Below are 144179 nucleotides of genomic sequence, written 5' to 3' on the forward strand. Positions count from 1 at the left end.
CTCACAGGGTTTCTCCTCTGGACCTTTCCTTACCTCAAAATCTCCACTTATATTATTATTTTTTTAATCAAAATTGTGTCCTAGCCTACCCAGCCTGCAACCATGCTCAGGCACTCAAGCATTTTAACTTTCTAGTCTTTATAACTGAAGAAACAAATTTAATAAATATGTTACCCATTCCATTGAAAGCTAAATCAGAAATTTTTTTTCAAAGTTTAAGGAACTTTATTCATAAATGTAGACACCCCTATCTATATCTGTATCTAAATCTATATATCTGTCACATTTTATTATGATTTTGACTACAGTCCTTAAGGCATTATGAAACTCTCAAAAGATAAACATTGTGCAGATAGCTAATTTCTTAAAGATCCTACTATAGAGCCAGAAATGTGCAGAGTGAATAGAAAAAAAAAAATGAAAAATAGAACAAGAGAAAAATAAGCACATTAAGAAATGGAAGACAGGAGGGAAACTGAACCAAATATGATGACAATACGTTAACAGGCATTCTAAGTGCTTATTTCTCAACATCAAAGTCAACGTGCACTCAATCTTATCTTCCCAGGGTGTTGATGAGGATGCTGCAGGGAGAGGGAAAAAATCCAGATGTTTCCCTGCCTCCACAAAAACACATATGTAATAATTTTGAAAGAGAGAAAATATTATTGATTTTTTTATACTACGTGAGAGTATTAGGCCACAGGCTAAAAAATAAAATAACCAATATTTTCTCTTTTTTCTTCTTTACCTGAGGAATTTAAAGCAATTAATTTACTTTAAAATGTACTCTGAAGGAATTTTTAACAATATACTATGTATAGAAATTAGAATGAATCAAAGATGACCTGCTCATTCTTTTTTCTCTCCAATACTTCATTTTTAGCATCTTTTCCTTTCTTTTTTCTTTCCTATAAAGACACAAGCAAAAATTAAACCCAAATATTTTATATTTCTGCCATATTTCAATAGAACACAAACATATTTTAATAACAAATATGCTTTTGTAAATAAAAGTAGGATATTAAAATATTAAAGAAAGAAATATTTCAATTATTTGTTTTGCTTCTTTCTTTGTTTTCAGTGAGACAATACGGTATGGCAATAATATACTCTAAGGTCTAGTTCTCTCCTTTGTCCTAGTTTATTTCTTTATGCATCTTTGAAATTATTATGAATAACTTCATTTCTACTTAAGGTTTATGCCTGCAACATCTGAATTCTGTCTTAATACCTTTTAATTTCAATAACTTTCAAATCCAATTTAAATATCTGTACATAAACCATGATTCCACAATTATAGATGTTTTTAAACTTAAAGTGTTGATTTTATTATAATTAATTCATTTAATATAAATTTTATTAATAATATCTAGTATTTTATCATAGTGGGATAAATAGTCACATTTTAAATTTGTTAACTACTCTGACTTTTTTTTTTTTTTGAGCACCTGCTATACAGGGGGTGTATAGCACATAGAGCCCACCTAGAGAGCCTAAGGAGAGGGTCTGACTTATTCTCCACACAACTGCTAGAGTCTAGCTTAGTGTCTGGCACATAGTTAGTGTTGAATGAACAGTTTTTTGAATGCATGAATTGGCTTTCATCTTAAAAACCCATTTCTGTTTTCTGGTCCACTTCTTGGTTGTTGTGAGTCTGAATTATTCCCATCAAAAGAGTAATCCTTTTCCTTTTGGCAGAAACTCAGGGTTGAAAAAAATGCTTCCATTTATTTCCCAGCCATCTACACAGGTGCCAAACTGCTTGAGACAGGGCTTGAGCAAATTTTTAAGGCACCTCTCTTATTCTTCACTCTTCCCATTTGCATTACCCAAATCTAAATAACCAGCCAGTAACTTCTCGGCTTTCTTCTCAGAGACATTCTGCTGTGAAAACCAAGATCTTTTAAATATGAGCCTAACTGGATTACTACTTACCCCATACCATCCTCCCCACAAAGGGCAAAGCTTATGTAAATGTCCTTTTCAGGCGTTTTCTTTCAAAAGGGTAAATTCCACAGATGGGAGTGGGGGGAAGTATAACATCATTACAATACTTTTAAGATAAATTGGTTTATCAGATTGTTTTTCTTTCTGAGAGAAAACACCTAGGGCATATGACAATTCCACTTAGTTCTAAATGAATGTACAACAATCTGACTTGTAATTTTTAAGAGTAAGCCGCAATATTTTGTGTGAACTGTAAGATCTAGGTCATATAAAATAAGTCTACTGAATATTTTATAAGAAAAAAATTGTATATGAAAATACATTTACTGGTTTATGAAAGTTATAATGGTGACTGATCACGAACTAGTTTCTGGTGCACATTACACTTTGTTAAAGACTTCATGATGGGGCTGGGGATATGGCTCAAGCAGTAGCGCGCTTGCTTGGCATGCGTGCGGCCCTGGGTTTGATCCTCAGCACCACGTACAAATAAAGATGTGTCCGCAGAAAATTTAAAATATATATATATATATATATATATATATATATATATATATATAAAAGACTTCATGAATCATTTCAGAAAAGTATTATTGCTAGGTGTGGTGGTGCATGCTGGTAATCCCAGTGGCTCAGAAGCTGAGGCAGGAGAATCTTGAGTTCAAAGCCAGCCTCAGCAATTTAGTGAGTCCCTAAGCAATTTGGTGAGACTCTGTCTTTCATTAAGAAAATAAAAAGGACTGAGGATGTGGCTCTGTGATAAAGTACCCCTGGGTTGAATCCCCAGTAACAAAAAAAAAAAAAAAAGGAAATTATTATTGAGTAGAAAGTTAAACATATATTCTGATTGTCTAACTTTCTATTTTGAACCAACTCTCAGCCCATCATGATCTAGGTTTCTAATTTCATGATGAATTATAAAGTTGAAAGAAGTTGAATTTATCTCATCAAAAACATTCCAGATCAATTAACTTCCTAAAAGGTCCCTAGAGCTACCTTCTCCTTCATGCACTCCACAGGAACCCATATTTTTAAATGCCTATAAATGTTCTCAGAAGCTGCGAACTCTAATTGTGTTATATCACTAACTCACATTGTCATCCTGGTTGCTTTTCTTCTCCAACTTTTCTCTCCACTATAAGAATGGATATTAACATAAGACTTTTCTCACAAGGACACTGAGATTTAAGTAATGTATGTATGTAGAACAATCTGGGAAACTCGGAAGAGAGATATCGTGTAAGAATAGAGCATTATACGAAAGTTTCAAAACTGACTTTAATGCAATGCACATTTCCAACATGGCTATTTTGGCTCTGTGTTCTCTGTGTATCTTTTCAAAAAGACATCTTTTTCTTTAAACTACCCAATGCCACTAGATTTTTTAGCTATTGTTAAAATGATAGTCTTAGTAATTTTCTATTGGGAACCTAAAGACATACATCACAAATTCAGTGACAGTGAAGAAAATGACGGCCACGGTTGGCTTGGGCGGCGGCTGTTTGTAATGACATGCCCACTCTATTAGAAATGCTTTACTGTTCTTGAGGGGGTCAATCGTGATCTGCATTAAAAAAAAAAAAAACAAATTTAAGTTTAAAGCAAAACTTAATAAAATAGTGTCTGTGGAGAAAAAAGGCAACAATTTTAAAGGGTGGGGAAATCTCTGAATGTCACAATGACAACCCTAAATTTTCTTTTGTTTGTTCCACTAAATGAAAGCAATAACAAGCCATCATCCACCTATTATGTATTAAGTCCCATAACTTGTCAGCTGCTAAAATAATTGTCCAACCTCTTGAATATTTCCAATATGTACCAGCAAGTGATGATAGTGTCAAATTTCCCCAAAGTATAGAATTCATGATCTTAGAATCCACTTCCTTTTCCTTCCGAATCCCTCATGCATATATACATTTAAAAATCTTACTTCTAATAGAATTATTTGAACTCAGACTGCCTGTCATCTGTTATTCTCAAAGTACTTTACTAATAATAGATAATCTGTGAAATTTGTCTCTGCTCTGAGTATTACTACTTCTGTTGCTGCAGCTTGTCCCTGACGTTGGTCCTGTCTATTACTGCCAAGATATCTGATTAGAGGAATTAGATGTGGAGCCAGATTGCAAGGTGGGTGGCTGGTGGTTCTGCTGCTTCTTAGTCCTGTGCTTGTCAAAAACACATCCCAGTGATGGCTCCACACAGGGATCAATTTCAGAGTGTTTCTTCATAGTGAGACAGCAGCGACAAGGAAGCCCAACACAGCAGCAGCTGGCTCAGGGAAAAACACTGCCCTAATCCATGCCTGTTGGTAGCTCCCTCCCTGAACTCAGTTGACTTCTCCTTGCTCTGGTTCCCCACATGTAAGAGCTGAAAGAAGTCCAGATGACCCTTTACTTTATCCAGGATGGTCAAAGTGGAAATCATAATGCTTTTAGAGCATTGGCATTACGGGTAGTAGTATGTTCGTTAGTTTATGTTGCTATACCAAATATCTTGGATAAGCAACTTATAAAGAGAAAAGGTTTATTTTTGCTCATAATTTTGAGGGTTCCAGGCCATGATTGATTGGCTTCACTGATTTGTGGCAAGTTGGTAGATTATGGTGGGAGACTTTTTTTTCTTTAATTCCTCTTTCCTTAGCATCTTAAACAGCAGCTAGTAGAGTGAATACATTGCCAAGGATGTCACAACACATAATATGCACAGGAAAGAGCTTAAACCAGGTGAAAGTTAATTCCTCCTAGAAGTGTACATGAAAAGTATGTGCAATAGAAAAAAACTTTAAGGGGAAGTTAAATTATTTATAAAACAATCATCTATAGAATACTTGATAGTGGATCCCTTCATTTTAGTGCTCCGTACAAAATGATTTTCCACCATTTTTGTTTCCATAACTAAAATCAGACAGTTACTGTGCAAAGTGAGTACTTCTCTTGGAAATCTCTAGAATTCTTAATGTATCTGTATCTGAAAGAGAGGGAAAGTAGAGACTAGGATAAATATGGAGCTTTATGACAATTTTGGATAAAAGATGGTGATTCCACTCAAGGAAAATGCCATACCTGAATCCTGCCTGTTCCTTCCAACATGAACATCTCCACCTTGCTGCTCCTCCACCCTCATTTCCCTAAATTAAATTAAAGTTTTGTTTATCTGTCATCCATGATTATTTACACAAAGCAAGAAATCAGTTATTAAGTGCAAGGAAGAAAACTGGATATAGATCTGCCAATAGTAATCTAGAGTTAACACATGCATAGTACTTGCCAGGTTCCAGACACTAAGTGCTTTAAATCCTTAAATTCATTTAATTCTTCCAACTACTCCATGAGGAGAAGTTAGAGTCATCCTACCGTCCAAAAGCACAAAATGCTTGAGTATAGTTACATAATGATCCAACTCCTTGTCATGTGAAAGAAATAACAAAAAATGACAGAAATTGAAAGACAACATGAAGACAAGGAGGGATAAATAATGAAGCTGATTTTTCATAGGGTATGAAAGTTACCAGAAGATTCTAAAGTTAGTGAATAAAAATTATAGCTAATGAATGAATTAAAAGAATATTAATATTTAAAATTATAACAATAACCACTAGAGTGATTAATATAGTAAATGGAGCGGGGAGGAAATGTGACGAAGAATATGGTGGTAGTCTAACTGTGGTCACTTGAAATTTGCAACACGGATTTGATCAAATTGTCTAAATTAAAAAAGTAATGGTGTACCATGTTATTTACAGACATCATGAAACCCACAGAACAATCAATTTTTACAAAAACTAAATAAATAGACATGAAAATTATGAAATTCTTGGTACCAGGGTAACACCATGGCTCTAATATTGATCGGAGAAGTTAATTATTCCTCACGTCATCAGGCTGAAAAATATTAAATTGTTATTACAAATTAAAATCATACAGTCTTAAAAGAATGAAGTGTGTGAGCTGTGTAAATTAATTTCTAATGTTGCCAAAGGCCAATGTCTCGGCTTGGCACCAGAATCACGAGGCACTCACAGCTTTGTAGGTTCAAACAGCAATTCTTTATTCCCGCTCTCACACCGCCTCCACACAGGTCCAGGGGCAAATGCGTTCTGCTGTCTCCCGCACAATTCACCTACTCTACGAGGCTATCTCCAAATCCCATTTTAATCTCACGAGAACTCAACGGGAACAAGCAGCAGGAACACCCTAATCCCAGCAATAATCTTCAACCGCCAACTTCCCTAAAACCCATTATCTTAAACTGGCAACGCCTTAAACTCAAGGAGCTGGTTACTTCCTCAAACCTGATCAGCTCTAAACCCGGATCCGCCTTGGTCCTTGAGCAGGTCACCTTATTAAAGCATGCATGCAATGTCCCATCGAATGTCCTCTAAGCAGCATGGGGTACGCTTGGCAAGGAAATTTCGATGCGTCATTCCTACTTGGTAATGGCCCTCAGCATAATGTGATTGATGACTATTCCTTACTTAAACTAAAGGACAATGAATTTCCGATAAACAAAGATGAAAAATATATTTAAACAAATGCTTATTAATTTTTGCAGCAGAATAAAAATATTTTAGTGGTATTCGATAATAAGTCTCATCATCATTATCATGATTATTATTTTGGGTACAGGTCTGCAGGTCAGCTGAGACAACTTCTTCAAGTTGTGGACCTGGTCTAGTGAATGGCTCAGCTTTCTAGTGCAAGTTAGGAGCTCAAGCCATTGGAGGCAGCAGCCATCTAGAAAAAAAAGAAAAAAATGTTTCTCATGGTGAAATTTGGAAGTTTCGGCAGTGATGGGTGAAAACACATGCTGCCTCTTAATATCTTGGTCTGATCTCAACATTAATAAAACCAAGAACATCCTTTTACCACAGAGGAAGGGAAAGAGAATAAATATTTGCTAAAATATAATCAAATATAACCACAGCTACCACAGACACGTAGATGAAAATCATTTCTATTGACTATGGCTGATTTCATCCAGAAAAATATTTTAGGAAATGATTATCTCAAACACGGACTTTACCTGTATTTATTTATCAAATATAAAAAAGAGACCCTAAAAGGCTTACATGTTAAGCTACCAGTAACACTAAGCTAATAAAGCAATTATAACCTACCCATAATCTGTTACTCACTATAAGCAGACACTAAAAAAAAATGCATGAAAAATTATCCACAAAAATGAAGATTATCATGTGTCCATCATCTCAACGTACACATTCATAAGTACATTCTATTTACTCTAGGAAATGGTTTATTCACCATTTGTGTGCATTCGAATATGTATAGCACTAACGGGAAATACTCAGTTTGTTCTACTGAGTAGCAATATCATCTAGAATATTAAAAACAAATTGGCACGTTTAATAAAGTATAATCTAGTGAAAGTTTCAAAGTCACCCTAGTTTTCCCAAAATTAATTTCTTAGTACATATTTGCAAATTCTCTTAATATGGGAAATAAAACTTATAGAAATTCTAAACCCCCACAATTATCAGATGGTAACTAATCTTATTTTCTTTTACTTTTACTAAAAGGGAAAATATTAGAATTTGTATTTATTTTTTAGGATTTTGTGTTTTAGAACAGTTTTAAGTTCACAATAAAACTAAGGTAGACATAAAAATTTCCCAAATACCTCCTCCTGCAATTCATGCATCGCTTCCCCTATTATCAACATCCCACCCGAATGGTGGATTGGCCTCAACAGGTGAACTTAAAACTGATACATCATAATCACCCAAAGTCCGTAGTTTGTTTTAGGGTTCCCTTGGTGTTGTACACACTGGGTTAGGACAAATATATGGAAAAAATAGATAGATAGATAGATAGATAGATAGATAGATAGATAGATAGATAGATATAAAATACAGAATATTTTCACTGCCCTAAAATTACTCTGTGCTCTACCCATTGATATCTCCTCCCACCCACAAACCCTAACAACCACTGTTTTTTTTATTTTTTACTATCACCATGGTTTTGCCTTTTCCATAGTGCCATATAGTTGGCATCACATAATATCTAGGCTTTTCAGATTTTTTTTTTAATTTTGTAATATGCATTTAAGTTTCCTCCATATCATTTCATGACTTGGTAACTCATTTCCACTTACTGCTGAATAAATACTCTTTTGTCTGGATGTACTACAGTTTATTTTTCCATTCACCTACTGAAGAACATCATGATTTGCAAGATTTGTCAATTATAAATGAAGCTACCATAAACATCTATGTGTAGATTTTTGTGTGGATATAAGTTTTCAGTTCCTTTGGATAAATATCAAGGAGCATACTGGCTGAATAATATGCTAAGAGCATATTTAGTTTTGTTAGAAACAACTGTCATTTTGCATTCCCACTAGTAAAGAATGAAGACTTCTGTTGTTCCATATCCTCCCCAACATTTGGTACTGTCAACTTTTCAGATTTGGGCAATTCTAAGAGAAGTTTAGTGGTATCTTTTTTTATATAATTTGCATTTCCCTCATGATATATAATGTGCAGTATCTTTTCAGACATGTATTTGTTTTTCAAGTTGTTTGTTTTGTGATTGTTGGGTTTTAAGAGCTCTTGGTATACATTGGATAGTAGTCTTTTATGAGATACTTTTAAAAATTAATTAATTTATTTAAATTAGATATATATGACAGCAGAATGCATTTTGATTCATTGTACACAATTGCAGCACAACTTTACAATTCTATGGTTGTACATGATATAGCAACACACTATATGTGCAGTCATACATGTACCTAGGGTAATAATGTCCATCTCATCCACCATCTTTCCTGCCCCCATGAACCCTCCCTACCCTCTCTCCCCTTTACCCAAAGTTCCTCCATTTTTCCTAAGCCTCCCCACTCCCTGTTATGGATCAGCATCCACTTATCAGAGAAAACATTCGGCCTTTGTTTAGGGGGATTGGCTTACGTCACTCAGCATGATATTCTACAAAATTCATCCATTCACCTACAGATGCCATAATTTTATTCTCTTTTAATGCTGAGTAATATTCGTTTGTGTATATATATCACTGTTTCTTTATCCATTCATCTATGGAAAGGCATCTAGGTTGGTTCCACAGTTTAGCTATTGTGAATTGTGCTGCTGTGAACCAATGATGTATTACTATAGTATGCTGATTTTAAGTCCTTTAGTCATAGACCAAGGAGTGAGATAGCTGGGTCAAATGGTGGTTCCATGCCAAGTTTTCTAAGGAATCTCCATACTGCTTTACTTTTTGTGTTAGCTTTTCTTCCAGTCTGTGACTCATCTTCTTTCACAAAGCATAAGATTTTAATTTTAATGAATTCCTGCTTGTTGATTATTTCATAGGTTTTTGGTTTGGGTCATACTTAAAAAGTCATTGATATACCCAAGGTCATCAAAGTATAATATATAACGTCATCTGGAAGTTTTATTCTTTTGCATTTAGGTCAATGATCCATTTACAGGTTAATTTGTGAAGGTAATAAGGTCTATGTTCAGATTTATTTTTTGCCTGTGGATATGCAGTTGTTCCAATACTATTTATCGAAAAGACAATCTTAGTTCCATTGTATTGTCTTTGATCCTTTGTCAAAGATCTGTTGACCATATAAATGGGTGTCTGTTTCTGCTATCTCTATTACATTTCATTGTTCTCATCTATTGTTGTTTTTTGTTTGTTTAACCAACACTATATTGCCTTGATTACAATTAGCTTTCTGGTATGTCTTGATGACAACATCAATTTTCCAATTTTTTCCTCTCCTTCAATATTTTGTTAGCTATTCTAAACCTTTTGTCACTACAAAAACAAAAAACAAGCTAGGTGTGACAGTGCATGCCTGTAATTCCAGCAGCTTGGGAGGCTGAGACAGGAGAATTGCGAGTTCAAAGCCAGCCTCAGCAAATGTGAGGCACTATGCAATTCAGTGAGACCTTGTCTCTAAATAAACTACAAAATAGGGCTGGGCATGTCACTTAGTGGTTGAGTGCCCCTAAGTTCAATCTCCATTAGCAAAAACAAAACAAAACAACAAAAACAAAACAAAAAACAACAAAAAAAAACCACTTTAGAATCAATTTGCCAGTATACACAAAATAACTATTGGACTTTGACATTGCATTGAATATATAGATTAAATTATAAAGAACTGATACATTGACACAGATGCTCTTCAACTTACAAAGGGATAGGTATCAATAAACACATGTAAGTTGAAAATGCATTTTACATTACTAACCTACCTATATCATAGCTTAGCAACACAGTATACTGTACACTATTAATTCTTTACCCTTGTGATCACAGGGTTGACTGGGAGCTGCAGTTCACTGCCACTGCCCAGCATAATGAGAAAGTATCATACAGTATTTCATTAGCCTAGGAAAAGAACAAAATTTAGAATGTAAAGTAGGAGTTCTAGTTAATGTTCATCAGTTTGCACCATTCTAAAGTTAAAAAATTGAAAGTTGATCTATCATAAATTGGGACCTTCCATATTGGATCTTCCTATTCATGAACATGGAATATCTCTTTATTCATCTAGTTCTTCTTTGATTTTGTTAATCAGAGTTTTATAGTTTTCTCATGTCGATCTTGTACATATTTTGTAAGATTATTCTTAACCATTTCACTGGGTAGATAACTAATGTAAATACTACTGTTTTTAATTTCAAATCCCATTTCTTCACTGTGAGTATATAGAAAAGCATTTGAATTTTGTAGATAAGCCTGTTATTCTGTTATCTTGCTATAATTTCTAATTAGTCCTAGGAGTTTTTATATTTTACTACATAAACAATCATGTAAACTTAACATTAAACAACACAGTTACATATCTTCCTTTCTAGTAAGTATACCTTTCATTTATTTTCTTGCTTAATTTTACTAGCTAGAACTTTTAATGCAATAACAGAGTTAGAGGGTACTTACCTGCCTAAAATATGATTTTAGTGGGAGAGCATCAAGTATTTCACAGTTACATACAAGATCTTCTTTAGGGTATTTTTAGGCATTCCTCATCAAGTGGAGTAATTTCCCCTATATTCCTAGTTTACTGATATTTTCATCATGAATTTGTGTTCTAATTTGTCCAATATGTTTCCTATATCTATTGATATGATCAAGTCATTTTCCTTTTTAGCTGTTGATTTGATGAATATATTAATTTATTTTGATTGTCAAACCAGCCTTGCATGTCTGGGATAAATCCTACTTGGATGTGATGTATAATTGCTTTGATACATTGTTGAATTCAATTTACTAATTTTTTGTTGAGGATTTGTGCATCTGTGTTCTTAAAAGATATTGGCTTTCACTGTTCTTAGAGTTCTTTTTCTTGTTTTGATATTAGAATAATGCTGACCTCATAGAATGAGTTAAGAAACATTCCCTCTGTTTCAATACTCTGAAAAAGATTATAAAGAATTGTACATTTTCTTCCTTAAATGTTTAGTAAAATTTAGCAGTGACCACATTCGGATCTGATACTCTCTGTTTTGGAAAGATATTTATTGTTTATTCAGTTTCGTTAATAGACAGAGGCCTATTTAGATATTCTATTACTTTCTTTCAAAGTTTTGGTAGATTGTGTTTTTCACAGAATTAGTCGTTTCCTCTAAGTTCTCAAAATTGGAGGCATAGAGATGTTGATAGCATTTCATTTTTAAAAAAATTCTTTTAATGTCCATTGAAATTTCTAATGATGTCTCCCTGGTTATTTCTAATATCAGTAATTTTTGTTCAATCGCCTTTTATATTACCTACTATTTAAAGGATTGTTGATTTGAGTTTTTTTTTTCAAAGATCTAGCTTTTGATTTCATTGGTTTTTTTTCCTTCCAATTTCCCATTTTCAATTTAATTTATTTTTCACTCTAAGCTTTATTTCTTTTCTTTTGTCTCCTTAAATTAAATTGAATTTGCTCTTCTTTTTCTGGTTTCTTAAGGTGGAAATATGGGTTATCAATTTTAAATCTTCTTTCCTCTTATATGCATTTAATGTTATAAATTTCAGTTCAACCACTATTTTCACTGCATTGCAGAAATCTTCATATGTTGCATTTTTTTGTTTGTTTGTTTATTTTATTTTGTTAACACTCCTGAGTATGGAACCCAGGGCCTCATGCATTCTACACAAGCACTCTGCCTCCAGATTAATAAATTGCATTTTTGTTTTTAATTAATTCAAAGTATTTTTTAGTTTCTCTTGAGATTTCTTCTGTCACTCATAATATTTAGTATTGTGTTTAACCTCAAACTACTTTGAGATTTTCCAGGAATGATTCTATTATTCATTTCTAGTTTAATGATCTTATATGAATGCCAACATTGTATAATTTCTATATTTTTAAATATGTTAAGGTGTCTTTTATGGCACAGACTATGGTCTATCTTGGTGAATGTTCAATGTGAGCATGAGAAGAATGTGTATTCTACTATATGTTATATATCAGTTCTACCTAGTTTAAATGGTATTGTTCAGTTCAACTTTGTCCTTAATGATTTTCTGCCTGCTGTCTTTGAGTATCTCTAACTGTGATAGTGGATCCCCTACTGCTCCTTGAAGTTCTATCAGTTTTTTTGCCTCACACAGTTTGATACTTGTTTGTTAGGCGCATACACATTAAAGATTATGTCTTTTTGAAAAATTGTCCTTTTTATCATTTTGTAAGGCCCTTATTTGTCTCAGACGACTTTCCTTACTTTGAGATCTGCTCTATCTGAAGCTAAAATAGCTAACCCTGCCATGCTGTCCCAGCTAGCACCCACCGTGTGGCCTAGAGTGTACCTCACAGAATGGGAGTGAAATAGGCCCAGAAATTTTATCCAAGGTAATTCTAGTTGGAAAAGTAAAGGAGAGCTCAGCTTACATCTCCTTTGAGTCTGTAAACTCACGTGACCAGCTGAAGCTGGTCAGGAATCTGAACAGGCAAATATGAATACACTCAGGGAATATACACGGGTAGAGTGTGCTGAAGGGCATCCATAGGGCGATTGGCTCCCCTGATCTAAAACTAGAATTCTTTTTTTGGGAAACTGTGCTCGAAGACAGTTTTCCTTTGTTTTGTTTTGGGTTTTGTTATTTATTTATTTTGCATTACAACTCTTAATACACCATTATACAATAATTTATCATATTTCTGATTATAGATAAGGTATGTTGACACCAAATTCACATCTTCATACATGTATTTTGTATAATGATGAGGGTCTCCTTTCACCATCCATGCTACAAGTAGAATTCTTTTTTTTTTTTTATTAGTTGTTCAAAACATTACAAAGCTCTTGACATACAAGTAGAATTCTTGAGAGGCTTCTGAGATCCAGACTCCTGATAAAAATCTGCAAATGCCATGCTCTAGGGTTGTGTTGATCTTATCTCTCTAGAGCAGACACCACCCAACAAAGTCCCTGAGGCCTGACTAGACCTTAACCCCTTGGCCTGAGCTCTGCTCCTAGAACTCTGCAGCAGCCCCACCCTAGGAGTGCTTGATCTGGTCTGTGCAGACAAAATTCCCACTGTCAGTACTTCCCATCCCATCCTACCTCATACTGGTGAGAAGGGAAGCTGGGATCTGTTTGAACCATCTTCAATCTTAGGTCACTCCCATGGGCAGCTCAGAGAGCAACACAAAAAGAAGAAAAGGTAAACACCCCCCCCCCCCACTACCTTGCTCTCACTGTCAGTATATAACTGGAGAAGAAATGGAAAGAAAGACAGTATCAGGCATGGACAGTGACCATACATTCTTTGACTAACCCAGGAAACTCTTCCTTCATTTTTCATTGAGAATCATTTTTATTTTTCTTTGTGGTACATGTATAGAATGGAGTTTTATTCAGGCTTGAAGAAAAAAGAAAATTGTCATTTGTATGAAAATGGATGTAACTAGAGATCAGTATGTTAAGCAAAATAAGTCAAACTCAGAAGGTTAAAAGTTGCATGTTTTCTCTCATATTTGGAAGCTGGAGAGGAAAAGGCAGGGAGGAGGAGTGGGGATGGATCTCATGAAAATCAAAGAGAGATCAGTTGAAGAAAGGGTCCCAAATGTGACAGATGGAGATGGAGAGGGGAAGTGCTGGGGATTGATACTAACCAAATTATGTTGTTATATTGTATATTGTGTGAATGTTTGAATATGTAACAACAAATCCCATCATTATGTACAACTTTAATGCACCAATAAAAAATGTGGGGAAAAAAACATAATTTGGACTCAGCTAATTCAGGTTGGTCCATGTCTTCCACAACCAGGGACAATTGGTAAAATTAATGCATGAATAAGTAAAGTAGAACAAATGGCACATAGTAAGTAGTCAATAAATCTTTCTTTAATGATTCAATGAATAGATTCTATACAGTCAATTTATATAAAAGATAAATATGGCTCATTTTCTTTATTTCACAAAAATTTCAACTCAAAAACAGGAAAGACCACACGGTAAAATAGAAAGCACAGAAATGCCCAAAAAGTTAAATACAAATTTTCAAGATGAATTTGTCCTGGAGGTATTTTTTGAATCCTCTTTCCCCACTATCACTCCGGTTTAAATTATTGATTTAACATTAGTGTATACATCAGGAATACACTTAAAGTCGTGTTAGTGAGAGGCATTTACACGGGAACACTATAAAGTAGAATTTTCTAGAATTTTATACATTTTCATAGACATATAAATAAATACATAATACTTTCATTTTTAAAATAGTCTGTGGAATAGTTTTTGCTGGTGTGATCATGGAAATGTGCTGCACAGATCTTTTGCTATAAAGAGCAAAAGTCACCAACAGCCCAGGCTAACAGTGTCATTCTGGATTTACCCTGCTTGATCATGCCCAGGCCATGCTCCAATAACTGGCTATGTGGAGACTGACTTGAATCCTACTCTCTAAATGATTTACTATGGGAGGGACAAGCTGAGTACACTGCCTAAATGAGTGGCTTTGACCCAAGATCTCTGTTGGCCTGATGAAAACTTTCTGAAAACTGGGCATCATCCTGATGGTTCCTATCGACCCTTCCCTCCACCTCTCCCTCACAGATACCAGATCCACATCTCACACTGAGTACTCTTTTCATTTTCTTTGGCTCCTTTCCCTTTTCCTTTCACAGACCTTTTCCTCCATAAATTTCTTGCACTTCCAATCCCACTTTAATGTGTTTTTCAAACCAGTCTAAAGAACATAATTGAATAATTCAATTGAGTTGAAATTTTGCTTATTTCTTTCTAAAATCTTCTCTAGAGTTGAAGGATCACTGTAGATCTTTGTAGAATTTTTATTCTATTCAGTATAGTTATAAATGTTAGTATTAATGATTTACATAAATATAATTAATACTAACATTTGTAACATACACACACATATATATCACGTATATGTGTGTGTATGTGTGTTTTATTTATATTTGTCTTAGTCAACTTTTACACCACTGTGACCAAAAGATCTGAGAAGAACAACTTTAGAGGAGGAAAAGTTTATCTGGCACTCAAAGTTTCAGAAGTCTCAGTCCATAGATGGCCAACTCCATTGTTCTAAGCCAGAGGTGAAGCAGAATATCATGATGGAAGGACATTGCTGCAGAAAACAGAGAGAGAGAGAGGGAGAGAGAGAGAGAGAGAGAGAGAGAGAGAGAGAGAGAGAGAGCGAGAGCGAGCGCACTTTCCTCACAAGGACAGAATAAAAACCCAAGGGCATGCCCCCAATGATCCACCTCCTCCCACCATACCCTACCTGCCTTTGGCTACCACCCAATTATATAAATACACTGGTTAATTAAAGCTTTCATAATCCAGTCATTTCACCTCTGAACTTTCTTGCATTGTCTCACACAGAGCTTTTTGGAGACACCTCATATCTATACCATAACAATATCATATATACATATAAATATACATGTAGATCCTATACATATAAGTTCAACATTTAACAGTTTGGAACCTTATTAGGACTGGAAGGACAGCAGAACAAGGTGAGCCCAAAATAGCTATTCAACTAGGTTTGCATGAGATTCTAGGTTCCTGGTTGGGAAAGAGTGAAAGTTGCCGAAAAAGAGAAAGAGGGAAACATCAAGAGAAAGATGGCCTACTTCTTATTTAGCCTGTTGTTGTTCCTGCATTTTAAGACTTCTAAAAGTGAATTCAGGTTATTAAACATGAAGGTCAGTCAACCAGATCCAGGAGATATTCCATTATGTCTTAGAACCTAAGAATAATCTTTTAGCAGATTTAAAGAATGGTTCAGGATGTCTTAATGGTGTGTCATTGTTGATTTGTGAAATTTAAAACAAAATTTATGTTAAAAGATTATTTAGCATTACCCTGTTTTAGTAAGCATGAAAGAAAATTAAACTCTTCAATGTATGATCTTTTTTGCCAAAGAAAGTAATATTTTATAAGTCTAAATATATGCTTATCTGTCAGTTAATTTCAAAAACTGCAGTCTACTCCAACTTAACCTTCACTTATCTAGTAGCAACTATTTAGATGCATTTTGTTTATCTAATATAGCATTTCTTTTTTAAGTATATAGTTTTATATCAAGCAGTTTTCATAAGTGATCTTATTATTATTTTCTTTTTATAAACATGAAAATAATTTTGAAAGGATGCCTGCAAGAGAAGAGTAATAAGTTGTATGAATTGTAAAACATTAAAACATAACATAAAAATCATAATAAATAAATATTATGAATTGGTTGACAAAACAGAGAAAACATTATTTGAAGTCATTACATATACACAAAAAAGCGAGAACATCAAAGAATAAAAATCTCTCAGTATGAGCTATCAAGGGACACTACTATAAGACATACCAGAAAAAGAATAAAATGTTGCAGAGAATTTTGAAAGATGTGAATAAATGGAGAGGCCAGTTGGTATTGGAGGAAGCTACCGCAAAGACCCTCTGAGGTCACAAGTTCCCAGGCTTCAGTCACATCACAGTTTCCCTTAATATGGAAACTGAGTTTCTACGTACCAACAGGATTGTCTTTGGAGATATTATAATCAGAACACTGTCACATTGTGTCTACCCATTTCAACACCTTTGCCTAACTATGTAGCAGGAGAAGTTAGAATAATGGAACTACAGCTTTTGAAGAGCAGTTATGATATAGACCAGTTAACACTCCCTTCCAAAGGCTACTGGCAAAGATAAACCCTCAGTTTAAATAAAAAAGACCCATACTTTACTAACTTATTTCCCTTAATGTGAAAGATTGTCTCCCTAAAACCATTCCTGATAGACTTTAAACTCCTCAAGAACACATGGTTTTGCAGATTTTGTTCACTGTCATATCCCAAGTACCAAGAATTGTGCCTTGCACAGAATAAGTACTCACAAAATAACTGTGTATCTGACAAATAGACTCCATTCCCAAGGAGAATGTGAGCATTTCAGGAGCTACAACTTGTGTTGAAGTGATCTTCATAAATCCAGTATCTAGTTTACTGACTGAGATGTCCTTGGCTTTAGTGAATACTTGTTGAATTAGTTAATTTTTTAGAATTAGACCTAATAGAGAAAACCAGTTTCCTTCCAATCCAAAGAGTACATTGATATCTAGCTATCTTTGGGTCACACATATTGGCTTTTGTTTATCAAGTTTCCTGCAAACTCTTCTAGCCACCTATGAGGTTCCAGGACAAGAATGAGAATGTAATTCATTTTTTCCATGGGATCCACACAGAAGCTAATGGAATTCTCAAGACAGTGCATGACATAGGACAACACTTTCCAGACCTCAGGATTGAAGTGTCACTTTGATTTGCTGCTTGAACTATACCTGTGGCACTATTGTGCAATATATTTTTTCTACCATTAGGGAATAATTTTAGATTCACAGAAGACTTTTAAAGACAGTACAGAGAGTTTCCGAGTACTCTTCACCAGCTTCCCCAAGTGTTGACATCTTGTATAACCACGATAGATTTATCAAAACTATGAAATTAACACTAGAACAATACTATAAGTTATAAACTACATCTATATTTCATCAATTTTTCCATTAATATCCTTTTAAAATTTTTTTTTGTTCCAGAATCCAACCCAGGATAACATGTTACATTTAATTATAAGGTCTTGTTAGTCCACTCTAACTTGTGAGTTTCTTAGTCTTGTTTTTCTTGATCTTGACTGAGAAACACTTTTGAAGATTTATGGTATTTGGCTACTTTTTAAAATACCCATTAATTTGGGTATGTCTTCTGTGCTATAATTAAAGTAAGGTTATAAAATCGTTGGGAAGTACACACAAAGGTGATCTGTACTTGTTCATTTGCTTAATATTTCAAACGATAGTATTATTTTATAAAGCAGTGTATGCATTTTATATCACATGCCATGCATATCAAAACTTATGCCAGGGTTTGGTTGCATTAATTTTAGAAATTCTTGTAGATAGTCTTTTGTTTACCAAAACAATCAAATATGTGTTCTAGATATACGAAGGTAGGTTGTGAACCTAGATTGAAGTAAGGGGATCAAGTTCTAAATTAAAAGGTTGGGTGAAAACATCTCCTGTTTTGTTCCTTTAGTTACTGATCCCTGCAGCTGCTAGAAAAAAGAGAAGCAGACTATTTGGTGGGCATATATCCAAGTTTGTTATAATGATGTCATGGGGAATGGCACATGGTATGGTACTTGGCACATAATAATGGTAATAAATATTTGTTAAGTGATCATTTAAATAAATGACTGAATAACCCAGCCACAAGGCATATTTCCTAGTACCAGTAACAGAATATTGGGCTCTGAGGAAAATGAATCTGACCTCGTATGTCTAGCAGTTTTTCTCTTTAGATGTCAAAGTAACCTGTCAAAATTAGTATTAAGACAGACTGTTGAAGAAAAACTGCCCGTGAGATCTCATCAGAGGTTAAGTATAAAACCCAGAAATTAAGTTGAGCCATATATAAGTTCATTCTTTCTTTTTTGTACCAAAAAGAGAATCCTAGAAAAAAATTGTTTTCTTTATTTTAATTAAATATATATATATATATATATATATATATATATATATATTTAACAACCTTAAGTGAAGGCATTAATATTTTTTTCAACATTAGCATGAAATGTGTTGTGGGCAGCACTAACAAATATTTTCTTTCTGTTACCAAACTTCAGTGTAATATGCATTAGTGGATATTTTTTTTCATTATTTTTAAGGATTTTACTTGGAGAAATAAAAAAAAATGCACATATTACCAAAAAGGCAGCTTTTTATTTCTGAGATAATTCCTCCTTAAAAATGTCCCTGGCTTAAAGAAAATTTGGAAAAAAAGATTTTCTCTTTGAAAAAACTTGTATGATTGAAGAGATTTCACCTTCAAAGAGTTTTACTCCAGAAGGAGCCCCCTTTGAGAATTTTAAGCATTGCATGGGAAATGTATTCTTTGAAGATTTTCATGTTAAAAAACAGCTGTATGACTTGGGTATCCTCTTTGAAGTTCTTTATAAAAAACAATATTTAAAGGATTTCCCCCTTTGAATGGTTTCACGATACTGAATGCCTCTTTTCTGAAAAAAAAAAAGTTACTATCTCTTCAAGGGATTTGCTTTGCTTTTTATTTTCTCCCTATATTACTATACCATTAATTATTTTGTTCTAGTAAGAGAGATTAAGGCTGCTACTATGTCAGGTCTTCTTCTATATTCTATAAAACTAGAATTAGATTTCCCAGCCCCTGCCTGCATCAGATCAGATTCAGAAATACTTAGAAGATTACTAACTCATATAAGTAACCAATGTACAAATGTAACAGAACAGAGGGATTATTCTAAGAATTGGCATTATATATAAGAGCATCATAAGTTGTTAACAGGTAATAGAGAATACCTCCATGAACATTTGCATAACCATATCTCTAAATCAGACACAACCAAAGAAAAGAGGAAGAAATTTTTTTCAGGATAGTTTGGTTGAAGAATATATGGACTAATATCAGGTTTCTTTCATTTGATTAACTTCTGGTGAGACTCTGTTGGGTCCTAGATACTAAATAGGACTCAGTTCAATCCCCAGCACCACAATAAATAAATAAATAGGATTCAAAATAAAATGCTAGCACTACTTGAAGAGTTTGTAATCTTACGAAGAACCTAAGATGCACACATATAACTATAACATAAGGTTATAACATAACACATTGCTAGTGAAAATCCCTTATAAGAGTTACAAGGTCCATAATTGGGACAAGAAATAATTTGATGGGATGAGACCAGCACTGTTTTTTTTTTTAATGAAATAGAATTGTAGAGAATACAATACAATACAAAGAAAAAGAACATAGGAATATCACACAAGTAAAAACAAGTAAGAGGAAGTATGTTTTCTTTAAAATTTTATTTTATCTTTAATTTATGTGTATGCATGTGTCAGGCTGCAATGCAAAATATATTTCTCACTGTGGGTTTCAGTAAAACAAAACCAAACAAAAATCATTTTGAAGCCACCATGTTGAATGATGAAAAAGAGTTCAAAGAGAAAAAGGGCTAAGAGAATAGACACATTTTTGACAAAGGGGTCAAAAGATGAAAACGTGTTGAAGGACAAAAGACCTCACTATATGAAAGACAGGGTTCACTAAAGAAGTGAGATAAGAGTAGGAAAACCAAATAAAGTGAGGAAAGGGGTGAACTATAGAGGACTCGACATCCAAGCCAAAGATTTCAAGTATAATTCTGAAGTACAGGGGAGTCACTGAAGATTTTTGGACAAGGAAGTAACAATATCTGAGTTATGCACCAGGAAAATTAACTCAGTTATGAGAGATTGCAGGAACAAATTACAATTGCTGGAGAGATTAGTGATATGCTATAATACCAACTGTAAAGCATGATGTTTATTACTTGAAAATTAAAAATATAGATAGATATAAATATATAGATATATGTGAAAATTACTTTGTAAGTTTTAAAATAGTAGCATAGGGCAAAGCATCATAGCTACAATCCCGAATAGGGATGTTTTCTCATTAAAAAAATAAGGTCCAGAAACTTCTTTCCTCTTGTTATTTCAAATTAAAAGAATCAATAAAATATCCTATTGCACCTCTATACCAACACTTAAAATTTGGAATCAAAATTCATAGTCCTTTTTCTGTTTCTGAATATTAACATTTTTCTTAGTCATTTAAAAATTATAACTCAGAGACTGCTTTTGAAACTATAACACTCTCATGTTTAAGAATTTATATATAGAGAGAAAATCTGTATTACTAATACAACTGTCATGGTTCGGACATGAGGTATCCCCCAAGTGCTCCTGTTAATGCATGAATATTCAGATATAAAATGATTAGAGTAAGGACACTGTAACCCAATCAGTGCATCCTAGTTTGAATGGATTAATAGGGTAGTATCTGTAGGCAGGTGGGTCATGGCTGGAGGAGGTAGGCTACTGGGGGTTCATCTTTCCTCAGCCCCTTCTTATTTTTTCTCCCTCTCTCTGCTTCCTGGCTGTGATGAGGTGAGCAGCTTTCTTCCACTCCATCATGCTACCATGATGTTCTGCTTTACCTCAGGCCCAAAGTGATGGATTCAGTTGACCATGGACTGAACCTCTGATATTATAAGCCCCAAATGAACTTTTCCTCCTGTAAGTTGGCTTGTTGAGTATTTTGGTCACAGCAATGTAAAGCTGACTAACACAACATGACCATAATCCAAGAAAAAACCTCAAGGACCAGGATATATCTGCATCTCATTATATTTCTGTCCTTAGAGCAGCACCTAGGTAAAGATGTCATACATGACAACTAATACTACAATATTCTCCTTGAAATTTGAATTTCAAAGAAACAATTCATAACTTTTCTGATATAAATGCATTCCATCTCATAAAAACTACAATTGTTTATAGGTATGCACCCCAATACTGCATGGGACATAATTACCCTAAAATATTTATTGTTAATCTGAAATTCAAATCTCACTGAGTGTACTATATTTTATGTCATCCTATTCAAGGTATTCATTAATGTTGAATGAGTAAATGGTTATATGTGCTTATATGCTTTTTTAATATTGTGGCAAAATATGTATAACAAAATTTTCCACGTTAATTAGTTTTAAGTGTTCAATTCATTGGCATTTAGTGCATCCACAATGCTTTGCTGCCATCACTGCAGTTCATTTCCAGACTTCTTCACCATAGCAGACTCAAACTCGGCACCCATTCAAAAGTAACCCCATTCATTGTCCCCTCCCACTAAGACTCAGTTACCACACTCTACTTGCTGTTTCTGTCACTTGTCCTATTCATCTCACACAAGTAGAATCACATAATATTTGCCCTTTTTGTATAAAAATTATTTCACTTAGCTTAATATTTTCAATATACATTATATTTGTCAGCATTTCATTCCTTTTTAAGGCTATACCAACGTGTTTTTATTACAGCATCTTAAGAATACTAGCATAAGGACTCCTTGAGAGCCTCATATACCTTCTGTTTTCTTTTTCTTTTTTCTTTCCTTTTGTGTGTGAGGTAGGGTGAGTAGTGGGGAACAAAGCCAGGAGCACTTTACCTCTCAGCTCTATCGCCAGTTCATTTTTTATTTTTTAAATTTCAAGTCAAGTTATCCCTAAGTTGCCCAGACTGGACTTGAATCTGGGAGCCTCCTACCTCAGCCTCCCTAGTACCTGGGATTATAGGTGAATGCCACCGTGCTTGGCCCTTTGAAGCTTTATCTCAATTCCAGCACTTTGCAGGCTAGAATTGTGATTCTTCCTCCTGCCTGTGTACAGTCTGACAGTTTTCCATCCCCTCTAAGAAACAGGTAGGGCTGGAAGGCAACATTATCTGCAATAGAATCATTCAACAAACTTGTTCCCTTTTTCTGTCTCTGAGTGTTGTGGCCTGTGGACATCCCAGCTTTTTCAATTTCTGGACTGAGTTGCTTATCATGAACACAAACCTTCAATAAACTCCTGAGTCTTCTGGCTTTGACAAATTTCCTGAACTTTAACATTCCATCTGACCATAGGTCCCTTCCAAAGCATTTTTCCTAACTATTGTTATGTGCTGGGGTGAAAACCCATTGCAATACATTTAGTAAACAATTACAGTAAATATTGCTGAGTTGAATGTTTATCATTTGGAAAAATTTATGCTCATTGAAACATCATTGGTTATTTTAAAGTGATATTTGATGATTGTACATTTAATTCCACAGTAAGACTTTTAAAGATATTTTGAAATATGTTTATGTAATAATATATTTATATAGCTGAGGTTTGTTTAATTTTCAGGTTCTGTTAAAAACAATTTTGCACCATTCTTCCCTATAACTGAGATGGTTGCTAAGGAACTAATCAATGTAAATATCAAGTAATTCAGGTTTGGGCTTCAAAGGGCAAAATGCTAAATTTGAGAGATCAGAGGAAGATAATAGTTGTCCGTTTTCTTTCTTTTTTCACTTGTGAATGTGCAGGCAAATTCTAAAGTCTCCTCTGTTCCTGTGCAAGATGAATAGGATGAATAGACTATGACACACTGTACCTTGTTTGTCACAACAGACAGCACTTCTTATGGTGATTGCTTAGCGCATCTCCTCCATGCTATGCTATGTACTGCGTAAGGACTGCCTGTGTTCCCTCACGTTCCTCCTCAATTCCCTAATATAAATTCAGGCCAAATACAAATCCAGATCTATTTTAGGCTCTTAATAAATGTTTGTTGTTGAAATAAATAAGGAATAAATTGGCTAGACATAAATAGCAACCTCTTTTATTTTTCCAACCTTTACCTATTTTCTCTTCCAAAACAACTAGGTGTATAGCTTACCTAGTGCTGGCCAGTCACGTAATCCACCCTTCCAACTCACCTTAATAGTGATTAGCTTAGTAGTGAAAGTGTGATCCAAACTTGGCCAAATCAAAATCAGTTTGGCATTCTTCCTAGAGCTTATTTTTTTTTTTTTAAAAAAAAGGAATCATTGGTGTAGGTTTGCTAAATTAAAGGGCTGTAAGCCCAGGGGTTTGAGGAATCTTATGGTTGGATTTGAAATGTTCCCCACAGGCCAAGTGCTAATGTTTGGTTGCCAGTGTGTAGCCCTCTCTGGAAGTGGTGGAAACTTTGGAAGGTGAGGCCTAGTTGGAGGAAGTAGGTTAGCAAGATCCTGCTTGCTCTTTAAAGCTCTTTCTTTCTCTCTCCCTCCCCCTCTCTTCTTGCTTCCCAGCTGCCATAAAGTAAGCAGCTCTGCTTTACCACATACTCCCCACCATGATGTTCGGCCTCACCAAGGGTAGTGAGCAATTGGGCCAAATGACCCTAAATTGAAACCAGGACCCCAAATAAATTTTTCTTCCTTTGTTTTTCTCAGATATTTTGTCATAGCAACAGAAAGCTGACTCATACAAATGGCCTCCCAGTGAATAGAGACAATTCATAAGAGAGAAAAGTTGACAAAAAGGAAGACTGAGTACTCCTGGAAAATTTTTGAATTCCTGAATACAACTCTACCTGACCTTTCTCTACCTACCTGTTTCAGGAGCCAGTGTTTTCCTTTTCACTATTCAAGAGTTGAATTTTCTGTTATTTGTAAATAAGAGTCTTGCTTGAAATAGCAAGTTTTAAAGTAGACAACCCACTGGAAAAAACCACAGTTAATTATGAGTAAAATTTTTCATTGCTGACTAAAATTTAACTCTTTAGTGTTTTCCTTTTTCTTATTTATTTATTTATTATTTATTTATTTATTTTTGTTGTCATCATTGTTATTAACTGTATATTAGGCATTGCTGTTCTCTCCAGAAAATATTGCATGGCTTCATAATGTTGATTAATTTTCAGTAACAACAATCTCACTCCCATTTCTGTATAGTCACATAAGCATATGGAAATCTTTTGGTTACAGGGAATAGTTTGTGAATGGGCATATGCCCTTAGTTGGTTGAATCAGAGCAAAAAACAGAACTTTCATTCAATGATTGGGGGAAGAAATTCTCTTTTTCTTTCTGAATGATGTGGTATGCAAATATAAAGCCTGATATTTAGTATCACTTTAATTCTAGGAAAATAGAGAAAAATAATCTCTTATTTGTATGAATGATAATTTTTTACAAAATGAGAATGTCATTTAACTATGACTTATTAATTATAGCTTTTTATTATTTCATTACAACTTTAAAAAGCAATTTTACTTGGGATATAAAATTGATCTTAAAAGATAAAATCTTATTTTAATGGCACTACAATCAATGTTAACTACTTCCTTTACTTTTCATTCTGAGTTTATCTGTGTGTTTCTATAAAGAGTATTTCTGGTGGCCAGCATGGAGTTGGTTCTGCTTTTTATTCAAGCTGATCATATTTGTCTTTTATTTGGATTGTTTAGACATTAATATTTAATATAATTATTGACAAAATTGGGTTTAAATCTGCTAATCTGCCTTATTTTTTTCTTAATTATCATGTCTACTTCTTCACACACTTGTTTTTTTTAATTTTCTTGCCTTCTTTTAAATTAGTTGGGTTTTTGGTTATTATTATTATTTGGTATTGGGATTGAATTCAGCTGCACTTTACCAATGAGATAGCTTCCCAGGCCTTTTATTTTTTTATTTTGAGACAGAGTCTCACTAAGTAGCTTACGGTGGCTTCAGACTTCAATCCTATTTTCTCAGCCTCATGAGTCACTAGGATTATAGGTGTGCACTATGCAACCAGCTGATTAATTGGTCTTTTTATGACACCATTGTATATTTCTTTAGCTTTTTGGCTATAATTCCATCATTATGGTGGTGGCTAATTATAACTTCCCTTTAAATAATATAACTTTCCCCCTATAAGAACCTTGACATTTCTGTTTCCTTGTGCCCTTATACTCCCTTACTTATGCTACTGTTGTCATACATTTATTTCTACACATGATATATAGTTTTATTTCACTATGACAATAGAAAACAGTTTTTCTTAGAAATTAAAGGGACATGAAAAAAATGTTGTTAGGTTTTTTTTTCTTTTTTTGATTCCTTGAGAAATTTATTTAGAATAACACAGATCCTCTCCAAAGGAAGTGACACAAAACACTCTAAAATTACAAAGTCAAAATAAATCAATTGTGATTCCCTTTTAAAGTTTCTGTGTTATCCTATACCCCGTGCTCATGATGAAGTCAAAGGGAATTCCAGCTCCAAGGCCTGCAAGTGACTTTCTCAACTTCATTTCTACCCTCACAGCTTCTCTGTTCCTTCCTTAAACCATTTCTCCTTCACAGAGAATATTCCCTCATTCCTTTTTTTTTTGTTTTTTTTTAATGTAAACTTTTAAAATTTATATATGACAGCGGAATGCATTACAATTCTTATTACATACATAGAGCACAATTTTTCATATCTCTGGTTGTATCCATAGTACATTCACACCAATTTGTGTCTTCATACGTGTACTTTGGATAGTAATGATCATCACATTCCACCATCATTTATAACCTCATGCCCCATCCCTTCCCCTTCAATACCTCTGCCCAATTTGCTTTGGAAAATGAAAAAAAAAAATGTTTTTAAATATGCCCGTATATTTGTTTTTCCAGTGCTCTTCATTTCTTTTGAAGATTCGATTTCTCATCCAGTATTATTTTCTGGAAGAATATTTATTTTCGTGCAGATGTGCTGATAAATTTTTACAGCAAAAAAAAAAAATAATTTATTTTTTTTAATTTCTGAAAGATATTTTCTTCGAATATACAATTCTGGTTAATATATCATCTGGATTGCTTTTTTTCCCCTCCCTTATGAGAAGTCTGTGATCATTCTTATCTTTAGTTCCTTTGGCTGCTTTTTAAGATTTTTCTCTTTATCACTTGTTTTCAGCAATTTTATTATAATGTGGCTTCACATGGTTTTTTTGTGTGTTTATCATGCTTGATATTAGTTGAGTTTTTGGATCTGCAGATTTATAGTTTCATTAAATTTAGTGAAGTTTAGATGATTCTTTTTCTGCAGTGTCTAAACTTCACTAAGACCACCCAGGAAATTTTTCATTTCAAATATTGCCTTTCTCAGCTCAAGAAATTTCATGCTATTTTTAAAAAAATATTAGTTGTGTATATTACATAATAGTATGTAGTATAACAGTATAATAATCTTTTATATCTTGTATTTCTACTTTTATTATGTTTTTTATTTAAATTCTTTAGCATATTAATATCTGCTTTAAGTATCCATTAAAATTCACCATCTCTATAATTTCTGAGCACGTTTCTATTGATTAATTACTTGTTGGAATGTTTTATGTCTTGCAACTTTATATTGAGTTCAGGACAGGAAAAGGTTTGTGTGTATGTTTGTGTGGGGGGTTGTTTTTGTTGCTGGGGATTGAACTTAGGTCCTAAAACATTCTAAGTTTGGGCTCTACTACTGAGCTATATTCCCTGCCTTATTATCTTTCAAAAAATGAAATTTGTTGGGTAAGTATTTAATTTATTTTGAATCTTTTAAGATTGCTTCTGCAGTTCGGTCAGGGTTTGATCAACAGCAATCTTAACACTAGGACTAAGTTAACCCTACTATTAAGGTGTGATCTTTCTCTATTAAATATTCAGGTAGTACAAAGAGGACTCTATGCTAGGGCTTGTTGAAAATAAAATATCTTTCAGTCCTGTGTGAGTGATGGGAATTTTTCTGTTCTGAGCTCCTAAATCATTGCATGTGCAGCTTGCTATTCCACAACAGACTCAGAGGTAACTCTTGCAGGTGTTTGGAGTACTTCTCTGCTCTCTCTCCCTGCCAGTTCTCAGCACTTCAAATGTCAGGTGATTAGGCTTCCCCTAATTCGGTATCTGTCACCCCTTCTCTGCTTTGTTTAACTCTTTCCTCACCATGGTCCTGAAAATGCCCCCAGGTGCAAAGCTGGAAAGACCCCAGGCATCACCTCAATTTTTCTCTGTTCTCAGTCCTACAGTGCTGTTGTCCAATGTATGAAAACAGTCGTTTCCTTAAATTTTGTCAAGTTTTCTAATGTCTTTATGTTTTAATATGCAGAGGGTAATCAGGTTTGATTGACTCTTTAATGACTAAGGACAGAGTGCACATTAGAGAAAATAGATTTCTCACAGTGCCCAGTGTTGAACCCTGATGCAAAGAAAAGACCACCCACTCCAATTTTAAATCAAATTAAAGCAAGCTTGTATTTGTGTACACAAGGAGAGCTGATCAGCGGCTATCTCTTCTAACATGGGTTAGATAGAGACCAGCACCCCAGCTTTCCAGGAATGAGGTTTTAGAGCACAAAAAGTTGTGAATGGGAGTGTCTTGAGAGTTTACAGATAACAGGGTTTTGACAAGCATAATACAAAGTTAGATAGTAGGTTAATGACCTACATGGCATGATATTTCAAGGTAGAGAGTAAATTCAGATCCCAACATCAGAATTTATGAAGCACCACTAAGGTTTTAGAGAGGGTTGTTATCTGGTTAGGAAAAGCCAGGCATGGGTGAATAGAAGGCAGGGACAGAAATTCCAAACAAGTTTAGAAATCACATTAATTTATAATAAAACAGAAATTAACTTTTCATGACTTTGTGATGAGATGGCTTCCAATCTTAAGCTGGAATTAGGCTGGGTTCATCACCCAGGCCAAATTCGTGACCGTGGTCAAGTTGTCTTGAATATTTACTATTGAAGTTTCTGTTTCCCCTCCATCCACTGTAGCTGTACTAGCTGAGAACCCAAATTTCACCGTGTAGAAGTGCTTTCAGTTTCAGAGTCAGAGATAAAAATTAGGAAAACAAAGAAAGAGAGCTATTTGGTCCCTCAGGCCATTATTTTTGTTGTTGCTGAAGTACCTCATCCTCACTCCAACTGGGCCAAATGCCCAGATTGTGGTGAACTTCACAGCTGACAGGGATTCACTTGTGGCCATTATTTCTTAACCTCGGTAATATAAATTTACTTAATATTCTTTAAACTATTTATGTACACTTATGTACTATATGTTTGAGATATTTCACAATAAAAATTAAGAGTTCTGCTTACAGTAAGGTTGAAACTTTATTAACTATGAAATTCACATTTCGTATTTCAACATTCGTGACGTGAGCATATTCCCATGGATTCATTGTTACCAGAAAACAATAAGCAAAGCAGACAAATAAACCAAGAAACAAAAAACCGACTTGCCAATGAACTATCAACTCCAAAGACAAGGCATCTAGAGAAAATTATTAATGTTTAAGAGGAACCTGATTAAGCATATTTCACTATTTCAGTACAATTTTAAAATGGTTTTATCAATATGATAAAATGTAGTTTCTACTTTCAGGGAACTACAAGGTGTATGTGTGACAGTGAGGTGAGGAAAGCATAGGTTTAAAGGAATAATTAGAAAATAATAGATGAGTATAGGTGAAAGAGAGCAGATGGATATTTTTGCAGCACAAAGGGAAAGATTTTTACATAAAAGTGGCACAGTAACTGACTCCAGTAAAGTAAGCAGAAATTAATTAGGCAAAAGGCATATATATATGATGTGATGTGGCATAGCATAGTGTGGCAAAGTTAGGAAGATTTTAATCAGACATAAAGAAGGGCCCTAAATCAAAAAATGGTATGGTGGGTACAGAAGCCGGGGGCATTATGTTGGCTGAAACATAAAGTGGAAGTCTTGGAGGACTTGGTAATGAGGCACCGTGTTAGGAAGAGTTTGTACACCATGTTACAAGATTGGGCTTCACCCTGCCATGAAAGTCAGTAAAGGATTTTAAGGTTTTGTCCCAGTTTTGTGTTTTACATAGAGCAGAATGTGGAGTTAATAGAGAAAAGAACAGCAATTACAAGAGGCAAAAGGTTACTGCAATAATTAAGAAATGCAGCCTGTCCCTAAATGAAGGATAATGATAGGCAAGGGGGAATAATTGATGGAATAAGGACATTGGTGATATAACACAAGGAACTGAAAGATGTACTTGTCATCCTCAAGACCAGAAGAAAGGAGTATAAATGGCTCATCTAAATTATGTAAAAGGTAAGAGATTGGCAAGCTAAGAAAGTTTGTGTTTCATGGCTTTATTTTTCTCAATGAAAAGTCATGGGTAAAGAGTTGACAAGATGTGTGAAGATTTAGAATAGTAGTTGAGAGAAAGGAGTCTAAGTGTAAATCAAAGGATTAAGAGGAGAAGCCAAGGATCCCACTCAGGTTTGGAAATATAGCATCCCTAAGACTGGGAGATTTTTCACTAGCCACATACAACTTCTCAAGAATAGGAAAGGGAAGATGATAGATTGGAGCTCTGATTGGAGGTTTTATTGGGCTGTGTAGGGAGGATGGGATATCAGAATTTCTCTGAGTAACAGCCAAAAATCTTCCTTGAGGTGACCTGAGCCTATATTTTCCCCAGCACTTGTAAAATCAAAACCAAAAGAAAAGATCCCCTTTATTTTAAAACTTCTCTCCAATATACCCATAATGGGGGTTGTATTTATCAGTTTATTTGGAGAACAATGTACAGTCTTATTTAGAGTCATTTGGCATTGAGGTTAAAGACTCACAAAGGGGTGTCTCACTAAAATGTTCAACCAAGAAGAAAGAGATTACAAAAATAAGAAAGACAGGAGCAGAAAGAGATCTCAGAAATCTGACCCCTGCACGGGAAAACTCTTCATTGTCACCCCTAAGAATGTGAGAATAACTTCATGAATACTTGGTGGGAATTAATTTATCATGTAAACTAGACAAGGATGAAATTTCACATATGGATTAGTGCAAGGTATTCATATGTAGTATACACAGATACAGGAACTGAAGGCAGAATGGATCCAGAGGATTTGAGCCCCCAAGTGTGGACATCCATATTGCACACCCAGTTTACCAAGTATCAGGATGATGCCTACTACAGATTTTCAAGGACAAAGATTCAAACCAGGCCCTCTGTGTCTCCTGACTGCCTGGCTATGCCTTATACATGGGAGGCATTCAGTTGATAAACTCTATTCTGAGGCATTCCTCTCAAGGACATCTTTTATAAGAGGAACTGAAAAGAAAGAGTGACTGGATCTCTGACCTTTCACTGCATCCAAATAAACAACTCAAAGCCCAGCTCAGTACTGTCATTTTCATATAACAAGGGCATGACATTTTCAAACATCAGCGAACTATGATAGCTCATGAAAATTTTCTGAGAAAAACAGAATAACAAGAAACATATGTTTAGTAACTATTGTACAATTGTGTGGCTGGGCTACAAATGAAGTCACCTTAATAACAACCCCATGCCAAAACTGGCAGTCATCTGTTCCTAACGGTAAATGCTGGCTTTCAGATCTCTTCTGGCTGGTCCAGGATATTGTTTGGAAAGTTTGTCAGATTGGTCACTATTGTGGCTAATATTGGATTAACCAACAGTCATATCAAATCTGTGCTGAGGATGTCAGCGTAGTAGGGCTATTACAACAATCATATAGGAAAATGTATTGGGCAAGGTTTAGATTTCCTTTGATTTGGGAGGAGACTGAAAGAAAGCAAGAGATTGAAAACATGCTTTTGTAGGCAATTATATCTTCAAAAAGTATTCTGTTGCCTCTGTGGATGGATATTGTCAGCAGATACAGTTCCATTGAAAAACCTGCCTCTACCTCAGAGCAAAGCCTGTCCAAGGAAGGGACATGACCTTTGTCCTTGGAAAAACCCACAGAGCACTCCTAGGCACATTCCCACCCACTAAGTTGTTTATCTACAAATAACAGGAGAGATCTGCTGTGCCAGGTGTCCCTGACTCAGTCAGGCTAGGTGAGGATTCATAGCAGCGCCCTAGCAGCCACCAATCAGCATGAGACAGGGAAATATTTGGGATGCCAGATGACCCTCCCAGTAGTTTATGGTGGTTGATAACATGTTGGGAAAGCATGTAGTTCAGCACGTACACCCCTCTTGGCTTAAACCAATCAATTCAAATGAATACCCCTTTTGTACTGACCAATCACCCCTACCCAACTTGTTCCCGCCAGTGAATGTGCTAATCATGTTTTAGAGTTCTTATTTGATTTTCCCGAGGTGTGTGATGATTTGCTAAAAGAGGCTATGATGTATATGTGAAGTCCCTGCCCTCTCCAAAGAATCTATAAAAATGCTGCAAACCCTGGGCTCAGGGCCTCTCAGCGTCACCAGTTGCTGTGTGTGTACGCACGCAGAAGACCGAGCTAGCTCGCAATAAACACCTCTTTGCTGCTTACATAGATCTTGGGTCTCTGGTGGTCTTTTGGGGGTCCTTTTCGGGACTCGAGCATAACACCATCGAGTCCTAAATGAAGAGGCACCAAACACATGAGATACTCACTGTGTTAATCATCCATTTGTTGCTGTGACAAAATACAAGAAATAAACAGCTTAAAAGGAGGAATTTTTTTTTTTTTTTAAGCTCAGAATTTCAGAGGTTTCAGTTCACAGTTGTTTGACTCTATTGATTTGGGCCCATGGGAAGGCAGAATATCACTGTAGAGAGTGGAGAGTGAAGCAAAATTCCTTGACTGGAATGATTAGGAAGGAGATGTTGGGGGAAGAACAAGGGTCATGCATGACCTAACTTCTTTTTACTTGACCACAACTCTTTAAAGTCCTACCACTTCGCAGTAGCATGACCCTGGTGACCAATCTTTCAACACATGGGCCTTTGGGGCTCCAGATCCAAAGTGCAGCAGTCACCGAGGAGGAAAGGGAGCATGTCCAAGTTTATCTGACAAAGATAAAAGGCAGAATATGTTTCACAATATCACTTTATTCATGCAGCTACCGAGTATCAAGGAACTCAAACTCTAACTAAAAGCTAACAGCATTTTGACTAATAGAAGTCCTGAGGGGACTGATTTAATGGATAGATAATAATTATTCATAAATTAATTATAATTAGCATATCAATTGTATGTAAATCCATTACTTCTGAAGCACTTGAAGGTGTTGAAGGTGCATAGAAAAAGTAATTTATAATCTATTTTAAACATACGGCTTACAAGTAAACTGTACTGTCTTGTGAGCAAAGAATTACTTTGGCAAAGATTAACTTATTTTGGGTTTAACTTCTAAATTATCTGAATATTGTGAAGTTAATAAAATATGAATGAATTTTCTATTTCTCCTTCTGATTCTCCTCCTCCTCCTTCTCCTCCTCCTCCTCCTCTATTTCTCTTTTTCTTCATCGTATTCTTTCCTCCTCTTCCTTTTTTTAGGGAAGGAAAGCCAGAAGATGTGCCTATATTTGACATGAATAAATTAAGATCTAAGGACAATTTAAAAAATTATAAATCGTTAAAAATTTATCTTAAAATATACCATAATTGGTCATTTTGCATTCCAAACCACATATAACATCAGAGAGGCCAGCCCCATATCTTCTATTTTACTGTAGCCATGTGACCAATGGGACAAGGTTTTTCTGTTGCTGCCCAAATCCAGCAAATCTCTCTGTATTCATAGAAAATGTGAGAAAGGGATATCGTTGATGAGATATAAATAAGCTCTGTTTCTTTTTAATATCAAAATGGTATAACACATTATATTTATATTATATAAAATTATTATATTTTCATGTGAATCTCAGTGGGAAAATATACTATTGGCCTACAGAAGCTTCCAAATAAAGATAGTTCCCAAGTCATTATAAGCATTGTTAGAGAGCAACTAACCTAAATATCTCAGAACTTACTTATCATTTATTCTTGTTAATATTAAATAGAAACTATATATTCATTGTACCACCTTTGTTCTCTTCTTCTAAGATATCGAGTCTCAGTGGCCAAATGTTTTATAAAATAGTCTTGTAACTTTATAAAGGTTAAAATCTCAAATGCTTACTTTGAATTTCTACTTAAATATCTCACATACCTCACGTCCTTTTGCTCCTTAAAGTCTTGCAATAACTCCCTATTACATTATTTAAGATAAGGTTTAAATTCATTACATGTCAAATTCAGATATTTCAAGATAAGATTCTTCATCATTTTCCATTCCTTACACTAAAATCCTCAATATTATTATTTTACCACTTTTACCAGTTCTAAGCACTGTATTCACTTTTGTGGCTTCCTGTCTTTGCACATGTGGTTTTCTCTGTTTTTTTTTACCCCCATGCACCTATTGACAATTTGATAGCTGAAGCTTCAGCCACTCAAAAAAATTGATCACATATCCATAATTGCTATGAAGATAGATAGATATAGATATAGATATAGATATAGATATAGATATAGATATAGATATAGATATAGATATAGATATAGATATAGATATAGATATAGATATATGAGTGGAATGATTAGAAAGGAGATATTGGGGGAAGAACAAGGGTCATGCATGACCTAACTTCTTTTTACTTGGCCACAACTCTTTAAAGAACTACCACTTCCCAGTAGTGGTATATATACACAGATGGGCAACAAAATTCACAGGTTGGCAACAATCCCCAAATTCATGTGTTCATTGTATTTGGAGTTGGGGCCTTTCAGGTCATGAAGGTGGGGCTCCCATTACTGAGACTGATGGTTTCATAAGAAGAGAGTGATAGAGCTTGTATCTGGCAAGGAAGGCCCTCACTAGATGTTGGCTAGATATTGGACTTCCCAGACTCCAGAACTAAAGAAACAAATTTCTTTATAAATTACTCAGAATGTGGTACTCTGTTATAATAACAGAAAAAAAAATGGACCAAAATACTAACTTTCAATTCACATCATGAAAAAAATACATAGAAACTCTGGGGTTTCTCCTGGATATCCTGATTCACAACTGAATTATAATCATTGATTTACTTGTCTCTCCTCTGCATCAGAAGTCAAGTTACTTGAGGTGGAAGACAGTTAAATTTGTTGTTTCATCTTTATGATCCCAGAAAAACCTACCTAAATTTTTTAAATTTGCAATCTTTACATACTGCTTTTTTTTTTTTAAAGAGAGAGGGAGAGGGGGGGAGAGAGAGAGAGAATTTTAATATTTATTTTTTAGTTATTGGCAGACACAACATCTTTGTTTTGTATGTGGTGCTGAGGATCGAACCCAGGCCACACGCATGCCAGGCAAGCGCGCAACCACTTGAGCCACATCCCTATCCCTACATACTGCTTTTTTAATTATCTTTTTCCTTGGCTTAGATGCCGCCTTAACAGAATAGCCTTCCCTAATTTCCTTACTGAAAAACAGCATGCAATTCTCACTGTGTTACACTTTTCCTATCTGGACTTGTTATTTTTCCACATAGTAGTTTCTTTGTGTATTCTTAATTCTCCCCACACCGCAGCACTTGAGGTAACATTTGTAGTTATTACTTGGTGGGGGGCGCACTGGGGATTGAACTCAAGGGCATTCAACCACTGAGCCACATCCCCTGCTCTATTTATATTTTATTTAGAGACAGGGTCTCACTAAGTTGCTTAGTGCCTCTCTTTTGCTGAGGCTGACTTTGAACTCAAGATCCTCCTGCCTCAGCCTCCCGAGCTGCTGGGATTACAGGTGTGTGCCACTGCACTTGGCACTATTTCTTATAATTAGCAAATGGTTCAATCAAAAATCTCTTCTTCCCCATTGTTATGTTTTGGCTATGAGATGTCTTCCAAATGTTCCTCTGTTAATGCAGAAATATTCAGATGTGAAATTATTAGATTATGAGAGCTGTGATCTAATCAGTCCATCCTACTTTGAATGAACTGACTGGTGGTAACTGTGGGCAGGTGGGGCATAGAGGAGGTGGGTCACTGGGGGACATGCCAAGAAAGGATTCATGTTCCCTGTGGCCCCGTTCCCCTTCTTTCTCTGCTTCATGGCAGCCATGAAGTGAGCAGTGCTCCTCCACCTTGCCCTTCCATCATGATGTCTTTGGCCCAGAGCAAAGGAGTTGGGCCACCATAGACTAACCCTCTGAAACCATCAGCCAAATTAAACTTTTCATCTTTTAACTTGTTCTTGTTGGGTACTTTGGTCACAGCAATGAAAAGCTGACTTACACACGTACCCTAGAACTTATTGCAATTCCTGCTTTATAAAAATGATTAGAATTTCACTTTGATCCATAACACCTGTTTTATCAAACTCACAATAATACCAGCACCTAAACTTGAAAGAACAAAGAATTAGAGAAAGGCCAGGAATAAAAAATACTAATAACCTTCCAAAGCGAGTGGGACATACTAATGGCTTTAAGGTACCCAAATAGAAATGCATAGTACATTTGTGAAGTCCCAAAATACTCAGCATCATAGAGCTATAGCATAATATTTTTAGAAGTTTGTATTAGAAACTAATATAATTGTGGACTGGGGTTGTGGCTCACAGTAGAGCGCTCACATAGCATGTGTGAGGCCCTGGGTTTGTTTCCCAGCACCAGATAAAAATAAATAAATAAAACAAAGGTATTGTGTCCAACTACAACTAAAAAATGAATATTAAAAAAAGAAACTAATATAATTGTAATGATGGAAAAGCAGAAATGTCATTGTAAGAAATGTCATATGACTTATTTTTTTTCAATTAATTTAGTGTATGCCATTGGTGCATACAGAAAATTTTATTTTTACCCTCTTTACATTATTGATAGAAAACTTTATTTATCCACTCAGATTTTAAACATATATAAACCAAGGTTATAATTAAAATAAGATGATTATTGGTCATGACTCTTAGGTTGCAGTAACAGAAATGACCAGCTTAAGAGAAAGAGGAGGGAAAGAGGAGGGAGAGGGACAGAGACAAAAGAAAAAACAGAGAAATTCAAGGATAAGAATGCCATTGGGCCTTAGGAAAGACTGGGATTATGATCTGGAAACCTACTGTAGGTAGCTAGACAGTACAGTCTCTGTCTCTTCAGTCCCTGCCACTTAGTTTTGTTCTCTTTTTGTATCAGCTTTATCTTTTTATTCCTTCTTTCAACCAAGTGTTCTCCCATAGGCTTCACATGGTGGAAAATGGCTGTCCATTTACTTCTGTGTTAATATGTTACTTTTATAATCCCCTAAGAAGACCACTGGAGTCTTTTCTCCCCTCTAAATTTGTTAGTAGAAGAAACTGAGTGGCACTCTTTGATAAGCTGCCTATTCCTGATCTAATCAGCTATGGCCAAAGGGATTTCTCCCACACAACACAAATAGGGTGGCCAAAAGCCCATACATGTGAAGAGGGTCAAGGAATTAGGAAAGTGATAATTCATAGAGAAAGAGGATTTCGTTCATGGGATAAACAGATATCCCATAAGTGCCCACATCAAAATACTTCATAACAAATTCTAGAGCAAAAAGGGACCCTCTCAAAAAAAAAAAAAAAATCACCAAGTTCAATCCATTCCCAGTGCAGGAATCCCTTCTCTAACAGATGCATTCAGCCTATGCTTCCACACTCATAATAGAGATCTGACTAAAGCAGGAGGCAGCTCATTCCAGTGTGAGGCAGCGTTATTGTTGGAAGCTTCATTCTTATGCTGAGCTGAAATTGGCCTCTCTGTAACTTTAATTCATTCTGCTTTGTAGAACAAAAAATAATATGCCTAATTCCTCTTTTTATGACAGCCCTTTATTTATTTGAAGATAACTAACATGTTCACTGGTTTTCCCCAAGGTAAATATCTCCAACTCCTTCAAATATTCTTTCTTTGATATGGATGACTTATCCTTCATTATTTTAGTAGTTAGTTTTCAATTGTTTAGAAAAGGTATTCCTACTAAAAATGTATAAAGCAATGAGGAATGACCTTAGCTCGCATCAGATTCAGTCTTCAGAAGGTATATGATCTAGCAGCGTGGCTACTCATTCATCCTTCCACACATATTTAGGGAACATGTACTGTATGTCAGGCATTTGTACGAGGCATTTGAAAAATTTCAGGGACTAAATGAACTCATTCTAGAGTTTACATTTCATTGGAGGGAGACAGATAAATGCAAAATAAAATTAAATAGTATATTAGAATATGATATGTGTTTTGAACAAAGAGTAAGAACATGAAAAGAGGGACTGAGCTTGTTGGGGAGGTATCAAAGGGGTGGTATTAATAGTGTGATCTGAGTACATTTTACTGAAAATGGGAGATTTAATCAAAGACTTAAAAATGAAGGAATGATCTGGGTGGAGGCAGGGAATATTTAAGGGAAGACCAAAGAAACATCTTAAGCAAAGGCCCTAAGAGGAGACAGTATATGACATGCTTTAGGAACACTAAAGTAGGTCAGTACTTTGGTGAGGAATGAGTGAAGAGGAGAGTTGTTAAGGACAAGGTCAGAGAGAGGACCGAAGACCAGATGATGTTGAGCTTATAAACTTTACAAGAATCTCAGCTTTTACTCAGAATGAAATCATGTTTCATTTCAGGATTCTGAGCAGAGAAGTGACGTGATCTTATATTTTATGGGGATCTCCCTGGTTTCTGTTAATAGACTGTTTAGATGCAAGATTTCTGTCAGTCTTTCTGTAGGTTTTAGATTTAGATAAGCTTCTTTTGTGTTTAGTGTAGATACCAGTATTGCTCAGAGCTACATGCGTCCATTAAATACCTTTGTGCCCATCCACAAACATAAATTACAAACATAAATTCCATACTTATTGACTCACCTTTGAACCAGTCCCTGGATTCAATGGAGTGCCAAGCTTTGATTAACTTAGGTCTATATTACCAGACATTATTGTGATAGAAGGCAAAAGATTACATTCATTAGTCCCCTCAGAGAGCAGGGGAAGAGGGTCATACCTACCCAAATCCCATGGCTACTCAACAAGGGAAGAATAGAATGAACATTAAGCTGCCAATCACAATACCCCCCACGATTGTCCCTATTATTTTCCTAACTGTTATTCTAACTCAACATAATCAGTGGGCAAAATTTGAATAGAGCTCAGTGGGCCTATGGCATCTTTAAATAAATATTTTAATATCATTGACAAAGTCTAATATTTTAATTGTTTTGGGTCAGTTGCTCATGACTTCTTCACAGGGACTGCAACCAACACAAGCATTTCCTTTCATGTAGGATATTTTTGCTGCTGAAGTTTTTAAACTAAATGAGTCTATATATTTATATTCCTTTTTAATAGCATTTTGTCTGCTGGTTCTATCTTCTCAGTATGCTATCCATCATTTGCAAAATTTGTTAAGCATATTTTATTGTAAATATTAAATAAGAACAAAATCACATTCCCTTCTGTCTTAAAAGGATATTTTATTTCTGTAGTTGAAAATGGATATAGAGGATGAGGAGATCATATATTGAAGTGAATCTATTGATGTCCTGAACAGAGACATCTATTACAAAACAAGAGACAACCAAATCAGAAATATTTCATATCTCATTTCTCAGTTCATCATTGCCATTGCTAAGGATTTGAACTTCTTTGAAGACTCCAATATATTCAAAGACTTTCAAAAGGCTAATGGCTTCCATTTGTTATGTGGTTCCTTTATTTTTAAAGTTGTCAAAGAACTTAGCTTGGAAGAGTTACTCATGCCAGGTATGTGTTTAAACTTATATGGTGACTGAAATTGCAGTATTTTTGTTTACAAATCACATGTCCTTAGTTTTCACTTATATGGCTATTTGCATAAAGCCACAGACATTATGATGTGGATTTTTGTAATATTTTTATTTCACAATGTTTAATATTATGAAGCAAAATGATGTTGTTTCCTTTGTATTAACCTTCCCCCCCCATCTTTTACTTTTCTGTCTCTTTACTTTTCTCATTCTCTCCCCACTATAAGTCTTTATATATGATCATTCTAAAAAACTGCTGATCTACTCAAAACTATTGTGTTCTCCTCCAAGAATAATCTTCATTATGTGCGCGCAGTATAGAAAGGACAGCCAGCTATGCTGAGCTTTTTTCAGTAAACATGTAGATAAGCAGTCACTATTGCTGAATACAAAAGAGGCGATGTTTGTGCTAAAAATGTCCTTTGCTCCCTGCCATCTAATCCCATCTCTTTTTTAATGTAAAATTTATTTTTATCAAAGGAAAACATGCACAGTTTAAAAAGTAAAGAATTCTGCAAGATTTATCACGAAATAAAATCCCAGACTACACTCTTCTATCTCATTCTTTCTCATCCACAAGTCTCATGTCCCAGAAGCAACCACTTTTAATTCTCCTTTGATTCTCAGGCCACTGAATAATAAGTTCATCTGCTATCTTCTCATCTATCAATTATAGACCCTATCTGCTGACTTCCTACTCTGGAAGATAAAAATGTATAACCTCATTTCACATACATATACACACATTCATACTTCCCTTCTATCCTACTAAATGATTCACAATGTTAATTTTATTAATATTTAGTGGTTATATTATTATAAAGATATAGCTTTTAAACAACTGAATCACAGGTATGACTACGTTTATGACTATATTTCCAACTACTTTTTATTTGTTCTAGAGCTATTATTTTTTTTTAAAAATCTAAATTTTTTAAATTAATGCTTTTCCTAAGCTTACCAATAGCCCTATAAACCTCTGCTCAATATATTTAGTGTTTTTTTTTTTTTAATCTATATGTTCCATGTTTTTCCTGAAGATATCTTTCATGGAGCCCTCTAGCCCCACATTCCACAGGAACACAGGGCCTGCTATATGGCTCTTGGCTTAGGGCTTCTTTTACCAACATCCAATTTCCTTTTCCTCTCCTACATGTTGGATCTCAGATTTTCTTGGATCTTGTGATTGATAAACTTTTTTAAAAATTTAAATGTATTCTACCTAGTAATTTTGTTTATAGCATTTCTTCAGCAGATCTTTATGTGGAAAATTACTTAGAAATGAGATTATTCATTACAAAATCATTTGTAAAAAACAAGATTAGAGGCAACCTAAATTTCCATAAATATCATCTAGTTAAACAAATTCTGACTGACTAACTCAGTGTAATATTATGCAGCCATATATTAAAAAATAGGGTAGTTCTAAATATACAGATAAGGAAAAATCTCCAAGATACTTATTTCAAGATTACAAAATATATTGCAGAACAGTGTGCATAGTAGTGAACACTTTTTAATGAAAAGAATAAATATGTTTATGAACTATATAAGTGGTAGAATATCTCCAAAAGGATATGCAGTAAGCTGATACAATGGATTACTTCTGGAATAAGAAACTCAGTAGTTGGAGGGCAGGAGTACAAAGCTTATGCCTTTCCTTTTTGTAACAACTTTATTAATATATAATTTATATACTTTAAAATTCACAAATATTATGTGCTTAATTCAATGAATTTGAATATATTTAAGTTACATAACTTCAGTAGAATCTAGGTTTGGGTCATTTACATCATCCTATAAAAATAATCTTTGTGTAAATTTACTTTTATTTCCACTCCCACTCCAAGTCCTAGGCAATCACTTAATTTACTTTCTGTCTCTACATTTTTACTTTTTCAGGATATTTTGTACACATTTATATTTTTTAAATTTGTTTTTCTCAATTTTTAAATTATACCACCTATTTGAAAATAAAACATTATTTAATTGACCCTGTTATTATTCCCTCTACTCATAAGAAGAAACTGACTCATGAAAAAAGTGATATATTCACCTGATGTATTAACATTAAAACTGGGGTTTTAAGAAATATACAAAAAAAAAGTGATATATTTAGTACTATAAGCAGACAAGAGGCGGGGCTAGGAATTAAATTAGAGCATTATGAACATGATCCCATTTCCTATTTTTACTGCCTCAATATTAGACTTCATTTTGGCTTAGCATAAACTGAAATTTAGATTTAATCATTGTTCACATAAGTGTAAATCTCTGTAAAAGGTCAAAACATTTACCATTCAAATGGGAAAGAACAAATCATTGTGCTGAAAAAAGATATGGGTATGAAAATAATATTGCTTAAGCACTTCACTTTTTATTGCCTTATTTTGTTAGGAATCCATAAACACTAATATAATCTTGTCATCTATTAAAAAAGGTTGGCCGTCTGCTAATGTTGAGATTAATAATCTATCCCATGGTTAACTCATAAAATCATACAAATTTAGATTCAAATGGGACTTCAGAAATTTATCTATGACATTTCCCCAGATTTATTCCTCTAGATACCAGCCAATCTAATTACTTTAGTGACATGTTTAACCTTTGTGAAAATCTTTATATAGATTTATTTATATGAATATTACTGGCTGTTAAAATCTAAGAAGCAAATTTGTGGCTCATTCCTTCTCCAGTGAATAGTAATAGCAATAACAAAATAATAAGGATGATGATAGCATCCTATATTAAGTAATTACTGTGGCCAGTCATTGAGCTTTGGGAGGTGCTTTACATACATTAAGTCATGTAGACCTTGAAACCATCTAGGATAAAGAACTTATTTTTAACCCCATTTTCAGTAAGGATACTTTTTCCTATGGAGGTTAAAGAAGATGCCTAATGTGACATAGCCACTAAATGAAAGATCTCAAATGTGAATCCAGGATTAAATTAACAAGTTTTTGTAGTGCCCCATATCCACAGGGAATGTGTTCCAAGACCCTCAGCAAATGCCTGAAACTGTAGGTGGTACCAACCTCTCTATGTGTTGTTTCTCCTGGTACACCCACACCTATATTAAAATTTAGCCTACATATTAGGCACAATAAGAGATTAACAGCAATATTTTTAAAAGAACAATGGTAACAACATACTATAATGACAGTTATATAAATGTTGTACCTCTCTCAAAATACTTCAACTATACTTTCATCTTTTTTATTCAAAGAAGCACTTTTGGGCTTCTCTTCGGCATCTTAATTGCCAGCATTACTACTCTTGGATTTGGGGGCCATTATTGAATAAAACAAGTATTATTCAAATACAAAAGAACTGAGATTACATGATGATCAAATTGATTAGAGAGACAATTGCTAAGTGATTGGTGGAGGGTAGAATGTATAACTTATATACATTGGACAAAGAGATGATTCACATCCTAGGTGAGATAGAGGCATGGTAAAGATTTCATTATCCCTTACTCGGAATGGGCACAATTTAAAACTTATAAATTGTTTATTTCTAAATTTTCCATTTAAAATTTCAAGATGTTTGTTAACCATCAAAACTGAAACCTTGGATAAGAGAGGGAAGGGATAATACTGCTGTATATTGCTGCATTCGCCTCATTCCTGACTCATGTTTGTTTTGTCTTAATTCTTAGTTCATTTTTTTAACCTAGTACTTTATGTTAGCTCAACTTGTAAACTACCTTAAATCTTTTCTAGAAAATGTTTGCTTAAATAATTAAGCCTATTGACTATTGTTTATTTGCCATCTTGTACTTTATTAGGAAGAAAAAGAAATTCTGTACCCCCTCATGGAAGAGTTTGTCTTGCCAATATAAAGCAAGAACAAATTAATCAATATTGATTGAGCCAATGTGGGGAACTTAGAGAACTAATGTGATAGATCTTGTCCCTTGGGAGCATATGTATTTAATTGTTAAGTGAAAATGCATGTATAAAACCACAAATGTATGAAAAGTGATTATGAATCGCACTGATAATAGGTCCTTAATCATAAGTCAATGATTAAGGAGAAGAGGAGAAGATTGAAGAAATTAAATTCTAAGAAATTAAGAAATTAATTAAATAATAAATTCTAATAAATTAAAAATAATTCTAATAAATAAGATTAATTTCTAAGGAATTAAATTTTATTTTGTTTAGAAATGAAAATTCCTTAATGAAATCAAGACTATTTAAACATTCCAGTATTCTGAAGAGTTCTATGACAATAATTTTGTTTCTGTTTTGAAGCAGAGTCTAAGTTGCCCAGGCTGGTTTGGAACTCCTGGGCTTGAGTGATCTTCCTGCTCAAACTCTCTGGTAGGTGAGACTACAGGCATGAACTGCGCCATGACCAGTTCATGGTATTTGGATAAGATGCTCTATAAGGTTCTGTCCTATTTAAATAGTAATATTATTATTATTACTAAGTAGTAATAAAAATAATACAGAAATTACCATTTACTTAATATAGTGAATGAAATTCCAGTTAGTAAATGAAATGAGGATTTCTTGAAGGAGATATGGGAAAACCTAGAGTGAGTATTTACAGTAATTGGTGAAACGTAGGGAATATTTGTTATTCCCCAAGATGGTTGGTGTGTGTTGGGAGTTGGGGTGAATGGTGAGAGAAGACGACTGGCAAAGGAGTCCCCATTGACCAAATTTTCCAAATATGGGTGCCTTTTCAAATCCTGTTGGTTGTCTGATAAGAGTATGTTAAATGAAATTGCCCACTGTGCCTTTTACAATTAAAATTTGAGACCATCCTGCAAATCTGGAGGCTGAAGCAGGAAGATTGCAAATCCAAGCCAACCAAGGCAACTTAGCAAGGGCTAAGTCGTTAAAAAAAGCTAGGGAAGTAGCACAGTGGTAAAGTTGCCCTGGATTCAGTCACCAGTAGTTGTGTGTAATACGTATGTTGTATATACCATACATAATAAGTATGTATAATTATTATGTATGGTATATACATAATATACCAGGTGTGAGACACCTGTAAAACAATGTTTCTATCCTCTCTAACCAAAAGTCAATGAAGACTCATTTGTCCCTACTTACATTTCTACTTTCCCGTTTACACCCCCAAACGTTAGACCCTAACGATTGGTGGCATTTTTATACAAACACTAAGATTTGGCTCAACCTGTGTTTTCTACTCAGGACACTGTGATCATTTTCCACAGGTGCACGCTAATTAACCGAAATGAGAATCACTTGATGTGATTGATGCCAGTTTTGCAAGTAACAGCTTCTAATGAGTTACTTGCTTTCGAAGTATTGCTTTTACTAAACAATGGTCTTGGTTCAGTGGGGTGAATTTTTGTTTCAGAGGATGAAGAGTCTGTAAATAAAAGATGGCATAGAAGGCAAGCAATAACATATTTTCCCGTTGGCCCGCAAAGGTAGAGGGTAGCCCAGCTGGAACTGGGATCAGAGGAAACATTGGAGGTAGTCCTGCAGCCCAGGGCCATCCTAGGGCAGATGGTACCGAGGGCCGGGAGGTGGCCGGTTCATACCGCCCGGGGAAGAAGCCAAGACGCTAAGCCCCGCAGCAGCAGCAGCAGCAGGAGGCCAGGTCCCGGTGGGCGGAGGGAGCCCGGCGCGCGGCGTCGCGAAGGAGGCGACGGCTGCGGCGCCCACTCCCCCTTGTCCCCGCGCCGGGCCGCTCGTCTCCAGCGGCGGGGCGCCGGCGCGCTCGGCTCTTTCCGCCGCTGCCGCTGCCGCGCGCTGCCCGGTGCGCTCCGGCACCTTCGGCAATTTCCGTCGGGCTCTGGCCGCCATTTTCTCGCCGCTTGTGTGGCTCGCTGGCTGCGTGGCTCGGTTCTTGTGAGCGAAGCTTTGTCCGGTTCGGCAATGGACGGGTATGTAATGGGGTCGGTGAAAAGATGTGTGCGAGAGAGGAGTTGGACCGTCCTTCGGCCGGTGTCCGGGGTCGGGGAGAAGCCCTCGGGCGGCCCCTCCCAGGGCTGGGCTGCCGTTACCCAACCCCCGCCCCATCGCACACACCCCTCCCCTTGCTTCCCCCGGCGGGTTCTGGTCGAGAAAATGGGAAGAAAGCGGGCTCCGAGGCCGGGGAAGCATTGGGGCGACGGCGGGGGGGCGGCCCCGGGGAGGGGGGCGGGCACCGGCGTGGCGGCGGGGGATGGGGAGGGAACCCCGGGACGTCGCACCCGCCCCTGCCCCCTCTAGGAGCCATTTCGATCGGTACCCCGGGACCCGAGCCCTGGGCTAGGGGTTCCCGTAGGAGCCAACGGCGTGGGCAGAGACGGGTCCGTGGTGCGGGATTCATGGGCATTCGAGAGGCACTCGCCGTGGACCTGGCCATCCCCGGCCTCCCCGGCCTCGCCCGCCCTGGCCGGGAGAGATGCCGGTGGCGGGAGCTCCGGGGAAAGCCGAGTGGGAGCCGCTGGGGAAGGGGGGAGGGCGTGCGGCGGAGGGGGAGGGCAGATGTCACACTCCTTTGTTTTCATCCGAGTCTGGGAGCGGGGGCTGGAGGTATTAAAAAAATGCCTTTTTGTGGGGCCTAAGAACATTCAAGGCTTGGCAAAAGGGCCTAGAAATTAAATCATGCAAAAAAAAAAAAACAAAAAAAAACCCGAAGTGTTTGAGGTCGACATCAGTCACATGGGCAAAGGCCAACAGCCATGGCAGAAACAAGAGCAGGTAGTCAACATTGGGCCACCTTTTTAGCTACTTTGGCTAGTTTCCGGAAAAAACAGAAACTACCAAAAGCTAGAACCGCGCTGCATCTTTGAGAGCCTAAGAGTGAAGATAGAATGGTGAGAGGTGAGAAACGGGCGGGCTTTGGGAAATGATATGGACCACTGTCTCTCTGGTACTAATAAGGCTCCACATCTGAAATGACTCAGTTTAATTCATTGTTAAAAGGGGGCACAGTTTAGGGCAAAAATATAGCAGTCCACAGCCCCTTTGGCTGTGAAAAACCAGTTTCAATTAGCAGGTACATTTATTAAAATCAGTGACAGTGTCTGAAGAGTCAAAAGTAAAAACCTTAATTTATTTTGGTTAAGTGTAAGTTTCTAGAGTTTCATGTTTTTAAAGATACTAAATGAAAATCATGAGAGCTAACAGGCCCTAGAGCTTAAATCATCCAAGAAGTTATTTTAAAGATGATTTTCCAGATCAAACAGATGCAAAGAAGTACAGTATTCACCCCCCTCTCCCCCAATCACCATGGGAAATTGATGGCAAAACTTGTGCTGGAATTCATGTTTTACAATTCTCAGATTCTACCTAGTATACTAAAAAGTTTTAAGAGTTAAATTATTAATATAGGACTGGCATTATAGTGTTTTTTGTTTTGGATTTTTTTCTTTGCTATTGAAAGTGTTGTTAAAAAATACCTTATATTTACTAAAGTGTCTTATGTTTGAAAGTTATTTGTAGATAACAGATTAATAATATTATAAAGAAGTTTCATTGACCATCAGTCTATTTGTTTTCCATCTATATTATAAGTGTCTTGAGGAATTATGAATGATGAATTACTCTGAAAAGTTTGAGAGTCAAATGATGATCATTAGAAGAATAACAAGAAGTTGAAATTATTTATTTTTTTCTTACAGAATTGTCACTGAGGTTGCTGTTGGTGTGAAGGTAGGAGAAGATTGTTTGAAACTAACTTGAAAAATAGAGGATTTTTGGATCTACTATTATTGCAATTAATGGAGAATTTCATTTAGCTCTGAAAACTAAGACACAGCTAAAAAAAAAAAACCCAAGCGTAAAATTAATTTGTAAAGTCAGATTGTATGAATAATCAAACACCATAAAGTTGGTTAATCTTAATAAATAACCATATGCTTTTCTTGAACTGGAAGTTTGTAAGAATACAAACTTTCTTTTGTCTTATGAAAATATTTTTTATCAATAGTAAGACACACGAGAAATGAGTTGTCCTGACCCTTAAAAAGAAAGTTTTTAGGCAATTAGCTTTAAATTTGAGTCACATTTAAATTTGTCTATTAAAGGAAATTGACCTTCCTCACTTTTTGGCTAAAAATAATACTCATCTTTTATGCTTTGGTACTAATGGTTAGGTCTTTTTATTCTTTCAGTAATTAGACTTTCAAATATCTTGGTGTTTTTGTTTTTGTTTCTAAACCTGTTAGGGCATGATTCTTGTCTTTTATTTATTTATTTATTTATTTATTTTTCCTTTGGTCTTGGGTATTGAACCCAGGGCCTTGTACACACCAGTGCTCTTACTACTGAGATGTTCCCTAGCCTAATCCTTGTTTTTTAACTTTATTTTCCCAAGCCTGGCACAATAATGAGATTCCCCCTACCCCTTCAACCACTGCCCTTGCCAGTGTGAGTAGTCTTGGGAATGCTGTTTAGTCCTTTGAAACTGACTGTTTATTATGTTTTTTGGAATTCTTAGAATTGCATCCACAACAGTGTGATTTTTTTTTTTTTTTTGGTAGTTGTAAATGGACAGCATGTCTTTAATTTATTTATTTTTATGTGGTGCTGAAGATTGAACCCAGTGCCTCACATGTGCTAGGCAACTTTTAACTCTGCCACTGAGCTACAGCCCCAGTCCAGTGTGATAATTCTTTAGAATATTTTTGCAGATGTTGCTCTTGTTTTTTAGTGAACTAGATATTTGTCCATGCCTTAATATTTAGGCTTATTTCTTGAGTTCATATTATATAGATTGGGGGAGAAATAATGAACTTGCATATTTAATTTGGATAATGATTTTTTCAAAATTGAAAGTTATGGGATTTAAAATAGGGAATAACTCAAAGAGTTCAAAATGTAGTTGTTGGAGTTAATATTCAACTAAATTTCTAATGTGAATTTTGTGAAATAATAAATGACATAAGTTTCTTTTGTAAAAAAATAAATTAATACAAGTATGAGTTTTTCATCATTAGTGAAAGAGAAAAGAAAATTATAGACAAGACCTAGAATGAAAAGGAAGAAAAATGATATTTGGAATAGGAGGTCCATATATGATGTATTGGTTATGTCAGTTTTTTATATTAGTGATTTGAGGAGAAAACATTACAAAATGATATAAAATAGTTACTAACAATTAAAACAGTTTTATATAAAAGTTGGAATAACTAAAGTTAGTTTTCTAGGATTATGGTTAAAAGACTTTTTGCTTTGATGTCAGACTGTACAATTAGGTTTCTTTAAAAAAAAGTTATTTAAAAAAATTTTTTTGGTAGTTGTAGATGCTACTGAGCTATAGTTCCAGCCCTAAAGAAGTTATTTTTAAAGAAAGTAACACGTGCTTATTTTTTAAAAATGTAAAGTGAAACATTTCTTCCTGATTGAGTTCTTTTCTTTCGTTAGGTAATTATTTTAATTTTTTCCTGAAATTATTGATTTATATATTACTATGGCTATCTTTGTATACACAGATGGATTAAAAGTAGTACATGTTTGGTCCACATCTTGCCTTTAAAAAAAATAACTTTATTGAGATGTAATTTAACATAAACCAACTCGTATCTACAGTGTATAATGCTTTCACGTGTATATGTGAAATCAGCAAGATAGTATCTATTGCTTTGAGAAATATCTTGCCCAGAAATACCATCTTGCCCCTTCATAATCTTCCCTTCTTCTTTTCTTCTCCCAAGTAGCCACTATTTTGCTGTCACTATAGTTTGCAGTTTTTAGACTTAAATAAATGGAATCATGCAATATGTATCTTTTTTTATGTGTGTGACTATTCCACACATCATAAATAATTTGAGATTTACTTGTGTATCAGTAGTCCATTTTTTTTGTTGTTGTTGCTTAGTGGCATCCTGTTTGGCTATATGGCAGTTTATTTATTTAACTTTTTTTTTTTGGCGGTACTTGGGCTTGAACCCAGGGATGCTCTACTACTAAGCGACATCACCTACATCCCTACCCCTTTTTATTTTGGGATAGGTTCTTGCTTAGTTGTCCAGTCTGGCCTCAAACTGGGGACCCTTCTACCTCAGCCTGCTGTGTGGCTGGGATTGCAGGCATGCATCTCTGCTATTGATTAATTTCTGATTGGACATTTGTGTTTCAAGTTTGGGGCTACTATAAATAAAGTTGTAAGCTTTCCTGTATGTCTTTGTGTGACTATATGCTCCCCCCCCCATTGGCGCCCATAATCAAAATGGATAGATCATATGATAGGCATATCTTTAAGAAAATGCATACTGTTTTCCATGGTGGTTGTACCATTTTATAGTGCCATCTGTAGGTTATGAGATTTCCAGTTTCTCTATATCATTTCCAATGCTTGTTATTATCTGTGTTTTTGATCATAGATATTCTAATGTCTACGAAGTGATAGTTACAGTTTAGTTTGTATTCCATATATGATGTTGAACATCTTTTCGTTGGCTATTATGATCTTCTGTGAAGTGTCTGTTTAAATCTTTTGCCCAACTTTTAAAATTTTGATTATTTATTTTATGAGTTTTGAGAAGCCTTTATTCTAGATGAATCAATTAATATGATTCACAAACATTTTCTGCTACTTTTCATTCTCTAAACGTATTTTGAAGAGCAGCAGTTACTAACTGACGAACTCCATTCAGTTTATTAGTTTATTCTTTTATGGACAGTGCTTTTTTGCTGTCATGAATCAGTCATCTTTTTTCTTTTTTTGTACTGTAGATTGAATCCAGAGGACACTTAACCACTGAGCCATTTCACAGCTCTTTATTTTTTATTTTGAGACAGGGTCTTGCTAAGTTGCTTAGGACCTCACTAAGTTGTTGAGGCTTACTTTGTACTTGGAGGATCCTCCTTCCTCAGCCTCCCAAGCCACTGGGATTACGAGTGTGCACTACTTTGTCCATCTATCAGTCAAATCTTTACCTAACTTTAAAAAATACTTTATTTACTAACGGATATTTGATATTTTGGTTTAAAACTGATAATTTGAGTTAATTTTTTGAATATAGTACAAAGTATGGGTCAAGTTTTTGGATTTGGATGTGCACATCCAGTTTTTCTGTTGCAAGTTGTTGAAAAGACTTTTTTTCTCCATTGAATTGGCTTTGTAGCTTTGTCAAAAATCAATTATCTATGTATGTGTGATTCTATTTCTGTACTCTGCTCTTTTCCATTGACCCATTTTTGTCTATCCAGATGCCAAAAACATTGTCTTAATCGCTAGCTATGTATTGAGACTTGAAATTGGGTAGTCTTGGTCCTCCAACTTTGTTCTTTTTGAAAGTTGTTTTGGCTCTTCTGGATCACAGAAAATATGCTGAGATTTTACTGAATTTGAGTTGAATTTGTAGAGCAGTTCAGAGAAAATTGACATCTAAAGGTTTCATCCTTTGTACCCTCTTTGTTTACATAATATTTATAATTCAGTATTGTTTTTAGTTTTGAGTTTGCAGAATTTCTACATCTTTTGTTAGAGTCATCCTTAAATATTTCATATCTTTTGATGTTATTATAAATGATGTTTTTAAAAATGCAACTTCCAGGTGTTTGGTGCTAGTGTTTAGATACACAAATGATTTTTGCATGATGGTGTTGTATCCAACACCTTGCTAAACTAATATCATTGATCTGATAGATTAAAAAAATTTTTTTTTAGTTGAGGATGGACACAATACCTTTGTTTTACTCATTTATCTTTATGTGGTGCTGAGGATTGAACCCAGTGCCTCAGGTGCTAGGCAAGCACTCTACCACTGAGCCACAACCCTAGCCTTTTATGTACATTTTGTTGGATGTTCTGTATAGACTATTTACCTATTTACTTCCAATTGTTGGTAGACAGTTTTCTCCCTTTCCTATCTGGGTGTTTTTCTGCCTCTTTTTTCTCTTATGACGCCTAGTACAATGTTCAAAAAAAGCAATGAGAGTGGGCATTTACTCACTTTACCTTGTTCATCATATTAGGGTGAATGCTCCACTTTGTATTCTTTCTTTCTTATCTTCCTTAACCGTGACTGTGAAATGTGCAAACAGTTAAGGAAGGAATAATACCATTTTTAGTAATGTGAAAGTGAAGCTACATGGGCTTATTTGTGGGGAAATTTTAAAATTATGTATTCAAGGCTCTTCAGGTTACCTAGTTTTTCTTGGGTGAGCTTTAGTAAATTGTGTATATAATGAGTCCATTTCCTCTAAGTTGCTGAATGATTATTTGCATAGAGTTGTTTATTATTTTATTTTGTATGGAATTGTATATATGATTGAATGCCTTTTGAATCTGTAGTGATATCAACATTCTCATTCCTATTAGTGATTATTTATAGGCTTTTTTCCTCCCTTATCAGTCTTTATAGAAGTTTATTGGTTTTTATTAATCTTCTCCAAAAGATCAGCTGTTGGTTTCATTGGGGGTTTTTTGTTGTTGTTGTTTCCTATTTTACTGATTTCTGTTTCTAGTTTTTGTTTTATGTTTTTGCTGTTTTTTCTACTTAATTTTAACTTTGAAGCTAATGTCATTGACATGATATCTTTCTAATGTTGGGGTTCAGTGCTGTATACTTTTAGATAGTGCTTTCATAGCATTCCTCAAATTTTGATATGTATATATTTTTCATTCATTTCAATTTTCTAAGAATTTAAAAAATTTCTTTACTTTATGGCTACTCAGTATAATCAAATGTTGACTTTTTAGAGAAAGATTATAAGTTTGGTGAAATTTGTAGCAGTTCTTTTAATAAGTTGGCTAAATCAAGATGTTGTAATTGGATAACTAATGAAGTATACCTATTTCTTAAAATAAGTTGGGTTTTTACTAGTATTTTGAAAGCACTGATTTTAAATTGCTCAACTTGCAATTTACGTTGTAGTATTGGTTTGCTTAGATACTTGCAGCTAAGTAATACTGAATAATAATAATATTAAATAATATTTAACATGACTTTTTAATAATAGTTGAATATGACTGCTTTTTTATAATAGATATGGTTTTCAAAACTTTGTTGTTTGGTTTTTTTTTTAGATTTAGATTTTTCTTAATATGTTTTTCTTAAATGCTCCATAATTCGTGCTAATTATTTTTATTAAAATTTCAGTATATGAATATTAGTAATGTGTCTACTAAATGACAGCACTGTGTTAGTAACTAGTTTATTAAAAAAAATTGGAGCTAGAATATATGTTCCTTGAGGGCAGAGACCTTAAGTTTATTGTTCCTCCATTATTTATTGTGCTATTTGAATAGTTTATTCTATTTAATGACTCTAGAAGTGTCTGGACTTCAATATGAATATAATCTGTGAGCCATTTATCAATAGGAAGGTAAACACTAATTGTGTTGCACTATATTCCTTTCATTGGAGATCCAAAAGAGACTCACTCTTAGGAGAACCTCCTCTAGTTGGAGAGATAAATACCCAGGGTTTTAAGTAAGTGCCCTATAGCCACAGTAAGAGAGATTACTTTTGGTTGAGAGTATTAGAGGAGGTTTCATTTATTAGGCTAAGAACTGTACCTTGTAGATAGGTTGAAATAGGAGAGGGAGTAGAGATCAAAACATGTTGTGCCTATAGGCTGTCATAAATTTACAGCCATTGAATAGTGAGTTGAATAATTTGCCTTTGTTTTCTTTTGGGGGGATGAATATTAACACTTTAAAAACATGGAAAAAAGAATACTGATCAACTTTTTTTTTTTTTTTTTTTGCACAAAATCATGCTTAGCATAAAAAAGGTGAAGCAGAAATACAAAAAATGTTCTTGGGAATAAACATTGCACATTTAACATCAGATACCAAGTTTTATAGTGTCAAAACACACTACCACTTATAAAGTAGTATTATCAAAAAAACAAAACAAAAACGAAGAGTGTGATCAAGTCTTTAGATCCAACTGAATTTACTGGGAGACTATGTTAAACTACATCATCAGAATACTCTCTGTGAGCAAATCTGTAAAGCCGAAAACCAGTTCTTTGCAACAAATAAAAAATAATGGAAAAATGGGGGAAGAGTGGAGAAAGAACTTGTAAGTTGAAAGGTATTGAAGAGACAAAATTGACCAGTCCAGCGTTTTGCATTAGATTCTAATCCTCTCCCCAACTAAAACACCCTGTAAAAATACTATGACTTTTTAAGAAGTAAGAAATTTTTACACAAATTTGATAATTTGATAATAGTAAATAATTATTAAGATTTTTGGTTGCCTAATTGTATTATAGAAAGAGTTCTTATCTTTTAAGGATGTCCACTGAAATATGAAACAATTATGGATATCTGGAATTTGTCACAGTAACAGGAAGAGAAAATTTATGGGTGACCATTGGAACTGATTGATAGATGCATAATGGTTTGATATTATTGTATCTAAATTTTGCTACAATAGTTATACAAAAAAGAATAGCTGCTCAAAAATATCTTGTGATAACTAGTGATACTTAACTGCTTAAAGTAAAAATATTACTTAACCACCTTATTTCCTAATGTAGTATGTCTAAAACTAAATTAAGAATGCTATTACAGTTTAGCTAAACAAATAGACCCACAGTTTTGTTCACTTTAAATTGATCTTGAACTCTTTTTATGTTCTTGTTAAAAATGCATTAAAAGAATAATCTAATGGAAAAACAAAAGATCCAGAATAGCAAAAGCAATTCTAAGCAGGAAGTGTGAATCTGGAGGTATAACGATACCAGATTTCAAACTGTACTACAGAGCAATAGTAACAAAAACAGCATGGTACTGGTACCAAAACAGGCAGGTGGACCAGTGGTACAGAATAGAGGACACAAGAGACTAATCCACAAAATTACAACTTTCTTATTTGATAAAGGGGCTAAAAGCATGCGATGGAGAAAGGATAGCATCTTCAACAAATGGTGCTGGGAAAACTGGAAATCCATGTGCAACAAAATGAAGCTGAACCCCTTTCTCTCGCCATGCACAAAAATTAATTCAAAATGGATCAAAGAGCTTGATATCAAATCAGAGACTCTGCGTCTGATAGAAGAAAAAGTTGGTTCCTATCTACATATTGTGGGGTAGGGCTCCAAATTCCTTAATAGGACGCCCATAGCCCAAGGGTTAAATACAAGAATCAACAAATGGGACTTACTTAAACTAAAAAGTTTTTTCTCAGCAAGAGAAACAATAAGAGAGGTAAATAGGGAGCCTACATCCTGGGAACAAATTTTTACTCCTCAAACTTCAGTTAGAGCCCTAATATCCAGAATATACAAAGAACTCAAAAAATTAAACAATAAGATAACAAATAACCCTATCAACAAATGGGCCAAGGACTTGAACAGACACTTCTCAGAGGAGGACATACAATCAATCAATAAGTACATGAAAAAATGCTCACCATCTCTAGCAGTCAGAGAAATGCAAATCAAAACCACCCTAAGATACCATCTCACTCCAGTAAGATTGGCAGCCATTATGAAGTCAAACAACAATAAGTGCTGGCGAGGATGTGGAGAAAAGGTACACTTGTACATTGCTGGTGGGACTGCAAACTGGTGTGGCCAATATGGAAAGCAGTATGGAGATTCCTAAAGCTGGGAATGGAACCACCATTCCATTTGACCCAGCTATTGCCCTTCTTGGTCTATTCCCTGAGGACCTTAAGAGAGCATACTATAGGGATACTGCCACATCAATGATCATAGCAGCACAGTTCACAATAGCTAGACTGTGGAACCAACCCAGATGCCCTTCAATAGATGAATGGATAAAAAAAATGTGGCATTTATACACAATGGAGTATTACGCAGCACTAAAAAACGACAAAATCATGGATTTTGCAGGGAAATGGATGGCATTAGAGCAGATTATGCTAAGTGAAGCTAGCCAATCCTTAAAAAACAAATGTCAAATATCTTCTTTGATATAAAGAGAGCAACTAAGAACAGAACAGGGAAGAAGAGCATGAGGAAAAGATTAACATTAAACAGAGACGAGTGGGGGGAGAGAGAGAAGGGAAACTGTATGGAAATGGAAGGAGACCCTCATTGTTACACAAAATTACATATAAGAGTTTGTGAGGGGAAAGGGGGAAAAAAAGGGAGAGAATTGAATAACAGCAGATGGGGTAGAGAGGGAAGATGAGAGGGAAGAGGAGGGGAGATAGTAGGGGACAGGAAAGGTAGCAGAATACAGCAGTCTCTAATATGGTATTATGTAAAAATGTGGATGTGTAACCGATGTGATTCTGCAACTTGTATTTGGGCTAAAAATGGGAGTTCATAACCCACTTGAATCAAATGTATGAAAGATGATATGTCATGAGCTTTGTAATGTTTTGAACAACCAATTTAAAAAAAAAAGAATCTACTGATAGTTTTAAAAGAATAATCTATTGATAGTTTTGGCAATAAATTTTGACATTGAGAGTCTTTTATTTTTTTAAATTTCATTATAAAAGCTGTAATATGTTTCAAAAATAGAGGGAATGTTGTATTACACTTCTTTTTCTTTTTTGTTGGAGAGAATGTTAAAGCATATCTCAGATCATTTCTTATCCTCCCCAGATACTGAGTACATATCTTCCAGATATGCTCTCTTAATGGTGACATTGATGCCAATACAATACCTGGTAAAATGTAGAATAATTTCTTTAATATCATCTAATCGCCAACAGTATTCAAAAATACTTTTTCCCCCTTTCATATCAGAAACCAAGGAAAGTTAATATGTTCATTTGGTTAATGTCTAAAATCTCTTAATCAGTAAATGACTTTACCTTACCCCTCCTCTTTTCTTTGCTTATTTATTTATTTGTTATTATTGTTAGAGAAATTGGGTCATCTGGACAATTTCAATTTTCTGAATTTTTCTGATTATACCTTGTTTCATGTCACATGTTCTTCATATCCTTTCCATTTTCTGTAAATTTATAGTTAGATGAACCTTGGTCAGTTACAGGTTTAATTTTTAGCAGGAATATTTTGTAGATGTGCTTTATGTAATTCCTGTTATATTACTGCAAGAGGAATAGAACAGAATGTCTGGTTATCTTTGTGACGTTGACATTCATCAGTAGGTTGAGTTTCTGTAAGCTTGAGGCATCCAATGTAGAGTGTTCTCATTATCCTTTTATATATATATATATTTTTTAAGACAGAGCCTCAGGAAGTTGCTTAGGACCTAAGTTGCTGAGACTGGCCCCAAACTTTGAATCCTGCCTTAGCCTGCAAGCCACTCAACTGTCAAAAATGATGAAATTCTTTTCTCTCCAAATACTAGATAGAATTTCGCCATTAAAAACTTTGTCCATGAAATAGTTGGTCACATTGAAGTACCCTTTTTATAAGAAAAGCAGGATAGATTTTGACTTAAAAAATATTTTTTCTGATGAGTTTGTACTCTTTTAACATGTAAAATTTTCCACTCTTTTGCAGTCATCATTCTTTAAAATACTTAAATTATTTCATTTTGAGCCAGGTAGAGCTTTTAATACCAATTATTTTGATACTTGCTTGAAGTAGCATTTCTTGCTTCTGATCTTTAATCAGTCACTGATTTCTTTAAAAAATCCTGGTTCCTATGAATGGAAGATGATCCTTAGAAACCACAATAATGTGCCTGCCAGGGTGTGAATTGCTTTTAGATGTTAATGCTTAGGGCCCTTTCAGTGGACAAAGACAGCATTTTTTTTTCCTTTCTGAGCAACATCAGTATTGCATTAACATTATTGAATGTAATTTTTTGTAATCATTTTTGTCTTTTTGAGTATATTCCACAGAGAATGTATAGTACAATCATAGAATGGTAAAGTTTATTGAAATAATTCTCTTTGTGGTTTTACCACCGGTTGGTTTTAATTTTTAGGAATTTTTCCCCACTTTTAACTGAATTTCCAAAATCAAAACTAATATTACTTACATTGAGAGAAGTCTAGCCAAACACTCTTTATCTAGTCTGCTTTGTTTTTTCTCTCCACTTTTAGGTATTTGTTATAATCAGTTTTTTTGTTTATCACTTTTTTGATACTGTAAACAAATGTGAACTTTTTCCTACCTTCTTAATGCAGTAGATAAAAGGTAGCATAGTATACAATGTTTTATATTTTGACTTTTAAACTTAATGGTAAATACATCCTGGAGATCACTCCATGTTATATGTGGAAAAAAATTTTTTTCTTTAGATTGTTTCATAGTTTTGTAGACTAATAGATATTTGAGTGTTTTCCTCCAGTCTTTTAGTATTACAGATTATGTTATAGTGAATAGCTTCATGTATATATACTCTTCTAGTATATTAAAAAAAAAAAAAGCCAGAATGTTTTTTCAGAATAGCTCCTAGATGTGAATTGCTGGGTCAGTGTGTAAATACAAATGTAATATTGCTAGATATTGCTGAATTACTTTTAGTGTAGAGTTGTATTTTGTTATACGAAAAGTGTAAGTGGCTGTTTCCCATAAGTTGCCCAACAGAGTATATAGTCAAAAGTTGCGAGTTTTTCCATTCTAATAGGTGAAATGGCACCTAAATGTAGTATTAATTTGGATTTGTCCAAATTAATACTACATTTAGTATTACATACAGCAAGATTTTCAATCTAAGCATAATTTCTACTTCCTGTACTGAGAACTTGTCTTATTTCTGTTAACCCCTTTTCTGTAACTGGTTTTGCCATTTCTGTTTCAGGTTTTATAATTCTGAATTTAAAGTTTAGATTCCCTTTTTGATCCAGTTATTAAAAAAAACTTATTTCAAAATTTAATTTGATTAAACTTGCTGTATTTGACCCAATATGATGGATTTTACTGAGGTATTCGTTATATATGATCTGCTTTTGTGATTTTTATAGACATTTAAATAAAATGAGTTACCAAAATATACTGCAATATGTGATTTTAAAGACTGGCATAGCAAAATTAGTAGAGTATTAGCTGGGCATGGTGGCACTCGCCTGTAATCCCAGCAGCTCAGGAGTCTGAAGCAGGAGGATCCCAAATTCAAAGCTAGCTTCAGCAATTTAGCAAGACCCTCAAGCAATTTAGTGTGATTCTGTCTCAAAATAAATAAAGGGGTCTAGGGGTTTGGCTCCATGGTTAAGTGCCCCTGGGTTCATCCACCTCCCCCCCAAAATAATGTATATATGTGTATGTATTAGTAAAATGTTGTTCAGCTGTTGAGAGAATAAAGCAGATTTTCATGTGCTGATTTTTTTGTTTGTTTTAATAGAGAACAATGCTAGTCAGCTTGTGTGATGTGATCTGTTTTTGATTTCTTTTTGTCTGAATTTTTTAGAGAAAGAATTATAGAAAAATTACGGATAGTAGATTTTGAAGTAGGGGGAAACTTTCACTTGATATTTTCTATTTTTTAAAAATTTGAATTTCCTAAGTTAAAAAGTTTGAAAATTTAAAAAAGAATTTTTGTTTTTAACGTCAACAGAGTTATCTGACCATAAAGATCATGGTCCATGTTTTCTTCCTGTGTATGTCTATATTTTAAAAATGCAGTGTATGTATTTTTAAAAGCTTTACTTGGTATTGGAGAGATGGCCAAAATATGAGACAAAATTTTTTAATGAGTTTTTTAGGTCTCATATTTTGGTCAGTGAAGATTAGAAAGATAAAGCACATTTAGGGGTGGCTTTACTTGTGGGAGATGTCATGTAGTCTTCCCTGGTTCAGTAAATATTAAGTCATTTTTATATACTTAGTGTCTTAAGTTTATTACCCTTATTCTCACTGTTTTTTGTTTACATTGCTTATAAAATAATTTGTATGTTATATTAATCTTCCATTCTGATTGTAGTTTAATTAAATTCTTCCACTGTTTATATCTGATAGTGAGGCCTTCATAATTATTAAATTTTGATAAATGTGAGTAATATAACACACATGTGATGTTTTACTTGAGGGTCTTATTTAAACGTTTTGATTGTTTGTTACTCTTTCTTGCTTAGATTTCTTATTGTTTATATTTTCTTTCATCAAAGTGTCCCATTTCGGGTGATAAAATATATCGTCACTCTGTCCTAATTTGTTATTTTCCCCTAGAATCTTTTATTATTCAAGATTTATTTATGAGAATATTATTAACAACATGAATATGCCACTTAAAAAAAAACAGCTTGAATGTTACCAGTATTGTTATACACATCCATGTGCTCCTTTTTTTTATCCCCCTCCTTACCCTGACACAGATATGTACTACTGCAAATTTTTTTCTTCCTCTTTCCATTATGGCCTGTGTGTGTGTGTGTGTGTGTGTGTGTGTGTGTGTGTGTGTGTGAGAGAGAGAGAGAGAGAGAGAGAGAGAGAGAGAGAGAGAGAGAGAGAGAAAGAAAGAAAGAAAGAAAGAAGCTTCAGCTCTCCCAATCCATGGGTTCTGCATCCAGTCAACCTCAGAATGAAACTATTTGTGAAAACAGTTGCTTCTGTACTATGGGCAGACTTCCTTTTCTTACTATTCCCTAAACAATGCAATATAACAACTATTTACATACCATTTACATTGTGTGAGGTATTGTAAGTAATTTAGAGATGATTTAAAATATGGTGAAGGATGTTCCTAGTTTGTATGCAAATATCCCATTTTATACAGGAGACTTAGTGATCATGCAGTTTTTGTTATCCCTAGGAATTCTAAAACCAGCCCCCCTCATACTGAAGGAATATTTTTTTTAATTTTATGAAAATAATATACCCATGTAATGTTTTATGATGTGTTTTAATTAAATAAGGATTTTAATAGTTATATTTTTTTGTGTATTTGTATAATACCCATTGCTAGGAACAACTCTTGGTAAAAATTTCTCTCTTTTTCTGGATATTTCAGTTGGTAGATGTTTGGATTAAGGTTTTTGACTTTAAGAACAATGTTGCTCTGAACCTTTTTGTGTTTGTTTTCTAGTTCATTTATATTAAAGCTTTCGAGAGTATATATCTAAGGATATATATTGCTAGGGGGGTAGAGTACAGTAAATTTGATAAGATATTACTAGATTATTTTCCCATACATTGTTCTAACTTATGCCTCACCAGTAGAGCATGTGTTATTCTTTTAAAAATATTTTATTAGTTGTTGATGGGCCTTAATTTATTTATATGTGGTCCTGAGACTCAAATCCAGTGCTTCACACACTCTAGGCAAGTGCTCTACCACTGATCCACAACCCCAGCCCTGCATGTGTTCTTACTGTTTCAAATTGTTTCCAGCCGTTAAGTATTTAATTTCTTGATTTTTGACACTGTGGTATGTTAAATCTTTGGTCTTTGTATTTCCCTAATTATTAAAGAGGTATACATGTTTTTCATTTTATGGTCATTAGTGTTTATTTTATGAAATTGTATGAGATGCCTATGTATCTTTTGCTCAATAAAATTTTGTATTTAATTTTGTATATTTTAAAGAATACATTGTGGCTACTGATTGTTGATTGTGTGTGTTGCTAATATTTTTTTCCCAGTTTGTAGCTAGCCTTGTCATTTGCTTATACTGTCTTGGTGACTGGAAGTTACTAATTTTATTAGTATGTCACAGATTCCCTTAGAATTCTAAAAAAAAAACCTATATGATCCTAATTCTTAGATGTTTTAAGTTTTTTCCTGTTTGTCTGGATGTCATCTGTTGATAAGATAGAAACTTAAAACAATTTTGTTGGGAAAAACAAACTGCTTTTCCTCTTTCTTACACATACCCCACAACTTTCAACAAGAAGACTTTCTGTGACCCTCCCCCAAAAAACAATTAAGGAGATTTCTTCCCACCAACAAGCAAGCAGTTAATTTGAGAGCAGCAGACACCAGCTAGGTGTCCTCTAATTCATTTCTGACACATTTACCTGGAGAGAGCTTCCTATCCCATAATTTGAAGGCTTAGTCCTCAAGACTTCCCCCAATTTCAGATCCCAGTCACAAGCCCTAGGTTGTTTAACTTGTGTTGCTGATAAATGGCTATAAATTGGAGTTACCACAATCCCCTCCTCAGGTTCAGTAAATTTTATTGCAAGGACTCAGAAACACATTTACTTGCTTATAAAGGATTTTACAAAGAATAGAATGAAGTAATGTGTAAGGCCAGTTAGGAGAGAAGGGGTATTGAGATTGTGTGCCCTCTATGGGTGTGCCACCTTCCAGGAACCTCCACATGTTCAGCTGTTTGGAAGGTTTGTGAACCCTACCCTTCGGAGTTTTATGTAGACTTCATTATATAGGCACAATTGGTTATATCTTTGACCATTAGTAATGAATTTAACTAACATCACCTCTCCCTTCCCTGAACATTGTAGGATGAGACAGAAAGTCCAGCCTTCTAATCCTGCCTTAGTTTTCTTCAGTTGTTAACCACCACCCCCAATTTACCAGAGGCTGCCAGCAATCAGTGAAATCATTTTGGAGATTCCAAGGATTTTAGGAGTTTGTATGCAAGACCAAATATATATTTTACAATACCATACAATCCTTAATTACAGTTTTTAGGTTTTTTTAATTATTATTTTTACCATATATTATTTTTAATTATTATTTTTACCATCTTTTGTGTATCAGGAATTGAACCCCAGGGGTTATTAACTTATGAGCTATATCCCCAGTCCTTTTTTATTTCTTATATTGAGACAGGATCTTGTTGACCTGCTTAGGGTCTTGCTGAGTTGCTTAGGGTCTTGCTGAGTTGCTTAAGGCCTTGCTGAATTGCTGAGGCTGGCTTTGAACTTGGGATGATCCTGTCTCATCCCCACTAGCTGCTGGGATTACAGGTATGTGCCACCACACTGGGCTCATACAGTTTCTTAATAGAGATTTTTGTGGCTACTTTATGGAAGAATTTATTAGTATTTCCTTTTATGTTTGCTTTCTTTCTGTTTGAATGTCTTTACAAAGAGCTTCTAAAGATATATTCTAAATTTTTTGAAGCTTCTCTTTTTACTTTTGGTACTCAAATTATCTTTTGTTTGCATATTGGGTAGGGATCCGTTGCTCACCACTGCCCCGCCCCATAGTTGGGCAATTAACTTAAAATCCAGAATCCAGAGTGCAACCTCTGTCCACCCCACACACATTATGTGTATGTGTATGTGTATATATATCTTAGGATAAAGGATAAGCTACAAGATAGCAGAATGTAGCAAGATATTTCTTTCATGAGAAAAGATCTAATGTAGGAAGAGAGAGCAATCTACTCCATAATGTTATACACCAAAGCAAGTTTCTTTTATCTCCAAGCTTTTGTTTTTGGCTGCTTGTTCTGATGATGTATTAATTGTGCTTTTTTTTTTTTCCCCTTTTGGTTATTCTCTGTGGCAGTCCCTCTCTTTGTTGTTGTTTTTAATCAGCTTTTGGTTTCATTGATCCTCTTTAGTATATGATTTATGTATTTTTACTGGTTTTATGAGTTACTTCTTCACTAGTCTCTGATAGTGTAGCATACTCCTACCTATTCATTTCTTTGCCCTGTTTGAGAACACATATATTTGCTTGAACATGGACCTTCCTTCTCTGAAAATCTAGTTTGCCTCAGGAACTTGATATTTCTGTCCTCTATCCGTGTCTTTCTGCCATTATTCCCTAGGTAGTCATCTCCAGAAGAGAAAGCTTTTGGCCAGATCTCAGTTCTGAATTCTGGCACAGCCCAGGGACTCTTACAAGCTTCAACCTACAGTTTTTGATTGCTTTCTTGCAGCCTGATAGCTCTAATACTTGGGAGTGGTAGATGGTAGTTGAATTGAGCTATTAGTATGAACAAAAATGTCCAATAACCATGAGAAGAAAAATCAAATTTTTGTCATTGAAATTAATACCAAATAGTCTCTATTCTGTGTCTAGTTATGAAATTACCTTTTTAAAAACCTTCTGATTGACCAATGGATTTTTTTCTTCTGTGAACATTCTCCTTATTGTTTCTGTGGGATGCTAATTTTTTTTTATTTTTACTTTTTTTTAAATGGTCATTGATATTACACAGGAAGATTGTTTCTTTGTCAAAACATTTATTGCCAATCTTAACATTTGTTTTTTTTAGTTGAATCTAAAATCAATTGACTTCTTTCTTAGATGAATTAAAAATTTTCAAGAGTAGAAATTTTTTATTCCAAGTTTAGTACTAATTTCATTTGTTCTACTAATGTGGAACAGCAACCACTCATTACCATTTTATAAATTTTATGTATATTCCAAGGTAAACAAGTAGGCTGAGAAATTTTATGTAAAAATTTCCATCAGTGTGATAATGTTAATGTTTGCCAGTATTGCACATCACTTCTTTTGAGCATAATGGTAGTAAACCCTTGACTCAGTGGAAAGGCAAACTAATTGCTTTTTTAATAAAAATGTAATTTTTAAAAATACTCAAATTTATAAGTTCTCAAAATTACAAATAATTTGATATTTACTCTTCTGATTCAGTTATGATGCCTATTAAATGTATTGTCTTAACAGCAGGTATGAAATCCTTTAATGAAGAGAAATGACCACACACAATTTTTAAAAAGACTTTGTCAGGCATAAAGATTCATTGCAGAAAGGAAGAAAAGAGCATTCTGCATACCATAAGTTAGAATTATAAGCTTTCTTTACTCCCATAGACTTTAAGATTTCCTGAACCCATCATCTTCCAGAATTACTTGTGATGCACTAGGTTGGAATGTTTTCATTCACAACAATTAAAAGAATGATACAGTGAGGAAAGTATTTTGGGTCTCTGCAGAATTTTTTTCTTTCTTTTTTTTTAAGAATATCTGGTGACACTGGGCTCTCTGTCAGCAACCTATAAACCAGTGAGGCCCTAAGCAACAAAGCAAGACCCTGTCTCAAAATTAAAAATAATTTTAAAAAAGGTCTGAGGATGTGGCTCAGTAGTTAAGAGCCCTAGGTTTAATCCTTGGTACCAGAAACAAAACAAAACAAAACAATACAAAAACTGATCTTCAGTTTCGTTGATTAATGGAGGGGCTGATTTTATTTGCTCTGTGTAAGGTACCTCCTATGGTTGGAGGCCACCCTTTCTTTGTTTATGGTTAACATGTTTTCATTTATTTAACCCAAGAAAAATACATTCTCTAAAATACATTTATTCTCCTTTATCCATGGTTTCACTTTTGGTGTAGTTTCATTTACCTTCAGTTAGCCTCAATTTGAAAATATTAAATGAATATTCCAGAAATAATCCATCAGTTTTAAATTGTGTGCTATTCTGAGCAGTGTGATAAAATCTCATGCTGCTTCATCTTGCCTGGGAACATGAATCATCCCTTTGTCTAGCCTATCCTCATTGTATATATTGCTCACCCGTTAGCCCCTTAGTAACCAGCTTAGATGACAGATATCAGATGGACTGTTGTGGCATCACAGTGCTTGGGTTCAAGTAACTCTTATTTTACTTAATAATGGCTTCACAGTCAAGAGTAGTGATGCAAAGGAAGCACTAGAGCATAAAGCTTGTAAGGACAGACTAACTGGTACCATGTGGCAGTGCTGTAGCACAAATAGGAAAAATCATAATATATGCAGGGTTCAGTACTGCCTGAGATTTCAGACATCCACTGGAGGTATTGGAACACTCCCCTTCCCTCAAATAAGGGGTACTGAAATATGTACCAGGTTTTAATGATAATATTCCTTCACTATTTGTATTTTTCAGCTTTCTGATAACTGTGTAACAAATGTCTGAGGTAAATCAACTTAAAAATAAAAGATTTATTTTGGCTTACAGTTTTAGACATTTCAGAACATGACCAATTGATCCTCTTGGTTTGGGTCTGCAGTGATACAGTATATCATAGCAGGAGTACACAGTGGTAGTGGTCCATTCGTCTCATGACTGGAAATTAAATGAGAGGAAGAAAAAGAATATAGAGTCCTGGTATCCCCTTCAAGGGCATGTTCATAATGACCAGAATACCTCTCGTTAGTCCCCACCTTCTAAAGGTTCAGCCACCTTCTAATAGTGCCATAGGCTGGGACCAGGTCTTTACCATAAGGGCCTTAGCGGGACATTTATCCAAACCATAGCATTATCTGTGTGGACCTTGTCTATGGTTGATTCTTGGGAATGTTGCAGTGAACACTACTGATGGGGGTCAGGCACTTTGCCTGGTAATCACTGTGTGTGTATTATCACATTTAATTCTAAGGGCTCTGATGTAGATGTTGTAAATGAAGAATTTAAGGCTTAGCATGATTAACAGAGTTACATAGTTAATAAGTGGAACCTAAGGTCCAGAGTTGATTTTTTAACACTATGGTTGAATACTTGTCATGAAAACATAAAGAAATATAGGCAGCATTTTTAAATTTTTGGTAATGAACCAGGCTGCATAAAGAAATAAAACAAAGAAATATATGTAACATTTAAAAATTTTAGGTAATATAATCATATTTTATTATAATATGAATATATGTTCAATATGAATATATACTTATAAAATATTTTTATCTTTGTAGCAGAAACATCTAGAGATTTTGTTATATTTGGGTTGCTGGGTCCTACCCTCAAGAGTTTATTTAGTAGGTCTGGATTAGACTTGGGAAATACACATTGCCAGGAAGCTTCTGAGTCTACTGCTGGTCTTATGGACCATACTTTGAAAATTTCTGTCCTATCCATTTCTGCTCATCATGTTCTTGTAGATACTAACTATGCCATGACAGATCTTCCATACCTTTATTAGGAATTAGATTTGGTATAAATATGGCATTAATGTGGTCTGTCTGAAAGCATATTTTTATTTTTCTCCTACTTGTGTTTTTATGAGCAATTTGAGGCTATGTAGAAGGTTTTGAAAACATTTAAGAAATATGACCTAAGTATTTTTTTAAACATTTTTATATCCTGATACAGCTTATGAGTTTAAATACAAATTTGCAGAAATTTCTGGGTTAGTTTGATTTTCTTTTTGAACTTTTTAAAATGCTTTAATAAATTATCTTTTAAACATTTTTTTCATTATCACAGTACCATTCAGCTTCTTTATGCTGGTTATTTAAATCAGCCAGTATTTAGTTATTATTAATACCCTTGTGTGTAATATACACATACTTAAAATAGGCACAACAGTTGATTTAACTCTTTTAAATATTCTGTTCATGCATGTTTCTGTAAATGCAAGGATTTTCAAAATAGTTAAAATATTGCTGGCAGTTTCTGAACATAAAAAGGTATAACCTTTTCATTAAAGGATTTAAGGACATGATTCAGTTTCTTTTTAATTTTTACAGAAAGAAATTTCTTATTTCAAAGATTTTGCTTTTGTTTTCAGTGTTTTAGTCATGATGTATACATAAGTATTTAATTTTGCTGTTGAAGATTATGTTCAGAAGAATAGATATGTGAAGAGAGGGATGAAGTTAATTTTTTTAAAGGGATTAAAAATTTTTAACTATTGCCATAGTGTAATATTTGTAATATTTTTAAAGTGAATATTTGAAGAATTGCAGGTAAGTGATATTTTCATATTAATATTTTAAAATTTAAAGATGTCTTATGTTAATTTTTTTGTTTTTATAGAGAGGATCTGACGAACTACTCTCAGGCAGTGTTCTCAGTAGTCCAAACTCTAATATGAGTGGCATGGTTGTTACAGGTAACTGTTATTCTCTTAATAAGCCTGTCATTTACTATTTTATGGAGTAGAATGTTAAAACTAAAATTTACTCTGTACTCTTAGTCTTTACTTTTAAATGCTGTGTTAAAAACATTTTAAAGGAAATTTTATTGGAGTATTTATGTTCTTTTAATTTTTAAATGCCTTATTGAAATGTTTTAGAGAAAATTTTATTAGAGTATTTATGTTTCAAGTCAGAAATTCTGAAGTTGGTGACTTTATGGGCAAGTAACTTTAAGTCTTTTTTAAAAATTAAGTCTCCTTTTTCCCTGTGGTCCTGGAACTTAAACATAAGTCCTTGCACATGCTAGGCAAGCATTCTACCACAATAAATTTGTTTAAGACCTAAAGTGAGCTAAGCAACTCAGTGAAACTCTGTCTCTAAATAAAATACCTAAAGTCTTAAACAAATTTATTGTTTTTGATTATATCATGATTTAATTTTTTAAAATTTTTTTACAATTTAAATTTACATATAGTAATTCAAATATGTACTGTGTGTAATTAGATTAGGGAATTGACATTTCTATCATCCCAAACATTATTACATCATTTATCATTTCAATGTGTTGAGATTACCTTGAAATCCTTGATTATTTATTTATTATTTATTGACATGAGGTCTTGTTATGTTGCCCATGTTATCCTAGAACGCAGTAACCTTCTGTGATCCTCCGTCCTGCCTCAGCTTCTCAGACTCCTGAATATCTGAGACTAAAGACATTGTCACTGCTCCTGGTTCTTGATTGCTTTTTTTTTAAACCACCAAAGTATAACCATTCCTCTTTCCTGTTATAATCTCAGATGCCCCTTTTATATTCTTCTTGTATTTTTATTTTTTTTGTTTGTGTCATCTGTTTTGAAGTATTTCTTCTTTATTCCATGAATTCTAAAGCCTAAAGTATAAATAAAGACTAAACAATTAAGGTACATCATTTTCTTTTTGTGGCATCATCCTTTTTTATTTGCTGTGCCAATATTTTAATTCTTTGAATTGATTTTCCTTAGGTTATCTAGTTGGAAATTTAACATGATTTATTTAGTCTTGTTTTTCCTGAATTCTGTATATCTGAAATTATATTGTTGATTTAATGTCCATCTGTAAATAAATTTGAGACCTTAGTTTTATGGTTAAAAAGACCAAAGTCAATACATATTTTTACTAATTTTTCTGTGCAGTGATTACACAGTAAAACCACAAGGCCATGGTTTTGTTAACCAAAGTGTCATGTGCAGATAATTGAAAAAAGTCTCAATTGTCTGTAACTCTTGCTTTGTCTTTTTTTTGACACAATACATAATAAATACTGTTTGAATGGTTTTTTAATTTTTATTTCTTAGTTGTCAGTGGACCTTTATTTATTTATATGTAGAGATTTGAACCTAGGCCCTCACACATGCCAGGCAAGTGCTCTGCCACTGAGCCACAACCCCAGCCCCACTGTTTGAATGTTTTAAAAGTTAATATTCAGGATCATGAGAGAGTAAATGATAGCAGCCTTGGCCTCTTTTTTTCCATTGTACCCCCCAAACCAAAAGCTGTGTAACAGAATAAAATACTTAGGACAGCTGCTGTCTGGAATTGATGAACAGAAGTACAAGATCACTATCTTGAGTGAAAGGATACACATGAGGAGAATCTATTAACTTTCAACTTTGGAGTACCTTTCTGCTTTAGCACAGGGAAATAGAGCCTGAGTAAAGCATAGAGTTCTCACTGAAGAGACTGAGATTGGAATTTAGAGGAGCTCAAACATCTGAGATTTGTGGGAAAGGGTTCTGAAGAAAAGAAATTGTTAAGAGGTTTAAGCATTGGACAGTGGGCAGAATTTGGTGTAGTTCACTTCATTGATAATGTTGGATAATGGCTATGTTTCATATGTGTGGGCAGAGACTTCGCTAAGTGTATCAGAAATTGCCTGCTCTAGGCCTGGCAGCTACATGGTGATTCTGTAGGTTGAACAGTGCTCAGAAACATTGGAGTTTTGGAAAGTTAGAATGCAGATACCTTGCAGAGTATCTTAAGCATCCACTTTAGAATACAGAAAGCCCATGACATAAAAGAATCATATTCTAGGAAGTGCCATGCATCAAAGAAACTTGAAAGTCTAACCTGACAGGATGTTAAGGATTCATCAGTAATTTAATTGCCTGCCAAAATAAAACAGCAGTCTTTATGGAAGACAACAAGATTCAGGCTTACAACTGTTGTCCATTGGTAGCATGCCATCAAAAAATACAAGTTGTACTTGGATGTGGTGGCACACGCCTGTCATCCTGGCGACTCAGGAGGCTGAGGCAGGAGGATCGCAAATTCAAAGCGAACCTCAGTGAGCTAAGCAACTCAGTGAAACTCTGTCTCTAAATAAAATACAAAGAATAGGGCTGGGGTTGTGACTCAGTAGTCAGGTGCTCCAGAGTTCAATCCCTGATACTGCCCCCCCCCAAAAAAAATACAAGTTGTGAAAAAGCAGAAAAACAAAACCCATAAACCAGAGAAGAAACATTCAATAGGAGCAGATTCTTATAATGACCTAGTTATTAGAATTAGCAGACAAGGACTCTAAATATTTTCAAACTATAAAGGAAAAATTTGACATAATGAGTGAACAGATGGAGTAATGTGTTGAGAACTATAAAGAAAGCATATAAAAAAAGTCTGATGGAAAACTAGAAAATTTACTGGTTAGGATTAATAGAATGGAGACAACAGAAGAAAGGTTAGAACTTGAATTCAGATGGATATAATTCATTCAGTATTCACCCAAAGAAGACAATATACCTGTGGGACATTCAAGCAGTCTTAACATATATGTAATTGGAATTCCAGAGAATGAACAGACAAATTAGGGCAAAAAAATGTGTCTTTTGCATATATGTGTGTATATTGTGTTCAGAAAATGGGGCAAAAAATGTATTCTATAAAAAGTATATCTTATATATGTGTGCATGGAACTAGAATGACCAAAAACTTGTAAAATATTAGAAGAAATATCAACAACATAGTTCTGAGAAACTCAGTAAGCCTCACGTGTAGATGTATGCTTAGATACATAATATTGAAAACTAATTATTATAATAGTTATAATATTGAAAACTAATCATAAAGAATACCTCTTCAAAACAGCTAGGAAAAAGACATTTAACAGGAAATCAACACCTGTACTAAAATAATAGATGATATCTTTAGACTGTGTGGCGTTGTAGAGCTGCAGGAAGGTAGAGAGGAGTATTGGTAATGGTAAAGATGTTAGAAAACAAAACCCGCTCTCAATTTTGTTGAAATTCCATGTACTGTCTCTAAAAATAACAAAAGTATAGATAGCGAAAAGCTATAGTGAAAAAATTGGAACATTGACTGCCTATCAAGAATTACTGTTAAACTACAGTAATTAAAACAGTATTTTGTTGGTGCAAAGAAACAGATCAGTGGAACAGAATCGAGAGTTCAGAAGTAAGCTCATGCAATTATGGACAACTGATTTTTGATAAAAGTGCAAAGTCAGTTCAGTAGAGAAACAGTTTATTTGAGTGCTGAAAAAATTGGGTATAGCCATATGCAAAAACAACAACAACAACAACAACAAAACCTAACTGGACCTGTATCTTCCAGTTCATATGAAAGTTAGCTTCAGATGGACCATAACCTAAATGTAATACCTAAAATAAAACTGCTATATGAAAAATAGAAGATGTGACTTAAGGTTAAGCAGAAATTTCTTAGACATGACTCTAAAAGCACAGTCTATTAAAAAAACAAATGGAACTCGACATCAAAATTAAACATTTCTGTTCTTTAAAAGATACTTTTTTAAAAAAATATGTTTTTAGTTGTTTTTGGACCTTTATTTTACTCACTTTTATGTGGTGCTGAGAATCGAACCCAGTGCCTCACACATGTGAGGCAAATGCTCTACCACTTAGCCATGATCCCAGCCCAAAAGACACTGTATTAATTTTTTTTGTGTAGTTGTAGATGAACAGCATGCCTTTATTTTGTTTGTTTATATGTGGTACTAAGGATAAAGCCCAGTGCTGCACACATGCTAGGCAAGCGTTCTGCTACTGAGCTATAGCCCCAGCCCCAAAAGACAGTATGAGAATGAAAAGATAAGCCATCAGGTGGCAGAACATCTCTACAAAGAAGTAGTTGATAAAGGACTTATATTCAGAATGTATATGTAAATTCAGAGTAAGTAAACTCAATAATGTGACTATTTTAACCAGTTGGCCAAAATATTTGAACAGGTAGTTCAGCAAAAAGATAATATGTTGAGACATAAACACATGCACAGTGTCTTATTACTGTTCAGATAAATGTAGATTAAAGCTACAGTCAGATAACATTACATACCTGTCAGAATGACTAAAATTTAAAAAGACTGACCTTACCAAATGTTGGAAAGAATGTGGAGGAACTATGGCACTCATAAATTTGATACAAGTTTAAAATTATAGGGCTATTTTGGATAACAATTTGTCAGTTTCTTAAAAAGTTAAATATTATTACTTTCTCTGTGATCCTCCTGTTTGCTAGGCATTTATCTAAGAAAAATGATGAAGATACATGTTCATTAAAAAACTTGTATGTGAATGTTCATAGCAGCTTCATTTGTAATAACCCCAAACTAAAACTATACAATTATCCATCAGCAGAGGATGGATAGACGGGTGGTTGTTCTGGCATTATGTGTTGTTTCATACTATGGAAAATTGCTCAGCCATGTTGAGTGAGTTATTGATTGTAACAGTAGGGTGAATTTCCAAATTGCATTGTGGGAAATATGAGAGAAAATCATCCTGTGTGATTATATTAATTTGAAACTCTACGAGATTTAAACTAAAGCAAATTGGTGTTTGCAAGGAGTACTGAGGATGGTAAGGGTGGTAGGAATAGGGCGGCAAGGGGACACAAGGAAACTTGGGAGTGATGGATATATACACAGTCATATCTTGGTGTCTGTGAGATTAGTTATAGACACCTGCCCCCACTCTCACTCCCCATACCAAAATCCAAGAATTCTCAAATCCTGTTATGTAAAATGTCAGAGTATTTGTATATAACCTACACACATCTTCCTGTATGTTTAAGTTATGTCCAAATTAATAATAATATCTAATTCATTGGGTATACATTATTTCTTTTGTGTGGATATAGTAGAGTTATCAGTGCATAGCAAATTCAAGCTTTGTTTTTCAGAATTTTCTCAAATTTTTCACTTATTTTAAATGACAGTTGATTTAATCATTAGATGAGGAACTTTTGATCCAGAGAGCCAGCTATATTCTGTTGTTATGTATGGATGCTATGTATGGATCCATATGTATGTCAAAATTTGTCAAATTATACACTTTAAATATATACATACATATTAGAATGGCTAAAGTTCAGAATATTGACAGCACCAGATGTTGTTGATGATTTGGCCAACAGGAACTGTCATTACTGGTAGAAATGCCAAGTGGAGTAATTTGGAAAATTTTGTGATCTCTTACAAAACTGAACATACCTTTACCATACCATGTAGAGATTATGCTCCTGAGTATTTATTCAAGAAATTGAAATCTGCACACTGATGTTTACAGGAACTTTCTTCATAATTGTCAAAATGTGAAACTAACTGAGATATCTTTCATTAGGTAAATGGATAAAAAGTATGGTACATTTAGACAGTGGAATCATATTCAGTGCTAAAAGGAAATAGGCTATCAAGCCATGAAAAGATGTGGAGAAAATGCAACCATATCTGTGTTTATCCATGTCCAACAAGTTTTTGTTACATTTTTGGAAAATCAGAGACATTGATTAAAAACTTACGTACAGCTTAAAAAAGACATGGAGAACCCTTAAGTACATATTACCAAGTGAAAGAAACTAATATGAAAAGTCTACATACCATGTAATTCTAACTATTTGACATTCTGGAAAAGGTGAGTCTATGGAAATAGTAAGAAAAGATCAGTAGTTGGGTTTCAGATTTGGCGGGGGGATAGGTGAAGCACAGAGGATTTTTAAGACAGTGATGAAAATATTTGATACTTAGATGATGGTGGCATGTCATGCGTTTGTCCAGAATCAAGATTTATTGGCGGGGGGCGGGGGGTTGTGGCTCAGTGATAGAGCACCTGCCTCACATGTGTGAGGTACTGGGTTCAATTCTCAGCACCACATGTAAATAAATGAAAAAAATAAAGGTCCATCAACAACTAAAAAATATTTTAAGAAAAGAACTTATGGCCCGGAGAGTGAACTCTAAACTCCACTGTGGGCTTTGTGTGATTATGATGTGTCAGTGTAGGCCTATCATTGGTAACAAATGCACCACACTGGTAAGGAAGTTGAGGTTGTTAAAGGTGTTGCCTTTTTGATTTTGCTGTGAATCTTAAAATTGCCTTAAAAACTGAAGTCTTAAAAATTACTTTTGTGTGTTGCATTACACTTCTTGGATAATACTAGTATAAACAGTCTAATTAAAAAGCAGAGATTGTCAGACTGGACTGAAAAACAAGACGTAACTATTCTGTCTAGAGACAGGTTGAAATGCAAGCACATAGGCTAATAATAAGGAAAGTTATATTCCTCGCAAATAGCACAAGAAAGTTGTGCTTTTATTAACGTGAGACAATGAAATTCAGATCAGGGAGCATCACTAAGTATAAAAATAACATTTCATACTGCTTAAAGTTTCAGTTTATCAAAAATCCTAACATTCCCGAATTTGTATGCTAGTAATAACAGAACTTCAAAAACTAGAAAGAGAAACTAAGAAATCCACAACCTTAGATGCTTGAGCATTCTTCATAGTAGTTGATAACAATTAGATATGCCTTGCCTAAATAAAAAGACACAGTAGAGATAATTTGAACAATGCTTTACTTAACTTACATTTATAAAACTATACACAGTAACTGCAAAATAATTTTTCAAGTATATTCACCACAATAGAACATATATTGGATGATAAGGTAACAATTAAGTTAAAATTATTGAAAAAGCTTATATAGTTCCTGATTATAGTGGAATTAAATTAGAAATGAAAAAGTTAATAAAAGTACCAAATATTTAGAAATTACATAATTTCAAACAATCCACGGATCAAAGAAGATATAAAATGGTTTATTTTTGATTGGATGAAAATGAAAATCATCAAAATTTATTTTTTGTAACCTAAGAAGTGTATATGTAGGAAATATGTTTTAAAATACCTTTTCTAGAAAAGAAGTACAAATGAAGTAAAGTTTTGAAGTATTTTATTTCATATTTTTGTGCAATTGAAAGCATGTTGGTGAGTGAGGCTAAAATAATAGATATACAAATTAAATGAGAAGATAATTTTTGAAGATTAAGTGCTAAAATATTTGTAATAAGTAGGTAAAAATAGGAAGACTTTGGGACTAATAGTTTGGAAAACCGCAACAATCTTTGGGATATTCAGCAAGAAGTTCTAAGCAGATATAAAATGAGTTAGGGAAGTAAGAAAATGAGAAGTAGAAATTGTTAAGAGGTGCTATGAGAAGAGAGACTCAGTAAGGAAGAGAGAGAGAGTTAACAGTTTCTTGGTCACTGATGGGTGTGGTGATTTAAAGTCTTGGCAGTACCAGTTGACGTGAAACTGAAGGTAAAAGCCAGCGGAAAACAAAGATGTTCATTTAAGGATTTGAAGTCCATAAATATCCTCCTTAAGCTTGAGTCTTTAAAATAACTGAGTAGTATATGAAAATGTTATTACTTTGTATCTCCAACTTATATGCATGAGTAAAAGCATTACTATATTCTTTGTTAATTGAATATAAAATTTTACTTTCCAAACTATTCTGGGTTTACCAGAATGGAAGAGAAAGGATCATGCGTAGAAGTCTAAATTATTCTGTTATTCTAAGGAATCATAGATCTGAAGTCCAGACAGACCTAATTCTTTCTCTCTCATACGGTAGATGTAGATGTTTCATAAGCTGAGGCCCTGCATTTTCTTTTGCCTTTTTTATTAAGAATTCTCATTTCCCATTTTCACATTGTTACAGTATAAATTCCTTAAGACAAGACTTTCATAGCACCAACATATGAATACTAAGTGGCTACTCTCTTGATACTGTTAACTGAGAGAATATCAGATAGTGGGAAGAGAGAGAGTAAATTTTGATGACTACCTGATAGTTGGCTTGGTCTTTGGGGAAAAAAGGGAAAGATATTTTTAGGTCATCATCTGTAATGTGAAATTTGTCTTTGGGATTATCTTGTAGCATAGTAGTTGGAACATAGGCCATAGAACCCATACTCTCTGGTTTTTAATACTTTTTTTTTACTACATCTGTCTTTACCACTTAGTACCCATTTTAGTAATTGAGCATTTAACTAGCTTTTACCTATAAATAGGATTGATGGGTCATAATAACAGCAATCTTAAGAGTTTTAAATTGCACAACCTGTTAACTTTTTGAATGTTATTATTGATGTAAAGGACAATCGCATCTTTCTATATTTTTTCAAGAAACCAAGATTTTTATCTTATTCTTTGTCAATAGTATTCTACCTTCATCTGCTGCCACTGTCCAGAAAATGTACAACACAAATCCAAAGCAATAAATTATTCTCTTAGTAGATTTAGGCAGGCTTTTGCATTGTGGGGATTATATTCTGAAAATCATTTGAAAGAAAAAGCCTTTTTTCCTTATAGGAATAACGATAGGTAGAATCTTTATTGTTAGTTTTCTCCCCTTGACTTACTCTCAGAAGGAAAAGGACAGACAAAAGTAAGCGAAACTGAAATTTGCTGGTTTGAGTATCCTGAAATCATAACTCATGTGGTTCAGCTTATGAAGTATTTGCCCTTGCTATTCAAACTAATGAAGAAGAATAAACTACAGATTTTCTATTCTTGAGACTGTTTTATCAGGAAAAGACCTTAGTCCTACATCAGAGGAATATGTGTATGTGCTAATTATATGTTTTAAGATACCTGTGTATGTTTCGATTCCCTGCTTTAACTTACATAGACGTAATGATAATTTGTTAGATAAAATGATATAAAATAGAAAGTTGGGGAGCCTGTGTGTGCACAAATCTTCCTCAGTAATGAAAGGAGGTGTGAATAGCTTCCTTTAGTTGCTCATATCTCTGGAATGTAGAAGAGCTAGCAAGCCAAGATTTTCAGAATAATATATTCAGAAGCCTGAGCTCACTACTTTTCCTGTACAAAGGCAGCATAGGGTAATTATTAAATACATTGGCCAGCCATTCAAGTATACATGCCTAGGTGAAACTCTTAGTAAAATGATGGCTTTAAGTATAGCTTGACATATAATGAGTTCACATCTTTTAGAGATACTTTCTATGGTCATACAATAAAGTCATTACTACCATCCTCTAGCAGTCCTCAGATAAATCACTTTTAATCATATCACTCTGTTTTAGTTGATTTATAGCATTTATTATTACACAAGAAATTACTTGGTTTATGTACTAGTTAGTCTACCTCTTCTTCTATAGGAATTGTATTCATCTTTTATACAGCTGTATTTCCATAGCTTAAAGCAGTTCTAAACACATTTTTATACTCAGCAAATGTTTGAAGAATCAGTATGTAAATGAATTTTGAGGACAGATCAAGGTAATCTCAGAATTTTATTGATAACTTCTGAATGTACATTATATTGTTTTAGATGGTATTGCAAGTTTGGGGGGAGTTTGATGAAATACATAAAATTTGATACAAAATAGAGTATGCATGTATGTTTCTGAATGGAGACAGTTTCTCAAAAAATAAAAAGGGCCAGGCATGTGGCAAATGATCCTGGGTTCAATGCCTAATACAAAAAAAAAAAAAAAATGCTACGGGGTTGTGTCCTTAATTTTGGTTAGAGTCTCAAATGTCAATTATTCTTGAGTACCTAGAAGATGATTAATGATTGATCTGCTTTAGTGGGTAAAGTGGACATCTTTACAGTATGTTGATATTAATAGTCACAAAATATTTAAATACATAGATTGTATGGTGATAATAACAAATTAGGAGAGTCTCATGGTATGGATTGATTACATAATCATTTTTATTTTGTTCTCTTCTTTCATCCTGTTGTTTAGTAGGACATTTTCTAAGTTTAACAATGTATAATTTCTCAGGTAAAATTATGAACTTCCTGATTTTTATTAACCCAATTTTTTCACATTTTTTTTTCACATTTATCTGTACCCCATGTAGAGTTTTGCTTTATTTACCGGCTTCAGCCTCAGCTGAAAATATTGAATAGAAAATTCCAGAAATAAAAAATTCATAGGTTATTAGTGTTGTACTGTTCTGAGTTCTGTGATGAAATCTCTTGTCCTACTCCCCCAAAATGTGAATCATCCCTTTGTTCAGTGTATCTACATTGTATGAGCTAATCCCCTGACACTTAGTAGCCATCTTGGTCATAAGATTCTCTAGGTACCCAATGTTTGTGTTCTAGTAACAATTTGCTTGGCCCTAAAGTTCAAACTTTCATTTCAGTTTGTTACAGTTGTTCTCTTTTATTTCTTATCATGTCTAAGTTATAAATGAAATTTCATCATAGGTTAGTATGCATAGGAAAAAAAAACATGATATATGTAGAATTTGGTACTATCCATGATTTCAGACATACTCTGGGAATCTGGGAATGTATTTAGATAAGGGGGACCCTGATATATTTGTGTTGGTCTGCAAAAGGATGGCTAAATTGCAATAATTGATTTTTAGTTATTGTATGGTTTCTTTATGAAATTGCATTTTTATATTTTGGCTAATCACTTTATTACTATGTATATCAGAAATATTACTTAATAGCAATCATAACTTAATGGCTAACGTAATTTTATTTAATAATAATTGATGGATATGGTTTTCTCCATTTTATTGAAAGCCTAATTTTTGAATTTTTAGGAATCGCTTAAGTGTAAAGACTGTTTTTAAATATCTTTCAGCCAATGGTAATGATAGTAAGAAATTTAAAGGAGAAGATAAAATGGATGGTGCTCCTTCTCGTGTACTTCATATTCGAAAATTACCTGGTGAAGTGACAGAAACTGAAGTTATTGCTTTAGGCTTACCTTTTGGTAAGGTAACCAACATCCTTATGCTGAAAGGAAAAAACCAGGTATATTTCTTTCAAGGTTTATGAAATGTAAAACCACAAACTATTCAGCAAACTAGTTTACTTAACAGTGGCCCTACAGTTCAAATTTTTATTTCATTATATTGTTATAATTTTGATTAACTGTCACTTAGTAAAAGGATTAGTTTTCTGAAAAAAAAAATATTTTAACTTTTCCTGGTAGTTGCATATGGGAAACTACTGCTAGATAGCAAAAATGAATGAGTCACAGCAGTTTTCAGATTTTATCTTTTGAACTCATTTTATCACTTTGGTTTTGAGGAAGAGTCAGAATAATGTTGTGGCAAATACAAATGAAGTATTTCTTTTATTGTATTTATTGTATTTATTTTTTTCTTTGTGATTTCAGAAATCAGTAGGGATGCTGGTAGCGTTTTAACCTTAAGTTTATCCAATGAAAATATTTATCTGGTAGCATTTAGTGGAAATTAGTCATTAAATCTGGATATTCATTTAGCATGTGTAACAGCATTAGGGGTCAGGTATAATAAATAGGAAATCTTGTCTTAAAATTTCTAATAATACTATTTAGATGAATTTATAAAATTAATATTCTCCTGTCTATAGCTGATGTTAAGCTAACCTTCAATATTTAATGACTTTGAGACCTCTTATATTTTCTAGGTTAGGAGCATTAGAATTCTGATGCTGGGAAATGTTTATATTTTCTTTAGTTTTTAGTTGATAGAAATAGATTTGTGAGCTATGGAAAGTAGAATGCAGCAGCAGAGTGTATGCAAATGCTTTCTTAGGTTAGCTTTAATTGTATACCGAAACTTCAGTAACACACTTCTAATTTTTCTTCTTAGGAGCATGTAAATGAACATCAAGGCTATATTTTAGATTACATAGATATTTGAATTATAATTCATTATTTATTTGAGTTTAATTCATAGTATTTTATACATATTTATTTATTTTTTGCTATTTAAATTATCAGGCATTTTTGGAACTGGCAACAGAGGAAGCAGCTATTACTATGGTTAATTACTATTCTGCTGTGACACCTCATCTTCGTAACCAACCAATTTATATCCAGTACTCCAATCACAAAGAACTAAAGACAGATAATACATTAAACCAAGTGAGTATGTGTGGGTACATAAATAAAATGGCTTTAAATGTATTAAGAATCTCATAAGTAAAAGAAGATAAAATGTTTAGTCATTCAGAAGATATTTCTGTAGGTATTTTCTTATTATTTTTAAGGTATTTTTATGCATAATATTCCTAAGTATTAAATATCATATTCTTATTTAAATTCCTTTAATGCCCTGGTTAGAAGTTTGTTTTGTTTTGTTTTTTCTTGTTACAAGTTAAAATTTTGTGTAGATACAAATGTTCTGTTTATGATGAAGAACTTACTATTAGCATAAACTGTACTGCTGCTTAGATTTTAAGTTGGGATGTTCAGTGCCTTTGGTAATTTGATTCTTTATAGTAGACCTTCATTTCTTATAGAAAAAATTCCTTTTTAAGATCTGTTAATAATTTTCCTGGAATATAAAACCTTAGAAGGAAAAATATATGAATGTATTATTGGTTTTATAAAAATATGATACAGAAAGTGTTATTTAAAATTATGTTCAAAAATAGCATACAAATGTGTTTAGAGCTAAATATGTAGGATTGCTGTAAAAACTTCTCTTTTTTTAATATTCTTAGCCAATTATACTTTTGTGTTGAGTAATATAAATATAGTAATATAAACTATATCTTATTTTATTGAAAATTTATCAGGAAATAATTTCTGATAAATTTTCATTACTTTGTAAAAAGTGACCTGAGATCCCCTTGATAGTTTTCAAAAAATAAGCTTGTAATGTTTTTGCCTGAAAGGGCCAATATTTCAGCTGTTTTTGTTGGTTTAATTTTCAATATAAACTCTTAATTCCTTGTGATGAAGTGAACTTCTAAAATACTATGAAATATACCAAAAAGAATATCTGTTCTTTATTTTTTTAACTTAGATTTTACATTTGTTTTTACTATTTATTTTAAATTGATAAATAATAATTATGTAGTGTTTATGGAGTATAATGTGAGATTCAATATATGTATACATTTTAGGATGATCAGATCAGACTAACTTATCTACCATCTCAAATATTTTCCTTTTTTTTGTGCTGAAAACATTTAAAATTCATTCTTTTACTATTTTGAAACATAAAATGTTATTATTAACTGTAGTTTTCAAGCTGTATAGTAGATCACCAGAACCTGTACCTTCTGAGACCTTGTATCCTTAGACGAACCTCCCCACACCCTCCCATACCATTGCTGTCTTGGTAGCACTGTTGGCTCTACATTTGTGAATTGTTTTTTCAGAGTCTACATTTAAGTAAGATCATGTGGTATTTGTGTCTCTGTGTCTGTTTTATTTCATTTAATATACTCTGAAAATGGAATTTATTATCCTAATTTATTTATTAGTATTTTTATTAAAGTAATTTCTGAACACATTTTTATTTTTATTTTACTTTTGCTGTGCTTGGGTATCATATTTAGGACCTTGCACATACTAGCCAAGCTATCTATCTACCCCTTAGTTATACCACCAGCACCACATTCTTGCTTTAAAAAAATAAAATAAAAAATTGAAAGAAAGCAATGAACAAAGAATAAAAATAAAGAGTCTGTAGAAGGATGTATGTGGGAGAGAGGGAATTGTAATTTAAAATAGGATAACCACTGAAAGCCCATTGAGAAGGAACATTGGAATACTGAATTACAAAGTGGTTAAGGAGTAAGCCACTTATTCCAGTCAGAGTTATTTTAGACTGAACAAAGAATGCAAAGTTCTTTCTGTTCAGGGGAGTGGGGGAAAAAAAAAAAACTGTTTTGAAGTCATAGTTTTAATTTTAAATATCCTTCAATCTTTTTTATATTGTAGTTGTCACATCTTACGACTTATTCTTTGAGAATTTCAATTACAATATTTTTTAAAAACCCTAGTATACACTGAATTGTCTTTTTTGTTCAGTGTTAGCTGTTTATCTTATTCTAACTCTCCTTCTAAACCTTTTGTTTGTTCATATATCAGAATGCATAATTAGATTTTGTTGTACTCTCATGCTTTCCCCATAGGGTAAAGTAATGAGTTGAATACTAAGCTGGTTCCCCCATCCCCACCACCATTAGTGCTAAAGAGTCATCATTTAATCTGAGCCAACAAAACTTCCTTTAGAACTTCTGATGACTTTAAGGGAGGGTGTGTTATTATTTTTGTTTTTCAGTTGTAGGGGCTATCAAAGGAGGAAAGAGGACTTTAGCTGTTTGTACATTGGCTAGATGTTCCATTATTCTTTTTGTATTCATTCTCTTCCCTTCTCTTGCAAACCTGTCTGGTTTTAATCTGATTTCTGTAATTGTCATCCCTTCATTGCTATGTTTTTACTATGTCTTCTGTTCCTTTTGGTTCCATTCATTTTTCTCTTTCTGGGGAATTTAATTTTCAGCTAATGATGACCTTCTTTGCCTTCAGTGATTGCATTTGTTTCATTTGCTATATACTTATAGGAATTAGAGCTTCCTAATAGAAGAGAGACAAAATGAAATATGTTTTAACCATAAATTCTCCTACAGTCCTTCATTAATTACCAAATCCTATCAATTCATTATTAATTTTCTACCTACTGTATTTCACTGCTTAATCATTGCCAATTTTATGCCAAATTATTTTCGAATAAGAGAGAGGTGTGACAATTAGGTGAAGCATTTTTTAAATTGTGCCAGTACTACTTCAGAATTATTTATTATTAAACTGGGCTTTGCAAGATTAGGGTGTACGCAGTATTCATGAATATATGTCCAAACTGGTGCACATCATTTTTTTGTGATAGTTTAGCAAACATTTTTCCAATGTGGGAAGAAAAAGAAAGTTAACACATAGTTGTTACTGATTTGTGCATTACAGTCTAAATATTATACTTGATAAAATTTACTACAGTGTTGCAAAGTATGTACTTAACAAAATTTAATCTCTTGTGTCTGAAGATTCTGCACTGCTGATTGGTTTCATTATCTGATGTGCTGTTCTCAATGCCACCTATATAAAATTTATTTACTGTTAGTAGTGCAGCATTTTAAACAAACCACACAAGTCAGCTTTCAGAATATACTGACAACGTGTGTGCATTGAGAATTCTGGGCTTGTGGCTCACAGTGCGCAAGAAGACAAATGCACATCCGTATGCCACTGGTGAATACGTTGCTGCTCTATTTACGTTTTAATCAGAGTGACCAACAGAGTTATACCATGCAACAAGTATGCAATGAAAGGTTATAGTGGCAACAACAATTGGGCCGTAAAATATGGTAGTTTTTGCCATCTCTCCTGCTACATATATTGCTCAGACACTATTGTCTCTTGGCTATATTACAACAGTTTCTTTACCAATCTACTGTCTTTTCCTCCTTGAATTTTTTTTTCTAGTACAACCAAGTCCATATCTTTCTAAAGCACACAAGCCCAACTAAGTTATTCCCCTGCAGCAGGTCCTTTTCATGAATAAAGATCTATTCCAAGGTGACTATATATTTTTTGTATTGTGGCCATCTGTTTTCCTATACTTCTGTCTTGAAAGTAATGATAGTTCCTCTAACATGACATGGTTTCTCTTCATTTTAGTCTTTTACTACCACTGTGCTCTCAGCTATACATGGAATATTGTGCTCTGCTTGCCTTTGTACCAATTTTTCACTCCTTACTTTACATGGCCAGTTGTTAAATCTAGCTGTTTCTTTTTCTAGAAAGCTGTCCCTGATCCACAAATAGTGGATTGGGTTTGAGGGCTTTTAATGCAGATTAAAATCACAGTAAGATACTACCATAAACATACCAGATTGGCTAAAATTTTTTAAATATGTATTATCAAGTGTTTAGTGTTAATGTAGAGAAGCTAATATACAAGAGGTGGGAGTATAAATTGATAGAAAACCTGGAGTACCCACTAAAGTTGGACATAGGTATGTCTTTGACTTAGTAAATCTAATCCTAGTATGTATTTGAGAGCACCTATTATATATGTGAAACAAAAGATTCATTCAAGAAAGTTCATATAACTATATATAATACCCCAAAGGTGGAAGTGATCCAAGTATCCAGTAACAATAGAATAAATTTTGGTGTATTTATTCATTGGAATACTGTGTGGCAGTAAGAATGATAAGCTATTAGTACCTGCAAAACATAGGTGATTATCATAAAATAATGTTTATTGAAAGAGGCCAGATGAAAACAATATATATGGTATTATTCCATTTATATAACTGTGAGTAAGCATGAGTTGGACTTCTAGAGCATTAATAATGTCCCTTTTTAAAAATAGGGGTAATTATTTTACAGAGATGTGCAGTTTGTGATATTTTATTGAACACCATTCGTAGGATTGGTGTCCTTGTCTCTGTATATGATTCCCCCCCCCCACTACTGGGAACTGGAGCAAGGGGTACTTTCCCACTGAGCTATATCCTCAGCCCTTTTAATTTTTAATTTCAAGACAGAGTCTCTAAGTTGCTAAGGCAAGTCTCAAACTTGGAAACCTCTTGGTCATCCTTCTGTGTTGCTAGGATTATAGGCATGTGCCATCACACCTAGTTTCTGTGTATATGTAGTGTTTTGATAAGTTCATTTAAATCTAGATTAGCCATCTTAATTGCATGAATAGAAAAATAAACATCTAATAAGTCATTTGTAACTGATAGAAGAGAACACAGTTGTTAGGCTAAAAAAGGAAGATGGAGAACAATGAATAATATTAGGGAAAAAAGTATGAAGTAGTTGCATGCATATATGTCTATATATGTAGATAGCCATCTCTGGAGTAATACCCAAGATCATTTTGGTATTGGGATTATAAGGGAAAACAGACTTGTGAGTCGCAAGAGAAACTTCACCTTTTATTTTAGTTCAATTGTATATTATGAGCATTTGATTCCTATTTTTTAAAAAGCATTTTATTATTTGTAACAGTATATGTTAGAGCTTTTCTAAGTTGTGGTATTTTGTGCTCGTTATTGTAGATAAATATATGTTAAGAACATGATCACTAAAGAGGAAAATAATATTGCAGTGAACTACTTAAAATAATTAGAAAAATTAAGTACTCTAGAAACCTTTTTTTTTAAAAGATGAGATATATTTCTTAGAGAGAGAGAGAGAAATTTTAATATTTCTTTTTTAGTTCTCGGCAGACACATCTTTGTATATGGTGCTGAGGATCGAACCCAGGCCACACGCATGCCAGGCAAGCGCGCTAGCGCCTGAGCCACATCCCCAGCCCTAGAAACCTTTTAAAATATATTTTTCATAGTAGCATTAGGGTGTCTATTCACCATGTCTCAAAATAACAGGTTTTAATTGAGTTACTTGAGCTAATATATATAAGTTCACAGTTCATTATTTAATTTAAATGATGAGGCTTGTCTAGATGAGATTTTGTACTTCTATTGATTGATTGATTGATGGATTGATTGTTGGTAGTTCAAAACATTACACAGTTCTTAATATATTTCCCAGTTTGATTCAAGTGTGTACTTCTTAAATCTCAAGCAACATGATCCCTGGTAGTATTTCAGGGATTCTTACTTATTTTTATTAGTGAACATTCTTATTATTCTTATTGGTGTCCTAATTCTTTTGTATTCTCCTTCCATTTCATCTATCACTGTAGTATGTTTATATTCTGATTTATCTGCAAATGTAGATTTTTCAAACCATAAATTAGTGTAAAGAGATTTGTCATTGTTATGTATAATAATTATTTACTTTGGTGTATGTTTTCTAACATTGGATAAGGTAGGAAGAAATTATTTTCTTATCAGAAATCTGTCAGAGTAATAGAAAAAGGAATATTAGTGATAATATACAGTTTTTTTAGTGCATTGAACAAGATTTCTTAAAACTACTATATTTTTTCAATTTTATGTTAATCTTTCACACTTAAAGCTCAGAGTCTTATAATAATCTATCAGTTAAGACAATTTTTTTTTAATAATCCAGTAGTTTTCTTGTTGAGATTTGCTGTATACCTATTTTATGGAATGAATAATGTTAGATTAAAGTTTTATTGTTTCCTAAAGAAAAGTTTTTGTTAACCATTTCTGGATATATATATATATATAATCAGATCACATCCTGTTATATTGCCTATTTTTGATTGTTTGTTCAATGTAGGTGCCAAAACCTAAGTAACATTTTTTAAGTAATACCAGTAGAATATGTGAATTACAGACAGACCGTAGTATAACGTGACAAAGTATGAGTGAAAATGATAGGTGTATTTTTAAAATTACTTTCTTTTTACATTTTCAGCGTGCACAAGCAGTGCTTCAGGCTGTGACAGCTGTCCAGACAGCAAACACTCCTCTTAGTGGCACCACAGTTAGTGAGAGCGCAGTGACTCCAGCCCAGAGTCCAGTACTTAGAATAATTATTGACAATATGTACTACCCTGTAACACTTGATGTTCTTCACCAAGTAAGTTTAATTTACATACTTATCTATAAAGAGAAGAAATAGTAATACAGTATAGAGAAGAAATGTTTTGCTTTTAATGTTTTAACAGATATTTTCGAAGTTTGGTGCTGTATTGAAGATAATCACATTTACAAAAAACAACCAGTTTCAAGCTTTGCTCCAGTATGGTGATCCAGTAAATGCTCAACAAGCAAAACTAGTAAGTCTAGAGCTTCTTTTGAGTTAGTGGTATTTTTTCATTTATTTATATATATATAAAATATGTATATATTATATATATAATGTACTCCTATGTATATTTATTATTTACATATACATAAAATATGTATATGCTTTATATATACGTAATGTACCTATGTATAGTGTTATAGATATTTGTGATATATACCTATGCATGTATAACATAATATATTGATCCTTATGTAACTTAATAATGCATATAGCATTATAGATAGTAAAAATATTAACATAATTTAGGATACCTTAATAATTATAAAAATGTATATTTTAAGGATAATCATGACTGTAGTTACATAGACTTGAATTATTTTACATTTAAAAAAATTTTTTTTAACTACATTTTTAAGTGCGAAGTTTTGGGCTATTGAGAAGATAGGAGTGTATTGTGCATGCACACCTTTATCAGGATTTTTTATAGTTTCCAATGGGAGTTTCAAAGTAATTTTGAGATAGTTTGGATTAAATATATAATGTAAATGTAGTTCAAATGCTGTGATAAGTTTTGATTTAAGATTATATCTTAATATTCTTTTAATGATTTCCTTTTTTAATAAAGACAGATATCTTAAATAGATTTGCTCTTTAATTCATATCTTTGTTTGTTTGGCATTGTTAGATATGGAGGGGAAGAGATTTACTAATAGAAGTAAATTTCTGCATGTTACCTGCCATTGAAAACTACCATGCTAGTATATTTTGCTTCCAAATGGCTAAATCTTCTTTTTTGTGTATCTTACTTAATTCTGTTTTATTGTGTGTTTAACTTCCTGTGCCATATTTTCTCATTATTAATATTCCATTAATTAAACCATTAAAAATACATTATGAAACCATTAAATCTTTATATACCTTTGTCTTAGCTCATTTTCTTTTTTTCCCTTATTTTTAAACTAATTATGGTTTCTAGTATTATAGTGCTTCTCTTGATCAAGGTTATTTATTTGGAACTCAGACCATTTTTGACTTTTGCTTCATTGTATTTTCATCCTCAGTGTCTCATTTGGGGAGATGCTTTAGGTAGCAGAAACTCTGTACTACTAATAATAGCATAATTATAATAGTTTACCAAATACTCTTATCCCATTTTTTCTCACCATTAATCTGTGTTTTAAAGAGAATAGGGTTTTTTCCCCTTCCTTTGTTACAGAATGATGCTAAGATGTAAAAAGGTTAATTGCTTATAATACACACAATCTGTAAGGTAGACGTTTTTCAGATGGTCTTTTTATTCAGTATGTTGCTACTCGCTCAGTGGTTCCCAGGTTATGTGAACTCATCTTACTATGCTTTCCTTTTAAGGCATAGGTTAACTATGATCATTCTTTTTTCCCCAAAAATAATGGTTCTTGGCATGCACTGACCCCGCCCCCAACATTGTATATTGTATATAAAAAATATAATATTTTGTATACATTGAGTTACCAAAATCAGTTGTTATATGAGTTTTTATTAAGAGACAATGTAGAAGCCATGGTTTTAATAGCATTTTTTGCAACTTTAATTATATTTTAAAATGGTATACATTTTTTTGATGTGGAATATTTTATTTGCCATTCTCTTCTGATCCTAGAGGAAAAGTATTTGGTAAAGAAACAGTGAAGAAGGGGATAGGAAGGGCAGCAGAATACAACAGACACTAGTATGACAGTATGTAAAAACGTGGATGTGTAACCGATGTGATTCTGCAATCTGTATACGGGGTAAATATGGGAGTTCATAATCCACTTGAATCAAATGTATGAAATATGATGTCAAGAGCTTTGTAATGTTTTGAACAACTAACAATAACAAAGAATAAAATTTTAAACAAACAAAATAAACAGTGAAATAGGATTTGATTAGAAGTTTTAGTGCATTGGGCTGTAATTCTTACAGGAAAAATATGTGTGCATCTTGTCTGAAGTAATCTGTAGTTACATTTAATTTCATGATAAAAGAGTGCCTCAATTATGTTATGTGTTTGAGATTTTCATTTAACCAGTCTTTGGTGTGCTGATAAGAAGCATTAAACCACAGGTGTTTGTGTATATTTATCTTCACTCACTTATATCTTCTCTACAAAGATCTAAAATTATAATTAATTCTAAGAGAGGAGATGAGTATGTTATTAAGTATGCATTCTATGTTCTGATAATTGAACTTAATTTCATGGCACTTACTCAAGAAGGGAAAAGGTCTTTATTTTCTAAGCTTCCTTGACCCATTGTTATATGATCTAGACCTCTTGGTAAAATTTTTGATGACTTCACTTCTGCACATTCTTCATAGCTGCATCAAGGCTGTACTCAAAGAACATTGGATATCATATTATCTGATAATTGTTATCAGTTAAACTCATGAGCATCATCTACAAAGAGACCTTCTATTCTTGCTTGAAAAATCTCTTTCCTTCAAGGAGAATGTTGTCTTTCACAGTGACCATATCAGATAGAAATTTCCCCTTCCACTGTGTCTTTACTCACTCTTACTTATTTGTAGAAAAGCATCTGATGGAAACTCCATTAATTAATTTTTTTTAAATCTATATGTGCACCAATCTTTCTCTTTGAATAAAAGGTATAGATATTTCTTTACCTAAGATCAGTAAAAAACAGATCCCATAATCTACTGCCTCCTAAGACAGTTGGCACTGTCATCTCTTCTTTCCCTTTTATTTTCTCTCTATTGGCTACTTTTATCCAGTAGGTTCAGTCCTCTTCTATTTTAAATTTAACTCAACTTCAGGTAACTCTCCATCTATAATTCTAGATACCTTTCCAGCTATCACCCTGCTTCCCCTCTCCCTTTTGATTTATATAACCAGACTTCTTAAATAAGCTGTCTTTAACTTTAATATCCTCTTTATTTTTCTAGTGTAATTTTATTTCAACCCTGTTTACCCAAATTAGTCTTCTGAGTATCACCAGTGATCATTAAGAGTACCTAAATCCCTATAGTATTATTCAGTATTAAACGAGTGTAACATTTGACACAGTAGACCACTGTCTTTAACATTTTCTCTACTGGTCTCTCAATACTTCACACCTAGATTTATCCTCTTTGGGTATTTCTTGTTACATCCTGGAAGCCTTATCTATTCTCGCAGCTCATTCTTGGTTATGCATAGTATATCATTTTCTCTAGCTCAGACCTTTTCTCAGTGACTCCAGACCAAGAATGCAGTAGACCATTAGACCCTTTCAAATGAGTATATTCAGCTTCTGCTTCTGGCATTCCCTATGTCACAGCATAAGGTGCCAACTTGGGTCTCTTCAGCAATCTAGAAAACAGAATTATTCTTCTTTCTTCCAGTTTAGCACCAAATACTGATTCTAACTCCTAAATTTCTGTTTGAATCTGATCAGTTGTCTCCAGCTCTCCTGTTACCTAAACAGGTATTTTTCAGAGAACTGATATCTGAGGCTTTTAGGGGCTTTTGCCTAAGTACATATCAGCATACTTCTAGCTACAGTATTGATGTTGATATAAATTATAACACAATTTCTTATCTTCATGCAGAGTGGCTTGGGCTGCTGGTTCATGGACTTTTTTTTGAGTAGCCCTGGTCTTAGCCATCCTCTCAGAAATCTCTGCTTATTGGTCTTTTGACTAAACTCACCACTTTGACATCTTCCCCTACACCCATTATTTTTCCACAGAGTACTGAGAATAATCTCAAAATTTTATTTCTTCTATTCTCAGTGCCTTTTAGTGATTGACTTTTGTCCTTTAGGATAAAGTCTAAAGTCATTAACATGACTTATGAGATTATAAATCATTCCTTAACTTGCCTCTCTTGTCTTATCTCCCATCTCTTTGGCTCTATTGAACTTTAAGTAGCTTGCATATGCTGTTTTTTCAGATCCTTTAGGTTTACAAGTTGCTATTTCATTTGCTTTTGGGGGGGGGGCAGTACTAATAGTGCTTTTTTATTTCCTTATGCTTAACTTCTGCTCATCTTCCTCTTTCAAGTATCAGGTTAGAAGCCTTGTCTCAGAAAGTTCTTCTTTTTCACCTGGATTAGATTTTTATAATTATTTGTTAAATGTCTGTGTATTTTCTGTCAGATTATATATTAGGGTGGATACCATGCCAGCTTTGTATCTGTTAAATTTATTGAACACTGATATTTAAGTTGGTAATCAAGCATACTAACAATCCAGTTATCAAAAAGAAACTGATCTTGTGCACACCTGTAATCCCAGAGGCTCTGGAAGCTGAGGTAGAAGGATCTTGATCAAGTTCAAAGCCAGCCTCAGCAATTTAGTGAGGCCCTGAGCAACTCACCAAGACCCTGTGTCTAAATAAGATATAAAAACGGTCGGGGATGTGGCTTTGGTACCAGGCCCCTGGGTTCAATGCCTGGTACCAAAAAAAAAAAAAAAAAAAAAAAACAAAGTGGTAAACCATACACTTACTGATCAAAGGTCAGTGAACCCAATAAAGGTAAAACAGCAAATCATTATTAGGTTGCAATTTAGTCACCTTGCTGAAAAAACAAATCAAGACAAATAGAATATTTTTGATCAGAAGAACAAATCACATGCAGGAGAATAATTATCTATGAATGATAATAGGGCATTCAGAAAGAAAAGAATTAAAAGTCAAGGAAACATCTTCAAAATACTTAAAAGGAAAATGGGGCAGAGTTTCTTAAAATATGCTATATTCATACAATAGAGTACTATTTGGCATTATAAAATGATGTGGAACTGAGACATTTAGCAACATTATTTGGCTGAGTAAAAGATACTGGATACAAAGGAGTACTTTCTATAAGGTTCTGTTTAGGATGAAAACTATCAGATCTGTCATCGTTTGCAGGTGGTTCACTGGCTGGGAAGGGATATTAGGGTCTTTGCATGAAGATGAAAATATACTATACATAAAGAGTATCATGGGTTACAGATATATACATTTCTCAAAGTTAATTGCACAGATTACAAGACGCAGGAAGAGTGTCAGACCCAAGTCTGAGGTAGAGATGAGTTGGTGGGTGCAGAATGATCTGCAGGCTCAACCGTTTTCCACACTAACAAGACCAGCCAGAGGATCCACTTCCGTGTGCATTCTGATGGGGAAGTTATAGCACATAGACCTCATTAAAAATTGACATGTCTTCTCTAGTTGATCACTCCATTGATTAAATTAATACATATTTTATTATATTTTATCATGTGGGTGTATATTAAATATAAAATTATTTTTATGTTTTATAAATAAATATCTAAATCAATAAAAATGTAACTGATCTTCACGTTTATGTATTATCTTTTAGAAAAGTCTTGTTGATGTTTTGTAGTATGAAGTATAAACACATAGGCTTTCCCTTGGCTTTATTTTTTGTGATACTGGGGATTGAACCCAGGGGTGCTACCACTGAGCTATACCCTCAGCCCTTTTTAAGAATTTTTATTTTTAGACAATCTTGGTAAGATCCTGAGTACCTCCAATTTGTGATCCTCCTGCTTCAGCCACCTGAGTTGCTGGGATAATGTGTGCACCACCACATACAGCTTCTTTGACTTTAAAAAGTGCAACTTTCATGGTTGATTGGTTTGTTTTTTGAAACTGGGATTGAACTCAGGGACATTTGACCACAGAGCCACACTCCCAGCCCTATTTTATATTTATTTAGAGACAGGGTCTCACTGAGTTCCTTAGCACCTCAGTAAATTGCTGAGGTTGGCTTTGAACTTACCATTGTCCTGCTTCAGCTTCCCAAGCCACTGGGATTAAAGGTGTGCACCACTATGCCTGGCTAGCTTTTATGTTTTTGAGGAATAAAATTAATACATAAAAATAGCCCAGTTTTTTGAAATAGACATGATATAGTTTCCTTATCTCTTGGACCTTATAAAGTTTTTTATGTGGCTAAATTGTAGTACACATGAGTAGGAAATGACTTTTTTTGTTTGTTTTTGTTATGAGAATCAGCTTTTCATGAGCATTACCTCTTTCAGTTAGGAATATATCTAATAGTATTCCTAAATGAAAGAGGTAATGCATTTGTTCATTTTAGCATACTTCTGGATTCTTTTAAACTATTTATTCCTTTTGGAGATTACACATCTTTGGTTACTAATAGTTAAAAATAGAGTGAAATGTTTGCAGAAGTAAAAGCATATCATTCATTTAAATTTTTTTTGAGAGACCTAATGGAATTATCTTTTCCTAATTTTTAAAACGCATTCTCTCTGACATCTGTTTAATTCTATTTCACCCTTTTAGAATTTACTATTTATGTATTCCACATTCATATTAATGAAGGGTTTATTATGAAACTCATGGTTTTAGAATATTTAGGGAACTCCTGCATAATCTGTAAGAGTTTTATGTTGGTAAATAAAAAGTCTTAAGTATTTTATCAGTGTTATAAGCCTAATATTATATTCTTGATTTTGATTTTTTTTCCTGACTTGCTAAAAACTAGTTATTAAGATAGTTAAACAATTTGGAACTTAAGGTTTCCCTGAGCTTTTGTTAAATTCCCCCAAGAATCATCCTCATAAAAATAAGTTAGGCAAATAAATAGTAAACATTGAAACAAAATGGAAACGTTATTGGGACTTTTCATATTTTTAAACTACATGCAGTGTTTCATTGTGCTGTTTCAAATGCATTCTGTGTCTTAACATCTTTCTTGCATTTTGATGACCGTGTTTTAATCAGATTTTAAATTCACTATGAAATTTTGTTCCTGATAGTTTCTTTTCATTGTCAAAGCTGTCATTGTGAGTTGGTACATTTGAAAGATCTTATTGCAGAGTATCTTGCTTTTATTATCAAAAAATCTTTGCTGCAGCAAGATCACTGAATTTCCTGTCGCTAAACCACAGGACTTACTTGTGTGCTATTCTTTTCTGGATATTGTAAATACGTGAGCTTGAAGTGAGATTGCATATTTTTTTTAACTTGATTTTTCTTTCTATTTTGTTTATGATTACTTCAGCTAGCTACTGAAAATTCCTGGATTGCTGTGTACGGGCATCCTTATTTTTCTCTGTTGCAGACAGTTTTAATTTAGTTCTTGTTTGTGTTTTTCCCCAACTCTTATACCTTAGGTATGATTGTGTAATTTCCACCTCCATAAAGATTTTTCTAAAAGTTTAAAAGGAAAATGTCAAAAGTTTCTAGAAGACTTTCTAACACTTGGCAAAATTATTGTTGACAATTTGGTAGTATAATTCCATGTTACTTGGAAATAGCTCTCAAAAGACTTTGTTTGAATTCAGTAAATTTTTGTCATTACTTACTTTTAACATTAATCTAGATGACTCAAAGCTAAATCTTACAAGATCTCATTTTTTCTTTGATATTATTGAACTAGTAACCTGAGAGTAATTTCTTATTCATTTATTTTATTTTTTACATATTGTATGGAAATATACATTCTAGAATGTATTTGATTGATATTTTCTTTATATGAATACTACATAAGTAAATTTTCAGTGTTTGCCTTTACAGCAGGGTATTGGATTAATTTATATTATAATGACTGGTAAAATTGACACTTGGCTTCTACTTTTATGTGATGGTAGGTGCCTTAACCCAAATGGAGTTTAAATGCTAACGTGTATAAAGTCCCTTTAAGATAAATTTATTGGTTTATAATGGATGAATTTCTGTTGAATTAGTTTTTAGGTTTTTAACTTGGCAAATATAATCATATAGAACTCAATTATTAAGGGAAGATTTGTTTTTTGAGAGAATGAGAATATGTGAATGAATTAAAGATTTATGTACTTAAGCAGCTGTAGAGGTTTACTCTTTCTGTTACAGGACATGTGTATTCTAGTGAAAATATTCTATTTAAAGAAAATAGTGCTTGGTGGAAATTAATACATTTATTGTGAGAAGAGCACAGTATGATGTTTGAAATTTGCATCTTTTTCCTGTTTTGCTAATTTCCAAATGTTATTAAAGATCATTGATGTATTTTATTCACTTTTACAGGCCCTAGATGGTCAGAATATTTATAATGCTTGCTGTACCCTAAGGATTGATTTTTCCAAACTTGTGAATTTGAATGTAAAGTACAACAATGATAAAAGTAGGGATTATACTCGACCTGATCTTCCATCTGGAGATGGGCAGCCTGCCTTGGACCCAGCTATTGCTGCAGCATTTGCCAAGGAAACATCTCTTTTAGGTATGATTTTTATTGTCTCTTCCACTTTCTCCCATTTGTTAAATGGGACAGTGCCTCTTAAATTCCAGTAAGTATAATGAATCCCTCATTTTGGACTTTTAACAAATTATGTCAGGTTTCATGACCTATTGTTTTTCTTACGTGAGAAGGCATATGAATGCTGTTAGAAAAAGTATTCTTCATTTGTTTAATATAGTGTTAGTTTGTTCTCCCAAAACAAAAGTAGAAAAGTTTTATTTAAAAATATCATAGAGTTTTAATAATATGTTTATGCTTCAAATTTGATGTCATACTTTCTGTATCTAAGTCTAGGCCTAAGACCCTTGTTCCTATTCTTTAAGGAAACAGCTTATTGTTTTACTTTAGTGCTGCATAGAAACAGTGATGTGTTAATAAACAAAGCATGTAACTAGAGTAGGTGTATGGGTTTTTTGAAGCATATTTTTAAAATGATGATTTTTGATAAAATATATATTTGCATTTTCTCTTATTTACATTTTATCTTGTCTACCATGGATTTAAGTCATCTACTACAGTATGAAAATATGCAACTGATAGTCGATGGGGTCGAAGAAAAAAATAAGGGAAAATGCTATTTTTGTAAGTAAGATGAACATAGTGATTTACAGCTCATATAGAATTTTCGTTGTTTGGAAAATTGATTGTTTTGGTATTTGTAACATTACTTTAAATCACTTTTTTTGGGATGACATACTGTCTCTTGAGTTTAGTTTATGTCCATCATTTTACAAAGTCATTTTAAAGAATATTATAATGAAGTGATTTTTGGAAATATTTATTTGCTATGGAGCTGTAATAATAATGCTATTAATTTATAAGTATGTATGCATAAATGTTAGGTATGTGAAGTGAGAAACTAGAATGTGCAAATGAGCAGTTGATATTTGAAAGTGATTCTGATGACTTCAAACAAAAATGACCCTTGCAGTTTTCTGATGTGTCTGGCATAGGCCACAGTATTTATCATGGCTGTAATAGAAACTTTAGGTTGCTAACACTCTTTCCATACAGAATCTCTCTTACTATATGGGCCTAGTTAAATTGAAGCCTTCAGTTTGGCTTTCAAGTTAATAACATGACTATTTTGGAGTATACAGTTTTTAAAGACAAGGTCAAGATTGAGACAACAGTGAATGATACATGACTCTTGCTTTTAATTCTTACTGTTATTAAATTCTACTGATATAGTTTATATTAACTTACAGAAGAAAATAGAATCAATCAACATTTACTTACTGAGTAGTTTCTAGGTCTTGGGCATTCTGCCAGGCACTAGGCAGCTATATTATTGAATCCTTACAATAGTCAAATAAAGGAGATGTTAGCACTAAGATTTTGTGGTTTCTGAGAATTTTAAAAATTCATGTGCAACTCATTAAAGAAACAATTTAAGGATAAAATACCAAGAAACTCCCATCTAGCATCAAGCATGAACCTTAGTAATCATTTCCTTGGACTCTACGTGTTTGCTCATTTGGTTATGCTGGATGTGTTTGGTTTCTGAGTAAGTTGTATTTAGAAGTTACCTGATTGTTCTCCTAGGGAATTCATCAACCCCCGCCCTCCACCCCTGTGATCTTGAGAGTTGGGTGAAATTTTTAAAGAAATAATAAATATTTTTTTTATAGAAGATAACAAAACCCTAGCACAATTTACCTTCTATCTTACTTCATACTTCATGCTCATATTCATTTTTTTAGTGTATTACATTTTTGTATTAAATACATGTAAATGTCTCAGGTTTTTTGATTTGCACACAGTGCCTTGGATCATATTACGCAGACACTCAACCATTGAGCTAAGTTGCTTAGTTTTTTTTGTTGCTGCTGTTATTGTTGTTTTGTTTTTTCCTTTTTTTATTTTGGAATGCAAGGCCTTGAATATTGTACGCATGTGCTCTGCCACTGAGCCCTGTTGCTTAGTTCTTAATAAATTTGCCTAGTGTCTTCCAGTCCTACATTGAATTTTTTTTATAGCATAATTTGTTTTGGCATTTCTGTATGATAAGAAAAAGGAAAACATTTGGTGGTGAAAAAATGGTGAATTCACCTTTCCTAAATACCTTCATATTTTGCCTATTTTAATGGTTTTGTATCTTTTTATAACAGGAGTTTTTAATGTAAGCATTCTCAAATTGCTTTCAAAGTAAGTTACTGTACTTTAAAAATCAAATCATAGACTCTTTAGTATTGATGTTTATAAGATATAACTACTCATATTTTGATATTACCTGTGAAAATACTTTTTTATAGAAAATTGAAGTCATACTGTAGTTGTAGTTTTGTGTTATTTTTTAGAAATTGTAATTTTAGTTAGAACTTCTAACAAAATAAAAATTTTATATCTATACATTATGGTATTGAATATGTCATACTTTTGAAAGTTAATTAGTCTACTTTTGTACTTTACTAAAACAACCTGTATAGGACTTTTTGCCCTCCAAATTATTTCCTTAGATTGGATTTTTAGAACAAGAACTATTAAGTCAAAGAAACTGTTAAAATCTATTGATGGTGTTGGAAAGTTCTTCCCAGAAGGACAGTATTAATCTAAGCTAAAATGAATGGTTATTCTGTTTCCATATTATATTAATTTGATGGGAAAGTGTCTGTTTAATTTGTATTATGAACTAGTTTGTTTCTTTTTTGTGCTGAGGCTCAAACCCAGAACCACCTAACATATGCTAGGCGAGCACTCTACTACTGAGGTACACCCCCAGCCCAAGTTTGCAAATTTTAGATACTTATTTGATATTTACAATTCCTGAATGAGTTGTCTGGACTCTTCCTGTTAGAATATGATGTAGTTCTTACAAAGTGCATTAAGGATTTACGTTCATTGTTGTTATCTCCTTAAATACTTCATATCAACAGAAAATTGTCCATTTGCAGGACACAAATATAAATTGATAACTCTTTTGTTAAATATTTAGAAGCAGATTCACTGTGTGTATTTGTGTGTGTTTCTAGCCTCTTGACCGTATTTCCTTACTTTCAAATCAGTATAACAAATTTTATTTTAAACAGTTATTTCTTAAAGCTACTATTTATACCTAGTTTGCATTTTTTCTTTAATGCTAGGATCATAGTAACTCACAAAATGTAATTTATCCAAAGAATGGAGACAGTGCTTTATAATTAGTTAGAAATCTGACATCTAAATGCATAATCACAAATCTGGCAGACTATTAGTCATTCACATATTCTATTTCAAAGAACAAGGTGGTCAAAAGTCCTTGAGATTATAAATTAAGACATCGTTAGTTATAATGATCATTTTGTCATGTTAAAAAGTGTAGTTAATTTATTAGGGGGTGCATCACTTTTAGGAAAATTGCCAGAAGTAATTTTTCATGATCATGTTGTCTACATTTAAAAATTAGGGTATATAAAACATCAAAAGAATACTTCCTTTAGCATTTTCTATGTACTTTAAATAAAATAATAGCCATTATTATCATATAGTCTCAAAGATAAAGCAAACTTTTGTTGGCGATCTGATGACAATTGTAAAGAGATAAAGTAAACCTTTTTAAATTAAAGTAAATAGCCCTTAATTAGTGTTAATCAAACTTTTGCTGCATATTAAGATCACTAGGCCCTGCCCCACACACTGAGAATCACTGGGAGGCATTGATCCAGGACATTAGTATTTTTAAGATCCCAAGGCTGTTTTCCTGTGTAGTGAGAGTTGCAAATTACTGCTATAGAAAAAAGTTTTTCATTTTTTTTAGTCATAATATGATTATTACACTTAACAAAATTGACAAATGACTTCTTAATATTACCAAATACCTAGCCATATTAAAATTTTCTGTTTTTAAGTCTTCTGCTTCCAACTCAGATCCATTGATTTAATGAAATAACTTAGTTACTATTCTGGAAGTTCCACAGTTTAAATTGGTCTGTTTCTTTGTAATATCATGTTAATTTGTTTCTCTGTTTGCTGAAGTGGGTAAACTGGGAGTTAGCTCGAAAAACTATGTTACATTCAGATCCTGGTAATAATTCTAGCAAAAATGGTGTTTGTGGTTTATCATATTTGTCTCAGTAAGTGGCATATAATAGCTGGTTACCTACTTTTAGCAATTTTAGTGATGCATTAAGATTGGTTGTGGTACTGGATGTCGCGGTACACACTTGTAATCTCAGCTACTGAGGAGGCCCAGGCAAGAGAATTGCAAGTTCAAAGCCAGCCTCAGAAACCTAGTTAGACCCTGTCTCAAAATTTTAAAAAATAGGTAAAAAGAGCTGGGGATGTAGCTTAGTGGTTAAGTGCCCCTGGATTCAACCCACCCCCACCCCCAAAGAAAAACAAATATTGTAGTTTCCGGTAGTCACATTGATCCTTCCATTATTTTTTCTGCTAATGCTTTTAGTGTTCACTAATGGTTTCTGCCTTAATTTATTATACCAAAAAGCAAGTGTGAAGATTTTTCGCTCTACTATATGTATTCTTTCTAGATTAATTGAAAATATAAAATAGAACTCTCCTTCATAAGCTATAACTATTTACCTTAACAGTTTGTGCAACACAGTTAAATTCTTACGTTTATTTGCTAATTTCAAATGGAACAAATTGTGTCCAGCTTTTATTTTTGGTTAAATATTTAAAATAGTTTATGATGGGTAAAGCATTGATTCTTTCCCATGTCTGCTTTAAATTTCATAATCTGTTCATTGTTCCCAGGTTCTGGTAGCCCCAGAGTGGTTGAAATGGTGATCTTAGCCTAGAAGTGAACAATTTTATTTTTTCATTTATTATTTTAAAATTTTATTATTATTGTATGTAATTATCCTACCTCAGCTGCCCATAAATGGAAGGGAAGAGGATAAAGGACTAAACAGAGTTAATTAAAATTTAGACAGGTTTCTCAAAGAAATTCATTCCCTTTAAATAAAAAAACAGAAAGTATGAAATTTTCTTAGTAAACACCAGCAGGTTATTTCTTAACAGCTAATTATGAAAAGAAAATAGCCTCCATCTATGACTGAATTATTCAGTAAGAGTTAACATCCTTTAGATCTTCTTTTTTTTCCATATAGGTTTATATGTGTAGTCTGTGCATATTTAGTCATTTTGAATATGATTCTATAAGATGTACAGAAAAACACCTTTTTGTTGAACATTGTTGTATGTGTGCTTTTATATTTCCTCATTTTGGAATAATGAGAAGAAGAACTACAATGCTAGACAAATGCTAGAACTACAAATGCTAGAATGTAGCAGTTAGGTAATAGTACCATATATGCTTTTGAAATGGATATAGGTAAAGCTTATATATTTTAAGGAAATAAGGTTCATTGTTGTCTTTTAGATGTTAATAAATTTGAGGCTATGCAGAGTTTCACTATTCATCAAAGATTCTGTTGCTAATTTTTTTTTAAACTGAACCTTTCAGTAGCTTCAGAGCTTAGAAAGAATGGAAATACTGGTTGGTATTTTCATAAATTTTAGTTAAGGCTATTTTCAGTTAACTAATGTGATGTAGGCAATTAAGTACTTTCCTAAAAGGAAACCCCAATGGAAAGAGTCATGAGGATATGTATATACCAGTTTCTAAGAAGTGGGGTAGTTGAGCACTTACGAAGTATTATGAACTGCAGCCATAATGTAAACAGTAGAAGATAGAAGTTATTACATCAATTCGGTCTTACTTATTGACCGTGTTCTGAATAAATTGCCATTACTATATGACAAAAATGTTATTCATAAGCATTCTTTTGACTATCCCACGTAGAATTTTTTCATGAAGTTCTTAATGGTCTTTCTTTTATTTATTTCATTTTTTTAAATTTTTTAGATTCTCAGATTTTTTAAATTTTATTTTTAGTTGTAGATGGAGCACAATACCTTTATTTTATTTATTTTTATGTGGTGTTAAGGATCAAATCCAGTGCTTTACATGTGCTAGGCAGGTGCTTTACCACTGAACAACCCCAGCCCTTAATGATCTTTCTTAAACTAAGTCATTGTGTTACTTATTATATTGTTCTCAGCTGTAATTTTAAGAAATTTCTTCTATTTATTAATCTTATATCTACCTTCTTTTACTTTGCCCATGACAGTCTTGTCAGATATTTGAAAATCCTCTCTTATATTCACCCTACACTTAGTACTTTAAGGCCAAATACCTTGAATTCTGAGATAATCAACTTTAGCCCTTGGGTACAGAAGATAGCTTTAAATACAATAAGATTGTAGATTTTATTTTGAAGAAATTTGTTTTTAAGGGTTGACAATTTTATATGGGATGGCTAAATCAAAGAAAAAAATTCTAAAGAAGTAAATTACTGCTGTTTCTGCATTTAGTAGAAGTAAAACTGTGTTTATGACTTCAGTATAAAATGGGTCTCTATCCAAAGAAGTAAAAACTATACATGAGGTTTTCACTATCAACTCTAAAGATACTCCACGAAATTATAAGATACAGATAGGGCATTTTATTTGGATGACATTCTTGATTTTTTTTCTCCCTGAGATTTTTTTACCTTTTATTTCTAATCCTTTTTATTTATTTCACTTGTTGGTCTTGTTTTTAATTTAGAAGAGACATTGTTTCCCCACTCCTTCCGTGAATACCCTTCCTGTTTTCCCCACTTTTCCAGATTTTCTTATGCCCTTCTTAAGTAATTGCCATGTATATTTCATATTTCTAGAAGGATTCTGCTTCTCCTCATTGGCATCCTGAATAATTCTATTCATTACACTATTTGAACACTTCTAGGTACTGCAGGGACACAGAATAATAATGCTTCTGTTTTCAAAACTTGCATTCTGGTGAAAGCATTAAATGAGTGTAGCAGAGGCAAACTGAAATAATACATAGTATAAGTATGGTATTAGAACACAATGAGTGTTTTTTCCATCGAAAGGAGAAATTGTGAGGGTTTTGTGGGTCAGAAACGCATCATATGTAACAGTATAGGTCATATTTTAGGACTGGCAAATGTTATGAGTGATGCATAGGATAATTGGAAAAATGTGAAAGGTAGTGATGCTACAAAGAATTATGTGGGACAAGTTCTTAGAAACAATGTTATCCAAGAAATGTGAATTTTATACTGGAATTAGTAGTGTCTTTAAAGATCATATGATGAGAGCTTCAGCATATCTGTAAATATCTCATGACACTATGTACCAAGTCTAAGGTATTTGGCCTTCACCAGATCAGAGGAGTAACTGACGAAAAAATTGGTTAAGAACTTTTGCTATGAATAATCATCAGCTGTTTTTAAGCAGTTGAGTAAAACTGATCAGTTCAGTTTTAATACACCAACAGTGATTCCAGGCTGTTAGTTGAAAATGAGACTGGGATTACTAGATCAGAGATTTTTGGTCTAAGTAAGATACAATTGTGAATCTAAAGTAGAAGTAGGAAATGAGAAAACAATGTTGCTATAAATATGGGCAACATTAAATATAAAAGTAACACCATATGGCATTTGATATGATTATTTATGAAATGTAGAGAACTCCACCAGACCATATGAAATTTTGTCTAGGATTTAAGAGTTCTGTGAGGTTATGAATTCAGAGGCCACAGGTATGATATTGAAGGCTTAAACAAATATGATTAAAATTAGAACTGACCATTTAATCCAGTAATTATCATAAGATTATTGACAAGAGTGGGTATCAAATTGCAAGAGAGTAAGGATATAAATATGATTTTTAAAAAGTACCTAGTATTGTATGAAGAAATATGCCACAGAAAGGAAGGAGAAACGGGTTGGTAGTTTCGGAATTAAGTGTTACCCAAAGGGAAATGTTTCTAGCGAGGCCGTATGCATAATAATAGGCTTCAGTTTCAACTTTCCTGAGTTCAAAATCTGGTTTGCCTTCATTATCTCAACTTTCACATTTGTAATAGATAGGATCATAATCCCTGTCATCTAAGGTTGTTGTGGGAATTAAATGTGTTAATATGTGCAAAGAATTTTGCACAGTGCTTGGCTTGTAATGATGCTTGCAACATGATAGCCAGTGTTTGTTTCTGAAGCTAACTTAAGTCCTTGAATTTATTTTAGTAGATTGGATCAAAAATACAGTAGAAATTTTGAGCATTAGAAAATAAGAGATACTCTTAAGGACCATTGTGAGTCTTAGTGGGATTTTTTAAAATCATGTTTATATAGACAAAGTTATCTTATGATTATAGAATAGCAGTTCTGAAAGTAATATTGGTTGGTAATATTGATGAATAAAGCATTCTTTTTCTTCCCTTTGGGGAAAGGTTTAAGGAGATTAATTGATTTTGAGGGGTTATTGAAGTTTTTTCATTATGACAGATTTTACTGTATTTTGAATTACAAAGCAAACTTGTAATGTAAAACATAGTTAGTAATGATAGAAAATAGTGTGGATTTCAGAGAACAAAATAGGTATTGATGGGAAGGTTGTGGAAAATGAGGAATGGATTGTTTCAGGAAATAATCAAAATTATCATTTTTTAAAAAACAAATTTTTACTTCCAATACATGAAATGTCATAAGAATTGCCTTTCATATACAGGACTCCATATTTAAAGAGTTAGATGGGGCTTTTGGAGTTCCACCACCAGCGGTGTTCTGGACAGAAGTAATAAAGATTATTAACTACCAGATGTCTTGATCAGGGAATAGAAGAATGATTAAAAGAAATTATGTAATTAACTTTGAATGGAAGTTTTAGAATGGCAAGTGCAAGGATTAAAAATAAAATTCTGCATCTTTAAAAATCACAGGGTAAACATTTATTAAGAATTGCTTAAGGGGCTGGGGATGTGGCTCAAGCGGTAGCGCGCTCGTCTGGCATGCGTGCGGCCCGGGTTCGATCCTCAGCACCACATACCAACAAAGATGTTGTGTCCGCCGAGAACTAAAAAATAAATATTAAAAAAAATTCTCTCTCTCTCTCTCTCTCTCTCTCTCTCTCTCTCTCTCTCTCTCTCTCTCTCTCTCCTCTCTCTCCTCTCTCTCACTCTCTCTTTAAAAAAAAAAAGAATTGCTTAAGGAAACATAACAAAATATGATATGGAATTTTAGAAAAACAAGAAGAATATTAGGTGTAAAGTAAGGAAATGTGAATGAAGTGTAGACTTCAGTAAATATATATTGGTTGATTAATTATACCAACTATTCCATGCCAATCTATGATGTTTTAAGGGAAAATTTGGTGCTCAAATTTTATAGAAACTTCATAATGTCTTTAATTTTTCTGTAAATATAATACTTTCAAATAAAGTAATTAGAAATCACAATTAAAAATTGTCAATGGTTTGAAATAAATTAGTAAAACTCATTTAATTCTTTAGTTAAAATTTGTAGACTTAAGGATGCTTATGTGTTTCAGTGAAATATGACTGCGTGGCTATCATCAGTTTATAATTTTATTTTTAGTTGCCAATGGATCTCTATTTAATTTATTTATTTACATGAGGTGCTGAGAATTAAACCCAGTGCCTTACACATACTAGGCAGTTGCTCCACCACCCCCTATCATCAGTTTTGAGTGGAAGAAAGATTAGTAATGATATAATGTCAGAACTCACATGAAAACTATAAATTTTTACGTCACTCAGAATATCTGGGTGGCCTAGCTAATGAAGATCATTTTATGTGGAAAAGATCCCTGTGGTACTTTTTTCTTCAGCATGTGGCAGTTTACAAAAAAAGCTCTTCAGTGTTATTTTGTCCTTATAACAGTCCTGGGAGTAGAACAGGCATTTTGATCTCTCATCATCAATATATGTAAATAGTGGTTTTTCCAGCATACCTTCTGCCTTAGTGATGGTTGGATATGATTTGTCCACCAAAGGTTTGTGTGTTGGAAATTTGGTCCCCAATGATGGGAATGTTAACAGGTGGTGTGACCTTTGAGAGAGAGAGATTAGTGGAGGTTGTTGTGTCAGTGAAGGTATTGCCCTCTGAAGAAATTGATGTAGTTCTTATGGTACTCTGATTCTTAAGAGATGAACCATGGACTGGCTACTTCCCAGTTGCTGACTTTTGGCTTCATTAATATCTTGCCATGTGATATCTCCTTGCATGCACTCTCATCTTAATGCCATTCACCATGTTATAACACAGCCAGGGGAGCTATAACCAGAGGCCAGACAGATGGAGCTTGCCTGATATGTGACTTTCAACTTCCAAAACTGAACTAAAAAAAATGTAAGTACCTAGTTTCAGGTACTTGATTATAGTAACAGAAAATGGATTAATACTTAGCTACAAGTGCAAATCATTGCAATTATGATTTTTGTAGCTAAAAATACTATATTGGGAGCCAGCCTCTGTGTGTGTACGTGCATGATGTTTTATACAGCTTTGACAAAGTGAAAATGGTAAAATTATTATGTTATACTTAGAAGTTCACATTTACATGAAAAATACAGTGCAGAATTCTTTGCAGAATTTATTATAATAAGAATAGAACATCATGAAGTATTTTGTAGGTTTTTATATCCCCCACCCCCAGTACTGGGGATTAAATTCAGGAGTACTCTACCACTGAGTGACTCCCAGCACTTTTTAAAAAAATTTTGAGACAGGGACTCACTAAGTTGACAATGTTGGCCTTGGACTGAGTTGCCGGGATTACATACTGGTTGGTTTTTATATTTTCATTGCAATAAACATAATTTAGATTAAGTATAATGTATTTTATTTATCTGATTAACAGTAATTTTTCAGAGAAGAGTATATTACTTATCCTCAGAGGCTTTAAAAGTCCAGTAAAATTTTAAACTACCCTAGTGATTTAAAACTTTATAAAAGTAGTGTATGTTTTCTTCTAAGTTACCAGCTCAGAGAAGGAAATAATAAAGAAAAAAACCATATTACTGGCATTAAGAGCAGATGCTGGGGGGAAAAAGCAGATGGTAACTACCCCTTGTCTCTTAAAGAATACTCTAGTACAGACTGTTTGAAATATAGAAAGATCCTTTGATGTAACAGATCACCTTACATAGTAGCATGGTGGGCAAGAAAGGTAATAAAGAAAAAAGTAGGGGACTATGAATTAGCGTTTGTAACAACAGTGGGAGTGTCCCACTTAATTCCACTTTTTGGTTAAGATTTTTATTACCTCCTTATTAGAGGGAAGTAAATTGCATCTGTTGAGTCTCAGCTTTTCTTTATTGGATAGTTGCCAGTCTTTTTGCTAAAGAACATTATCATTTATTAGAATACAGCTTTTCTGCATTTTTTTTCCTTTTGGCAAGAATGTTTTTTTTTTTTTTTAATCTTTTATGTCTTCCATACTAAAAAAGGGGGTTCCTACTTGCCATGTTAAATTCATTTTAATTATTAATTCTTTTAATCCCAATAATAATTTTGTCATGTTAAGACTTGATATTCTAAATAATACTATACCACCAAGTTATCTCCATTATTACAACCCATATCGCAAGACAGAAACACATTTTTAAGAAAGTGTTTTTTAAATATTAAGTGTTTTTAGCAGGTTTTCTACCATATTTGAATTTACTGGTAAATTAAATAATCTCTAGTTAGATTATTTAATTTGATTGACATGATAGAAATGTATCAGTTTTTCACAAAATTATATATTTAGATGATTGAATTTTTATAGAATTTTGTATGTTTTATGTATTTACGATTTTGTTTTGAAAAGTCAACAAGGAAAAAAGAGTAATTGGTGACTTAGAACTATAAATTTTGCAAGTGCCAGTAATGTATAATTTAAGTATGTACCTTAACATTTTTTAAAATTTCATGTATTACAGCATTTTCTTTTCTTTGAAGTGAGTTAAATTCATTTTTAAAATTTGTTTGTATTTTTTTTAGGAATTCTTTTATACAAAGCACCATGCCAAGTATACCAATATTTTCAAAATGTTATCTAGATATCCCTGGAAGTCCCTGATGCCTTCTCATAGGGTCCACTAAGTCAAAACTATTTTCATAGTACAAAATGTATCTGGCATTTTTCACTCTTATTTTCTTGCTCATGGTGGAATATTCTCTATTGCAATTGGTGGTTTTGTTTTTTGATTTTTTTTTGCTATCAACTTTGAATCTTATAAAGACCATAGAATTTAACTGAATTTTAAGTTACTTTTTTTTTTTTTTCCTACTAAGAGCCAATTAAAGGCAGGAAAACAAAGAAGTGATTTGACAATATAATGAGTACATCTGGAATTTCCACTACTATTAAATAATTGTGTTGTCAACTTAAGTTGAATACTGTGTGCATTTGGCCAGAGCTGTCTGAAGTACCAAAATAGTGTTTAAAAAAAAGTGTGGAGAGGTCCTTTTCCAAGAGAATGCAAGAAAAAGATTACTAAGTGTGAGTGTATACTTAAGAATTAGAAGTGTATCTTTATATGTATGTATCTTGGCAAAAAAATGAAAATATTGTTAAGTGGAAACTGCTTATGAAATTTAATAATAACTATAGTGTTTAATATGGAGAATTTAGTAATATAATACAGTAGTTGGTTAGAAGGATCCTCACTCACAGATCCAGGAAAGCACTGAAGACTGATGGTGCATTAGTAAATGTTAATCATGAGAATTTTCAGTTTTTGTTTATTTTTTCCCACCATCCAAATCTTGACTTTACTTTTAATATAAAAAATGTGAATTTTCTATTTTAAAATAAGATTCATGTCTCTGGGATTTACTTTAAAATAGGTGAGTAGGTGAAACAAGCTCGTTCCTGAAGTGATAATTGTTAAACTTGGGCGATGGTACATAGGGATTCATTCTAGTCTCTCTTCACTTATATATGTTGGAAAATTTTCAAAATAGAAAAAGTCAAAAGAAGGAAAGGGAGTTCTAAAAATGCTGTGGGCAAAAACTATAAAATATAATCATCTAGAGCAAGAGTATAAATTGAGAAACATCTTTCCACTTACAGAGTACTTAGGAGGGATAGAGGTGGAATTAAGAGATAACTAGAGGGAAAAATTTTTGTCAGAAACTTAGGTTAAGAATTGTGAATCTCAAAGAACTCTTCACACTGCCAGTGAAAGGTCATACTAGTTTCTATAAAATGATCTAAAACTTGAATAAGATCTCCGAACTAAAGGTAACAGCAGATCCTTATGAAATGCACAGAAGTCTGGAAAAAGAAGAAGGAATAAAAGGTGAACTAATGGAACGACCGTGCTAAGGGCCAGTTCCACCAGGTATGTCATGAGGTCAACATCATTTGGAATGTCCCTTTATCATGGGGAGGTAAAAAAAAAAAAAATGTAGTAAATTTCTTTGTAAATTTGATATGTAAGAATTTAAGGATGAAAGTATTTTTCAAAGGCTACTGAAGGGAATTCTTAAAAAGTCAAAAGGGATGACTTTTCAAAAAGACAACAGATGGGAAACTAGGACCATAGAAATTAGGAACTAGAACCATAGAAATTAGGTTGGAAGCAAAGTCTATAATAGAATGAAATTTGTTCTCTCTACAGGAAGAGTCTTATTTGAGAAACTTATATTTATTATAACTACTTGAGTGTGAAATGAAGACAAGTTTGCTAAGATTTTCTTTTAAGTCATTTGGATGAATTAAATGCTTAGGGTAACATTGTCTTTAGGAACTGAAGAACTTACTACATTTGTGTTGTAGGCAGAAACTGATTTCAGGTGTGAGTTTATGAAGGCAGTAGCTCTTGTAGAAAAAGGATAGGTGTTATATTGAGAACAGTATTTTTTATACTTCTCACTATAAACCAGGGAAGTGAATTTTTCAAGTCTCTGACTTGAAAATACATTCCTCATACTTTGTTTGCTTTTCCATAGGACGGTGGAATGTTATATATTTAATTTTTTAACAATACAGGTATGTACCCTAGTTCTAATAATTAATGAGGATGTTGAAATCAGTTACTTTACTACATATCACCACACCATTTTGCTAAACATGAAAATTAACTTTCAGGAACCTTTTGGAACGGTCAGCTGCCATAAGCCATGCAGCCATCGTGCTTAAATTGGTTTTTGTAAACGACTTGTGTGTGTTTCGTAAAATATGCTTTATTTTAAAATTAGGGCTTCCTGTTGCAGCTGTTCCAGGAGCTCTGAGTCCTTTGGCTATTCCAAATGCTGCTGCAGCAGCTGCTGCAGCTGCTGCTGGCCGAGTGGGTATGCCTGGAGTCTCAGCTGGTGGCAATACAGTCCTGTTGGTTAGCAATTTAAATGAAGAGGTTAGTAAAATAATTTTCTAATGTTTATTCTTTAACTCCATTTCATTTGTGAAAGTTTTTCATGTTTATTTCATTTGCACTTGCCTTTCTTTTTATGTACATTCATTAGCCAAAATATTTTCTGTGTTTCTATTTCTGAATAAAATCTATGTATTTGTTTAGGTAATACTTATTTCCTTAGACAGTCATATCTCTTTATATATGTATATATTTTTAACCTAACTACCTATTTTTCCTAAGAAAAATATGGTGAAGTACCGTAGTTTGGCTTTTTATCTTTTTGTTGTTCTCAAATGCAAATATGATCTAATTTGCAAATTTAACTGTAAAACAATTTTGCTCTTTGCCTTTTCTAATTATTTGCTTGTTCATTTCATGCTTATGTGTCATTGCATTTTTTTTAAATCTTATTTTATGTGAACTACTCTAATACATTTTTCTTTGAAGGTTCTTCCAAAGATCTTGACGAGGCACTCTTCCAGTCTTTCTTAGTAATTTTTTCTTTGCAGTTATTAGTCATTGTCTTCTAAAAATATTTTCAGCTTTTATCCCCCACCCCTTTCTTGTTAAATAAAATTGCTGTTATTTTCTGTAGTTGTACATTTTATGTCTGGTATATTTTATTTTGATTGCTATGAGAGCTGGTATGAAATGTGGGAAGCTAAGTGTTATCAGTTTATGATGTCTAATTTGAATACTTTTTCATTTTTAATTGGCCTCTGTTAATATGAACATTAAGCTTATTTTATCATTTAATACTGTTATCATTCACAGTTCTGCATGCTAAAATGTTTGAATCAGAGTACCTTTGTTTTTATTTTAAGACCTTTGCCTGCATTTCATAACCAGCCATGCTTATGCAGTTAAAGTTCAAAGTTTAAAATTCCTATGCATGCTCTCCTTCCCTATGTTGAGATGAAATGCTGTAATTTACTCTTTGATATAGATGTACTTTACCCATATTTGTCTTGGATGACTACATTTTACTCAGTTTTTCTTGTACAGTACATAAACCAACCATTTTCTGACCAAATTCCTGCATTTCCTATGTACTGACCTATATTTTATTTTTTTTTTGTTCCCCAATTCCTTATTTTTTTCTTCTGCATTGCTGTTTCCCTTCCCCATTTCATCCTTTTCCCTGTGTGTTCACCTTCCCTTTCCTTGTCTTTTCCCAAATGCCCATTCCCTTCCCTGTCTTATCCTTTATTTTCCTTGTCCTTGTCTTCATTCCCTGTCTCCATTCCCTATGTTCATGCTTCTGTGCTTGAACAAATGTTCCTCGGACCAACTTGCCCCAATTAACCGCCTTGAACCATGATCCATGACCACCTCACCATTCTGCGGGAACCACCCTTCGTTATGGATGATCTGTTCATCTCCGCTCTTCCTCGACTCTTCTCTCTTCTTGTCTTACGCTGCTTGCTCTTCTCTCCTTCTAAAGATGGTTACGCCCCAAAGTCTGTTTACCCTCTTCGGTATGTTATTGTTAGCACTATACTTTTATTATTGATTTGATTTTTGTTTCACCTTAATTCTTATTTGTAGCTAGCACTTTGGCTTAAAGTTGAATAGTAAATCTTTTGCTATTTTTCTTTGCTATTTAAAACTCTCCATAGACACAAAATTTGTTTTAATGCATGCTGATTTATTTTGCATGGTCTTTAATTTAATATCATTCACATAGCTTTGAGGGTTTATCAAAAATTATTCTTTTCAAAATTCACTGTTCAAAATCTTGATCTTCTTTATTCATTTGTGAGAATGATGAGATTGAATGAGTGCTCATGTTGATGTCTGAATGTTTCATTGATATGTCAGAAAGATTAGTTGTTAGCTGCCTTGCACGTAAAATTAATTCCATTTTTGGATTACCTCTCTGTGGCTCCAAAAAAGGTGTTTATGGAGATGTGCAGCGCGTGAAGATTTTGTACAATAAGAAAGACAGTGCTCTAATACAGATGGCTGATGGAAACCAATCACAACTTGGTAAGATTAAACTACATGTTTATATGTTTTCAATTCCAAATTAAAACATTTAATTTTATGAATCAGAGTAAAATTAAATGCCTTTACATCAGTTAAGAAATCGTTGTTGTTGTTTTTTGTTTGTTTTTTAATGGCCAAGGCTCAAAATGTCATTTTAATTTCATATTATAATGTGATTATTTGTACATGATGAGTATATTTGTATTTGTCTGTTTTCCTCCTAGCTTTTCTCAAGCAGTTTTATTGGGAAAATATTTTAGCTGCAAAATTGCAAGAATTATTTAATACTGTTCTACTCTCTTTATGTGGTGCTGGCTGGGGATTGAACCCAGACCCTTGCACATTGTAGACAACTATTTTACTACTGAGCTACATCCCCAGCCCAAGAATTGCAACTTTTATATTGATGATTCTTCTTAGTAGTTTTTATTTCTGGCTATTCTGTGTATTAGAAGCTGTATTTGGCTAAACTTAGAAATGGAAAAGGTCACCTAGAATGTGTCTTTTAGGGATACCAAGTTCTTACCAAATGAAAAACCTCTGTCAATGGGAATATTAAATCTGTGTCTTTGGGAATATTAAATTGTACTTTAGTCAAATTACATGTACATCATTGCTTAGATAATAATTTATTTTAATTTAAAGATTTGTTTTGGACTTCACACACAAATCAAATCACATAAATCTGAAATACAACTACATATTCAAAATGTGATTGACTATAAATTTTTACCAAGTTTTTAGTTTATAATTGAATTTATTGAGTTTCAGGGACATTGCTGCCTCAGACTGGTTGTGTTTACATTGTTAATTTTTGAAATTACTATTTTGGAAGTAAGGAATAGTGTGTTTTTGCTGTTATATTTATGTGACACTTGGGGGTGAATATGATACACTTGACCAATTTCAGCCATTAAAATCAGAAAAGTTTGAATTTCAAACAGGTTAAGTTTGAACTTAGTGTTTCTTGGCAGTGGTTTTGGTATTTCATATAAGATATAAAATTATCCATCTGGCTCTCCAGTTTTAAAATCACAATATCTGTCTTAAAGGAAAGATATTAAAAAGAGCTGTTTATATCATAGGTGTTTAGTATATTGTTTCCCCCTACTCAGTTTGTGTATACTTCTGTATTCTGGTGAGGGTGGTCATTACCATTTGTTTAATATACACTTGTAAGTAGCATTTGACAGTGCTTCATAATCAACATGGCATTCTCAAATATTTCATGTTTTTAAAATTATTGTTTGAGGTTTGGGTGGCATTAAATTCGCTTACATAAAGAATGCCAAATCATGGTTGAGAATCATCTGAGGGAGAATTTAAAGAAATAATTTCTGAATTTGTTGTTGTTGTTGGTGGTGGTGGTGGTGCTGGGAATTGAACCCAGGGCCTTGTGCTTGCAAGGCAAGCACTCTACCAACTGAGCTATATCCCCAGCCCTTTGTTGTTGTTTTTTTTATATGTAGATTTTAATTTTTATCATATTTACATTGGTCTTCTTAGGCTACAGAACAAAATAATATGCTTTGTAGCTTAAACAAATTTATTTCCTTATGAATTTTAAATACTAAAGTTTCAGATCTCAAGGTGCTAGCAGATTTGGATTTTGAAGACTCTCTCTTGGCTTGTAGCTCTCTGCCTGTGTTCTTACATGGACTTTTCATTGTGTAAGCATAATGAGAGTTCTCCTTCTCTTGTGAGGATACCAGTCCTATTGAATTAGGACCCCACCATGATAACCTCATTTAACCTTCATAACTTCCTTAAAGGTCTTGCCTTTATAGATTGTCATTAGAAATTAGGGCTTCGACATATGCATTGACTGGGAATGGGAGCCACATTTTAGTCCATTTAGTACTTACATATGTAAATCATTTAATCCCCAATGTTACCAGATATTGACAGTAAAGTTTTGACTTATAATTTTTGGACTATAAGTATTGATAAATAATTTCTTATTCTCATTGCTGCTAGGATAAATTTTACTTTCTCTAGGTATATGACAATAAAAATATGTGCTTATATCATCAGTGCCTATAAAACACACTCAAATTCCAAACAAAAAAATAGGGTGCGCCAAGGAAGTGAGAAATTAAAGACTAGAAATTAGTAGTATAGATGACAGCAAAGCAAAACCATAAGTTGTCTTTGAAAAGACTAATAAAATAGACAAGTGTCTGTAAACAGCAACAACAACAAAATGAGAGCAGCAATACATATTTTATTTTGAATTATAAAGGGAGAACTCTTAATAAGCTCTATGTAAACTCCTATTATCTATGAATTTGTCTTAAAAATTATTATTCCCTAACATCTTCTTCAGACTTGTAAGGGAAAGGTAAAAAACTATATTCACTCAATAATCCATTCTCAGCCAGGTGCAATGGCACACACCTGTAATCCCAGTGGCTCGGGCGGCTGAGGCAGGAGGATTGTGAGTTCAAAGCCAGCCTCAGAAATTTAGCAACGTGCTAAGCAACTCAAGACCTGTCCCTAAATAAAATACAAAATGAGGCTGGGGATGTGGCTCAGTGGTTGACTGCCTAATCCCAGGTACTTACCAGAGAGGGAAAAAAAAAAAATGCCATTCTCTGAAACACGTTACTTTATCTATTTATGCCATATTTTTTGCAAGTAGACTTTTATAAGATTCCCATTGTTAAAAAGAGTAGAGATTCTGTTCTCATTTTCCTACTCTTTCATTACCTTTGTCTCTGCTATTCATACAGTGTGGTTATAGTCAGACCTTTAATTTGAATTTTAAAAAAATTATAACTTTTTTTAAAATATCAGACCAATTCATTTCTTTTAAAAATAACCCAACAACTATGTTAAGAAGTAGTCATATTGTTACAGAGTTGAGGTCTTCTGGGAAACTGAGGTAGCACAAAGATGATCCCCCTTTAAACCCCAGTTCTTGCGATTAAGTCAGGAAGATTTTAGACCTGTTGCTCAGAGTAATAGTCATGAGTTTATTGAAGGTATAGGAAAAGGGAAGGGGAGGACCCTATCAAGGGGGAAAGTGGGTCTTCTTCTCTCTTCCAGTTTATTGAGGATCACAGTGAAGTTTCTACAGGGTCCCACTTGTCCACTTGCTGACTTTTGACTGGCAACAGGATGCTTTGTAGCTTAAACAAATTTATTTCCTTATGAATTTTAAATACTAAAGTTTCAGATCTCAAGGTGCTAGCAGATTTGGATTTTGAAGACTCTCTCTTGGCTTGTAGCTCTCTGCCTGTGTTCTTACATGGTCCCCACTGCCATGACAACTCTAGGTTATCTTGGTCCATGCTGACCAGTTTCTTAGTAGAATCTTCATCATAAGTGCTTAGAGATTTTATGATTAAGAAGAATTATCTCCTGAGTTTCTGGATCTAATCTGTGAAAAGGGTTATAAAAGTCTCCCCTGTCAGAGTAATGTGGGTTCCTCTTATCAACATTATTTCAGGCCTGCATTTCTTCTGCAGATAATAGGTAGTTTGCTAAGGAATGGGGTGTAGCCTATCCACTTAAGCCAGGCAGGGCTGCAAGTAAATTGCTTCTTTGAAAATAAAGCTTGTGGGGGTCAACGCAGTGGACCCATTTTATAAAATTATTCTCTTTAACCTCACGTTCCCACCATTCACACCTACCTTACCCCTAACAATATAATATTCTGTGTTCACATACTGCTATGTGCTAGAGTAAGACAGAGTCCTGTCTTTGTGTACCTTACAGTCTGAAGGAGGAAAATATATGTAATTGCAATAAATTATGATGATCTTTAAAAAAGGTACAAGGTACTACCTAGTACCTGGAGAATATCTAGTGAGTTTCTGGATCTTTTCGAAGGATGAAGAAAAACCCTTTTTGGAAAAGTGAGTTTGAAGAATGAGTAGACTAAGAAGGATAGTAAAAAGTATAGAAAATTGTTACAAAATAAAACAGCATGTATACAAGAATAAAGGTGAGGAAAAACTAGCACTTAGTGTCAGGATATATGTTTTCTGTATTTATAGCATAAAGTACAAGGAATGTAATACTAAGGTATAACACAAGTTCCATGATGATTGTGAAAGTTTCTTAATAGTTTATTCCCAGTACCACTATAGTTATTAGAATTGCCTAGATTAAAAAACCACCTATTCATAGAGGCTAGAAGACATAAGGGTCAGACTGGGAAAGATACAGGCTATGTTAAAGGATGAGTTTATATTTTGTTCCTAAGGGTTTTAAGCTGATAATGCTGGGATCACATTTGTAATTTGTGAAAGTCATTTAGCTGCCTTGTGTATAGAATGAATTGGAGAAAAGTAGAGAGAGATTCAACAGGAAAGCAATTGGAGATGAAGTTTAAATGGCAGTATAAGTAGAAAGTGGATAGAAAATGAATTTGAGAGATAATTGGAGAAAGAATATCATAGTAGCCGGGCATGGTGGCACATGCCTGTAATCTTAGTGGCTCAGGCAGCTGAGGCAGGAGGATTGCAAGCTCAGAGCTAGCCTCAGCAACTTAGCAAGGCCCTAAGAAACTAAGCAAAACCCTGTCTCAGTGGTCCCTGGTACCAAAGGGGTGAGGGGAAAGACCTTAGTAAAGGATTTAGTAATTAGGATAGCAGAAGGAACAAAAAGTCAAGAATGGCTACTAAATTTCTTTCTTGGGAGGCTAAAAATGTAATTTATCATCAGGATGTTGGTGGGTAGTGGTTATTGAACCCAGTGACACTGTGATATATCCTCGGTTCTTTGGTGGTGGTGGTTATATTTTTGCATTTTGGGGTTTGTCTGGGTTTTGTTGTTGTTGTTGTTGTTGTTTTGTTTTGTTTTGTTTTTTGGAGGTAGAGTCTTACTAAGTTGCCAAGACTAGCCTTGAACTCATAATCCTCCTGAGCATCCTGAGTTTCTGAGATTATAGGCTACACCACTACTCCTAGCTAGCATCAGCAGGATTCTTGAGGAAGATAGATATTTATAATCTTGATATTTGTTCTATGAAAGAAACTTTTTTTTTGGCCACGTGTCTTGACTAGTAGAGATTAAAATGGAATTTGTCTTAATCACTGGTAGCTATGGTAAATACATGTTTATTTTAAAACAATAAGAAAATAGTTGTAAATTATTATTTTAAATTTAGAATTGTTTTCATTTTGAACTTTGAAAATGTTTTTTTAATAGGAATGCTTTCTTTTTTAGCCATGAATCATCTTAATGGACAGAAAATGTATGGAAAAATTATTCGTGTTACTCTCTCTAAACATCAGACTGTACAACTACCTCGAGAGGGACTTGATGATCAAGGGCTAACAAAAGATTTTGGTAATTCCCCATTGCATCGTTTTAAGAAACCTGGATCGAAAAATTTTCAGAATATATTTCCTCCTTCTGCAACCCTTCACCTATCTAATATCCCGTAAGTATTTAAGCCAGCGTTTATTAAGGATGTACATTTTGTTTTAATAAAAACATCGAATTTATTATTAATGTTTACTTTTTCCCCCCATTTAATTTTCCTAGTCCTTCAGTAGCAGAAGAGGATCTGCGAACACTGTTTGCTAACACTGGGGGCACTGTGAAGGCATTTAAGTTTTTTCAGTAAGCAAGCTTTCCTTGTTTTTAAATTAGTGACTTGATAGAAGTAAAAATTTTGTTCAAGTAGTTTTTAGTCTGCTTTTAGAAATTTTTATCTGGAATGGGCAGAATTTAAGTATTCTGACTTTTTATGAGGTATCTAATTTCATAATTTCGTTTCAGAAGAGATCACAAAATGGCTCTTCTTCAGATGGCAACGGTGGAAGAAGCTATTCAAGCCTTGATTGATCTTCATAATTATAACCTTGGTGAAAACCATCATCTGAGAGTGTCTTTCTCCAAGTCAACAATTTAAAGGGGAGATGAAGATTGGGGGTGAATCACATTGTTCAATGTCATCACCTATTGACTGTTCAGAAAAGTGGGGACCAGAGTTTGATTTTTTTTTCATTTTTTCTTTTTTCTTTTTTTTTCATGCTGTTATCATTCCTTGGTTATAAAATGAAATGGCATATGTAAAGGCAGAGTTATTAACTGCTGTATTTCATCTGTTCTATAGGGAAGCCATTTTTATTGTCTGTTTAAAATTTTAGTTTAATTTTGCTTTATTTTTTCAACTTAGTTGACATACGTGCCTTAAAAAGGAAAACTAGTGTTGCTATTGTGCATTTACTAGAAAAAAGGAATTGGTTGTCTAGGGCACATTGTTATATGGGAATTAAAATATGTTTAGGCAGGGGTGTGTAAAAAGGTTAAGTTTTTGTTTCTCCTGCTTGGAACTTATTTTGAATTATTGGCTTATCACATTTCTTTCTATTTAATCAAATAAGATTCTTGATATTGAATGAATAAAGCAGCATTTTTAGTTTTTACTACTTTAGGCTTTATTGCTTTTTAAAAAAACATTGGCCTTTTTTATCACAATTCTGGTCTAGATTCAGTTATGAATGTAGGCATTAGTTAAAATTAACAAGATGCAGAGTATTAATTTCTTAAGACAACAAAGTGATTTCTGTAAGTTTGAGCCCTATGTGGAAAGCATTGTGGAATCTTAACCTTTTTGTACACACTCTTGTGGGACGTATCATATAAATGTCAGCACTAAGTAATGTCTTGTTTGTGGCTGAATATTTTTCGTAGATGTTTTTGAAGTTGACATGACTTACGTGCATTTAAATATATATTGCCATCCTTAGTTTGTAATTAAGATTTGGAATATGGTTGTGGATTTCTGAGCATGTGCAGACTGGTCTAGCTAGTTCAGGAACTGGTGCATGTATTTTTCAAAGACAAAGAAAGTGTACTGCGAAAATTTGCAGGAAGATTAATTTTGTGGCAGTTTTTTAAAACTGACAACCAGGTGGGACCAAAGTTTATGTGCCTTTAGTCTTAATTTACCTTGCATTGTAATATTGAGTTTTAATAAATCTTCAAAATATTTTGTATTTAGGAATAGATCTGACTTTAATAAAAACATGGCTCAGAATCTACAGGTCAAATTAATTTGAACAGTTCTTGTCAATCTGAATTGTTGATTCTGTTAAATGACCAATACTTTTTGAAATTGATGTACTTAGTTTCAAGATTCATAGATTCTGTTATCTATGTAGACAGAATGGTCATGTATATTTTCTATTAGTTGAGTTTTTACATCTTTAGAAATGTAAAATTCAGTATAGTTTGAAAGCGGCACAATTAAAAATTAATTTTCTAACAAAGTTGGGAGGTTTGATGGTTGTTTAATTTCATTTTGTGTGTACTCTGCTTACCTCTGTAGCATGCTCAATAAACACTTCTGTAGCTCTGTATTCACCTTTTTCTGTCTTTCTCTGCTGCCTTTTCTCTCTTTTCTTCTTTGTTTTCACTCCACTGTGCTTCTGAATTCATGTTTATTCTCTGCCAGGGTGGGAAAGGAGTAATAATATTACAATTCTATGGCTTTAAACCATAAATAAATCTAGATGCTGTGAAAATATACCAGCTGTTTTTTTTTTTTTTTCCATGTAAAATATGGTAAATACTTTTCAGGAGGACACATATTAAACATTTCCCACCCTGATTATAATCTACTGCTTTAAAGACATAACTTCTATTGTAGCTTGTTAATTCTTTCTATCTCTTTTGTTGTTGTTGTTGTTGTTTTTCCAGTAGATTTATGCACTAAATAGATCTTTTGGATTTGCCATGCTCTCTCGCTGCAGTTTCATCTTTCATCTTCTATGTCTGCTAAAGATTTCTAACTAATCTTAGAATAGCTTGTAATTTTTAACAAAGAGTACTTGACAAAGGGTAGCATGTTATCTGCTTTCACTGTATGTGAGAAGAAAGATACATTCAGGTATTTAAAAATGTGTAATTTACATTGAACAAGTGCAGGTGTTAGTTACTACTTTCACTTTTTATTCAGCTGCAATTAGGGTGCTATTTATATTACTCAAAACATTTTTGGTCACTTTATAAACAGTTATATCGGTGTCAAATAATTTTAGAATTATACATTTTTATTAGGTTTATTCTTATAAAATATCTCAATCATGCAAATTTTATACATTAGAATGATAAAAAAAATGAAGGAGCAAATATACTAAATACAAAAATTCAAGTCACCCCCCCAACAAAGAATATAGTAAATAAAAATAGTTTTGTTTATAGTAGAGTCAACAATTTGTGGGTGATTTGGAAGCTAGGTGATCTTCCTTTTTCTTAAAATACAATCTAGCAATATCAAATATGTCTGAAGTCTATCAAAAACCAATACCATATACAATTAATGAATAATATTCAAAAATTAAGTGGAGTTTTTCTCAGTATTGTGTTGTGGTTATACTTGAAAGTAGGTTTTATCCCCTTTTTAGTTAGTTCCTTGTGGATAGAATTGAAGAAATAAAGTCCTCAACTTTATTTATTTGCTGGACTAGGAAGAGTTCTCAGTGTCTCCTTGCTAAGGGTTGATAGGAAAACAAAGTTTCTCCTACCTCTGGACCTGTCAGGTTTTACAATATCTTATGCTCACGCTCACATCCAATCTTAGTTTCAAAGCCCCACAGTGAAGTGGGAGTTTCAACATTCTAGAATACTTTTCAGTTTAGTACATTAAATTATATTACCCCAAACCTTGGCATATACTGAATTATATAATGTCCTAACATTATATAATTATATAATTATATATACATTATATAATGTTAGGTATATGCTTTGTTGTTATGACTGCTCAGTCCTTATGTGAACTAGCTAATTTTGAAGTATTCTTAGTATCAAGCTGCTTTGTTAATAGAGCTTTTAGAAGTGTTTCAAAGCATCTGTTTAAGGAATAGAGTCATATAGTTTATAGTTTATATTTAGCCTGTTTTAGCATTTGAAAACTGGCTAAGAATGGAAAACTCTTGCTTTATGAGGAACCAAACCATCCTATAAGTTGCCCTAGGAATAATACTTTTGAGGCATTTTAGCTTAAAAATTTATAGTTAATAAAAGTTATGGTAATTAGCTTAATTTGTTGGTATAATTCTAGTTGTGTCATGTAGTTTATAGGGAGAGGACAAGTCACTTTTCTAAGCCTCGGTTTCTTTATTTGTAAAAGGGAGACAATAAACTCTGTTGTGAGGTCCAAATAGGATAAGTGCAGGGATGCTATTTTAAATGAAAAAGTTATGTCGAAGTTCCTGGACTGCCAGATTTGCCCAAAGGTAAGCTAGTTATCCATAATAAATATCCTAGAATATCTCTTCTTGTTATAAAGAAATATTTACTAAATGTTTTTAAATTATTTAAATTTTACTCTGGTAAAGCAAAAAATGCAGAATACAGTTTTGTTGTGCATTCCAAGGCCAAATGAAGAGAGCATCCTTGTATTTAGCCTTATATTTCTGTTTAAAATGTTTGCTAGTTAAATAATAAAATGTGGATTTTTTAAAATTATAGACTCCAAATAAAAATGGAATTTTATATGTCTAAGCCTTTAAAATTTCTGAAATTTGAAAGACATACGATAGGAAGAAAAATTTTTTTTCTTGTGTAGCTGAGGACTTCAAACAAGAATTCCTGGCTACTTTATATTAAAAAGCTAAAATCTGAAAACATGTTGCTTTCATTCAGTTGAAGGAGAGTATAGATATATTTGGTGAAATTGAGTATACATAGGTTTTGATTTTAGCTAAATATTTTCTAGATTATTGGCAAGAATTCAGGAAAATTTTAAACAATTTTAGAATATATTCATTAGTCATCAAAATCTTAACTTTATAGTTGTTTATTATTCTGAATACATTGCCCTTAAATTATTCTTTTCAGTTTAAGGTTTCGCTAGTACAAATTTCATAGTTAATAGTATCAGTTAGTTACTCAAATGACAAAATGAAGTCTTCACGTGTATAGAAAAATTTTTTAAAAACTCATAACCAACACCTATATACCTATTTCACTACCTAACATTTTCCATATTTAAAGGTAATATTTATATATGACGCTAACATTTCAGATTGAATCAAAATTCCATATTCACTTTTTTCTGATCTTGATCCCTACCTCATTCTTACCTTGGAGGTAATTACCTTGAATTTAGTATTTTACTGTTCAATGTATAGCCTAAATTTTTCATCTGTCTAGTTAACAAAAATACTGCAAATACTTTAATACTTATGCTGTTAAGTATAATATTTTATTATCTTATACTTTGTTAAGGTTAAGATGTGTAGGTAACTGATAATCTCCTCATCAAACCTCATGATGTAACTGATTTTTTAAGGAGGTTTTAAATCCTTTTCAATAAATATTGAGTCTCAGGGTTCTTTTAAAGATGTATGAAGTAAATAAGGAGGTAGTATTTTAAAAGCTGGAGTTAGGTGTAAGTTCCTTACAGACAACTATACCTTTTCTGACTTTACATCACCCCCACCTCTACCCTCACCCCACCCCCCACAACTTCTTGCAACTTTTTGCCTTCAGTCCTTTCCTTTCTTTCTCTCTCCCATGTCATTGGACAGAAAGAGCATTTGGCATCTCTGTTGTCATCCCCTTAACCTGGTGTTAGTGTTGTGTAGGATTTTGGCATCAAAGATATTTATTTTTTTTAAGAGAGCTTTCGATTACACCAAAAAACAGAAGAATATAACTTATCCCTATCACTCAGCTTTAGTTACCAACAGCATTCTGATTTCCTCCATTCACTTGTCTTTGGTAGTATTTCTTCCAGACATTTATCATGAAACTTTGTAGCATTTTTTTCTCCATAATGTTTTATTCTTGGCCTTAGTCTATTCTAATAAAACTAGTCTAGTTTTCTAATATGTTCTTCAAATCTTAGAACCTTACTATTCAAAAAGGAGCAATTAGTATCATCTGGGGGCTTATTAGAAACTCAATCTCTGATCTACATTAGAACAAGATTGCCAGGGGGTGTATTTGGATGCATAAGTTTCTTTCAAACTTCTTGGCCCTGCTTCTTGGAATGTAAGTTCCCCCGCCCTCAACACCAAAAATTGTTATATTTCACTGGTAATCTTAAGTTACTTAAAGATATGTATTGTTAACACTAAGAAAAAAGGACTCCAGATATCTAATTATCTATTTTAAGCAAATGGTTCTAGAGAGGTCAAATGAATATTTACCGGCATATTTATAGTGACACAGGTCCCTGGAGTTCCAGTGTTCAATGAATTAAACTGTTGAAAATAAGTAAGAGGCCTGCTGTTAGTACACATAAATTGAAACCACTGTTATGTACAAGTTGATAGGTAAATAGTTAATAATCAAAATTATTTTGGGGGTCTGTGTGTGAAATTTTTTTTGTTTAATACATCAAATTCAGCCTAACAGGAAAGGAATTCCCATGTGAATTGACTTTTTAAAATGACTACAAATTAACACTCTTAAGCTCTGATTCATTTATTATATTATGTGGTGTAATAAGATGCCCTTGGGTCATTTTAGCAAATAAAGTTTTTTCTTTTCACTTAACACTACTCCAATTGGATAGCACCATCTTATAGTTGCAATGGCTAAGCTTCATAGAGTAATAATGACTGATCTCTCTCTGTGTGAGATATTTTGCAATAAATACAGATTTAGCTGTGTAATACTATGCCTTCAGAAGCCATTCCCAATACCTTTAGCACAGTCTTTAAAAATATTCTTGAGGCTAGCAATTTTCTGTTATGTCTTGCTGTTTCCTGCTCACCACCTCCATTGCTATGTCTAAACTTTGTTGCTGCTTTAGCTGTCCATTTTATGCTTTTTATTCATATTTTTCTATCATCTCTTTGCAATTAAATTTTGTGCTCCTATGAAATTTTTGTAATCATAACCAACCAATTTTATTATTCCTTTTTATTTCTGGTTAATGCATTGACAAATTATAGTACATAATATGTATGTAATAATCAGGTGTTCTGCTATATTTTTGTCGGGTTCACCTTAAAAATTTTTTTTAACTTATTTTGCTTTTTTATTTTTATCTCTGGGATTGTAACAGTTCAGAATTTTCCGGAAACGTGAAGCATTCATGTATTTTAATACTAGTATACTCAATTTTAATGGAAAGAAATTGGTCAAACAGTTGTAGTTAAAGATCTCAAGGATGAGCAGAATTCCAAGAGGTGATTTTAATTTACATAAGCACAGTTCCTAGAAATTAGCTGCAGAGAGAGCGTACTAACATTGCTATAGTTGTCTCAACCCTTCCCAGAGTCTGGAATTTTCTAAAGTAAAACGTTATAACTAAATATGTGACATTTTCTGGAAAAAGCATAAGCACTGACATGAGACTAAACATGGACTTCTACCTAATTTTTCTCCTTAGTAGCTATCAGATCTTTACGAGCCTTTTCTCACAAGATGGAGATACCCACTTTCTATGTTTGCATATGAAGATATATGTGAAGTATATAGTTATGTTCCATGGAGGATATTTTTCCCTACTTGGGGGGAAATTTTGGGCATTTTATTTATGAAAGTATACTTTTTTCCCCCTAAAAACTAAATTGGGCTTGTTTTTAGATGATTTTCTGTTTTGGGTGGTGCTGGGGATTGAACCCATGGCCTTGTGCATGTGAGGCAAACACTCTACCAACTGAACTATATTCCTAGCTCTAAATTGGGCTTGTTTACAACTTCAAGGCATTTATTAGACATTTGCTGTGTGCCTGGTAGGAAATGCAGAAATAAATAGGACCATGGTACAGTTTTCTATAACACTTCAAAAATGTGAATTTGTTCCAACTTATTACGGAACAATTAAGCCTGATATAAATTTCATATTTACCCACATTTCAGTTTCTAGATGAGGAGATGTAGATAAAAACAAAACTGGACCCAAATGAACTGCAATATGTAGAAATATACAGAGTGCACCCCTGTGCACCTCGGTTCTGTCAACTCCTTCAGTTCTATGTGTGTTGACAACATTCATCTGCCTCTAATGTTACCAACTTTTCCACCTACTTTTAGAGAACCCTCCCTCCAATGCTTTGTAGTAACTCAAGCAGCAACCTTCCTGTCACCCTCGGGTATAAGTCAGGTCTTTTTAAAAATGAAGGGTCATATTTATAGAATTATATATTCCTTTGTGTGTCATAAAGATTTTGATTTTTGTGCCCTTAACCTGATCATTTTTTCCCTCAAAGTTCTGTTTTCTTAATGATGTGATTTTGCACAGTGTGGCAATTTTTGGAAATGCTTGTGTTATAGTAAAATTAACAATTCTACATTCAAAGACCTCCTACTATAGTTCACATTAAGACAGGAAATGATAAAATAATCAGCATTGGACTCAGAAAACAAGAATTTAAGTTGGTCTATTACCATTTGCTAATCATAATAGCTTGCCTAAGGCCCGTGTAAGTTATCTGAGCCCAAATTGTTGTCTGTAAATTGGAGCTGATGGTAATTGATGTCCTTTTAGGGTTATTCTTACTTTCAAACAAGACAGTTTGTGCAAACACTTTGTAAAATTATCACTGTAGAAATAAAGTTTGGAAATGTCAATAGTGGTAAAAAGACCCCTTTTGGACCAATTTTAAGATGAGATGATTATGACATTTTTCTGAGTGAATGAACACATTTTTTTTTTTTGCCTGAAAGCCCATCGTGCTCTAGAATTCTGTACCACATTAACAGTGTACATGAGCAGTGATTAATGTCATTGTGACATTTGTTGAAAGTAACTGAGTCTTAATTTACGTGTTTATAAAATTAACTGCAAGAGAACATCAGAAGAGGAAGAGTTTAGTTCTGAAGTTTTTTTGTCAGTGTAAAACAATATTATGTTTTCAAATTACATAGCCCATACAAACGGATTTCTCCTAACTAGAAACCTAAATCATATTTTTATAATAAATTTTAAACTTTATTTACTAACTTCAATTTTTAACTTCTTTTCTTTATTTAGAAAATACTACCCACTATGTTATAGCTTAGATACTGGGGGGATAAAACAGCCACTAAGACATAATTTCTTCCCGTGATGGGATTTTGCGTTCAGTAAACAATCACATAGTTTCATACATTTTGTGGAGGAAACTACTAGATATTATTACAGTATGCTGGTCCATTGGCAGGTAGGAAAGGATTCTTGGGAGTTATTTATATAAGAATTACCTGGGCTTAAAGGAAGGGTGAGGGACATAAATTGTAGACAGAGTAGTTGTTATGGTATAGAAAACACATTTAATTAAGACTGTAGCATCCTGGAGAAACCAGTTTCAGAATGGGTAAGTCATGAATTATTAGACAAGAAATGAATAGAGGCATAGGAAGAAGTCAGGTTATAGGTCATGCTGAAAAGTTTTTAGTATTCTGAAAAGAGCAAATACCCAGTAGGGATTTTAAACATAATTATTGGTAAATTGGATTTAGAAAAATGGACAGAGTTTGAAGAGAGAACAGTGGTGAATTTAGCATGTTCATTGAAATATTCCTTTTGATTTTTTTTTCTAACTAAAAAAAAAGTGTGAACCATTCTAAGAACTACATGCAAAACTGGGTACTCTCTTTTAAAGTACACAAAATTAAGACTTCCAAAAGAATCTTGTAGAAACCCATTAAAAGGGAGATGCTTATCTGATAAGGCTGCATTATTCATCCCCAGGAGTTGAAATCCCATAACCATGCTTTTCTCTATGATAAGGATGAGTTTTACAAAGCCATGGAGCAAGCATGTGTGTTTTTGGATTGTCTTTATGGTAATTTAAAAAAACACTGGTTTTAAATATGGTTTAAATATATATTTTGGTTTTAAAAACAAACCAATATATCAAGAGATTACAAAGCAGAGATTGCAAATTAAAGCCAAAGATTTAAGATGAAATTAAGTTATATAAGCTGCTCTTTGAAAGCTATTTTAGGCTTGTGAATTCTGAGAACCATTAAGTAATACAGAAATTTTAAATCTGAAATTTTTTGAATCGAAAGAATTTAAAAGTGAGCAAAAATTCCTTTGTAAAAAATGTTTTACAATTTTAAAAAGTTTGAAGCCTCATAGTAAGATTAAATATTACTTGTAAAAGTACATGTTAACAATAATAAATCAAGTAGAATTGTACATTCAATGTATTTGTGAGTTCATGTTCACATACAAAACACATTTATCGAAAATTAAATGCTTGACCATCTGTGCCTCTCATTTTGCTATCTCTAACTCAACTTACCATTTTGTATATAAAAGTTATAGGTAACTGAGATTAATGAAAATTATTTGAAATCAAATAGACAACATGTATAATAGATAAATAGAATTTCCAAAAATGTTTGTGTGAGCATTTGCTTTTTTGTCGTCACTGAATCCCGTAGTTAACCTAGAACTCTAGATTCCTTACCAATATCATATTCTCTCTGAAGTATTTTTTTCTTTGTTTTATTAATCACTCAATCCTAACATGATGTATGGAGTTGATGTAGGTCAAATCCCTGTTCAGGAACTACAAAAGATTCTAATTTGGGCATTTCAAAATAATTGTTACCTAGATAACAAATTAGTTGTAATTAGTTTGGTTTGATCAAGCCAAGCAAATCAAAGAACTCCCATTTTATTTATTCCATATTTATTGCATAAATCCCAGACCATATTAGTTTATAAATAGCCCTATAAATGCAAAATAAATAGCAAAAATTTGTTCCATTTGCCATCTCACATTTCCACTAAATTCTGAATCTGAACACAATGTATATGTACTAATACACTAGCACATGAGGGTTTTCAATGTTCAAAGGTAGATTGTTGTCTTCCATTGGCATTGGACAGTGTAAGGATATAATTTAATGTAATGATAGGAAATAATACAAGTGATAAGAGTAGTGAAGTCAAAATGTGGAACAGTTTCTATAAGAACACAAGCATGGTTCTTCATGCTTGTACTATACTCTACTTCATTCATCAGCTTTTCATAATATTGGGATCTGAAATCCTGAGGACTTAAAAAGAAAAGCTAAAGATCCAATAGCTGTTTGACAATTTATTGAAAATTTGAGATTCAGCACAAGAAGCTAAGTTTATACTGTTAAATTGCTGTGAAAAAGTCATAACCAAAATCAATTATGGTATCTGCCCATGGATGTGATCTGGCTTGTTAAGTTTGTAGTACAAGAATAATACTTCAGAAGAGTTTATCCATGTTTTAAACACTAATACACTGTATCAACCTAGCCCACAGACTTTTAATAACACATTATTGTTTATCTCCCTATATATGCATGATTTTCTTTTGACACATTTATTTTTTATCCTCTTTGCCCTACCTTCTCCAGGTTCAGAGTCAAGTGATGAGACAAATAAGCAAAGTTAGGATTACTTATTCTAATATGCATGGGTTAGTTGCTATTGACAAAAGTTGGGCAGCCACATTCAAAATCTTGACCTTGACTTGTGCCTATAATGGATGTGTATGTATACGAAATAATTATAATCTGTTTTAGCCAGACTGCTTTCTAACATATATGCAGTTTTTTTCTTGGAGTTAGATTTTTGTTTCTCCACTAAGCTTGCTTCTTCTAGCTCTAATATCGTTTCAGCATCATTATTAAATGATGACTCTCTGTAGTCACCTTCTCTGTACTATTTACTTGATTCTTCCTTCAAAATAGGCCTTTTATTATTGACTTCAAATTGCCAGGGATGCATCTGTATTTAGGGACTAAGTTGATGGTTCTTTCAATTGTAGCCCCTGGGCCAGCATTAGCATTACCTCAGAATTTAACATTAGTGCATATTCTTGAGACTCATCATCTGCTGAATTAGAAATAGGAAGCGTGAGCCTCAACCATCTAGGTTTTGTGGTGTTTTGTTGTTTGTTTGTTTTAATAAGCCCTCTAGATGACTCTGATGGATACTAAAGTTTGAGACCCAATGGCCTGAAAGTTAGGGCACTGATTACCCCAACACCTGTGCCCATGCAGCAGGCCTCAGATTCCTCACTGTTTGTATTCAATTCAATGTACTGAGATCTCAGTCCAGAGTTTCTTAATACATTGGCCTTCATTTCCATGGAGAACATAATCTTGCTACTAGCTTCAGCATCTACAAATCAGACCTCTGATTCTCCTTGGGCTTTAGCATTGATAGTTAATATTAATGGATAATAATAGCTAATATTTAAAAACCACTATGCAAATTCTACGTGAAGTACTTTATACAATTTTCAAAGTCACAGAATCCGTTAAGTGGCAAAGCTACAATTTTACCTTAGGTTCTAGAGACAGACAGGAAGTCAGTGCTCTGTCTGCTGCACTGTGCTCTTGGTAGCACTTGTGTAGCCTAAGTGCATTCATCACTGTTCATAATGTCATTTCCTCAAGTCATTTATCATCTTTTGCCTTGTGGTCACCTCCATACTTTTCTGTGCTCTTTTCTGAATCAAACTTTCCATTCTCACTCCCGCCCTGACATTTGTACCAGGCCTATGGCACCCTCACTCCTTACCCATATACAAAGTTTTCTGTATCCTAGAGTTCATATAATGCCCTTTTCACCCTGGGATCCTAACTAAAACCTCCTTCTTCTTTTACATGCATTGCAGAGAGACCAGAAAGTAGTGCATAGTCTTCTCTCAGTGGCTGCTTCTCAGGAACTTCTACTACGGAAAAAAAAAAAAAAAAAAAAAAAACTACCACTTCAATGAAATAGTCACATCTAATTATTTCTTCCTCTGCCCATTTTCAGCTTATCAATCTCGCAATCTTCTGCTCATTCTTTCATGTTCATGAAAGACTTTTGCACTTGACTTTTTTTCCTAATCATCTAAGTCTTGACGTCCTGATTAAGTTCTTGTTGTGGTTGTGATTTCTGTATTTATGGACTATGCTGTCGTTAGAGCTTCTTATTCTAAACTCAAGAGATCGGGACCTCTTCTACTCTTGTCACACTTTCCCATAGCAATGCATGGACTTTGTGTTTTCCAGAACTGCTTTATCTGTGAAAATTTGAACTTCAAAAAACATCTTGGGACTTTTGTCTCCCACCGCCCTCAGCTCCCCTTTCACTGCATCTTCAGTAGCTAAAACAGTTATTTGGCACATAGTAAATGCTTAGTGAATACTTACTGAATTTATGAATAACACTTTTTAATTTCTCAATCCCAGTATATCTGGTTTTAGAAAAAAAAGCTTGTGTCCCTGAAAACATGGTTTGTCTATAAATTCTGGAACCAGGACTGGTCATCTGAACGGCACTCCCACTAAAATAATTTTTCTTGTACCTGTCTGCTTATGCTATACTTGTCCAATAAATCCAAACCCAAAACAGTATCAAAATCTATATTCTTTACTTGAATTCCTAAGTATAGTTAAATAATATCTTACATCCTTGCAGATTAGCTCAACTCATCTGAGACCTTAGCAACATCTTTTAATCATTTGGGGGATCAAATTCTATTTTCTTCTCCCATTTTCCTTAGCCTGCACAAATGGTTTTCAACTTTATCACTAGCAAATACTCAGATTACTGAACATAACTTTTTGCACGTTTGTCTCTCTGCCCAGAATGTTCCTACATCTTTCCTACCCTGCTGATTTGTATTTATTGCTAGGGTTGACTTGTGTTACTGATTTGTACTCTGCTAATAAAAAGTTTGTATCACTGCGGTTACCACATTTGTTCAAGCAAAATTTGCAAAAATGGCCCATAAAGGGTCTAGCAAAGCAATCATAAGACAAGCATATCACAATGGTTAGAATTGAGATGTATATATATAATTGTGCTACGTGTACACATGAAGGATAATTAGTGCTATCAGAAAGGAAGTGGCATTTGACTAGAGTAAGTAGGCATGTACCAATAGACATGAAAAGGTACAGTAAAAGATTTGTGCAGAGGTGTAGAATAATGATTTTGTTTAGCTCATATGAAGAGTTCAACATGGCAGGTGAGAAGTGGCAAGAAACAAAACTGAAGAAGTTGGTAGGTTGTGTCTGTCAGGCTGAAGATTTTAGTCTACTAATAGAAAAAATGACTATTTACATAGGGCTTCTTGTGAGCAGATGAAGATGCACTGCAGGAAAGAGATCCCAGAATAATTGAGATCATTTGGAGAAATTCTTGATAAGTGTAGGACAAAGATACTACTATGAGCTCAGGAAGCACAAATGGAGAGAATTAGAGGGATATTTCATAGATGGATTAGGGGTTGGACTAAGTGAGAGAATGTGAAGGAAAAGGAGGAGCTGACCGGAGATGTAAGCTATTAATGTGCTAGGAAAAAAATAGAAAAAGTAGTTTTTATACTATGGTATAAGACAGTCGAAGATTACTGAGTTACGCCATCAGTTAAAAATTTGTCGAGGCCAGGTGAGGTGGCAAACACCTGTAATCCCAGAGGCTCAGAAGTCTGAGACATCGTGAGTTCAAAGCCAGCCTCAGCAAAAGCGAGACCCTGTCTCTAAATAAAATACAGAATAAGGTTGGGGATGTGGCTCAGTAGTCAAGTGCCCCTGAGTTAAATCCCCACTACTGCCCCCCCCCAAATTGTTGTCACATGTTGTGAAAGCATATATGAATCACAGAAAAGAGATGGAGATTATACTTGGGGAGTGTTTTGGCCATATCATATAGATAATTGTTTAAACCGTGAGAATGGATAAGATTATCTATTGAGATTGTATTTTTGCCTGTTTCACATTCTCTGTCTCTTCTGTTCCATTAGACTGCGTGTTCCTTGAGGATGGGATTGAGTCACATTTTATAGACCTGGGAAAGCCCAGTAGCAGAAGATGATACACCAATGGAAGAATTTTTGCTGAAGAACTTCCCCCTACTCCTCTTTACTCTTTTTTTTTTTTTTTTAATTTAAAGGACTTTCCTTTCTTTGCTCACACACACTCTCTGTTCAATTCAACACAGAGAGTAATTTAGAAAGTAATTTCTGGCAAGGTGCATAATGTAATGAAATTCTACCACAGGGAAAGAATCTGAATGCTCTCTGGAACTTACTTTAGAACTCTAGACAGTTTCTTTTCACCTTAGAGACTTTTCAAGAACATAGAAAAGCCTCTCTCTCTCCCTCCCTGCCTCCAAAGTGATTTGATGATGTAACTTCTATTGTTCTGCTTTGGAGTTTGAAGATATGTTAATCAGAAAGGCCAGGACATACCCATGCTTGGGATCTGTATGGTTTTCACCACGTGTATGAAAAAAGAGCTTAGAATATCATTGATTATACTATAATGACACAATTTACAGATATACTATTATAGAGAAAATATATAATCCTATGTCTACATATACTCTGTTGATGAACTGAATATTTGTAGATACTTTTTAAATTTTTATTTTTATTTAACATTTTTTCTTAATAATTTCCTCTATCTGGTTTAGCAAGTCTCCCTATCTGCCCCACCCCTTTTTTTTACTCTCTCTCTACACACTCCTTGTTCCATTAAAATCTCAGAGTTAAATAAGCAATTTTCTAAGATGTCCTTGTCAGGCAACGTTATGGAAATTATTTGAATATCATTGCGAAGCCAGGTGAGCCATTTAAAAATGTAAATAATTTACAATACCATGAATCTAGCTGATGAAGAGCAACCTTAATGCTGATTGATTTATTAGAATCTTTTCCTGATTAGTAATTGCTTCAACATCTCTTTTCTATGGTTCAGTTTATCATTTTAGTGCCAGTTCTTAATATATGGCAGTATAACTATCAAACCTGTGTCTAATAAGCATTTCATGTCATTAGTTACCCTCTACTTTTCCAGCCAGTAGTAGAAGGCCAGTAACTGTAGATTTCTTACAGCTATTGACTGCTTCTACTTCATGCTGGGTTGATAGTATTAATGATCTGATTTATAAATATTTAAATCTTTGTACTGGTCCTATTCGGCACTATGTTTTTTTTTCCCCAGGGCATTCTATTTTGAAGTATATATTACGGCCACAAAACAACATTCAAGTCACAAACTTTCTTTACAATTACTTTAAAGAAAAGATATAATCAGGACCTTGAGGCATTTTGAACTTGAGCTTTGCTCGAAATTCACAAACATGATTATAATTTCAAGAAGCACTGTCTTAAAGTTGTCTTATTGCTGTAATGAAGCTGCTAGAAATTTCATTTATTCTCAAGTTAAATCTCAGGAAACCTATTTTATCATAGGAAATCAGTCAGTCCTAAAATACTGCTTTGACTCTGGAGTTCAAATTTATTCATATAACTCCTGAGAAATGCCTATCAGTCAATCACAGAAATTTTATTGCCTATCATATTTATTTTTTAATATAAATTTCAATTTAGCATTCTCTGAGGGTAAGTACTCTGGGTATTGCTACTTTTATCACATGTATATCTTCCTTTTTTTAACTATGGTGCATCAGGGAGTTTGCCATACTCTACACATCATGGATTTTGGTTGTGCTGTGATAGTAGGATTTAAGTATTATATACATTAACTCTAAAATCTGTGATTATTACTGATTTTCAGTCTTTCACTTAACAGAGATACAATATGTGCTATGTAACAATGTTTTCACTTTGGAAATGAGCATGACCATGAAGTCATTTAGGCAGCTATGATTATCATAACAATTATGACCTACTGATGCCAACTAATACTTCCTATATCCCCCAAATGTGAGGATACTAAGGATAAAATACTAAAATAAGGATAAAATACTAAAATAAGAACAAATGCATATCTCTTAAAATGCTCATTTGTAGCTCAGTCTTATATATCTGTACTGTTTTGTTCCAAAAATATCCCTCCATATAAACAAAAATCCTTGCATTTTATTAACTTCTCAAAATATAACTACTTTTCTAAAAAAGAAAAAAAAGCCCTTAGTTATATAAACAGTTTGTTTGCTAGTATCTATTATTTTCAAAATAATTATTCTTAAATCAAGGAATTCAGCATGTTTCAAAAAATCTGAAGACAATATATACCGCAGTAGTGTGGGTAAAATATGATTACTCTTTATGTATTCATGTAAATATTAAATTATTTTTGTACCTAGAGGCATATATAAGTTTTATTTTTAGACTCCATGTCCTTTCTTATGAAGTACAGGTTAATTTCATTCCATTTGTGTTTGACCTGGCAAGAATTTGTGAGTCTTAAGTAGACCACTTGTTTGAAATAATATAATATCAAAATTTAAGATAAATATCATTTCTGACGTCAATAGAGGAGAAATGACAAACTGGAAAGATCCTAACTATAGTAAAAATTTAGAACTTATTTTTTTCCCTCAGATAATTTTATTAAACTGTTTCTTCTTTCAATTGATTAAATAAAATACAGTTTTAAAAGGCTTAATGAGAACTTAAAAGAAAATAAGTATATCTTAGATAAAAATAAAATTTTATGGGCTGGGGTTGTGGCTCAGTGGTAGAGCACTCAACTCACACGTGTGAGGCACTGGGTTCAGTTCTCAGCACCACATAAAAATAAATAAAATAAAGGTATTGTGTCCAACTACAACTAAAAAAAATAAATTAAAAAAATAAATTAAAAAATCTTATTTGTTTTACTTATTATGAAGCATATTTGTATAACCTAAAGACTTTGTAGACCTGACTTATTACATCTATTTAGTTCAGTTATATTTTCATTCTACTGGGATTTTTAAATTTAAAATTTAACATATAAGGGAACACATCAAAAAGTTCAGGAAGAGTGAGCCAGTATTGACACTGATTGAAATCTGAACTTGAATTTAACTATTTAGTAAATAAGTTTTCCTCATAAATAAATTCAATATAATGCAATTTCAGAGAAACCAAAATATTTTTTTATCTTGGAAAAATGTCTTTCTATCTGTCTTTTCATTTCCACAGGAAATTCTGTACCTTAAAAGGAAAAAAAAACTGTTGACAATAAATTATGCTTTTAATTGTAAAGTAATTGGAGATTTGATCTCTAGGAAGAAAGCGCACTAAGAAGATTCAGAAGAAAAAAAGTGAAGTTGGAAAAACATTGATTTCGACAAGCTGGGTTTCTTTTTCTTTTCTTTTTTTTTTTTTAGTTGTCAATGGACCTTTATTTTATTTATTGATACGTGGTGCTGAGAATTGAACCCCGTGCCTCACACATGCTAGGCAAGCCCTCTGCCACTGAGCCACAACCCCAGCCCACAAGCTGGGTTTCTAAAAGAGTCTCTTCCTCTAACATAGACTCAGCACCAGTGCTTTTATCCTGAAGATCATGGTTGGCTTGGAAAAGCTCTATAGGACTTTAAAAATATAACATCTATGATATAAGATCATAATAGGCTTAGAGTACATAAAATATAAAATGCTGATGGAGAGCTCCTTGGAACACTACTATGGTTGTTTTAAAAGAATGAGATTCTTTAAAGAATATGTCTGGTAGGATCAAATGACAAAACATTAATGTCAGTTGTTTGGTAGTGTGTTTGCCTATACTGTTAATATAGTCTTATAATCAGACTTCATTTCCAATCTGGACTGAAGATCCAATGATGAAGATAGGCTCACAATTATCAGATTGAGACAATCATAAATTTGGGCTTCCTTTTTTTTTTTTTTTTTTTTGGTTCTGCATGCTCACTACCATTTTTTTTTTCCCCACCAGGGATTGAACTCAGAGGCACCTGACCACTGAGCCACATCCCCAGACCTATTTTGCACTTTATTTAGAGGCAAGGTTTCACTGTGTTGCTCAGCACCTTGCTTTTGCTGAGGCTGGCTGTGAACTCACAATCCTCCTGCCTCAGTCTCCCGAACCACTGGGATTACAGGCATGTGGCACCGCTCTCGGCTTCTACCAATCATTTTAATTTACCTCAGGAAACCCCTACTCCCCTTCTTACCAACACATTGCCCGAAACTGCCCCCTCTTTTTACCTTTATTTTATTTATTTTTATGTGTGCTGCCTCACGCATGCTAGTAAGTGCTGTATCACTGAGCTACAGCCCTGGAACACTCTTCTCTTTTTTCCTTTAATTTTTAAAAATTTTACTTATTTATTTATTCTGGTTAGGTATGTATGACAGCAGAATGCATTTTGATTCACTGTAACAATTGCAGCACAACTTTTTATTTCCCTGGTTGTACATGATGTAACATCATCCATATGTGCAAGTCATACATGTACCTAGGGTAAAGATGTCCATCTCATTCCACCATCTTTCCTGCCCCCATACCCTCTCCCCTTCCCTTTCTCCCCTTTGCCCAATTGCAGTTTCTATATTTTTCCCATGCCCCCCCCCATTATGGATCAGCATCCACTTATCAGAGAGAACACTCAGCCTTTGATTTTTTTGGGATTAGCTTACTTCACTTAGCATGATATTCTCCAACTCCATCCATTTTCCTGAAAATGCCATAATTTTATTCTCTTTTAATGCTGAGTAATATTCCATTGTGGAACACATTTTTTTCTTTTTTTTTTTTTTTTAACTTAAGCACAGACATACACATACCCAGCCCTAAGACACTTACATACATGCAGTTCCACTCAGTAGATGATCCTGGGATATCTCCTCCCCTCTTCCTGCCCAATCAAACTAGAAACCATCAAGTCAATTTTCTCAGCTTCTCTCTAGCAATACAACTGTCCCCCCATCTCTGCTCTTTCAGGGAAAGAGCTAATTCTCTTCTAGGATAATTCCCCTCAATTCTCTTCTTCCTACCTTTTCAAGAACTTCTCTTTGAATTACTCTTTCTTGTCTCTTTGGATTCTGTCTCAAGCTATAAAACTTGTTCGATTTCCCAAAATTATCATACACATGAAACATACAGACATCTTTGATCTTGGCTATTTTTGAACAGTACTAGAAACAGAACCCAGGAACTCAGGGCCTCATGTGCTACAGGCAAGCACTCTACCATTTAACTATACCCCAACCCCCTTTTGAAAATTTCATATCTTCTTCTCAGTAAAATTCAATATCATCTTCCCTTCTCATTCAAGCTGCATATAGGTGTAACCTGTACTCAGTACTCCAGAGGCCATATTATTTTTCAATGAACTGCAGTCTGATTTCAGCCACCAAAATGTCACAGAAGCGTCTGTTCAGTTCCTTAGCCCATTTATTGATTGGGTTATTTAGTTTTTTGGTGTTAAGTTCTTTATATATCCTGGCTATTAATGTTCTGATATGTGTGTGGTAAGAATTTCTTCCCATTCTGTAGGCTTTCTATTCAACTCACTGATTGTTTCTTTTGCTGAGAAGAAGCTTTTCAGTTTGAATCCATCCCATTTATTGATCCTTGGTTTTATTTCTTATGCTTTAGGAGTCTTGTTAAGGAAGTTGGAGCCTAATCTGACATGATGAAGATTTGACCCTACTTTTTCTTCTATCAGGTGTAGAGTCTCTGGTCTAATTCCTAGGTCCTTAATCCACTTTGAGTTGAGTTGTATGCATGATGAGAGACAAGGACTTAATTTCATTTTGCTGTGTATGGATTTCCAGTTTTTCCAGCACCATTTGTTGAAGAGGCTAATTTTTTCTCCAATGTATGTTTTTAGCACCTTTGTCTAGTATGAGATAACTGTATTTCTGTGAGTTTGACTCTGTGTCCTATATCATTGGTCTACAGGTCTATTTTAGTGCCAATACCATGCTGTTTTTGTTACTATTGCTCTGTAGTATAGTTTAAGCTCTGGTATTGTGATGCCACCTGCTTCACTCTTCTTGCTAAGGATTAGGAAAGATGGTGGAAAGAGATAGACATCACTACCATAGGTACATGTATGAAGACATGAATGGTGTGATTCTACTTTGTGTACAGAGAAATGAAAAATCGTGCTTCATTTGTGTACTATGAGTTGAAATGTATTCTGCTGTCATGTATAACAAATTAGCACAAATAAATAAATAAATAGAAAAAAAGTCACAAAAACTGCTTCTACCAAATTAATGATCTTCTAATTGCTAAATTTACTATGTGTGTGATTTACATATATTACTGCATGTTTTCCTCTAACATCCTATTATGTGTATATTCTTACCTAGTATTGGAGATGAAGAACTCTATTTCCTAGTAAATCCTCAAATCCCAGAAGTCATCCTGATGGGATTAACATATGTCATGTGCTAATTCTTGAGTTAGTCACTATGGCCAGGACATACACCTTCACCAACTGGGTAAATTTGGGTCATGTGCCTCACTGAGCCAATCAGATTAGCTAGGGGAATTTGATGTTGGGTTGGGCAAAATTGGTTCCTTTCTCTACTCCACCAGGTCAAAGCACATAACTAATAGGGGAAAGGTGCATGCACAAAGGAAATCTTTTCTACCCATCTTTATATCTCTTTTGATTTTTTCCTATCATAAAGCTATTCTCTACCTCCTTTATGTTAGCAGATCTTCGGTAAAAATAATCTTCCTTAATTCCATAAATGTATTAAAGTCCAACTATGTCTTAGGTGTTACAGTAAGTTCTGTGGGAACAATATTTAACATTATATACACAGCCCTTACTATAAAAAAGCTTACACTATACAAATATGATCTTCAATAGTTCAATATTTTTTGCTTATGTACTTCCCAAAAGAACTTTGAAAGGTATGTACTTCTTAGTATATTTTAAGCTGTTACCTAAAATTCCTCATTAGAAATTGGAATAAACATAAATGATTTAATTTTCATAATATTATATATATTAAGAACAAAATCATTGAGATTTATCCTCTTTTTCCCTTTCATGGGATAGAAGAAGCACACATCTGGATTCAGTTTATTCCAACAGGGTCCAAAATTCCACATTTGTAATATAAGCTTTATCCTTAATAAGAATACACAATGATAAAAAAAATACAAAAATGTTTATGGGTCTATGAAATCTCTCTTAATTATTGAAAGCTTCATCTGCACATTTTAGCAATCTGGAGGCTTTCAAACTTTCAGCAATAAAACATAGTAAGACTGAATATGTAGGAGAGGTATGCCTTCATTAGTAGAGAGGAAGAGATCCATTTCCAGGCAGTCCTCAAGAAAACTAGTTTTTAAAAGAATGCTATGGGGGGCTGCAGTTGTGGCTCAGTGGCAGAGTGTTTGCCTAGTACATGTGAGACACTGGGTATAAAGGCATTGTGTCCGTCTACAACTAAAATAATAATAATGATGATGATGGAGTCAAGGGTCTGGAGGCTGATTGCCTGAAGACCATCCAAGCTCAATTCCTCTGAACCATCTTGGCATACTCTGAATGTTCATGGCCAAGCCCAAATTGATTGGTGGAAAGATTTTTATGTCTTAAGATATTTAAGAAGGCACAGGAAATAGTGTGCTGAAGAGGAATCTATGACTAACCAAGGGAAGGGTTGTGACTCTCATGGTTTGAGAAGGGGAAGACAGCAAGTGGATCCGTGCTCAACAGTGTTAGGAGATTCTTGTCCTGATATACTTCCTCTTTTCCTTTAGATATCATTGTTAACATACCCTGTTGCATTGTCTATCATTTCACCCTTTCATATGACAATTGATATGATAGCATAAGGTTAGTCTACATGTGCTTCAGAAATCTTGTGTTATTTACTCATAAGATGCTCTTTGGAGGCTCTTTTGGCAGTGATGGTTTCATTAGGTATAGCCTTTGATCTAATTTCACATAGATACATGTACAGAGACTTTTTTTGCATTCTAGATTTTAATAGCAAAAATGTAAGTATCCTTCAACAAAAAATTGATTCAATTATGGTGCATATCATAACATGATAGAATACTACGTAGCTGTTAAAAAGGACATGAGTTTGCTTAAACAGTTTTTGTACCCCTGGACAAAATAGCAGCAAGCAGACTTCTTGCTCTCCAAATCACCATTCAATGTAAGTTTTTCGTGAAAGAAAAAGAGTTTCTTTTGTACTTAGACACTGGAATTTCTGGCTGTATCTTCTCCAACAGCCTATCATTGCTCTTAACAAATACACATTACATTATCCATGGAGTATTTCCATTCCACGGCTCCATTTTTGCTTATTAGCCTTTAAACCTTCTCTCCTATTAGATAGAATCCTGCTAAAACTGGCGGCTTTGCCACTGCCTTTATTTCCTGAGTCTCACACAGGCAAGAAAGTATCCTACCCTCCAACACGACGTTAAAAGAACTTTCAATATTACCAAATCTACTTCAACTGTTGTTCTTCAAATATTCTTCAATAGAAACCAAGATGTGCTTGTCTGACAGGACTATACAGTCTGTAAAAATGTCTCCAATCTTTTTTGGGGGTTTGAGGATTTTTTCATCACATCAAAAAATAATTATGACTTCACAAAAATTCTTAGTACTTTTTGATTGAGAGAGTACAGAGAAAAACTATAATTTTAAGTGGATCTTCTATTTTTATTAAACACACACGATTAAAACATTTCAAGGGCTGGGGATGTGGCTCAAGCGGTAGCTCGCTCGCCTGGTATGCGTGCGGCCTGGGTTCCATCCTCAGCACCACATACCAACAAAGATGTTGTGTCTGCCGAGAACTAAAAAATAAATATTAAAATTCTCTCTCTGTGTCTCTCTCTCTGTCTCTCTCTCTCTCTCTTAAAAAAAAGAACTCAGAAGATAATTTAAAATAAATAAATAAAACGTTTCAATATAGACTCAGTCGGTGCTTGTGTGCTCCCAGCTTATAGATCCCTTGCAACAACCATCAGGACTCTAGGGCAGGGTGGCAACAAGTGATTTCTTAGTGGGTGTTATACTCACTTCCAAAGAATTCAACACAAATGAGCAACATCATTTTGGTTACTACCAAAAAAAAGAGCATATTGTTCATATTGACTAAATCCTGCTCCAGAAAGACTTAAAATCAGTATACAAGTAAAAGTGGAGAAAAAACCTGAAGCAGGACAACATGGGAGTAGGATAAGAGACTGCATTGTCCATATACGTGTTTCCGTCTCTAGCTCCTCTTGTTTCTGGCATTATTTCTTTTTTTTTTTTTTTTAATTTTTAACATTTATTTTTTAGTTCTCGGCGGACACAACATCTTTGTTGGTATGTGGTGCTGAGAATCGAACCCGGGCCGCACGCATGCCAGGCGAGCGCGCTACCGCCTGAGCCACATCCCCAGCCTGGCATTATTTCTTGGTGTAAGTTTGTGCTAATTTTCTTTTCTAATAGTTGTTGTTTGTTTGTTTGTTTTACTTTTACTCCTGTCGTCCCTCCAAAATCCATCTCTTTCATTACGTCTTTCTAAATTTCTCACTGTCAGCTCTCTCTTCTTGCTACATCCCCAACCTTTCCAGTGGCTTCTGTAACATTTGTTTGGGAACATACTACCCACTTGAATATTTTTTCATTTTTTTTTTTCTTTCTATCCCAGAACCTTTCACCTACTTGCCTGTGTCTTTCTCTCTCCTGTTATGAGAAATTTGGGGGCAGGGCCGTAGATAAGGAAGCATACTGGAAGTCATAAAATACCCTACAAATGCAAGATTGGTTCTCTGCCCCAGTCACTTATAGGGAAGGCACTGGGGTGACCATTTCCACACGGGAGCCGCTCTCTGTGATATGTAACATTAAACTGTCAATCTCCAGGCTCGCTTATTTTTTATTTTATTTTTTTTTTGAGATCTCACTAGAATGCACCAGGCCCACCACACTGCTTATTTTATTGAGCTGTTGGTCTGTCACCGTCATTTCCAGTCTTGAAAGGAATGAGCAGAGGCTCCAGGTGGTTTCATCTCTGGGTGCCTACCACCACCACCCCGCCTTTCTTCTGTACCATCCCCAAAACAAGTTGTCTTCGGTGGATAGCTCACACCTCGCTTATTCCTTCAGTTTGAATGGTGCAAAACCTACCTGTTGGCTCTGACTTTATTGAATGAATGAAAGAAAGTTCTGCTCTGTGATGCTTCACAGTAGATGGTGTGAAAGTTACCAGAATCGAAAGAGACTCATCTCAGACTCATTTACATCAAACCATAATAAAATGGAATCAGGGAGGTCATCGGGTGATGCCCTCGTGCGTATCTGCCTGATAACAAACTATTGCAAGAGATTCGCCACGATCATAACCTTGCTGTTTAAGGCCACCTCTGTGAGACTCCTTCCCAGGAACAGCCAGTCCTAACTGCAGTTTTGGTGTAAGCCACTACCTGCCTTCTGAATGGCCTTTGTGAAGAGTAACAGCCAGGGGCAAAGTGTCACTGCCTGTGATAATCTTCTGAACCAATAAAGTTTTGTTTCAGAACAACCTGGGTATATTTCTTCTTTTTATCTTTAAAAGTTTCCCTTTGCCTTTACCTCCCCGGAGGTGCCTGTCCTCTGTGATAGCACACATAGTCTAGGTTGTAATCCCTGCTACATTACCCAATAAACTCATCTCCTTAAGTAGTCACTCTCTCTGTTTGGCACTTCTGTCCCACAGGAGGCAGAGACCCCAAGGGACTTCTTGCTGCATAGTGCACTCCCCACTTCTCCTCTGACAGCCTGCCTGCACTGTATGCCCCTTGACCCCGGGAGCCACATTATAATAAATGCCAACAAGATCTTGAAATGCTAGCTGATAATTGTTCTGGAATATTCTTTCATTATATCTTTACCTTTTTCCAGTTGGACAAGTGAGGCGTATTTTCCTCCAGAAGAATAAAGAGTTAAAATTATTATTATTATTATTATTATTGGCATTGGATTTTGAACTCAGGATCTCACATACGCTTTCGCTCTACAACTGAGTTACATCCCCAATTTTTTCTTAAATATTTTATTTTGAGAAAGTGTTTTGCTATGTTACCGAGCCTGGCCTAGAACTTGGGGTCCTCCTATGCCAGCCTCTTGGCGTGGCTGGGATGACAAGCATACACCACGTCATCGGCCAGTTCTTGTCATTTCAAAACATTGGAGTACAAGGATGAAATCATAGTTTTAGAAGAAAAAATAAATGTTTTGGTCAAAGCTAGTTTTTAATTGTTGTTACTGTTTTGTCCCTAAGATTTTATTTAGGGAAAAAGAAATAGTTAATGGAAAAGTCAAACAATAGAGTGTTGGAAGGACTGAGAAGGAGTTATATATCCTGCTCCCAAAACGTGGGTGGAATCCTGGGGAGAAGTGCTCAATCCTAGATAAATGTGTGGATCCAAGGACTCAAACATTGGCTGGTCCACAGATGAGCTGCCTGCTTCTGTAAATATGTGCTCATTTATTTATATATTGTCCACAGCTGCTTTTCTGTTACCGTGGGAGAGTTGAACAGTTTCAACAGGGACCTCAGGACTTGTACAGAGCTTTGCGGAAACATCTGCCAACCCCCTGACCAGGGCATTGGCAGAATCTAGTTTCCTCAGCCTAGTGTTGTATGGCAGATGAAATGGCTACTGTGCTTAGATAGATGATCTTGAAACAATAATAGCCAAATGATTTCTCCTTCATTCAATGGGGCAAAAAGGTGGAGAAAAGTCTAAGACAGTCTGGTGATGTTTTTCATAGCATGTGTGGCATGGAAGCAGCAGAATAATGACTGTAAAGGAAAAACCAAAAATGCCACTGGAGCTTGGAGGAGCTAGCATACCTAAGACTAAAAAGATAACCCACAGGATGACTGATGTCATGTCAGACACTCGTTTGCTCTAAGAACCTATAGCAGAGACCAGGTGCTGCCCACTTTCCATGCCAGGACATAAACTGCCTTCAGTGAACATCAGGGAGGGGAGAGTGGAGACCCTATATCCATTCATTTGTTTATTCAACCACTTAACAACAACTCAGAGAAATCTGTTATTTTCCTAGTATTGATTTAGGAATGGGAGACACAAAATTAACAACAACCACCACAAAAACTTTTTTTGCATAATTATTTTCACTCTTAAAGACAGTGTAACAAGTTCAAAGAATGTAAAATTCCCCCAAAGACAACATATCCACAAAGCAAAGGTAAATTTCTAGAACTTACTTGCAATAAAGGGAGAATCCCATCTTAAACAGTGACTTCCCAGAAAGGAAAAGTCAAAAGTTAAATGTTATATGACTTTGGGGTTTGAACTTGAGTTGGCCATGGCAGAGCTCTTCCAGAGCCAGGAAGTGAATGGCATTGAACTGAGAAAGGGACATAAACTTTAAGGATTGGTGAACACGGAAGGGTGGGTCTGGTGAATCTTGTTAAGTCAACTGTGGTTGTTGGGTGAACTCTTGGTGCATGTGAGCTGTTGGTTACCTCTGAATAAATTTTTCTCAGGGGATTTCCTAGAGAAAACTGTGAAGTTATTTATTGGTTTACAACTTTGCCTTTTTTTCCACAAAGCTTTTCTGAAACAATCGGTTTGTGCTGACATAGGTGATGGATTGTCACCTAAGTCATATTAGCACATGTGCTCTCAGGTCTCAATGAAGTCTTCAAGCAGCTGCCATTCTAGTGGTGAAAATCTGACAATAAACAGATTGTCTCTTTTTGAACCTTTATCTATCTAGATATCTAAATCTATATCTATCTACCTACCTATCATCTATTTCAATAAATGCTATGCAGGAAAAAAAAATAAAGCAGAACAAGGAGGAGAGATTGGGGTAGAGTAGGGTGCTATTTTCTATAAAGTGATATGGGAGATGTCACTGATAAGGGAACATTGGAGCAGTATCCCAAAGGCAGTGTGAGAGAGCAACAAGGACCAAGACAAGAATTACCTGAGAGTACCCACCACTTTAAAAGCAAGCTCTCAATAATTACTTCAATCAGATAAAAATGCAGTTACATTTCTTCCGCTCTTGAGTCTAAATTTTGTACCTTTTCCCTGCCCTTCCCGTTCTTGGCCCACCATGCTATGTCAACTGTTGACCTCTTTTGGGGGCATATTACATCTCCCCTGGGTCTGCTGCAGGGAAAGCACTTTGGATTTTCCAATCTCCAAGTTTCTCTTCCACATTTCGCCATGCTTCAGTCTCCTTTTCTACTTGCTGAACTTTCCAGGGGGTCCACTGCCTAGAAAACACTCCTCTCCTCGGTGCCCCAGAGCCTCCTGCCCTGTGCTCACCACTAGGGGAGCTGGGAAGGCCAGGCACACAGAGATGTTTTGCTGAAGAGAAAACTGAGGCATCGATTGTGAAACGATTTCTCCAGCCTACAACCTGAAGGCTGTAAAAAGCAGCTGAGATTTTTCTGACACCTTGCTGTGATCTGCTGAATAAGTCTCCCAAGCCCTGTTTGGAACATGCTACCTGGCTCTGAAAGCAGCTTATTAAGGTTTTACATTGCATGGCAGATCTCAGACTCTTAGGTCTGGACTTTTTGTTTAAAATAATTATGCATTACATGTAGCACTCTGTAGTTTGGAATGCCTTTTTAAATTCATTTGCACTTTACTTAACACTCTCTGAGGTATTCTAAGTAATGACAGGGATGATGATGATGATGATGATGATGATGATGATGATGATAGCAACTTTTAGTGGATCATTGTGACCTTCTATCAATCCTAGAGATTTGCATGTATTATCATTTCACCCTCACAAAATCCCCTGTGATTACCATTCCTGCTTTACTGTTTGGGAAACTGAGCCAAGCTAAGCCCGGTGGCACATGCCTGGTAATTTCATGATTCAAGGGGCTAAGGCAGGAGGATTACAAGTTTGAGGCCAGCCTCAGCAGCTCTGCAAGGCCCTAAGCAATTTAAACCCTCTAAATAAATAAATAAAGAGAGAAAGAAAGAAAGAAAGAAAGAAAGAAAGAAAGAAAGAAAGAAAGAAAGAAAGAAAGAAAGAAAGAACTGGGGATGTATCTCAGTGGTAAAGCATCCCTGAGTTCAATCCCCAGTACAAATAAATAAATAAATAAGCAGACTGAGCCCAGTAACTTGTCGCATGAGTGTGGTTTGTAGGTGATTGAGTCTTGAATTAAAACCAGGTGGTCTGATCTAGAGCCTGTTCCCTCAACACCCTACCTACCATAGGCCTACTGAGTACCCCTATTTTAGAGACATGCAAGCAGAGGTCTTGACATTGACATTTCTATTTGTAGAAATAGAACCCACAGTTTAGTCATTTTTTACTCCGTAAAAGCTCCCTTGTAAATAGCACTTTTAACTCAAAATGGAAGCCAGAGGACCTGACTTTGTTTAACCTGGAGAAGATAAAAATAGGCTAAGAATGGGGGTAGCTTTTTAAAGTTGGTCTAAGAAAATCCAAATTTTACAATCTAACCCTTTCCTTCTTCCCATAGCCTATGGTAATGGGTCCTTGCTCACAAAAATCACTGCCTTACACAAGCTCAATGTAAAGGCCAGATGTCCCCTGAAATGAAGACCAGCCTCCACGCAGGATTGTCAAAATA

The 144179-nt window shown here is 33.9% G+C and overlaps 1 protein-coding gene and 1 non-coding gene across 6 annotated transcripts; one reads left to right on the forward strand and one right to left on the reverse strand.

Annotated features, from left to right (window-relative positions):
* Positions 1–45121: 45121 nt before the first annotated feature.
* Positions 45122–117499, forward strand: Ptbp2 (polypyrimidine tract binding protein 2). Of its 5 annotated transcripts, none has more exons than XM_078026792.1 (14): positions 45122–45258; positions 46984–47014; positions 66774–66849; positions 77810–77982; positions 78941–79084; positions 85316–85480; positions 85569–85679; positions 93656–93851; positions 107870–108024; positions 109469–109502; positions 109921–110013; positions 115189–115405; positions 115510–115587; positions 115747–117499. In XM_078026792.1, the coding sequence occupies exons 1-14, from the start codon at positions 45251–45253 to the stop codon at positions 115877–115879; spliced, it is 1614 nt and encodes a 537-aa protein (XP_077882918.1). In that variant the 5' UTR covers positions 45122–45250; the 3' UTR covers positions 115880–117499. The 5 variants fall into 5 exon arrangements, with proteins under 5 accessions (XP_077882918.1, XP_077882919.1, XP_077882920.1 ...); XM_078026793.1 differs by having other exon boundaries at positions 115750–117499; XM_078026794.1 differs by having other exon boundaries at positions 107885–108024.
* Trnaa-ugc (transfer RNA alanine (anticodon UGC)) lies at positions 111379–111451 on the reverse strand. Its single transcript has one exon. It is a non-coding gene; the product is annotated as a tRNA-Ala (tRNA).
* Positions 117500–144179: the final 26680 nt, after the last annotated feature.

The sequence above is a fragment of the Ictidomys tridecemlineatus genome, chromosome 11 (assembly GCF_052094955.1).
Source record: "Ictidomys tridecemlineatus isolate mIctTri1 chromosome 11, mIctTri1.hap1, whole genome shotgun sequence".
Classification (NCBI taxonomy): domain Eukaryota; kingdom Metazoa; phylum Chordata; class Mammalia; order Rodentia; family Sciuridae; genus Ictidomys; species Ictidomys tridecemlineatus.

Excerpts from the sequence above, each read along its gene's own strand:
- Ptbp2 (XM_078026792.1), top strand. Across the intron at positions 47,015-66,773 it reads AGGTTGCTGTTGGTGTGAAG|AGAGGATCTGACGAACTACT; the intron begins GTAGGAGAAGAT and ends TTGTTTTTATAG. Across the intron at positions 79,085-85,315 it reads CAGATAATACATTAAACCAA|CGTGCACAAGCAGTGCTTCA; the intron begins GTGAGTATGTGT and ends TTACATTTTCAG.